Below are 121,896 nucleotides of genomic sequence, written 5' to 3'. Positions count from 1 at the left end.
CTCACCCTGTCGCCCAGGCTGGAGTGCAACGGCACAATCTCGGCTCACTGCAACCTCTGCCTCCCAGGTTCAAGCGATTCTCCTGCCTAAGCCTCCGGAATAGCTGGAATTACAGGTGGCTGCCACCAAGCCTGGCTAATTTTTCTATTTTTAGTAGAGATGGGGTTTCACCATGTTGGCCAGGCTGGTCTCAAACTCCTGACCTCGTGATCCACCCACCTCGGCCTCCCAAACTGCTGAGATTACAAGAGTTTTTTAAAAGCCAGATTTTATTTCTATTTAAAAACAATGCTCAGGAGACTTAGTTCCAAAGACGAAGATGCCAGGGTTCAATGTACAGCTACAGCGAGGTGCTGGCGATTACTGAGTGAGTCATGGAATGCTCTGTAGTTCCTTGGAGACTTCCGCTTTTTCGTATCACTCCTAGTCTTAGTCTTGTGGTTTTCTGCAAGTTCTCGTCGACTGTAACCGTACACAGGGCTGTCACTCCAGTGAGGACAACAAAAAAAGCACCTATGGCTATCATTGTTAATCCAGTAGAGAAAACCACAGAGTCAGAGGGGTCCTGTAGAACAACAACGAGTCCCAGAATCACAGTGGACAACCCTAAGCAGGTGAGAAGCAGACATTCAGAGCAAGACAAGCATCGGAACTCCTGTCTTCTGGATAGATTCATCCGTGGATAAGTTTGGATAGGTTGGTACATGGTGATTTTTTGCTGCAGTGGTTAAGGGAAGAAAAACTCTATGAAAGCTCAAATACAAAAAGGGTAAATAGAATCCTTTCTTCTTTTCCGTGAATTGCATCTACTATGCATTCTTTTTCTTTCTTTTTTTTTTTTTTTAAGATGGAGTCTCTGGCTGGGTGCCGTGGCTCATGCTTGTAATCCCAGCACTCTGGGAGCCGAGGCGGGAGGATCATGAGGTCAGGAGATCAAGACCACGGTGAAACCACATCTCTACTAAAAATACAAAAAAATTAGTCGGGTGTGGTGGCGGGCGCCTGTAGTCCCAGCTACTCGGAGAGGCTAAGGCAGGAGAATGGCGTGAACCCGGGAAGCAGAGCTTGCAGTGAGCCGAGATTGCGCCACTGCACTCCAGCCTGGGTGACAGAGCGAGACTCCGTCTCAAAAAAAAAAAAAGATGGAGTCTCACTCTGTCACCCAGGCTGGAGTGCAATGGCACGATCTTGGCTCACTTCAAGCTCTGCCTCCCGGGTTCAAGTGATTCTCCTGCCTCAGACTCCCTAGTAGCTGGGACTACAGGTGTGCACCACCACACCCAGCTAATTGCTGTATTTTTAGTAGAGACGGTGTTTCACCATGTTGACCAGGATGGTCTCGATCTCTTGACCTCATGATCCGCCTGCCTCGGCCTCCCAAAGTGCTGGGAGTACAGGCATGACCCACTGTGCCCAGCCTTTTTTCTTTTTTTTTTTTTTAAATGAGACAGGGTCTCACTCTGTCGCCCAGGCTGGAGTGCAGTGGTGCGATCTTGGCTCACTGCAACCTCCACCTCCCGGGTTCAAGCAGTTCTCCTGCCTCAGCCTCCCAAGTAGCTGGGATTATAGGTGTCTGCCACCACAGCTGGCTCATTTTTGTATTTTTAGTAGAGACAGGGTTTCACCATGTTGGCCAGGCTGGTCTCGAACTCCTTACCTCAAATGATACGCCCACCTTGGCCTCCCCAAATGCTGGGTTTACAGGCATAAGCCACCACCCTGGGCCTACTATGCATTTTCAGTCAGAACTCTCTTCACCCTAATATCCTGAAGGTAATTTAAAGGGCTGGCTTCTAAGAGGCACTCAAATTCCCCTCTGAGGGGACTCTCAGGAGGTCAGAGTTCTTAATGGTTTAAAATACATCTTTTGGCTGGGTGCGGTGGCTCACTCACAAAAATGTTGGTAATCCCAACACTTTTGGAGGCCAAGATGGGAGGACTGCTTCAGCTCGGAAGTTCAAGACCAGCTTGGGCAACACAGTGAGACCCTGCCTCTACTAAAAATTTTAAGAAAATAGCCAGGCACAGTGGTTCACTCCTGTAATCCCAGCACTTTGGGAGGCCGAGGAGGGTGGATCACGAGGTCAAGAGATCGAGACCATCCTGGCTAACATGGTAAAACCCCATCTCTACTAAAAATACATGAAAATTAGCCAAGCACGGTGGCGGGTGCCTGTAGTCCCAGCTACTCAAGAGGCTGAGGCAAGAGAATAGCGTGAACCCGGGAGACGGAGACGGAGCTCACAGGGAGCCGAGATCACGCCACTGCACTCCAGCCTGGGCGACAGAGCATTATTCTGTCTCAAAAAATAGTAATAATAAAATAAATAAAAAATTTTAACAACATTATCCAGTTTTGGTAGTACATGCCTGCAGTCCCAGATTCTTGGGAAGCTGAAGCAGGAGAATCACTTGAACCCAGGAGATGGAGGCTGCAGTGGGCTATGATTACGTCACTGTACTCCAGCCTGAGTAACAGGACGAGACCCTGTCTCAAATTTTTATAAAAAGGAAATAAAAAGATACATCTTTACAGTGTGAAGAGAGAACAAAATCTCAGCCCCAAACTCACTATGCCTAGGGGAAAAGTTAAGCTTGGAAATAGAGTCACACAAACAAAACAAAATCTGCCTTTCCTTTTGTTCCTAAACAGATAGCTTTAAGATAGAAGGCCACATGCCTCATAATGGGGACTTTTTTTACCCTGACAATGTAAATTAATAGCGTATCTTCATAGGTAGGAGACAAGAAGAGACTATAAATTGCCCACCCACCCACCCTGAGACCCATGCATATTTGATTTTTTTTTTTTTTTTTTTTGAGACAGAGTTTCGCTCTTTTTGCCCAGGCTGGAGTGCAATGGTGCAATCTCGGCTCACCGCGACCTCTGCCTCCCAGGTTCAAGCGTTTCTCCTGCCTCGGCCTCCCAAGTAGCTGGGATTACAGGCGCCTGCCACCCTGCCCGGCTAATTTTTTGTATTTTTAGTAGAGACAGAGTTTCACCACATTGGCCTGGATGGTCTCAATCTCCTGACCTCGTGATCCACTCGCCTCGGCCTCCCAAAGTGCTGGGATTACAGGCGTGAGCCACTGTACCCGGCTGCATATTTGATTTCTATGTTTATCTACAGGTCAAGTACAGATTGCCCAAGTTCAAGAGAAATACATGATTGTTCTTCCTCTCCTTCCTTTTCACATGCAACACGTGGATTCAGTGAGTGCTCAAAGCCTCAGTACAATGCTACCCTATCCTTCCCTATTTTTTCTTTCCACCTTTCCCCTCCTGCCCACTTTTTCCCCTTAAATATTGAAGCCCTCTAAATCCTCTTTGGAAAAAGTGCTGGCTCCAGATCCTCTTGTGGCTTCTGTCTATTTCCTGGGCATGTCCTCAATGTTGGCTAAAATATACCTCTACGGTGTTTGAGACCTTCTGAGACTTCTGGTTTACAAGTGAAATTTCATGAAGCTATCTGAAGACATCCAAAAAGACTACTTCTGAAAATGCATCCTCATGCTTGGGAGGCCGAGGCAGGTGGATCGCTTGAGCCCAGGAATTCGAGACTAGCCTGGGGAACGTGGCAAAACCCTGTGTCTACAAAAAAATAAAATAAATAAATAAAATAAAATACAAAAAATTAGCCACGCATGGTGGCACATGCCTGTAGTACCAGATACTCTGGGAGCTGAGGCTTCAGTAAGCCTTGATTGTGCCACTGCACTCCAGCCTGGGAGACAGCAAGGCCCCATCTCAATTATAAAAAAAGAAGGCTGGGCACAGTGGCTCACGCCTGTAATCCCAGCACTTTGGGAAGCCAAGGCGAGCGGATCGCCTGAGGTCAGGGTTTCGAGACCAGTCTGGCCAATGTGATGAAACCCTGTCTCTACTAAAAATAATAAAATTAGCCAGGAGTGGTGGCAGGAGCTTGTAATCCCAGCTACTCAGGAGGCTGAGGCAGGAGAATCACTTGAACCTGGGAGGCAGAGGTTGCAGTGAGCCAAGATCGCACCATTGCACTCCAGCCTGGGTGACAAGAATGAGACTTCGTCTCAAAAAAAAATAAAAATAATAAAAAGAAGAAAATGGCTGGGTGCAGTGGCTCATGCCTGTAATCCCAGCACTTTGGACAGACAAGGCAGGTGGATCACCTGAGGCCGGGAGTTCAAGACCAGCCTGACCAACATTGAGAAACCCCATCTCTATTAAAAATACAAAATTAGCTGGGCGTGGCGGCACATGCCTGTAATCCCAGCTACTTGGGAAGCTGAGGCAAGAGAATCACTTGAACCCGGGAGGCAGAGGTTGTGGTGAGCCAAGATTGCACCATTGCACTCCAGCCTGGGCAACAAGAGTGAAACTCTATCTCAAAAAAAAAAAAAAAAAAAGAAGAAGAAGAAACTGAAGTACAAGGCCAAGGGTACTTGAAGTAGGCTTAACTTCTTCCTAAAGCACCATTACTACTTGATGGTAAATCTATGTTTTTATACTTTAGGTACAAGCGATGAAATTCAAGGCCAGGCATAGTGACTCATGCTTGGAACCCCAGCACTTTGGGAGGCTGAGGCAGGAGGATCACATGAGGTCAGGAGTTTGAGACCAGCCTGGCTCATATAGTGAAACCCCGTCTCTACTAAAAATATAAAAATTAGCTGGGTGTGGTGGCACACACCTGTAATCCCAGCTACTTGGGAGGCAGAGGCAGCAAAATCACTTGAACCCAGGAAGTGGAGGTTGCAGTGAGCCAAGATCGCCATTGCACTCCAGCCTGGGTGACAGAGTGAGACTCCGTCTCAAAAAAAACAAACAAACAACAACAACAAAAACAAAAATTAGCCAGGCATGATGGCCCACATCTGTAGTTCCAGCTACTCAGAAGGCTTGAGGCAGGACAATCTCTTGAACCCCAGAGGCAGAGGTTGTAGTGAGCTGAGATCACACCACTGCACTTCAGCCTGGACAACAGGGCAAGACTCTATCTCAAAAAAAAAAAAAAAAAAAAAATCCCGAAGAAGCAAACAAAAACAAGTGACAAGTGATGAAATTCAAGGTCAAAGATTAAGAACATGGACTTGAAGGAGACAGTACAGTCACTCGAAGGAAATGTATTTCCTTTTCCACCAGCATGAGGACCCAGCAGGTACAAAGTTTACCAAGGGAGAAGCTTAGGCGGGGACAGTGATTGCCAAATGCTCCCTGCAGCTGTGGTTGCTCTTGCCTTGGGGATAGGAGTTCACTCGAGGTCACTGGTTATTAGAGAGCATCAACTGTGGATTGCAAAACTCCATAGTCACCGACATAACTCAAGTCCCAGTTGGGATTTTCACTGAGAAATGGTTGTGTGGCATTTTATCAACATATCAGAGCCCCTGCGAAAAAGGCTTGGCTTCTAATTAATCGGATTAAGAGCCAACTTCCAAATCAATTGTTTTTCTTAATGCACTGGCAAAAGTCATTTACTGAGTGAAAACCTGAGAACATCTACTATTCAGTGATCTTTCCTGAAGAGGTAAGTGGTTAAGAGTAACTCCGCCCAACAAAGTATGAAGTCTTAGGTTTTTCAAGCGGTAAATGAATACTGAATGAAAGCAAAGCATAAAGATAATACATTAATGGCCGGGCATGGTGGCTCGTGCCTGTAATCCCAGCACTTTGGGAGGCTGAGGTGGGTGGATCACCTGAGGTCAGGAGTTCGAGACCATCCTGGCCAGCACGGTGAAACCCTATTTCTACTAAAAAGACCAAAAAAAAAAAGAAAAAAATAGCTGGGCATGGTGGCGCACGCCTGTAATCCCAGCTACTGGGGAGGCTCAGGCAGGAGAATCACTTGAACCCGGGAGGCAGAGGTTACAGTGAGCCAAGATCGCACCACTGCATTCCAACTTGGGCAACAAGAGTAAAACTCTGTCTCAAAAAAAATAAAATACTACTACATTAATATAAAATCATGGGGACAACTGGAATGGAAAAAAAATGCAAACAGAAAAAATGGTAAAACCTTGCTTTTTTTTTTTTTTTGAGACAGAGTCTTGCTCTGTCGCCAGTCTGGAGTGCAGTGGTGTGATCTCAGCTCACTGCAATCTCTACCTCCTGGGTTCAAGTGATTCTTCTGCCTCAGCCTCCCGAGTAGCTGGGACTACAGGCATGTGCCACCACATTTGGGTAATTTTTGTATTTTTAGTAGAGACAAGGTTTCACCATGTTGGTCAGGATGGTCTCAATCTCTTGACCTCGTGATCTGCCTGCCTCAGCCTTCCAAAGTGCTGGGATTACAGGCGTGAGCCACTGCACCCAACCGGTTTGTTTTGTTTTTGAGACAGGGTCTTGCTCTGTTCCCCAGGCTGGAGTGCAGTGGTGCAATCTCAGCTCACTACAACTGCTGCCTCCCAGGCTCAAGTGATCCTCCCACCTCAGCCTCCAACGTAGCTGGGACTACAGGCGCCTGCCACCACCTATGGCTTATTTTTTTTCTATGTTTTTGTAGAGATAGGGTTTCACCTTGTTGCCCAAGCTGGTCTCAAACTTCTAGGGTCAGGCAATCCTCCTGCCTCGGCCTCCTAAACTGCTGGGATTACAGGTGTGAGCCACCACACCTGGCCCAGGTGTTTTCTTTAAGTGAGTGATGGTGACAATCAACTCCCTTAGGTATTTAGAGTCCAATAGATGTATTTGAGAATGGAATAGTTTTAGTTTCAAAGATCAGTATTTACACAATGGCAAGTAATTATGTCTTTGCAACTGTATACACTAAACATTTTAGGTGTCAGGTTAAATACTAGTTGGTACAGAGTTTGTCACAAAGTTTTACGGTATGTAGGAAAAAAAACACTAATGAAAACAATGATAAATACTAATGGTTTGGGCCTTTTAGGCTTGAACTCACCGTTAATGGCACCATTAATTTGCCATTTCATATATGTTTTAACCCTAAACTGCTGGTAAGTTTTGTAGCTGAATTTTCTTAGCATTTGTGGCTAACTATGCTGTGTTCTTTAGTTTACTAACAATTTTGTTTTGGATTCCCTAATGTTTAGCCATCCCTACATTCCTCAGATAAGCTGTCCTAAGCTGTTATTATCCTGGTTAAGCAGTACATGGTGTCTTACATTTATCTTAAGACCAGGTGATAGGAGTTTTTCTGGCGAAGAAAACTACTAGGTTTGAGTACTGAAAACATTACTTCCCCAGAATAAATTGGGAAGCTTTGAATTATAATGGCAACAACTCAAGATTTGTATGCATGATATTATTTTATTTTTCGAGATAGGATCTTGCTTGCTCTGTTATCCAGGCTAGGAGTGCATTGGCATGGTCTCAGCTCACTGCAACCTCCGCCTTCCATACTCAAGTGATCCTCCTCCCTCAGCCTCCAGAGTGACTGAGACTAAGCCACCTTGCCCAGCTAATTTTTGTATTTTTAGTAGAGACGGGGTTTTCCATCTTACCCAGGCTGGTCTGAGCTCAGAGGATCCACCCACATCAGCCTTCCAAAGTGCTAGGACTATAGACGTGAGCCAGTGCACCTGGCCCACAATATTATTAAGTTAAATCTCACTGTCTTTTCTCTTCCAGTTTTTAGGTTTTTGTCTCCATCCAGTTTTGGGAACTTACTAGTTCCATTATCTCGACTTAAGAATGTTGGTATGGGCCGGGCGCAGTGGCTCACGCCTGTAATCCCAGCACTTTAGAAGGCCAAGGCGGGCGGATCACGAGGTCAGGAGATTGAGACCATCCTGGCTAACATGGTGAAACCCTGTCTCTACTAAAAATACAAAAAATTAGCCTGGCGTGGTGGCGGGCGCCTGTAATCCCAGCTAGTTGGGAGGCTGAGGCAGGAGAATGGCGTGAACCCGGGAGGTAGAGCTTGCAGTGAGCCGAGATCACACCACTGCACTCCAGCCTGGGCGACAGAGCGAGTCTCCATCTCAAAAAAAAAAAAAAAAATGTTGGTATGAAATAGGAATAATTCTCTTTAATTTTTTTTAGCTTATCTTTCCTGCCTAGGTTATTAAATGGCAAATGTTTGTTTTTTCCCCCTGGTTTGCAGGGGCGTATTGATCTGCCACCTTTTTCAAGAGCCAGTTTAGGCCCAGGCACAGTAGCTTACACCTATAACCCCAGCACTTTGGGAGGCTGAGGCTGGAGGATCCCTTGAGATCAGGAGTTTGAGATTAGCCTGGGTAGCCGGGACGTGGCGGCTCACGCCTGTAATCCCAGCACTTTGGGAGGCTGAGGCGGGTGGATCACTAGGTCAGGAGATCAAGACCATCCTGGCTAACACTGTGAAACCCCATCTCTACTAAAAATACAAAAAATTAACCGGGCATGGTGGCAGGTGCCTGTAGTCCCAGCTACTCGGGAAGCTGAGGCAGGAGAATGGCGTGAACCCAAGAGGTGGAGCTTGCAATGAGCCGAGATCCCACCACTGCACTCCAGTCTGGGCGACAGAGTGAGACTCTGTCTCAAAAAAAAAAAAAGAGATCAGCCTGGGCAACATAGTGAGACCCCTGTCTCTACTCAAAGTCTAAAAAATTTTTAAAAGCCAAGCACAGTAGCTCACGTCTGTAATGCTAACACTTTGGGAGGCCAAGGCGGGTAGATCACTTGAGGTCAAGAGTTCAAAACCAGGCTGGCCAACATGGTGAAATCCCGTCTCCACAAAAAATACAAATATTAGCCGAGCGTGGTGGCACGCGCCTGTAATCCCAGCTACTCAGGAGGCAGTGAGCTGAGATTATGCCACTGCACTTCAGCCTGAGCAACAGAGACCCTGTCTCAAAAAAAAAAAGAAAAAGAAAATAAAAAGAAAGAAAAAGAGAAATCCAACAGCCTAACAGAAAAATAGTCAAGGGATATCAACAAGAGACTAGATCTCTGAAGAAATATAAATCATAACTTAATATAAAAAAGATATCCAGCCCGACTAACAATATTCATATTTAAGACAGCCTTTTAAGTGACTTTCAAACACACCTAAAAAAAAACAAGCTAAAAGTTTTATAAAAGAAATGATAGCTTCTCTCACCTGGTACGGCAGGCAGCTTTTCAGTCAAAATAAGGTCGGGAATAGTTTCCCCAAAACAGCCAGACGCCCTCCGTCAAGACAAACCGTCCTTAGATAAAAAGATGAGCAACGAGCTGCTGTGTTTCTTTTATACAAATTAGGCTCTTGATTGGATGATTGAAATAACACGGATTCTCACAAGCAGAAATTTTCACACATCAGGTTAGATTGTTTTCTTACTTCATCCAATAATGTAATATCTCAGTTCTATAAACGTTGAAGAAATTCACTTCTCACAAGGAGAGACTGGGAGCAAATGCATATAGCAGTTCACTTGAATGTCCCCACATAAAAAAAAATAATAACAACAACAAGAAATAAAAGATCTGTTTTACCCTGGTTGGCTTTTAGTTGACCATTTCATTTGGTTCACCTGCTGAGAATTTGGTAACGATGTTACTGTGAGGCAGGACGACAGGACGACTTCTAGCCACTGTATCCTTCATAGCACTGTTTCCCAGCACTAACTGAGCAGAAGAATCACCTGGCCTCTTGGTCAAAACACAGATTCCTAAGTCCCGCATGTATACAGTAATTCCAGTTAAGCAGGTCTGCAGTGGGACCAGGAGTGTGCATTTTTCAGAAATACCACCTGCCCCCACCAGAGATCTTTAAATATTTTTATCATACTCTCAATAATAGACATTTCAGAGGGATGAGTTGAAGGAGGGCTGGCATTTGTTCACTACAAAATCATATCATTGAAGGAATCTTGGAAAATATAGACCAGAAGGAAACAAAGGGAGAAAAATAAGCACAGGAGCCGGGCGCCGTGGCTCACGCCTGTAATCCCAGCACTTCAGGAGGCCGAGGTGGGCGGATCACTAGGTCAGGAGATCGAGACCATCCTGGCTAACACGGTGAAACCCCGTCTCTACTAAAAATACAAAAAATTAGCCGGGCGTGGTGGCAGGCGCCCGTAGTACCAGCTACTCGGGAGGCTGAGGCAGGCGAATGGCGTGAACCTGGGAGGTGGAGCTTGCAGTGAGCTGAGAGCTGAGATCGCGCCACTGCACTCCAGCCTGGGCGACCGAGCGAGACTCTGTCTCAAAAAAAAAAAAAAAAAGTTGGCCGGGCGCGGTGGCTCACGCCTGTAATCCCAGCACTTTGGGAGGCCGAGGTGGGCGGATCATGAGGTCAGGAGATCGAGACCATTGTGAAACCCCGTCTCTACTAAAAAAAATACAAAAAATTAGCCGGGCGTAGTGGCGGGCGCCTGTAGTCCCAGCTACTTGGGAGGCTGAGGCAGGAGAATGGCGTGAACCTGGGAGGTGGAGCTTGCAGTGAGCCGAGATTGCGCCACTGCGCTCCAGGCTGGGCGAGAGTGAGACTCCGTCTCAAAAAAAAAAGAAAAAAAAAAAGAACAATAAGCACAGGAAAAAATACTGTAAAAAAATCAAGATATTAAATATTAACTGTGCTTATGCTTGGAAGTGGAACTATGTGTATTATTATTTACAGATTTTATTTACAGACTAAAGGGTGCAGAAGGCATGAAAATATTTTGTGCTACTAATCCCATTTTGGAGATAAAAAATAAGCACTGGTTGCCGGGCGCGGTGGCTCACGCTTGTAATCCCAGCACTTTGGGAGGCCGAGGCGGGCGGATCACGAGGTCAGGAGATCGAGACCACGGTGAAACCCCGTCTCTACTAAAAAATACAAAAAATTAGCCGGGCGCGGTGGCGGGCGCCTGTAGTCCCAGCTACTCGGAGGCTGAGGCAGGAGAATGGCGTGAACCCGGGAGGCGGAGCTTGCAGTGAGCCGAGATTGCGCCACTGCACTCCAGCCCGGGCGACAGAGCGAGACTCTGTCTCAAAAAAAAAAAAAAAAAAAAAAAAAATAAGCACTGGCCAGGCACAGTAGCTCATGCCTATAATCCCAGCACTTTGGCAGGCTGAGGTGGGAGGATCATTAGAGGCCAGGAGTTCAAACTGGACAACATAATGAGATATTCAATTTTTTTTTTTTTAGATGGAATCTCCCCCCATCGCCCAGGCTGGAGTGCAGTGGCACCTTCTCGGCTCACTGCAACCTCCACCTCCTGGGTTCAAGCGATTCTCCTGTCTGAGGCTCCCAAAGTAGCTAGGACTACAAGTGTGCACCACCACACCCAGCGAATTTTTTTTTTTTTTTTTTTTTTTTTGAGACAGAGTTTCGCTCTTCTTGCCCGGGCTGGAGTGCAATGGCGCGATCTCGGCTCACCGCAACCTCTGCCTCCCAGGTTCAATCGATTCTCCTGCCTCAGCCTCCCAAGTAGCTGAGATTACAGGCATGCATCACCACACCCAGCTTATTTTGTATTTTTAGTAGAGACAGGGTTTCTCCGTGTTGGTCAGGCTGGTCGCGAACTCCCGATGTCAGCTGATCTGCCCGCCTTGGCCTCCCAAAGTGCTGGGATTACAGGCTTGAGCCACGGCGCCTGGCTAATCAGGCTGATCTTGAACTCCTGACCTCAAGTGATCTGCCCACCTCGGCCTCCCAAAGTGCTGGGAGTACAGGTATGACCCACTGTGCCTAGTCGCCCAGCCAGTTTTTTAGTTACTTGTAGAGACGAGGGCCTGCTATGTTGCCTAGGTTGTTCTCAAGTTTCTGAACTCAAGTGATCTTCCTGCCTCGATCTCCCAAAGTGCTGGGATTACAGGCATGAGCCACCGTGCCCAGCCCTCTACTAGCTCTGAAGGTGAGCTTGAATGGTCCTTGTTTTGCTGGGTACAGTTAGTTACATTTTATTTTATTTCATTTCATTTTTTTTTTTTAGACGGAGTCTTGCTCTGTTGTCCAGGCTGGAGTTTAGTGAGTTCAGTGGCGTGATCTTGGCTCACTGCAACCTCCACCTCCCTGACTCAAGCAATTCTCCTGCCTCAGCCTCCTGAGTAGCTGGGACTACAGGCGTGCACAACCAGGCCTGGCTAATTCTTGTATTTTAGTAGAGACGGGGTTTTGCCATATTGGCCAGCCTGGTCTCCAACTCCTGACCTCAGGTGATCTCCCCACTTCTGCCTCCCTAAGTACTGGGATTACAGGTGTCAGCCACCACGTCCAGCCACTTTATTTCATTTATGTTTCTGAGGTCCATTGCTCCATTCAGTAGAAAAGGGGTGGCTTGGAAAGGATTTGCCAACCTCCCCATGATTTCCATCACCATGTCCTCCAAAATGCACAACCTAAGTTTAAAAGTGTAGCAACTGGTCAGGTGTGGTGGCTCATGCCTGTAATCCCAGCACTGTGGAAGGCTGAGGCAGGCGGATCACCTGAGGTCAGGAGTTCTAGACAAGCCTGGCCAACATGGTGAAACCCTGTCTCTACTAAAAATACAAAAATTAGCCGGGCATGGTGGTGTGAGCCTATAATCCCAGCTACTCAGGAGGCTGAGGCACGAGAATCGCTTGAACCCAGGAGGCGGAGGTTGCAGCGAGCCGAGATTGCACCATTGTACTCCAGCATGGGTGACAAGAGCGAGACTCCATCTCAAAAAAAAAAAAAAGAAAATGACCCAGCTGAGTTATGTAAACAGGTGATACTAATCTTTTATTTATTTATTTATGTATTTATTCTTTTTGTTTTTTTTTTTTTCAGATGGAGTCTCGCTCTGTCACCCAGGCTAGAGTGCAGTGGCACGATCTCGGCTCACTGCAACCTCCACCTCCCATGTTCAAGCGATTCTTCTGCCTCAGCCTCCCAAGTAGCTGGGACAACAGGCACGTGCCACCACACCTGGCTAATTTATATAAATATATATATATATATATATATACATATATATGTATATATATATATATTTTTTTTAAAAACGGAGTCTCGCTCTGTCACCCAGGCTGGAGTGCAGTGGCTCAATCTCGGCTCACGACAAGCTCTGCCTCCCGGGTTCACGCCATTCTCCTGCCTCAGCCTCTCCGAGTAGCTGGGACTACAGGCGCCCCCCACCACGCCTGGCTAATTTTTTGTATTTTTAGTAGAGACGGGGTTTCACCATGGTCTCGACCTCCTGACCTCGTGATCCGCCCACCTCGGCCTCTCAAAGTGCTGGGATTACAAGCGTGAGCCACCGCGCCCGGCCTCTGCTAGCTCTTAAGGTCTGCTTGAATGGTCCTTGTTTTGTTGGGTACAGTTAGTTACATTTTATTTCATTTCATTTTTTTTTTTTTTTGAGATGGAGTCTTGCTGTGTCGTCCAGGCTGGAGTTCAGTGGCGTGATTTTGGCTCACTGCAACCTCCGCCTCCCCGACTCATGTGATTCTCCTGCCTCAGCCTCCTGAGTAGCTGGGACTACAGGCGTGCACAACCAGGCCCGGCTAATTCTTATATTTTAGTAGAGATGGGGTTTCGCATGTTGGCCAGGCTGGTCTCCAACTCCTGACCTCAGGTGATCTCCCCACTTCTGCCTCCCTAAGTACTGGGATTACAGGTGTCAGCCACCACGTCCAGCCACTTTATTTCATTTATGTTTCTGAGGTCCATTGCTCCATTCAGTAGAAAAGGGGTGCCTTGGAGAGGATTTGCCAACCTTCCCATGATTTCCATCACCACGTCCCCCAAAATGCACAACCTAAGTTTAAAAGTGTAGCAACTGGCCAGGGGTGGTGGCTCACGCCTGTAATCCGAGCACTGTGGAAGGCTGAGGCAGGCGGATCGCCTGAGGTCAGGAGTTCTAGACAAGCCTGGCCAACATGGTGAAACCCTGTCTCTACTAAAAATACAAAAATTAGCCGGGCATGGTGGTGTGCACCTGTAATCCCAGCTACTCAGGAGGCTAAAGCAAAAGAATCACTTCAACACTACGCGAGGCCCGCCAGGAGGTGGAGGTTGCAGTGAGCTGAGATCGCACCATTGTACTCCAGCCTCGGTGACAAGGGCAAGACTCCATCTCAAAAAAAAAAAAAAAGAAAAAGAAAAAGAAAAGAAAGAAAAAGAAAAAAAGAAAAAAGAAAATAAGAAAATGACCCAGCAGTTATATAAACGGGAGATATTAATCATTTTAAGTGTTGGACTGCAGTGTTATAATCTGGGGTTAAGTAGAACCACCTAAATAATTTGCCATTTTTTGTCTCCAGGACCACTATACTGAAATAATCCCCATAACCAAATTTTATTCATGGTCTTTGATCAGTTGCACTAATTTCCGTAGGATCCAATGACTGATGAAGGTTTCTCATGGCTCGTAAAGTCCAAATTGGGAATCTTGGTTTTTGAATATTAATACTATCTGTAGGCAAGAAATACCGCAACAATTTCAGAAAAAAAATGTAGGGAGTGCAGAACTTTCAAATTTAACTAAATGGCAAGATTTCTTGGCTCTTAAACACCCGTATACGGAAAGTAGAGCAACTTCTTGGTACCCTCACTTTAGTATTTCACAAGGAGACTGAAATACAATGTGATATTTTTTTTTTTTTTTTTTTTTTTTTGAGACGGAGTCTCGCTCTGTCGCCCAGGCTAGAGTGCAGTGGCGCGATCTCGGCTCACTGCAAGCTCCGCCTCCCGGGTTCACGCCATTCTCCTGCCTCAGCCTCTCCGAGTAGCTGGGACTACAGGCGCCCGCCACCGCGCCCGGCTAATTTTTTGTATTTTTAGTAGAGACGGGGTTTCACCGTGGTCTCGATCTCCTGACCTCGTGATCCGCCCGCCTCGGCCTCCCAAAGTGCTGGGATTACAAGCGTGAGCCACCGCGCCCGGCCTTTTTTTTTGAGATGGAGTCTCACTCTGTCACCCAGGGTGGAGTGCAGTGGCACGATCTTGGCTCACTGCAAGCTCTGCCTCCCGGGTTCACGCCATTCTCCTGCCTCAGCCTCCCGAATAGTTGGGACTACAGGTGCACGCGGCCATGCCCAGCTAATTTTTTGTGTTTTTAGTAGAGATAGTGTTTCACCGTGTTAGCCAGGATGGTCTCGATCTCCTGACCTCGTGATCCACCCGCCTCGGCCTCCAAAAGTGCGGGGATTACAGGCGTGAACTACCGCGCCTGGACTTTTTTTTTTTTTGAGATGGGTCCTTCTGCAGTCTCGAGTAGCTGGGATTACAGATGCCCGCTACCATATCGGGTAATTTTTGTATTTTTAGTAGAGACAAGGTTTTGCCATGTTGGCCAGGCTGGTTTCGAACTCCCGACATCAGGTGATCTGCCCACTTCAGCCTCCCAAAGTGCTGGGATTACAGGCATGAGCCACTGTGCCCAGCCACAATGTGATGTTTATTAAACAGTTGGATTGACTTAAATACATTCATGGCATCTAAAATGAAATTTTAATTATTACTATTCCTAAAAAACCAAATGAGCTAAAACTCAATTACTTCCTTCAGAACAAAAATGTTACAATCAAATTTCTCCCATCAGATCTCATTTGGCTCATTAAATCTCCCTGGTGAACAGGATGGATTCCAGAAACCCAGTGCGAACAATGAAATATCAGCCTCATACTTGGCCCACAAGAGCATCATATACCATAGTAGAGATTTCTGGTCCTCCTCTTGGCCCCTGGGGGAGACTACTATCGGCTCCTAGCACTATCAGCTGGCTAGGAATGTGTATGCAACACTTCTGAAGCCTTGGAAACCTAGTACAGAACGTACCCATCTTATGATGATTCAACTTTATGATTTTTCAACTTTATGATGGTATAAAGGTGATACATAATCAGTACAAACCATACACACACCACTATTGTTTTTCACTTTCAGTACAGTACTCATTACATTTGTCAACACTTTATTATAAGATAGGCTTTATGTTAGATGATAATACCAGCATCTTGCTCAATAAATTGAAGCCAGCTTTTTCAACAGAGAACATTATTAGAATGAAACTAGATGCAAGAACAGGAAGGTAAACACCTGTGTCATGTTCAACAAGACTGAACTACGGGGCAAAGAATCACATAGTGTTGCAAAATCTTGAACTGGCTAGAGGAATAGGATTACACAAACCACACAGCTATTGCTGGAAAATTATGTCATGCAGAGAACAGACTGGCATGATTATATATGTGGGTTTGTCCTACACAAATCAGACCTTTAAGTGAAACAAGTCTATCTAACCATCTTCCCATAAAACCTAGTTTCTATGGAAAACAATCAATTAAGCTAAACCCCCACATTTTAGATGTATATTCATTTATAGAAGCCCGAAAGGACAGTGGGGTTACAAATAATTTTATATTTTAGAGGCTTTCATAATTTAAAAAGTTAACATTACAATTTGTGTTACTAAAATGCAAAAACAAGTTAGGCATGGTGCCTCACACCTGTAATCTGAACATTTTGGGAGGCTAAGGCAGGAGGACTTGAGCCCGGGAGTTCGAGGCCAGCCTAGGGAACACAGGGAAAACCCGTCTCTACGCAAGATGTAAAAATTGGCCAGGTGTCATTGCATGCCCCTGTAGTCTGAGCTGCTTGGGAGGCTGAGGTGGGAGGATCGCCTTGAGCCCAGGAGATTGAGGCTGGAGCTGTGATGGCACTAGTGCACTCCAGCCTGGGAAACAGAGTAAGACCATCTCCCCCACTGCCTGCTACCCCGCCTACCAAAAAAAAAAGCAAAAGCAGGCTAGACTCCTCTAACTTGAGGGAGAGCTACTACAGATGTTTTCTTTCTTTTTTTTTTTTTTTTTCAGTTTTGCTCTGCCGCCCAGGCTGAAGTGCAGTGGTGTGACCTGGGCTCACTGCAACCTCCACCTCCCGGGTTAAAGTTATTCTCCTACTTCAGCCTCCCAAGTAGCTGGGATTACAGGCGCCTCCCACCATGCCTGGCTAGTTTTTGTATTTTTAGTAGAGATAGGGTTTCACCATGTAAGCCAGGCTGGTCTCAGAACTCCTGGCCTCAAGTGATCTGCCAGCCTTGGCTGGGATTACAGATGTGAGCCACCACGCCCAGCATTTTTTTTGAGACTGGGCCGGGGAGGGGGGCAGCAGGCCAGGGATTGTCTCTCTCTGTTGCCCAGGCTGGAGTGCAGGATCGTGATCATGGCCCATTGCAGCCTCTACCTCCCGGGATCAAGCAATCCTCCCACCTCAGCCTCCCAAGTAGCTGGGACCATGGGCATGTGTCACCACACCCAGCTTATTTTTGGTAGAAATGGGGTTTTGCCATATTGCCCAGGATGGTCTCGAACTCCTGGGCTCAAGCAATCCACCCAGCATTCCAAAGTGCTGGGATTATGTTGGGAAAAGCTGTTGGGAGAAGCTGAGGCAGGGCTTGCATTCTGACATAATGTAAGAGTCTTGGAACATGTCTGGGGTCAAGGGTCTAAAACCCCTTGTGGGCCGGGCGCAGTGGCTCAAGCCTGTAATCCCAGCATTTTGGGAGGCCGAGGTGGGCGGATCACGAGGTCAGGAGATCGAGACCATCCTGGCTAACAGGGTGAAACCCCGTCTCTACTAAAAATACAAAAAATCAGCCGGGCATGTTGGCGGGCGCCTGTAGTCCCAGCTCCTCGGGAGGCTGAGGCAGGAGAACGGCATGAAGCCGGGAGGCGGAGCTTGCAGCGAGCCGAGATCACGCCACTCTACTCCAGCCTGGGGCACAGAGAAAGACTCCGTCTCAAAAAAAAAACAAAAACAAAAAAAAAAACCCTTGTGGTCTTTGGAACACCAAGCTCTGTGCTAAAGCGTGGAACGCTACCCTGACGCACCATAATCTAAGCCCAGGGCATAAAATCCCTCGTGGCTTGGATAGAATCCAGTGGCTTGGGGCTCTGTAACGTGTCTAGACTTGCTGGCTCCTTGCTCTCCCAGGATGGACTGTAACTTGAGTTAAAAGAACCTGAGATACACCTAATGCTAAATGACGAGTTAATGGGTGCAGGAAATCAACATGGCACATGGATACATATGTAACAAACCTGCACATTGTGCACATGTACCCTAAAACCCTAAAGTATAAAAAAAAAAAAAAAAAAGAACCTGCTCTCCATTATCTCAAGTAGCAGAGCAAATGCTAAACCTTGAAATCATGTGCTTAATGCAAGGTGCCCTTTTGACCTCCACATTCTCACTCACCATCTGTTTCTTTGTTGGATTACCAATAAATAGCGTGGGCTCCCAGAGCTCAGGGCTTTCACAGCCTCCACGATCGCGATGGTCCACTGGTCCTACTTCTCTAACTGTCTTTTTCTCAATCCTTTGACTCTACCGGACTTCGTCACCTCCACGACCTGGTGTTGGGTCTGGTCACCCCAACAGGGTTACAGATGTGAGCCACCGCATCTAGTACCCACATTATGTTTGAAAGCAGTTGAGTCTTTTGCATGCAAGAACATTCCTGCACTGCAGTGAATGTTAACTTACTATGTATGCATACCAATTCACAACCAGTGAAAGTCTAAGTACCTAAAAAGTTTACTGCCTCAGAATATACTTGACAATTGTGGAAACGTTAGTAATCTACTCTTCCAAGATTCCTTGGAGTTGTCATACATAAGCAAATCCATATGGACCGAGGAATAACAAGGAGGAAGAGGGTAAGGCTTATGGAAGATAAATCATGTTCTTGCCTCCGGTAGGTAGGATTCAATTCAGTGCCTGTATAAATGACTCCATGTTAATTTCCCTTCCCATATGGATGCTAATCCAGTGACTCATAAGCTTAGACCAACAGGCTCAGCATGAGAGCCAAGAAACTCCTGTTTCTCCTAAATTCCGTAGCCGACTCTCATACAGTGAGGCCCTCACTGGGCCACTTTGGGAATGACCACAAATGAATGTGATGGAGTCCATGTGAATAATGGTTGAGCAGGTGAGGAAAAGGGTCACATCATAGACCTCAAGTCAGACCCACTGATTTGGAAAGCCAACAGTATACTCAGAAGCAAAGCAATGTTATACTTTTTTACTGAGACAGAATCTCACACTGTCACCCAGGCTAGAGCACAGTGGGGTGATCGTGGCTCATTGCAGCCTCAACCTCTTGCGCTCACTTGATCCTTCCACCTCAGCCTCGTGCGGAGCTGGGAGCACAGGTGCATGCCACCATGCCACACTAATTTTTTTTTTCTTTTGTAGAGATGGGGTTTCACCAAGTTGCCCAGGCTAGTCTCTAACTCCTGGGCTCAAGCAATCCTCCCACCTTGGCTTCCCAAAGTGCTGAACAACCACAAAGAAGCATTCTATTTTTTTCCTCTATTGTATTAGCAAATACACAGAAGGACAATTTAAAAATAGATTATACCCAGGAACATATGTCAGAATTACTTATGGAGGTTTTATTATTTTTATTTATTTTTGAGACAGAGTCTTGCTCTCTCATCAGGCTGGAGTGCAGTGGCTCAATCTCGGCTCACTGCAGCCTCCGCCTCCCAGGTTCAAGCAATTCTCCTGCCTCAGCCTCCCTAGTAGCTGGGATTACAGGCGCCCGCCACCACGCCCAAATAATTTTTGTATTTTTGGTACAGACGGGGTTTCACCATGTTGGCCAAGATGGTCTAGATCTCTTGACCTTGTGATCTGCCTGCCTCGGCCTCCCGAAGTGCTGGGATTACAGGCATGAGCCACCGCGCCTGGACTACTTATGGAGGTTTTAAAAAATCTTTTAAGTCCAGGCCTGATGCTTAGAGAAGGTTACAAAGGTGGTCAGGATCTGAGTATCTCCAAAAAGCTCTGGAGGCAGCACTGAGGTTTCCTTCCAGTTGAATCACTGACTTTAGGTCGACTGGGGTACTTTGGGTTTTTTGGGCCATTTTTTGGGGGTGTGGGAAGCTTTTCTCACAGATTTACTAGGAGTGGTGAAGAACCTGGCCTCTGGCTTTTTTGGAGTCTGTCTCGCGTCTTTTTTCCCCAGCGAAGGATTTTTTTCCTTCACTGCCTCTTCTTTGATTTTTGGCTTCTTCCCTGGGCCTTTCCCTGGGGTCTCAGACTCTGCAGCTTTTGGGGTCTCAGATGCTGGCAAGACCTTTCTTTTCTTCCCACGAGGTGTGCTGGGATTAGGACTCTTTGTTGGAGACTTCTTTCCTGTGGCATGTTTTTGAATCTAAGAAAAAAAAGAAAATTTAATATAGAAAAAGCCACAAAACCTGACACTCTTAACTCCAGGAGTTACTGTTTTTATTTGTATTTATTTGTTTTTGAGACGGAGTTTTGCTCTTGCTGCCCATGCTAGAGTGCAATGGCACAATCTCAGTTCACTGCAACCTCCGCCTCCTGAGTAGCTGGGATTATAGGCACGTGCCACCACGCCCGACTCATTTTTTGTATTTTTAGTAGAAACAGTGTTTCACCATGTTAGCCAGGCTGGTCTCGAACTCCTGACCTCAGGTGATCCACCTGCCTCAGCCTCCCAAAGTGCTAGGATTACAGGCGTGAGCCACTGTGCCCGGCGAAGTTACTGTTTTTCAGCGCATGCCAAGTTACTGTTTTTATTAGTTAACCCCCAAAAGGTACATGTCAGCATGATGACAGAAATAAGCTGTATTCCACTATTAAGAATGAGGGATAGGTGAGGTGGCTCATGCCTGTAATCCCAGCACTATGGGAGGCTGAGACAAGTGGATCACTTGAGGCCAGGAGTTCAAGAGTAGCCTGGCCAACATGGTGAAACTCCATCTCTACTAAAAATACAAAAATTAGCCAGGCATGGTGGCAGACACCTGTAATCCCAGCTACTCAGGAGGCTGAGGCACGAGAATTGCTCGGGCCCAAAAGGTGGAGGTTGCTGTGAGCTGAGATCGTGCCACTGCACTCCATCTTGGGTAACAAAGTGAGACCTTGTCTTAAAAAAAAAAGAATTGAAAAGACCCAGAGGTCTTCCTGGTCCAATCAGAGGAAAACCACCTTTCCCTATGACTGAGGGGAGGGACTCCTGGAAGCACCATGAGAAGCACAGCAGAGACATATGGGAGCAAATCCTGAGTCTTCCAACTGTAGCTGCACATCCCTGGCACATGTTGTAGGGCAGGGATTCCCAGATTCTCTGTGTAAAAGCCAACTGGTGGCTGGGTGCTGTAATCCCAGCACTTTGGGAGGACAAGGTGGGCGGATCACCTGAGGCCAGGAGTTCGAGACCAGCCTGGCCAACATGGCAAAACCCCGTCTCTACTAAAAACACAAACATTAGCTGGGCATGGTGGTGCGTGCCTGTAATCCCAGTTACTCGGGAGGCTGAGGAAGGAGAATTGTTTGAACCAGGGAGGCAGAGGTTGCAGTGAGCTGAGATCATGCCACTGCACTCTAGCCTGGGTGACAGAGTGAGACTCTATCTTCAAAAAAAAAAAAAAAAAAAAAAAAAGCCAACTGGTTGGGGCTAGGTGTGGTGGCTCACACTTGTAATCCCAGCACTTTGGGAGGCCAAGGTGGGAAGACTGTTTTGACTCCGGGAGTGTAAGACCAGTCTGGGCAATATAGCAAGATCCCATCTCAAAAAAAAAGAATGTACAATAAATCATGGTATGATAAACACCTTCATAGTTCTTTGGGTTCACTCCAGTATTTTTCATCATTTATTGCTCAGCACAGTACCTGCCTGACACAGTAGCCACTGAACCAATCCATTATGAACAGTAAATATTAAAAAAATACCTTTACATTTTCATTAGCTGGAGTCTTCTTTCCTATTGGTACCAGCTGTGGAATTTCATCTTCGGATTCATTTGTTGCTTTAACTTGGGCTTTTCCTCTGCCACGTTTTTTCTTCCCATGCTCTGGGGTCTGTTCCTTCTTTGATTCAGGTTTCTTCACTGTAGTATCACCACTTTCAGGTGCCACATCATCTTTACTAAGAACCGATGCGGTCTTCCTAGCCTGCTGCCTCTTCTTTTTCCTCTCCTTTTGTTTTTCAAAATTTCTTTCTCTTCGTTTTCTCCTTGCATCCTACCAAAAAACACCATACAAACATTTTCGCAGGAACGGTTCTGTTGGTTAACAAACAGCACAGTTGTACCACTTGCAGTTTTGATTATCCATAAGCCCCTAAATGGACCTCGATCTATACAGAGAACAAACTCCCTAACCAGCACTGGAATCTCAACCGCAGTTTCTGACTCATAGCCAAACATGCATTTTATGCAGTAAATTATATACTGGCATTTCAGAATCTGACTATCTAAAGTATACAGTTAAGAGACTTTTGTGAAACACAGTATGGTTTAGAGAGTGTAAAGAATAATCCTCAGCTGGGTGTGGTGGCTCACACCTGTAATCACAGCACTCAGGGAGGCTGAGGCAGGAGGATCACTTGAGGTCAGCACTTGGAGATCAGCCTGGTAAATATGGTGAAACCCCATCTCTATTAAAACCACAAAAATTAGCTGGGCATGGTGATACATGCCTGTAGTCCCAACTACTCAGGAGGGTGAGGCACAGAGAACCATTTGAACCTGGAAGGCGGGGGTTGTAGTGAGCTGAGATCATGCCACTGCACTTCAGCCGAGGCGACAGAGTGAAACTCTGTCTCAAAAACAAAATTAAAAATTCATTGGATACAATTAACATGGCTAAAGAGAGAAACCGTAGGAGATCAGTCTAACAAATAGCAAAAAATTAAATTTTCTTTCCTTCCGAAAGCTTCTTTTGCTAGAGTACGAGTAATACTGAAAACCTACAAACCAAGCTCAGGAGGTATCTGTGAGCATAACCTCCGACATCCAAATACGTGCACATTAGGTGAACTAGTGTGTTGAAATTATCCTAGTCCCAGTCCCAATGAATGTAGGTGTATGAGTTTGTCCTGTGATGAAACAGCACCTTTTCTAGGGTTGGCTCTTGCCTGTCACCCTTTTCCCTGAGCTATCAGGATTAAACTCCAGCCACCTACAACACTGGATGGGAGTAACTGGGTAAATAATTATGTCAATTCCTTTTATTACTGTTTCAAATGTATATATAGCTCACATTTATTTCAATGTTTGATATTTTGAGTGTTTTGGTCTTTATTTAGAAGTATGGTGTTGTTTCTATGACTGGAAATACGTGGTAGGAACTTAACTCAGGCCCCCTCAAAAGCCAGTTAATCCAGGCCAGGCATAGTAGCTCATGCCTGTGATCCCAGCATTTTGGGAGGCCAAGGCAGGCGGATCGCTTGAGCTCAAGAACTCAAGATCAGCCTGGGAAACAGGGAGACCACGTCTGTACAAAAATAAAAATTAAAAATTAGCTGGAAGTGGTGGAGTGTGCCTGTAGTCCCAGCTACTCGGGAGGCTGAAACAGGATTGCTTGAGCTCAGGAGGTCAAGGCTGCCATGAGCCTTGATCACGTCACTGTGCTCCAGCCTGGGGGACAGAGTGAGACCCTGTCTCTCTAAAAAAAACCAGCAAGCACTGGATCTAACAAAAATAATAAAAAAAAAAATCCAATTTATCAATAAATACAAGATATTTCTATCTTAACGCGCATTACTGATACTCATATCAACTACCTCATGTAAAGTGACAAAAGCACACCCATTTTACCTCATGTAAAGTGACAAAAGCACACCCATTTTACCTCATGTAAAGTGACAAAAGCACAACCACCAGAAAACCAGAAGATAACTGAAAAGTCGGGCAGGGATGATGGTCTACTTCTCTCTTCTAGGGACTGAGTTTATACCCTTCATTATTCATTCCATCAGTATTTAAAATTCTACTAACTTTTTTCTTCTTATTAAGCAAAGATCTTTTGGTGGCTTCATCCCAATTGCTGACAAACGAGGAAAAGATGGGAAGAGCAGCCGATTTCTCAGTTTTCACAAACAGGAGTTTCACGCTCTCCCACTTCTGAAACAAAGAAAAGAGTAACATCGTCTACATATACTTTGTTTCTTTGAAATGAACAATCAGTTGATGCACCTGCAATACTGTACCTCTGGCAATTTTTCTGAAAGTCCTTTGCTGACAGCAACAATGTTTTCAATGATGTGCTCAATTTGCATTCCAACGTGACCGATACGTATAGCACTGAAATTTAATATAGTATTAGACAAGATTTTAAAAAAACATTTTTCAAAATAAACCAAGCAGGTATATGAAAAATATAAATACATAATCCTGAAGTTTTTTTTTTTTTTTTCTTTTAAAAAAGTAGAAACATTAATCCTGGGCAACATGGCAAAATCCTGTCTCTACCACACTAACAAAAATTAACTGGGCATGGTGGTACATGCCTGTAATCCCAGTTACTCAGGAGGCTGAGGCAGAAAAATCACCTGAGCCCAGGAGCTCAAGGCTACAGTGAGCCCAGATCTGGCGACTGCACTCCAGCCTGGGTAACAGGGAAAAAACACAGTCTGAAAAACAAAACAAAACAAACAAATAAAAAAACCCATTAAAATCTTTAGGTTCTAAAAATATTTTATTTCATTTTTGAGACAGGGTTTTCCTGTCGCCCAGGCTGAAATGCAGTGGCACAATCAGTGTACCGGGCTTAAGCAATCCTTCCAACTCAGCCTCCAGAGTAGCTGGGACTACAGGCCACCCAGCTGATTTTTGTATTTTTTGTAGAGATGGGTTCTCACTCCTGGGCTCAAGTGATCCTCCTGCCTCAACCTCCCAAAGTGCTGGGATTACAGGCATGAGCCACCATGCCCGGCCTAAATATGTTTTAAAGGAAGATTATCATCTTTCATGTACTAGAAATTCCTTCCACCTAAAGAAAAATGTCACACCATGAAGGGGTGATTTTTTTTTTTTTTTTTTGAGATGGAGTTTGCTCTGTCGCCCAGGCTGAAGTGCAGTGACGTGATCTCGGCCCACTGCAACCTTTGCCTCCTGGGTTCAAGCAATTCTCCTGCCTCAGCCTCCCTAGTAGCTGAGATTACAGGCGCATGCCACGATGCCCAGCTAATTTTTTTTTTTTTTTTTTTTTTAAGATGCAGTTGCACTCTTGTTGCCCAGGCTGGAGTGCAATGGCGTGATTTTGGTTCACCGCAATCCCCACCTCCTGGGTTCAAGCGATTCTCCCGCCTCAGCCTCTCGAGTAGCTGGGATTACAGGCATGCACAACCACACCCGGCTAATTTTATTTATTTATTTTTTCTAGTAGAGACGGGGTTTCTCCATGTTGGTTAGGCTGGTCTCAAACTCCTGACCTCAGGTGATCCGCCTGCCTCGGCCTCCCAAAGTGCTGGGATTACAGGCGTGAGCCACCATGCCCAGCTGAGGTGGTGATTAAAGAGCTGGTAGCACCTGACTGTGAGGTTAGGAGCATTGGGAGGCAGGGCCAGAGGAGGTTCTACCTTTATCTTAGACAACCCCAGGTCGCTGAGTCCGCCTTCAAGCTGTTCTAAAGGGACCTACCACCAGGAGGGTCACCTGCTCTCTCTACAGTTCTACTGCTCTACCCAGCTGCCATGTTCAAGAATAAATAGTTCTGTGGCTGGGCAGGGTGGCTCATGCCTGTAATCCCAGCACTTTGGGAGGCCAAGGCGGGCGGATCACGAGGTCAGGAGATCAAGACCATCCTGGCTAACACGGTGAAACCCTGTCTCTATTAAAAATACAAAAAGAGATTAGCCGGGCATGGTGCCGGGCGCCTGTAGTCCCAGCTACTCTGGAGGCTGAGGCAGGAGAATGGCGTGAACCCAGGAGGTGGAGCTTGCAGTGAGCCGAGATCGTGCCACTGCACTCCAGCCTGGCAGACAGAGCGAGACTCAGTCTCAAAAAAAAAAACAAAAAACAAAACAAAACAAAAAAGTATATAAAATCATTGTCAAATACAACATTAAAGGAGGCACACATGAATGCCTTTTACCTACCTGCAAGAACCACTTTTAGAAATGTTTAACACCGTTCCACCTATACAGTTATTGATCTCTCTTGATAAATTCTTGGACAAAAGGTTTACAGATACTGGAACTCTATAAAATAAACACACAGGCATTCAGAACAAAATGCATACACACCTAGAAACTTCATGCTGCTAAAGTCCAGTCCTTACTAAGAAACTTACTTCTTTCTTTGATAAAAATGTCTCCCAATGAGTGAGGGTAAGAGCCGCCTAATTCTGGCATCAGCAAGGAAGAGGTCAAAACTGCTCAGAAGGCGGAGCTTGGCTTCATAGGGTTTATATTCCTTCTTTAGAGTTTGGAGGGAGATAATCTAGGAAGTATAGAGAAGAATAAAAACAAAAAGTTAGGAATCTAAACAAGGAGAAGAAATACTTAGGCAACAATTTGTATTTGGATTTAAAAATGTCCTAGTGCCATGCCTCTATACTTTAATGAACACGTGAGTGCCTAAAATGTGCCAGGCACTATGCTATATGCTGGGAACACTGAGACAAATAAGAAAGGGCCCCACCTAAAGAAACTTAGGTCCAGGTGGGCAACATATATATATATATATTATTATATGTATGTTGCTGTATGTGCTCACGCCTGTAATACCAGCCCTTTGGGAGGCCGAGGTGGGCGGATCACCAGAGCTCAGGAGTTCAAGACCAGCCTGGCCAACGTGGTGAAACCTCGTCTCTACAAAAATATAAAAATTAGCTGGGCATGATGGCGGGTGCCTGTAATCCCAGCTATTCGGGAGGCTGAGGCAGGAGAATAGCTTGAACCCGGGAGGTGCAGGTTGCAGTGAGCCGAGGTCCCGCCATTGCATTCCAGCCTGGGCGACAGGGCAAGACTCCAAACAAACAAAAAAACTTAACATACCTTAGATCCAGAGGGTAATAAAGACAAGTACACCAACTACAAAACAGTGAATCAGAGAATAACAAGATGCTGTGAAAGTACAGAGGAATGACACGAGCCACCTCTTTTATAATTTGCAAGATATAAAAGCTACTGATATACACACCACTACAAATTTAAAAAGTAGAAGAAAAATACTAGGAAATATAGCAATTTATTTGTGACACCATTTCGACTGAATTAAATCCTCTAAATAACTTGAAAATATTAACCAGGATTCTAACCTGAGAAATGGTTTTAATTCCATGCTTGTTTAAAAGTTTTCTATAAAACTGTTCTGTCTTTTCAGGAGTTGAATTGGGTTCATCCTTCGTAAATAAACAGATATCTTCTGAATCTGATCGAATACTATGAGGCAAGGTCCTACAAAATACGTGAAAAGAAACCAAGGAAAGCATTATTACACACATTATGCATGTTTGTATCACATAGAATACACAATAAACTTAGTGTCATTTAAATAACCTTTAGTCATGCTAGTTAAGCAAATATTGCACCGAGAACAACATTTAAAAATACATTTCATGGCCAGTAGCAGTGGCTCAAGCCTGTAATCCCAGCACTTTAGGAGGCCAAGGCGGATGGATCACCTGAGGTCAGGAGTTTGAGACCTGCCTGGCCAACATGGTGAAACCCCGTTTCTACTAAAATTATAAAAAATTAGCCAGGCACAGTGGTGGGCGCCTGTAATCCCAGGTACTTGAGAGTCTGAGGCAGGAGAATCGCTTGAACCTGGGAGGTGGAGGTTGCAGTGAGCCAAGATCGCACCACTGGACTCCAGCCTGGGTAACAAGAGGCAAACTCTGTCTCAAAAAACAAAAAAATAAAATAAAACTCACTTTCAATGCAAGTAAATCACAAATACACACAGGCCCAAATATCAATTAACACTTGGGATATAAGAAGAATTAAAATATACTCAAAGACATCCAAATTCTTGCATATATAATTATTATTATACATATGTTGCTGTATGTGCACATATACTCTAATGTGCTGTAACAACCTAGCTTAATCAGGACAGGCCTGGTTCAGAATTTTTCCTTCTCTAAAACTCTTAGCTCCATAAACATAGTAAGTTTTCTTCTTTTCCTTTTTTTGAGACAGGGTTTTGCTCAGTCCCAATGGCTGGAGTGCAGTGGTGTGATCATAGCTCACAATAGCCTCCAGCATAGCTGAGACTCCAGGCACGTACCAGCTGGGTGTAGGCCCAGCTAATTTTTGTATTTTTCATAGAGACAGGTTTTCGCCACGTAGCCTAGGCTGGTCTTGAATTTGTGGGCTCAAGCAATCCAGCTGCCTCAGCCTCCCAAACTGCCGAGATTACAGTGTGAGCCACCACACTCAGCCAACGCAACTTTTTTTTTTTTTTTTTTTTGAGATGGGAGTCTCACTGTCACCCAGGCTAGAGTCTCTGCAACCTCTGCCTCCTGGGTTCAAATGATTCTTGTGCTTCAGCCTCCCAAACAGCTGGGATTACAGACGCCCACCATCATGTCTGGCTGATTTTTGTACTTTTAGTAGAGATGGGATTTCGCCATGTTGGTCAGGCTGATCTCACACTCCCGGGCCTCAAGTGATCCACTCGCCTCACCTCTCAAAGTGCTGAGATTACAGGGATGAGCCACCATGCCCAGCATAACATAACTTTTAAGAATTGAAACAGGCCAGACATGGAGGCTCATGCCTGTAATCCCAACACTTTGGGAGACTGAGAGGGAGGACTGCTTGAGCCTGAGTTCGAGACCAGCCTGGAGAACACAGTGAAACCTCATCTCCCTCATTTCTACAAAAAATTTCAAAATTAGCTAGGCATGGTGGTGTGCACCTGTAGTCCCAGCTACTTGGGAGGCTGAGGTGGGAGGATCACTTGAGTCAGGTCAGGGAGGTCGAGGCTGCAGTGAACACAGATCTCATTATTGCACTCCAGCTGGGCAACAGCGCAAGATCTCGTCTCTTAAAAAAAAAAAAAAAAAAAGGAGAGATAAAAGAATTGAAACGAAAAACAAGGAATAAACCGAGGGACCAGCAAACACAATTACGCCACATCTTACAGAAAACAAAATACAAGGGTTTATCTCATTTCTTATGCTTACAACCTACGTTCTGAAGAAGTATTTTGTATAATCACCTGGATTTTTTTTCCATAGAAAGGAGTTCGCTGCAGTTTTTAATAGTCTCTGTACAAAGGAGTAAATTGTAGCCCAAAAGAATTTTTGCTTGACATGCAAAGATAACAGTTTCTAATAAAAAAATAAAGCTGTCTAACTTATTCCATGTTTATTGTTTCAACCACCACCAGGTTTTCGATTCAACAGACCCGATTACGTTAGCTGTCCACCAAGCTCTAAGAAAACTGGTGAAATTTCTAGAAAATTTTAGCACATCTGAATTCCTAAGATTCTTTTATTTTTTTTATGTTTTTGAGACGGAGTCTTGCTCCGTCGCCTAGGCTGGAGTGCAATGGAGAGATCTCCGCTCACTGTGACCTCCGCCTCCCAGGTTCAAGCGACTCTCTTGCCTCGGCCTCCTGAGTAGCTGAGATTACAGGCACCCGCTATCATGCCTGGCTAATTTTTGTATTTTTGGAGAGACAGGGTTTTACTATGTTGGCGAGGCTGGTTTTGAACTCCTGACCTCAGGTGATCCGCCCACCTCGGCCTCCCAAAGTGCTGGGATTACAGGTGTGAGCCACCACACCAAGCCTCTATGGTTCTTTTAAACATAGTTGTTTTACTTCATGTCAGATTTTTACTATAAGCTTGCAAAGTTTCCATTAGAAACTACAATGGAATTGTTCGAGTTACAAAGAATGAACAAGCAGATAAAAACAGCAAAGGTAGAAAATCACAACTTACAGTCTGACCCTCAGTTCTTTACTTGGAATTTTCCATAATACCACCATTAAAAATAAATTTTCATTCTCATTCAAAAGTAACCCATAATTGTTTTTCCTGGACTTGCAATGTGTCAAGAGAGCATCCACTGCCTTTCTAACCTGCAAAGTGGAAATCAGACAAATAAGTGAAATGTTTTCACAATAACTTACACAAATAAGTGAAATATTCTCAATCTAATTTAGCATTTGTCCCCTCCCACACCTTCTATTTTTTCCCTTCCAACTTCTGTTTCAAGGGGTAACCTCCATAACCATATCTATTAGGATTCTGCAATTTATATTCAGAGAAATCTAAGAATCCATCAAACATGCCTAAGTATCCACTTCCAGCACTGTCTGCAGAAGGGCGCCTCTTCTTCTTAAAGAGATTGGGCTAGAGGGAAACGTGCCCCTCCTGCCCTCAACGATGAAAGCAGTAATCCCAAGAAAAACGCAAAGCAAAATGCATTTAGAATTTACTGAGAACTCCTGTTTTTTTGTTTTTTGGTTTTTTTGAGACGGAGTCTCGCTGTTGTCGCCCGAGCGGGAATGAAATGGTGGGATCTAGGCTCACTGAAACCTCCGCCTCCCAGGTTCCAGCAATTCTCCTGCCTCAGCCTCCCGAGTAGCTGAGATTACAGGCGCCCGCCACCACGCCCAGCTAATTTTTGTCTTTTTAGTAGAGACGGGGTTTCACCATGTTGGCCAGGCTGGTCTCGAACTCCTGACCTCAGGTAATCCACCCGCCTCGGCCTCCCAAAGTGCTGGGATTATAGGCGTGAGCCACCGCGCCCGGCCTACTGAGCACCTTCTTACCATGTGCCAGGCCAAAGCGCTTTACACGCATTACCTCTCCCGATCTTGGATAGCGGGGAGCGGAAGGGCCCATTTTAAATAACGGGTAAGAAACCTACAAAACTAAGCGACTCGGTCAAGCGCTAATGATAGGGAAGCTAAGCCAAGTCGCCAGGTCGATCTCATCTAGCTCCACAGTACACTTGCAACCCAATTCAAGAGCGCCAGGCCGCAAGACCAGGGAAAGCAGGCGCCCACCCACGTGTGTAAAGGGGAGAGACAGCTGAGGCACACAGCCAGCAAGCGACCATCCCACAGCCCCGAGGAAGTCCGCCGAGCACGCACTCGGGTTCCGGCACCCTGCGCCTCACGAGGTAACCGCCACCCCGCTTCCAAGCCACCCTCCCCAGGAACCACTCACCTGCTCTTTGTCCAGCTGCTTCCGTGCTGTCGGGGCCACTGGAGTCGAGGTGGAGGTTGCAGTAGCGGCTGAAGAAGAGTGTGGCGCGGAGGCCAACCTCTCCATCTTGTTTCCACCTCGTGAAGAAGCGCGTGTGGAACTCCACTGCTGGCTTCTGGTGCGCACGCGCGAGCGAGGCCCGGACCCGGAAGCGAGGGGGCAGGAACCCAACCTCTGTGCGTCATTTCCTGGGGAGCGTGGGGTTTCGCTCTCGGGAGTGGTGGCTGCTGTCAGAATCCCTTCCTTGAGGAGGCACCTGCTCTTCCGCTCTTCTCCAGCTTTCCATGAGGTATGGGGAGTAGCTTGGTTGTCCCCTCACTCTTACTAGATAGAAATCAAGAAAGCGCCTTGAGGCGAGAGAAGAGTCCCGTCAGGAGGCCCAGTGGAGTCCTCCACACTCCACGGTCCCCGCCTCCGGGAAGGCCGCGCGTGGCGTGGGCATAGCGCGGAATCCTGGCTCCACTGCCCACCTGCCGGTTGACTTTAGTCGACGCCAACCCCAGGCTGGTGAGGGGTCCATGAAATATAAGGCATGGGAGCCACCCGGCGCGTCGTTAAGCAGCGTGAGAGACCGAAAGATGAGTCTGAGCCAGTCTCTTAGGAGCTTCTGGTCTCGCAGAGAGGCGGGAGGTAAGATCCTATTCAAATAAGCGTGGCTGGTCGTGCGCGTGGCTGGCGCCTGGAATCCCAGCACTTTAGGAGGCCGAGTCGGCGGGATTCCAGGAGTTGGAAACCAGCTTGTGCGTATACGAGACCCTGTCTCTCCAAAAAAATATAAAGATTAGCCGGCGTGGTGGTGGACGCCTGTAGTCCCAGCTACTTGGGAGGCGGAGAATGGAGGATCTTGAGCCCAGAAATTCGAGGCTCAGTGAGTTCTGATCCGCGCCACTGCACTCCAGCGTTGGCAGTAGAGCGAGAGCTTGTTGCTAAACAAAGAAACAAGTAGGAGTGGAGGCTGGATAACTGACAAATGGAATACCTTAGAACAGGGGAGTCCAATCTTTTGGCTTCCGTGGGCCACACTGGAAGAAGAATTGTCTGGGCCCACGTATAAAATATACTAACACTAATGATAGCTGATGAGCTTTAAAAAAAAAAATCTTAAAAAAATCTCATAATGCTTTAAGAAAGTTTACGAATTTGTGTTGGGCTGCATTCAAAGCCTGGCCTCCAGGGCCGCAGGCGGCCCTTGGGTAGGACAGGCTTGCTTTGTAATGTCTTCCTCCCACTCCACCCACCTCCCCAGAGGTACCCTTACCAGTGTCTCCTGGAACCTTCCAGAGATGTTCTAGGCATGTTTAGGAGATACTTCTCCTTTCTCTTGTTGGATGGGTTTAATTAATTTGTTTTTTCCTTTTTTTTTTTTTGTAATGGAGTCTCGGTCTGTCGCACAGGCTGGAGTGCAGTGGCAGGATCTGGGCCCACTGTATCCTCCGCTTCCCGGGTTCAAGCAGTTCTCTGCCTCAGCCTCCCGAGTAGCTAGGATTACAGGCGCCCGCCACAACGCTCGGCTAATTTTTGTATTTTTAGTAAAGATGGGGTTTCACCACCTGGCCAGGCTGGTCTTCAACTCCTGGACTTCGTGATCCACCTGCCTTGGCCTCCCAAAGTGCTAGGATTATAGGCGTGAACCACCACGCCCGGCCAATTTTTTTTTTAAAGAGGGAGTCTTGCCCTGACGCCCAGGCTGGAGTGCAGTGATCTTGTCTCAGCCTTCTGAGTAGCTGGGACTACAGGCGCCCGCCACCACGCCTGGTTAATTTTTTTTTTTTTTGTATTTTTAGTAGAGACAGGGTTTCACCGTGTTAGCCAGGATGGTCTTGATCTCCTGACCTCGTGATCCGCCCGCCTCGGACTCCCAAAGTGCTGGGATTATAGGCGTGAGCCACCGCGCCGGGCCCTAATTTTGTATTTTTAGTAGAGACGGGGTTTGTCCATGTTGGCCAGGCTGGTCTCGAACTCCTGACCTCAGGTGATCCACTCACCTTGGCCTCCCAAAGTGCTGGGATTACATGCGTGAGCCGCTGTGCCCAGCATTTTTTTTTTTTTTTTTTTTTTAAGAAACAGAGTCTGGCACTGTCACTCAGGTTGGAGTGTAGTGTCATGACTATAACTTACTGCAGTTTGGAACTCCTGGGTTCAACAGATCCTCCGCCTTCAGCTTCTCAAGTAGGTAGGACTAAAGGTTCAGGTCACCACCACGTCCAGCTTTTACAGTTTTTTTGTAGAGATGAGGACAGGGAGGGGGGCTCTCACCATGTTGCCCAGGTTGGTCTCGAACTCCTGGCCTCAAGGGATCCTCCCACCTCAGCCTCCCAAAGTACTGGGGTAACATGCATGAACCACTGGACCTGGCCAAACTTTTACTTTTTAGAGAAACACATATAGTATCCTAGTATACCCATTGTTCCGCACCTTGCTTTTTCTTCTTAATATACCTTGGAGATTGTTTCAAGTCAGTACACAAAGCTCTGCCTCATCTTTTTAAACGGCTCTATGGCGTTCCACCATGCAACAACACTACAGTTTATTTAGGAACTTTTTTAGGCGCCTTCAGGATGGTTTCAGACTTTTTGCAACCAGTTATATAAAGTTTTGAGAGATGGAGGAATGAGAGTAAGAGGCTTTCCCTCAATTGCTTTCAAAAGATGTTCCTTCCATGAAAGGATGTTTGCTAATCTCTAATAATAGCCTTGTGTTTAATCAACTTGTAGAAGAAATGTTCTGAAATCATTGGCACCTGCTTCGCTTTGTGTATTCTAGAACCTAGTAGTAAGAGTGGTTTCCTTTTAGCACAGTGTAATGAATTGTTACACTGGACTTTGTGGATCCATGTTTTTTTTTTTTTTTTCTTTTTTTGAGACGGAGTCTCGCTCTGTCACCCAGGCTGGAGTGCAGTGGCATGATCTCGGCTCACTGCAAGCTCCGCCTCCCAAGTTCACGCCATTCTCCTGCCTTAGCCTCTCCTAGTAGCTGGGACTACGGGCGCCCGCCATCACGCCCGGCTAATTTTTTGTATTTTTAGTAGAGACGGGGTTTCACCGTGGTCTCGATCTCCTGACCTCGTGATCCACCCGCCTCGGCCTCCTAAAGTGCTGGGGTTTACAAGCGTGAGCCACCGCGCCCGGCCTGTGGATCCATGTTTTATAGTATTCTTGAGAGTATGGAGGCTGTCAGATGTTCTTTCACCTGAACTTAAGTTTGAGAACCATACTTGCAGGCCAAGGACACAGTATGAATGCTGGTGAAAGAGTATGGAAGTGTTTGGAAGCAGTACGTAGCTAGAGCAGGAATGTGCAGAGGGGAGGAATGGGAGATGCAGTTTGGAAAGTAGGTAAAGGAATGAATTCATTATCGAGCTGAGGGTTTATACTCACTTTGGAGAAATTGTAAAGATAAAAAGGCTTTTGAACTGCCAGTAGAGAATAAAAGGTAGTGATGATTTATGCATTAGGTAAGTTAATAATCTGGTTGTGATATTGTGGTTTTAAAGATGTGTCCTGTCTATGGATTCTTTGATACCTCTCCCCTCAACTAATGAGGCTTCGTTTCCCTCCCCTTGAGTGTAGACTGAACTTAGTGGCTTGCTTCTATCAAACAGAATATGGCAGAAGTGATACTATGTCACTTCTGAGGTTAGGTTATAAAAAGACTGTAGTTTCTTGGCTGGGTGCGGCGGCTCACACCTGTAATGCCAGCACTTTGGGAGGCCGAGGCGGGCAGATCACAAGGTTAGGAGATCGAGACCATCCTGGCTAACATGGTGAAACCCCGTCTCTACTAAAAATACAAAAAAAAATTAGCCGGGCTTGGTGGCGGGCGCCTGTAGTCCCAGCTACTCGGGAGGCTGAGGCAGGAGAATGGCATGAACCCAGGAGGCAGAGCTTGCAGTGAGCCGAGATCACGCCACAGCACTCCACCCTGGGCGACAGAGAGAGATTCCGTCTCAGGAAAAAAAAAAAGACTGTAGTGTCATCTTTGATGTTCTTTCTCTCTCTGTTTCCCTCTGTAATTTACTCCCTCCCCATTACTTGTAAGGCAGCCCTGGAGAGAGGGAAGCCAGCTGCCATGTTGTGGGCAGCCCCACTAGTGAGGTTGGAAGTGGATCCTCCCCCAGTCCAACCTTGAGATGATTGCAAACTCAGGAGGCCCTGAGCCAGAACCACTCAGCTAGGTTGCTCCCAGATTCCTGACCCATAAAAACTGTAATATCATAAATGTGTGTTCTTTTAAGGTGCTAAATTGGGGTAATTTTTATCCATCAGTAGATAACTAGTACGGATTAGTATACCTCCTGTCTTCAGACTCATTGACATATTCACCTGTCTTCACTTAAAAGTCCTATTAGGACCTTATCCTTGGCAAGTCCCATCATGAATCATCATCTTCTCAAACCTGCTCCGCTTCTTGTATGTGTATGTGTGTGTTTTTGTTTGTTTTTGTCTTTGTTTTTGAGATGGAGTCTTGCTCTGTCGCTTAGGCTGGAGTGCAGTGGCACAGTCTCGACTCACTGCAACCTCTCCCTCCCAGGTTCAAGCGATTCTCATGCCTCAACCTCCTGAGTAGCTGGGATTACAGGCAGGAGCCACTGTGCCTGGCAAATTTTTGTATTTTTAGTAGAGATGGGGTTTCACCGTGTTGGCCAGGCTGGTCTTGACCCCCTGACCTCAAGTGATCCACCCACCTCTGGCTCCCAAAGTGCTGGGATTGCAGGCATGAGCCACCGCTCCCGGCCCCTCTTGTGTTTTCTGTTTCCATCATTGGTACCACCAAGCCAAATATGAGAGTTATTCTTAACTCTTTCCTTCTCATCCCCCAAACATAGTCAATAACAAAGCCTTGCTTATTCTTTTTTTTTTTTTTTTTTTTTTTTTTGAGATGGAGTCTCACTCTGCAGCCCAGGCTGGAGTGCAGTGGTGCAATCTCATCTCACTGCAGCCTCTGCCTCCTGGGTTCAAGCGATTCTCCTGCCTCAGCCTCCCGAGTAGCTGGGATTACAAGCATGTGCCACTATGCCCGGCTAATTTTTGTATTTTTAGTTGTGATAGGGTTTCACCATGTTGACCAGGCTGGTCTTGAACTCCTGACCTCAAGTGATTCTCCTGCCTCTGCCTTCCAAAGTGCTGGGATTACAGGCGTGACCCACTGCACTGAGCCCTTGTTTATTCTTTTTAAATGTCTCTTGCATGTATCCAATTCTTTTTATTCCTGCCACACTGTGGTAGAGGATACTATCGTGTATTTGTTTTTTGTTTTTTGCCTAGATTACTGCAACAACCTCTTAACTTGTCTTCCTACCCCTACTTTTGCATCTTTTATTTTTATTTATTTTAGTTTTGGGACAAGGTCTCACTCTGTCATGCAGGCTGGAGTGTGGTGGGGTGATCACAGCTCACTGCAACCTCAACTTCCTGTACTCAAGTGATCCTCCCACCTCAGACTCCCAAGTAGCTGAAATTACAGGTGTGTACCACCATGTCTGCCTAATTTTTTAACTTTTTTGTGGAGATGGGGTTCTCCCTATGTTACCCAGGCTGGTCTGGAACTCCTGGGCTCAAGTGATCCTCCCACCTAGACCTCCCAGAGTGTTGGGATTACAGGTGTGAGTCATCACTTCCAGCCTAATTTTGCATCTTACAGTCCATTCTCTACCCTTCTGATGGCATAATCTTTTTAAAATTCAAATCTGATCATATCAAACTGTGCTGAATCACCTTCATTGGATTATTGTCATTAGGATGAGGTATATTCCTTAATTTGCCTTGTATGTATCACAGTTTGCATCTCTTGTCTGGCGTCCTGTGTAGTTAGTATTTGTCCAAGAAAATAGTGTTCCAGTTTGAAAGGTAAATCATATGGACTGGGCATGGTGACTCATGCCTGTAATCCTAGCACTTTGGGAGGCCGAGGTAGGATTTCTTGAGCTTAGGAGTTCAAAGCTGCAGTTAGCTATGATTGTGCTACTGTACTCCAGCTTGGGTGACAGAGTGAGACCCTGTCTGAAAAAAAAATAAGTAAAAAATTTTTAAAGATAAGTAACATGGTCAGTCTCAACATGGTAGGCACTCTTCATCTGGTCCCTTTCTTTTTATCTCCCTAACTTCATACCCTGCCACTCAACCCTTCAGTCTTTAAGTCCTAGTTTCAACTCTGCAGTTTCTACTTTTCTTCGTACCTTCCATGTACTGTCACTTCTTCCTGGAACACTATCACCTTGTACCTCCATATCCCATCCCCACATATATTAACTCATCCTTCTAATTTCTGCTTCAGAGTACTTCTGGAGAATTGTAGCTTAGATAATCCTTCTTACCCCAAAATATTTATAGTTTTCCTACTATAATTGGTGCTCCCCCGTTTGAGGATAAGCTGTGAGAGGGCAGGAGAGAGCCAGTTAATGGTAGGAAAACTATAAATGGTATCTTCACTTTTTTTCCTTATTTATTTATTATAAATGACATAAGTAGTATTTCTTTAGAATGAATAATGCATTAGAATGGCCTGAGACAGGGCTTAAGGGGATGAACATAGGAAACTATTGTGGTTTTTTAGGTATCAAGATCTGATGGTAGGGTGATAGTGAGGACAGGGTACTTATACTGCGTGACCTTAGCTTGGACATAGAAGGAGAGAAATGTAGATTACTCCCAAATTCTAAGAGCCTGAAAAACTGGGCAAATGGGTGGTATTAATAGAACTGGGGAAGAAAGGAGGCGCAGCAGATTTAGAGGTAAAACATAAGATTCCTTTTCAATAGAGTCATGTACCACATAATGATGTTTCTTTCAATAACAGACCCACATACATGGTCACATAAGATCATAATGGAGCTGAAAAATTCCTGTCACCTAGTGATGTCATAGCCATCATAGTGTCAGAGCATTCCTCACATGTTTGTGGTGATGCTGGTGTAAACAAACCTGTGCTGCCCCCAAGTATGGCAAATATAATTATGTACAGTACATAATTACTTGATAATAATAAACAACTATGTTACTGGTTTACGTATGTATTATACTGTATTTTTTTTTTTTTTTTTAGAGACGGGATCTTACTACATTGCCCAGGCTGTTCTTGAACTCCTGAGCTCAAGTGGTCCTCCTGCCTCAGCCTCCTGAAGTGTTGGGTGTGAGATTACGGGGTGAGCCACCATGACCTGCTATACCGTACTTTTTTTTTTTTTTTTTTTTTGAGACAGAGTCTCACTCTGTCACCCAAGGTGGAGTGCAGTGGCACAATCTCAGCTCACTGCAACTTCCACCTCCTGGGCTCAAGCGATTCTCCTGCCTCAGCCTCCCGAGTAGCTGGGATTACAGGCATCTGCTGCCATACCCGGCTAATTTTTGTATTTTTAATAGAGACGGAGTTTTGCCATGTTGGGCAGGCTGGTCTTGAACTCCTGGCCTGAGGTGATCTGCCTGCCTCAGCCTCCCGAGGTGCTGCGATTACAGGCGTGAGCCACCATACCCAGCCTATGCTGTACTTTTTATAGTTATTTTAGAGTATATCCCTTCTACTTATAAAAAAAAAAATTAACTGTAAAACAGCCTCAGACAGGTCCTTCAGGAGATATTCCAGGAGAAGGCATTGTTATCATAGGAGATGACAACTCCATGTGTCAGTGTCCTTGAACACCTTCTAATGGGACAGATAAGATGTGGAAGTAGAAGACAGTTGATATTGATGATCCTGACTCTGTGTAGTCATAGGCCTAGGTGTGTGTTTGTGTCTTCTTTTTATTTTATTTTATTTTAGCTTTCTTCCTCCCTCCCTCCCTCCTTCTCTCTCTCTCTTTTTTTTTTTTTGAGACAGAGTCTCGCTGTCGCCCAGGCTGGAGTGCAGTGGCACGATCTCGGCTCACTGCAGGCTCCGTCCCCCGGGGTTCACGCCATTCTCCTGCCTCCGCCTCCCGAGTAGCTGGGACTGCAGGCGCCCGCCACCTCGCTCGGCTAATTTTTTGTATTTTTAGTAGAGATGGAGTTTCACTGTGTTAGCCAGGATGGTCTCGATCTCCTGACCTCGTGATCCGCCCGCCTCTGCCTCCCAAAGTGCTGGGATTACAGGCGTGAGCCACCGCGCCCGGCCCTTCTCTCTCTCTCTTTCTTTCTTTTTCTTTTCTTTTTTAGTAGAGACAAAGTCTCGCTCTGTTGCCCAGGCTGGTTTCAAACTCCTGGGCTCAAGCGATCCTACCGCCTCGACCTCCCAAAGTGCTGGGATTATAGGTGTGAGCCACTGTGCCCAGCCTGTGTTTGCATTTTTTTTTTTTTTTTTTGAGACAGAGTCTTGCTCTGTGGCCCAGGCTGGAGTGTAATGGAGCGATCTTGGCTCACTGCAACCTCCACCTCCCGGCTTGAAGCGATTCTCCTGCTTCAGCCTCCTGCGTAGCTGGGACTACAGGCACATGCCACCACTCCTGGCTAATTTTTGTATTTTTAGTAGAGACAGGGTTTCACCGTGTTAGCCGGGATGGTCTCAATCTCCTAACCTCGTGATCTGCCCACCTCTGCCTCCCAAAGTGCTGGGATTACAGGCGTGAGCCACTGCGTCCGGCCTTTCATTTTTAATAAAAACGTTTTAAAAGGGCCAGGTACGGTGGCTCATGCCTGTAATCCCAGCACTTTGAGAGGCTGAGGTGGGCAGATCACCTAAGGTCAGGAGTTCCGAGACCAGTCTGGGCAACATGATGAAACCCCGTCTCTACTAAAAATACAAAACTTAGCTGGGAGTGGTGACAGGTGCCTGTAATCCCAGCTACTGGGGAGGCTGAGGCAGGAGAATCGCTTGAACCCGGAAGGCGGAGGTTGCAGCAAGCCGAGATTGCCCCATTGCACTCCAGCCTGGGTGACAGAGCGAGACTCCATCTAAAAAAAAAAAAGTTTAAAAATGAAAAAAAGGCCGGGCGTGGTGGCTCACGCCTGTAATCCCAGCACTTTGGGAGGCTGAGGCAGGTGGATCACGAGGCCAGGAGATTGAGACCATCCTGGCTAATATGGTGAAACCCCGTCTCTACTAAAAATACAAAAAAAATATTAACTGGGTGTGGTGGCATGCACCTGTAGTCCCGGCTACTCGGGAGGCTGAGGCAGGAGAATCGCTTGAGCCCAGGAGGCGGAGGTTGCAGTGAGCTGAGATTGCGCCACTGCACTCCCACTCCAGCCCGGGCGACAGAGCAAGACTCTATCTCAAAAAAAAAAAAAAAAAAGAAAACCAAGAGGGTGCCAAGTTACAGAAGCCATGAGGGAGTGGAGCTATCTGAAGATGTGTTAACACTGTTAAATATTGAAGTTGAGAAGAATACATAATGATAAAAGACCATATTGTCAGCACCACAAGACAGGGTGAAAAAACTAAAAAATAAATAAATAGGCCAGGCACGGTGGCTCACACCTGTAATCCTAGCACTTTGGGAGGCTGAGGAAGGAGGATTGCTTGAGGCCAGGAGTTCTAGACTAGTCTGGATAACATAGTGAAACCTCATTTCTACAAAAACCAATGTAATTAATTTCAACATTCGAGTACCCAGGTCTCACTGATACCATGAATGCTATTAAGTTGTTTCTCTTGGAAGGTACTGAGATATCTCTCTTCAAACTTCTTGAAAATCTTTTTTGGAGGTACATAAAGTTAATTTTATTAAGGATTTGATAAATCAGTTAATTGTAAAGAATACTCGAATATGTTGCTGAATGGTAAACATAAAGTTTAAGAAACTTCACACTTAATAATGGAACTCATATTCTAGTTCAAAATGAATATTGTTACAATCAACTAGTAACCTTAGAAAACTAGTAGACATCCTTTTTTATATAGCACTATTAAATCAGAGTGGTTACACATGGCAGACTAACAAAAGAAATGCCACATAGTCAATTGGTGATGTCTGGATTATCTAAAAGCAATTAAATACTCAGCATATTCTTGGTACTGAAATCTGCTAAGTAATATTAACCTAAACATAATGGAATCAAGGGTGAAACAATATTGCCCAAATGTAGAATGTGACATTTTAAGGAAGGTACAAAGGACATGGTGTTTTGGGTCAGAAAGATCAGTCTGAATCCCAACTCCGTGATTTATTAGTTGTTTAGCCTTGGACAAGGTGGCTAATCTCCCAAGCCTCAATGTCTTCATCTGTTAAATGAAGCTGGTTCCCTCGGATTTAAGAGAATCTATCTTCACAGTGTCTGTCATGTTCATGATAGCACAAGGCTAGTTCTCTTCTCCTTCCCTTTGCTGAAAATAATATAATCATTATTAAATGGATTGGAAAATGAAATTGTGCATCTTAGGGGCCAAAAGAGCTTACCTGCATTCAAGCAGGGAAGAAATAGCCAATCAGTAAAGAAATTGATACTTGATTCTGATTTGGGGGCGAGGGGGTGGAAGGCTGGGGAAGAGAAACAAGGGAACAATGATATTGCCAGAGTAAGAAACATAAAGAGGTTTTCTGTAGAAAAGCTAACTTTATTAACTTAGGTTTGCTGTTTATTTTTAACTCTTTGTCCTCATACAATCCATGTGGGTATCACAAGTACACCATTTTGCTGCTAGGTATCATAGTGTACACCAACCCCACTTAATACATGATTAACAAACAGCCTTTTTTTTTTTTTTTTTTTTTTTTTTTTTTTTTTTTTTTGTGACGGAGTCTCACTCTGTCGCCCAGGCTGGAGTGCAGTGGTGCAATCTTGGCTCACTGCAAGCTCCGCCTCCTGGGTTCACGCCATTCTCCTGCCTCAGCCTCCCAAGTAGCTGGGAGTACAGGCGCCCGCCACTACACTGGCTAATTTTTTTCTTTTTTTTTATATATTTAGTAGAGACGGAGTTTCTCCATGTTAGCCAGGATGGTCTCGATCTCCTTACCTCGTGATCCACCCACCTCGGCCTCCCAAAGTGCTGGGATTATAGGCGTGAGCCACCGAGCCTGGCCAACAGATTCTTAATCCAGCCAACCTGTATTTAGAGTTATATTCCCCAAGGAATGGAATATTAAGGCCACTTTTAGAAGTGATTTCTACATTAAAAAAATAGGTTAAATAGCACAAGGTTAGTTCTCTTCTCCTTCCGTTTGCTGAAAGGGATACCATTAGTCTCTTTTCATCATTGACGAGAACCAGCTGACAACTTGCAGGACTGTGTTCTTTTAACCAGTACCAGTATATAACTGGTAAATGTTATGACAACTCAAAGTGCATCTTTGTTCAAACTAGGAAAGTTTTTTTTTTGTTTTGTTTTTTTGAGATGGAGCCTCTTTCTGTTGCTCAGGGTGGAGTGCAGTGGTGTGGTCTTGGCTCACTGCAACCTCTGCCTCCTGGGGTCAAGCAGTTCTCCTACCCCAGCCTCCGAGTAGCTGGGATTACAGGCATGTGCCACCATGCCTGGCTAATTTTTCTATTTTTTTTTTTTTTTTTTTTTTTGAGACGGAGTCTCGCTCTGTCGCCCGGGGTGGAGTGCAGTGGCGCAATCTCGGCTCACTGCAAGCTCCGCCTGCCGGGTTCACGCCATTCTCCTGCCTCAGCCTCTCCGAGTAGCTGGGACTACAGGCGCCCGCCACCACGCCCGGCTAATTTTTTTTTGTATTTTTTTTAGTAGAGACGGGGTTTCACCGTGGTCTCGATCTCCTGACCTTGTGATCCACCCGCCTCGGCCTCCCAAAGTGCTGTGATTACAGGGGTGAGCCACCATGCCTGGCAGGAAAGTTTTAAATAGCTACTATACTATAAAGTATTATGCTAGGTCATCAATAAGGGATCTATAAAAGGACTTAGAGAAGTTACTCATGCACAGAATTGAATAAATCTACCAAAAAAGAAAAAGAAAAGGACTTAGCCCTATAGTTTAAAACAGTTATTTAGTAGAGGTGCAAGTCAGGTTAGTTCTGCAAGTTAGCCCTGGCAACATGAAACTCACAGGGACAATCCAGTTTTAGAATTGGCACATCATTTAGAAATGGCACCTAGGGCCAGGCGCAGTGGCTCATGCCTGTAATCCCAGCACTTTGGGAGGCCAAGGCCGGTGGATCACCTGAGGTCAGGAGTTAGAGACCTGCCTGGCCAACATGGCAAAACCCTGTCTCTACTAAAAAAAATACAAAAATTAGCCGGGCATGGTGGCATGTGCCTGTCATCCCAGCTACTCCGGAGGCTGAGGCAAGAGAATCGTTTGAACCTGGGAGGTGGAGGTTGCAGTGAGCCAAGATCCTGCCACTGCACTCCAGCCTGGGCGACAGAGCGAGACTCCATCTCAAAAAACAAAAAGGAAAGGAAAGAAATGGTACCTCACAGGCAATACAGGGAAGACCCTCTTTAAGATTGGAAAGGGAGATAAGAAGGAAGCCCATGTTATTTCACCACCTATTAGGATCACTACATTATCTGTTTATCCTTGGTAAGTTTTATAAAAGTAGATAAAGGAAGAAGAGGTGAGACTTTTCTCTCTGGTTTTACTTCCTTGCATTAGAGAAATTCAGAAGAAAGGTATTTGCATTTGCAGCTAACCTGTCAAAGAATGCTAATTGGAAAGGAAAATCAAATCTCCCTTCAAGGATAGATCATTTGAATTAGAGAATATTCATAAAATGGAGTATTAGCAAAAAAAAAAAAAAAAAAAAAAAAAGAGCTGCTGATACACACAGCATAATCTCTGAAACGTAATGTGCCAAAGATGACAAAGTTGAGTTCAAGCTATGTGATTCCATTTATGCAGAGTTCAAAAACAGACAAAACTATTATAATAGATGGCAAAACAGTGAATGCCTTGGCAAGAGGGGATTGGTTGGAAAGTAGCAGGAGAGCTTTCTGGGGTGATGTGTTCTGCATGTTGATGGGGTGTTTACACAGTTGTATACACTTGACAAACTCATTGTAAACTTAAGATCTGTGCTTCTTACTGTATGCAAATTTTACCTTAATAAAAAATCCTCTCCTTTGTCGTACAACATCTGTTTTCTGGAACTTCTTTACAAATCAGAATTACTCCTAAGAATCTAAATCTTGAAGATTTATTTTTTATCTTAAAACCTGATGTATTTGCCAGGGAATTAACAAAGATAGTGATGTTGACTGCTTTTAAGTAACTTCTGTAGTTTTAAAAAATTGATTCATAACAGAGGTACAGATTTTCAGGGTACATGTGATAATTTGACACATTCATATAATGTGTACCAATCAAATCAAGGTAATTGGGATACCCATCGCCTATTTATCTCCATGTGGAAACGTTCAGATTATTTTCTTGTATTTGGAAATGTGGAACTTGTGTAGTTGATAAGCAAATACAAAGTCCTTTGGGAGTACTGTGCGCAGTTAAGTGGGATGAAATCCTCATTAAAAATTTCAACCTAAATATACAAGATACAAAACAAGTTAAATGTGGTTTTTTTTCCATTATGCCCTCTGAATTATTTTTACCAGTTATTACCAGTAGCTTGACTCTTGACTAAGCTCAAACCAGAAAACAGAACTTTTAGTGAAAATGCTTTAAACGTGTAAACTAATATTACTGTTTGATGATCATCATTTCCATTGAAGGCAAATGTTAAGGGATCAAATGTGGGCAATGGGATGTTAAGAAAATGTGCAGCTAACATTAAATGTGACTCATTGCAGATAGAGGAAATTTTTGGCCTTTTTTTTTTTTTTTGAGATGGAGTCTCACTCCCATTGCGCAGGCTGGAGTGCAGTGGTGCCGTCTCGGCTCACTGCAACCTCCACCTCCTGGCTTCAAACGATTTCTCTTGCCCTCAGCCTCCCAAGTAGCTGGGATTACGGGCTTGCGCTACCGTGCCTGGCTAATTTTAGTATTTTTAGTAGAGACGGGGCTTCGTCATGTTGGCCAGGCTGGTCTTGAACTCCTGACCTCAGGTGATCCACCCACCTCGGCCTCCCAAAGTGCCAGGATTACAGGTGTGAGCCACTGTGCCTGGCCTGGCCTAATTTTTAACAGATGGATCATATTCCAAATAATTCGAAAAGTACACTCATCAGCTAAAGGAATTTTACTTGTTGTAGGCAGTCTCTTATTCCTAGCAGAAAACACACGAAAATATTTCTTGCAAGTAATGTGGGTGCACAAAGCCTTCAGAAACAATTTGAAGGAAAGATTGACAATAACAAGAATTTCACTTAAAAAAAAAAAAAAGAGACAGCATCTCACTATGTTGCCCAGGCTACAGTGCAATTCACAGGCGTAACCATAACCCACTGCAGCCTCAAACTCCTAGGCTCAGGTGATCTTGCCAACTCAGGAGTAGCTGGGACTACAGGTGTGTGCCACTGCATCTAGCAAATTTCACCTTTTTTTTTTTTTTAAAGACTATTAACAGGCTGGAGTGCAGTGGCATGATTTCGGCTCACTGCAACCTCTGCCTCCCGGGTTCAAGTGATTCTCCTGCCTCAGCCTCCCAAGTAGCTGGGATTACAGGCGCGTGCCACCACACTCGGCTAATTTTTCTATTTTTAGTAGAGATGGGGTTTTACCATGTTGGCCAGGATGGTCTCGATCTCTTTTGTTTTTTGAGAGGGAGTCTCGCTCTTGTCGCCCAGGCTGGAGTGCTGTGGCGCGATCTCCACTCACTGCAAGCTCCACCTCCCAGGTTCACACCATTCTCCTGCCTTAGCCTCCCGAGTAGCTGGGACTACAGGCCACGCCCGGCTAATTTTTTGTATTTTTAGTAGAGACGGGGTTTCACCATGTTAGCCAGGATGGTCTCGATCTCCTGACCTCGTGATACACCCTCCTCGGCCTTCCAAAAAGTGCTGGGATTATAGGCACACACCTCCACGCCCAGCTAATTTTTGTTTTTTTTAGTAGAGACCGGGTTTCACCGTGTTGGCCAGGCTGGTCTGGAACTCCTGACCTCAAGTGATCCGCCCGCCTCGGCCTCCCAAAGTGATTACAGGCATGAGTCACCGTGCCTGGCCTGAACCCCTACTTTAATAGCAAGCTTGGTCCCAAGTTTTAAGCTATGATTGGTTTAATGCCAAATACCTAGAGGCTGACTGCCAAAACCTCAAAGTGAATCACCTAAAGACAGTTCAAACAGGAACGTAGTGAGTGCACAGGAATGAATTGCTGTCATTCAAGTAGCCATGGTGTATGTTACCTTTATCATTAATTTCTTCTTGCCCTTGCACATTGAATAAAAAGGGCAATCACTATTTGGTCTCTTGATCTTTATTAAAAATCCTGAATGTAGAGGTTCATAGTTCTGACAATAACTGACGTTTCCCCCAACTCTGCTGTTCACATAAAACCACATATTGTGATCTAGTTATTTATTACTCAGCATCCCTAACTTCCTATAGCGTTATTAGTTTTGTTTCCTAAGGTTGTCGTATACATTATACAAAAGACTTGCATACCATATGCAAGCAGATGATGTTTGTGAATCCCTTATGTGACAGAGCTTATTAGATCCATCCAACAAACCTGTTGGTAGATGGTTCCAATACCTGATACAAAAACAAAAGGATTGTACAAAAAAGGGCATGACTTTTGCTTGTTACAACACAGGTAATTACAAATGACAAATCCTTCAAAAGGGAAGATGACAACTTTTATTGTTATTACAAAAGCAAATTTAACTTGTTATTTGAGTAATTGCAAGAGCAGACTAAGGGCTTAATCCTCACACAGGCACCAAGTCAGGCACAGTAGGTAGCTACAAATCGTTAAGAAAAAGATTTCTTTCTTACCTAGAGCACTCTTCCATGCTTTGGAATTAGGCTAAAAAACTCAGCAAACCTGATCAGTTCCCTTTAATCCTCTGTTTTTTTAAAAAATGAGATCTAGGTATTAACCTGCTGTCTAGCGAAAACTAGTCACTAAGTCCTGGCCTGAGAGATACCCACATTTCCTTTAGAACAAACAGAACTAATAGCTGTGTACATTTCTGAGAGCCCGATGTGTGAGTCCTTAAAATGTAGACCTTGCAGGAGGCTCAGACCTCAGTTTCACCTAATGCATGTGGAGGAAATGGAGGTGAGAATAGTCACCTGAAGAGTGCAAGCGCTCCAGCTCCAGCTCCAGCACACACACACTTCCCTGGGCAGCAGGAAAAGGAGGTAGCAAGGACTTGGGCTGACTTCTGAAGCACTAAGCTAATGTGCCTGGTAGAGGGGAGCCTCAGGCAGCACAAAATGTCATTCCACCTGTGCCGTCCACAAACCTGAGGTTTCCACATTGTTTTAAAGGGCACAGTGGCAAATGTGACAAGGCAGAAAACAATAACCATTTCAAGGATCACTTAAGGAATCCTGGTGTTTTCTGCCTAATCAGACGTAGTACCAATCTGCTTTTCCCTTATATTGGAGAACATAAAGGTTTTAATCTCCACTCCCACACCTTCAGGCCCTTATAATAATCCTTAGTAAACAACTCAGCTAGCATTGTTTCAAGGAAGCATAGGATTAGAGGTATGTGAGAAGTGTATTTATTGAAGGGAAGACTCAGTAAATTCTAGGATATTAAAGTCAAGAATATCCTAGAGCCAAAACCCACCAGAAGTTGAACCAAATCTACCTGAACTGAATTGACAGTAAACTGGGTCAAATGGAATCCACGGAATTACTACTGGAAAATAAAAACACTTCCTATTCCATTTACTATGAAATCTAATCTAACCGACTGCTAAATGTAAACCTAGTTAAGTCTTTTGTGCATACGCGATTACACTTACTTAAGAAGTTGCTGCCATCGCAAGATCTCTAAAGAAACAAGATCAAGGATGTATTAGATGGCATCTGCTAGAATCACTGAAAAAGTTAGCTGGAAGAAATAAAAGCCTATTGTTTGGAGACAGATAATTGTCTCCTAAATCCACTGGTTGCTCTCTACCTTACCTATGTCTGTGAGAGGATTAACGGCACAGTTTGTTCTGATAAGGTAGGCCAACAATGAATATAACATTTAACCATCCTAAAATCAGAGCTATAGTGCTATAACCAGATTTTTCACAAAGGGTTTTAAAGTTGAAATTTGCCTGATGTTAAGAGCTGTAATAAAACTGCATATTTTCCCCTTGACTACCTTAAATCCCTACCCAAAGCAATGAAGCTATCATCCATGAAGTAGCGGTCCATGAGGAAGTCCATGCCAGTAAGGAAAGGTGCTAGAGTGCTGTTATGTGTAATAGTCACCAAAGATCACGGAGTAATTACAGTCATTACTAGTGTTCCTGAAGATCGCCAAGGGAGTTTAGCTGATTTTTTTCCAGAGTTCATCTTGGGAGCAGTTTTTGACCATAGGTTCAACTTTTTTCTTGGGTTGCAAAACTGCATCTGGCTGCAAGTCTAACCCAAAATATTCGCAGCATATCAGCTGAGAGGATGCCGGCAACTGTTGAACTACATCACAGTTCAAAGTCCCATACTGTGAGAGCAGTACTTGTAGTTTATGTAACCAGCAAATATGAGTTACCTCTTGTTACAGTGAACAACCTGCACTGTTAGAGTTTAGGAACTTTTGACATTGGGTTTCACATATTTCAAAGATTTTCAACTCACACAAAAAAATACATGGGTTTAATTATTCAATAACACTTTACTATTTGTCACTTAATCTCAAGAGAATACACACTCAGTCCAACTCTTTTGGTTTGATTTTACATTGATTTTCACTTACTTTTGCAAATTAAAAACAAGAAATGAGTGCTGTATTTCCCCCCTCCCATAGTAAGAAACAAGGGTTTAAAATGGCAATTACTTAGATGTTTATTTCAATATTTCTTAAATTCACTTTATTAATTTAAAAAACTAATTAAATAATCTAGCATGAAAGTTATATAAAGAACATCATTAATGTGAAAAGATGCAAGAAAAAAATCATTCTAGTAGAGCAACGTTAGAGAACAAATGCTTACGTAATATCCTAAATATGCAGCCAACTACCCTATTTTTGCACTGTCGACCATATAAGCACGTTTGCATTTGCAGAAAACAGAATGACAGCATAGGAATTTGTATTGCTCTATAAAGGTCCAACATCTCCACACAATGCCAAGTTCACCTTAGACATTTTATTTCCTTATCCAAATGAACAGCCCGTGTAAGCAGGATTGAAAATGCATCAACTTTAAAAAGATGAGAACAATTTTCAAAGCCCATAGAACTTATGTTGCTGGTTAATTTTAGCATTGAAATTTCTTTTGAATAATCTAATCTTGCAAATATGCAAGAATCCAGTGGAATTTTTACAGTTACATTTGTATTTGTATGACCTGTTACTTTTTAGAGGTAGGCCCTTCACAGTTGATATCCAAGTTACTTAAGAGTCTTGGCAACATGCACATAATATTCTAACAGTGTAAATGTTTTAGTAGCCAACATAACTTATTTTTAAAAAAACGTGTTCTATTTAGAAAGGGAACTCTGGAAATGATTTCAGTGGCTCTTGAACTTTTAAATATTCACTAAAATTCAAGCAATTGCTAGTATTTGTTTTTATTAACATGGAATTACAAAAAGAACTATTATGTTTTGATTAAAAGCTCCTGTATTTTCCAGAAAAATAAAAGCCCAGAGATTTGCAGACATAATAAAATGTATTTAAATTTCATGCAATAGCCATAATTATAGTTTTAAGAATCTGTAGGACAATAACTTTGCTCTGTCCATAAGATGTAGCCTCATTCAAGAAATGAATGGGAATTTCACAGTTCAGAAAACACTAGGCCAAGTGCGGTGCCTCACGCCTGTAATCCCAGCACTTTTGAGAGGCTGAGGCGAGCGGATCACTTGAGGTCAGAAGTTTGAGACCAGCCTGACCAACATGGGGAAACCTCGTCTCTACTAAAAATACAAAAATTAACTGGGCCTGGTGGTAGGCTCCTGTAATGCCAGCTACTCAAGAGGCTGAGGCAGGAAATTGCCTGAATCCAGGAGGTGGAGGCTGCAGTGAGCCCAGATTGAGCCACTGCACTCCAGCCTAGGTGACAGAGTGAGCCTCTGTCTCAAAACAAAACAAAACACCCATTAGATTAAGTTTTATGTTCCGTGACTGGAAATACAGTCTGTCTAGGCTTTTCTTTTCTGAGGAGCAAAATTACAGGGAAGGGACTTGTCATTAAATATACAATTACAAAGTATCTTATTTAGAGATAAATCACAATCTAAAAGAGGCTATCTTTGATAAATGGCAACACTCAACATCAAGGGGGCTTTGGATAAACCCACAAATTGCCTCCATTCCTCATTTATTCTCACGAAAAATTTCAAAGTCATGATAATTATAGCAGAAAGTCATTCAATCTAAAACCACCACAATGCTGCACTGTGGTTCATCAAAAACATGGTTAGCAAATTTCAGCTCTACACTCAAGAAAACTCAGTCAATTTCAAATAACTGAGATAAAACTTATACTGTGCTTCATTCTGCTTATCGCTGATAATTTTAATCTGTGCAGATTCTGATGATTGTAAATATTTTCATTTAGTTGCTGGGTTGAGATTTAGCTTTAACCAGCAAGGATCATCCAACCTTTAAAGTTACTGATACAAAGAGTAAACTGGGTAACTTGTAGAAGTGGCACTTGCAACTGATACGGTTTTCATATTAGAGGCATGCAGCTCTTATAAATACTAAAAGAGGAATTTTTGCCAGGTCTCAAACATGCTTTATTTGTTGTAAATTCCACTAATTTAACGAGTTAATGGAATTTTCTCTAGGGGTACAATTTCATTATGCTTTACTTATAAAAATGACAGTATGCTGTTCTTTTATTTTAAACAACTTACTGTGTTTAAGAAATGTTACAATATAAATTGGCAAAAAAAAAAAAAAAAAAAAAAACTAAAAGACCTAGTAAAGCAGTGTCACATCTGGATAAAGGGATTTAACTGCATGTATGCATTAACCATCAAAAGAAGGGGTCAAACTAATCCTTTCCTTTAATACAAACTTGAACACTGTGAATGCCTCATTTATAGTGGGTAGGGAAAGTTTATAAAAGTCCAAGTAATAAAATGTATTCAATTACTTGGGAAAGTTAAAAAGCTAATGCAACAATGTTACATCCAGATAAAAAACATTATTCAAAAGCAATTCAAATACCGAAAAGGATTTCAAATTCAATATTTTATTAACATGGTAGTTGCCTTTGTAACATGTGCACACACACTCGCACACTCAGAATGATCTGCCTGGGGGAAAAATACTAAATATGCTTAAGGGGAAAATGAAAAATAAAAAAATTCCTGTAGGTTTTCATTATTGTAGGCAATTATGTCCACATCACTTACAAAGCTATTGCCAAATCTGTCCAAGGAAGCAGAGTTTGAAGGGGGTGCTAGGGACGGGAATCTTGGGAAAAATTCAACAGTGGCATAGCAGAGCTCTCAATATGAGAAAGCTGACATAATGTGGACTTTTGCTGTGAATTTCCTCTTTGCGAAATATGGGGAAAGGTTTATCAATGGGCAGAAAATAAGAGAAGGCGGTGTGAAGTAGGCTTTTGCAGTCAATTTTCCTCACAGTATTGTGCAGGGTCATCAAGAAAATTAGTCTTTCTCTGGAACCAGTTTCAGAACTTTTCCAATTGCAATGGTCTTTCCTAGAAATGAAATTTTAAAAAAATCTTTCAGTAGTTAACAGCAAGTCTATATAAGATATTAAAACTTATTATTTTAAATCGCAAAAATATTTTTTACAATGTAAGTTACTAATTAACTAGCTTTACTGCCAACCCATGATACTTGTTTAGGTAGTCTTAATAAGTGGGTCTTATTTGGGGGGGCTGGTAAAGAGATGGTTCCCTGTATCAAAAAACATATCTCCCCCCACGCCCCCCAAACAATTGTCCTGCCTCATCCTCCCAAGTAGCTGGGATTACAGGTGCCTGCCACCACGCCCAGCTAATTTTTGTATTTTTAGTAGAGACGGGATTTCACCATGTTGGCCAGGCTGGTCTCAAACTCCTGACCTCAGGCGATCCACCCGCCTCAGCCTCCCAAAGTGCTGGGATTACAGGCATGAGCCAGTGCATAAAGACAGAGTCTTACTCTGTCACCCAGGCTGGAGTGCAGTGGCATGACTTCGGCTGACTGCAACATCCTCCTCCTGGGTTCAAGTGATTCTCCTGCCTCAGCCTCCTGAGTAGCTGGGAGTATGGGTGCCTGCCACCATGCCCATTGTAATTTTTGTATTTTTAGAAGAGGCAGGGTTTCACCAGTTGGTCAGGCTGGTCTTGAACTCTTGGCCTCAGGTGATCCGCCTGCCTCGGCCTCCCAAAGTGCTGGGATTACAGGCGTGAGCCACCACACCGGGCCAAAAAACCTCTTTGGATTAAAAAAAAAAAAAAAAAGGGGAATATCCGTATTTGTGGAATATCCACACAATGGAGTACTATTCAGCGATACAAAGGAAAAAATAACATGATGTTACACGGTTGAACCTCAAAATCATACTAAGTAAAATAAACTAGACAAAGGACCACATAATTTATAATTCTATTTATGGAGTATCTATAAAAGACAAATTGAAAAATGGTTGCCTAGGGGTGAAGGTGGGAATAAGGGGTGATTATGAACAGGTGTAAGGTTTCTTTTTAGGTGTTCTAAATGTTCTAATATTAGTATATGGTGATAGTTGTACAATTCTGTAAACATACTAAAATTCATTGAATTACATATTTAAAACAGGTCAATTTCATATTATGGAAATTATATCTCAATAAAGCTGCTAAAAAAATCCCAAAACCTATCCTTAAGTAACTGAAAAGGCACAGCAATCACCACTGACTACAATGCAGTGAACACGTCCTTCTGGTAGTACTCCTGTGGACTGAAAGGGATACAAAACCCACTGGGTCTTGTGGAAAACCTCAAAGCCAAGTTAGGTTTTTTGTTTTTTTTTTTAAAGCCAAGTTATCTTTTAGGAAAAAATAATTCTAGGGTTAAGAATTCCTGCTACATTAATTGCTTTTCTTCTGTCTTCCTGATTTTATCAGGTTCTGAGTGCTAAACTAAAACTATCATTTTGTTATATTAATAAGATAAACTCAATAACCAGTTTTACTATCAACCAGAAGAGTTCTGGGCCTTTAAAGTAAAATAAACACTGTCTTTATACAATTTCATCCAATGTAAAGTTCAGGAACTGTATTCATCACCAGGGCTTAGCACAGTTCTTGACACTTTACAGATACAAAGTAGTTTTTGCTAAATGGAATTGGAATGAACATGTGAAACAACTATTCTGTATTTCAATGGAACTATAAAGTTTTACGTAAAGTCTTCTATAGTCTTAAAATGGTTATCTAAGTTAGAAATATTAACAGCCAGGCCGGGCGCGGTGGCTCACGCCTGTAATCCCAGCACTTTGGGAGGCCAAGGCGGGCGGATCACGAGGTCAGGAGATCAAGACCATCCTGGCCAACATGGTGAAACCCCGTCTCTACTAAAAATACAAAAAATTAGCTGGGCATGGTGGCAGGGCCTGTAGTCCCAGCTACTTGGGAGGCTGAGGCAGGAGAATGGTGTGAACCTGGGAAGTGGAGCTTGCAGTGAGCCAAGATTGCGCCGCTGCACTCCAGCCTGGGCGACAGAGCGAGACTCCGTCTCAAAAAAAAGGAAAGGAAAGGAAAAAGGGAAAGGAAAAAGGAAAAGGAAAGGGAAAGGAAAAGGAAAGGAATATTAAAAGCTCATAAGGAAACGTTTCATATCAATCATTTTGTTTTTATGCCAAAGAACTTCATGACCCCAAGATGGGAATATTAGTTGTTCTGCGTCACCCAGAGGTAGACAGAAATGGATGCACACAAAAGGTCACAAACATTAGACCTCTGAAAAATGAGGTGTAAAAAAAAAAATCAATCTCTGTATCCCTTTTAATCTCTAGACATATTACAAAGGATTACATCATAGAAATATCTTAGTAAACAAAATAGCCCTCCAAATCCACTACTCACAAAACATCAAAATTAAGATTCTTCACGTAGAGCATTACTAGATTTGGCATTACTATTAAAATACGTGGTCAATTCTGTCCAATACACTCAACCATAAAACATTCATACGAATATAGAATGTGAATCGAAGTTTTCTGTGAACCTGCTGCAGTATGTACTGTACTGAGATGATAAAGATGACCAAAGCTAGGTATCGTGGATATACTACTAGACATCAGTTTAAAAGCTCTTACCCTCATCTCTTAAGGTGAAACGACCCATCTGAGGGAAGTCTTTAAAGGTCTCAAGGCAGATGGTTCCTGCTGTCCTTAAGCGAGCAATGCATACTTGATCTTGTTTCACAAAACGGGGTCGGGTCTTACTTTTTTCCCCTGATTTTTTGTCTACCAAGCAGATTAAGGCCTAACCAAGAAAAGAGTATGAGAAAATCAGAATAATGCCAAATAAATAATCTTTAAGAAGAGGTGTAGAAATAAAAGTGCATCACTGTTGCTGATTAGAAATTATGAAGATAAAACAGTATTAAAACAGAAATAAACCAGTTATCTTAAACTCACTGTTATTTCGACTTCCTCAATACAGGTATGAATATGCAGCACCGCATTATAGCCTGGGCAGATGATGGATTTGTGCTCTATAATCACTATCTGTCAAACAAACAAACAAACACATTCTTATCTTTATCCTTAGGGTAAATAAGAATTCAGTGTTCTCAAGCGCCACGTAAATCCCAAGAATTAGTGTTACCATCTCAGTAGGACACCAACTTAAGTGATTTTTGTGTTAGAGGGGATAGGTTTGTCTTACTAATTTTGTTCATAGGATGGGTCAGGCTGCTTGACCTCAAAGCATGAATTACAATATCCTATCCTGTATTTATCTTCTTGGCAAGTCCCTGGTCAACTTTCGAAACACAGCAGGCTGGCTGGACGCAGTGGTTCACGCCTGTAATCTCAGCACTTTGGGAGGCTGAGGCAGCAGGGGGGCCGGGGGGATCACTTGAGGCCAGGAGTTCAGGACCAGCCTGGACAACATGGTGAAACCCTGTCTCTACTAAAAATACAAAACAATCAGCCAGGCGTGGTCGCGGGCGCCTATAATCCCAGCTACTCAGGAGGCAGGACAATCGCTTGAATCCCGGAGGTGGAAGTTGCAGTGAGCCGAGATCGCGCCACTGCACTCCAGCCTGGGTGACAGAGCAAGACCCCATCTCCAAACAAAACAAAAGACAGCAGGCCAACTTTCTTATCTGGGAAGCCTTTCCTTATATTCCCCAATGAATTAAGCTAATTTTTACCGCTCAGAAGCTACCTAGATGTAAACTTATCCAGCTTTATCCATTTCTCAATATCCAAGGTCCAGTAAACAACCTTACATCTGGCATCAAAATCTAACTTCGTTAGTTGTCATACCTTAGAACGGAACTTTAAAAAATTCTGTTAATCACACCAGTCACTTACTCTGTCATTCTCCCAGGGAGGTTAGATTGTTAATAACAGGGAAACTTGTGTGATTTCTTGTCTGGAAAGCTATGTGCTGTGAATGAGCACAGAAACCATGACTTCCACAGTAACTGTGCTCTGGTCAAAGTAAATATTAGATACTCTAAAATGTATCATCAGGAGATCAAACATAAAAAGGAACTTATAAAGAATACTCCTTATCCAGTAAGCACTTGTACCAGCTTGAAGACCTTGTATGAGGTGCCTATTGTGGTTATGATATATAAGTGGCTTATAATATTTCCATTCCCCTTCTCTACGCTAAGATGGGTTAACTGGCATGTCACCAATAATCAGGACAAAAGGCACTGATATTCTAATTTCATTTAGACATTAAAACCCACTATGACAACAACAATAATTTGTTTACCTGGGCATCAAATGTGCGTCCAGAATGACAAAGATTATTAGGATCACAAAGTATAAACCCTGGAAGAATCTCCTCTTCTTCAATTCCTTTCAGTCTGATTTTGAGGTTTTCACCTGGGGCTACAGTATCAGTTTCTACATCATCGGAAAGTATTCCAAGAACTTCCACGTTGTGCTTTAAAAGAAAACAAGACTGGAGGTTTTCTGACACATTCACTGCATTACGGAACATAAAATGACCTGAAAGTCTACTCAATAAAGAGTTGCAAGATTTGACTGTAAACACTTATATTTGTAAGACATAAAATCTTAGCCTAGATATGATCAGTGAAAATCATATCCTAGAAGTATAACTGCCAATTAAAGTATTAACGTGTCACCTTTCAAATATCACATTCTAATCATTTCCAACTAGAACACTGTATACACTAGCATTTGCCTTTTTTACCTTTTCAAAATCAAAAACACAATATTTGGATTTCAGTTTTATGGATATAATTTCCATTATTATGGAATTCTGTGAAGGATTTAATAAACCTGTCTTCCATTACCTATCAATCTCCAAGTATCGGAATTGTGCACTACTTAAAAATTATTGAACTAAGCTTTAAAAGTCTATCAACTCTTTAATGAATACATAATTTCCTTTTGGTGTGATGAAATGCTCTGGAATTAGATAGTGATGATGGCTGAATAGCAATGTTTTTTTTTTTTTGAGACAGAGTTTTGCTCTTGTTGCCCAGGCTGGAGTGCAGTGGTGCGATCTTGGCTCACTGCAACCTCTGCCTCCTGGGTTCAAGCCATTCTCCTGCCTCAGTCTCCCAAGTAGCTGGGATTACAGGCACCTGCCACCACGCCTGGCTAATTTTTTGTATTTTTAGTAGAGATGAGGTTTCACCATGTTGGCCAGGCTGGTCTCAAACTCCTGACCTCAGGTGATCCACCCACCTTGGCCTCCCAAAGTGCTCAGATTACAGGCATGAGCCACTGTGCCTGGCCTAAACTCTTTGTTTCTAACAAAATAGTCCATAGAGCTGGGTAGTCCACATGCCTTTAGCCCCGCTACTTGGAAGGTTGAGGCATGAGGATTGCTTGAGCCCAGGTGTTTAAGGCTGCAGTGAGCTATGATCACACCACCACACTGTAGCCTGAGTGACACAGTGAGACCCTGTCTTTTAAAAAAAAAAAAAGTTTTTAATGTAAAAATAAAATAGTTATGGAAGCCTCCAGTTCTGATGCCAGTATTGCTCCTCAGTACTTCCAGTGCTGGCTGTGGCAGTAAGGTGAAGCAAAGAACAAGTGACGTGAGAGGAGATACACATGAAATTTACCATCAGTGACATTTACTACATTAATAATGCTATGCAGGCCGGGTGCAGTGGCTCACGCCTCAGCACTTTGGGAGGCCGAGACAGGTGGATCACCTGAGGTCAGGAGTTTGAGACCAGCCTGGCCAACATAGTGAAACCTTGTCTCTACTAAAAATACAAAAGAAAAAAACAATTAGCCTGGCATGGTGACAGGTGCCTGTAATCCCAGCTACTCAGGAGGCTTGGGCAGGAGAATCGCTTGAACCCAGGAGGCAGAGGATGCAGTGAGCCAAGATCGTGCCACTGTACTCCAGCCTGGGCAACAAGAGTGTAATTCCATCTCCAAAAAACAAACAAACAAAACAACAACAACAACAAAAAAAAAAAAAAAAAAAAAGGGCCAGGTGCAGTGGCTCACACCTGTAATCCCAGCACTTTGGGAGGCCAAGGCAGGTGGATCACAAGGTCAGGAGTTCAAGGCCAGCCTAGCAAGATGGTGAAACCCCGTCTCTACTAAAAATACAAAAATTAGCCAGGTGTGGTGGCGGGCACCTGTAATCCCAGCTACTTGGGAGGCTGAGGCAGAGAATTGCTTGAACCCTGGAGGCAGAGTTTGCAGTGAGCTGAGATGATGCCACTGCACTCCAGCCTGGGCCACAGAAGGAGACTCCATCTCAAAGGAAAAAAAAAAAAAAAAAGAAAGAAAGAAAGAAACAAGAGTTTAGAAGTCACTCACCTAAAACACAATCTGTATCGGCTGGGCGCAGTGGCTCATGCCTGTAATCCCAGCACTTTGGGAGGCCAAGGCAGGTGGATCACGAGGTCAGAAGTTCAAGATCAGCCTGGCCAACATGGAGAAACCATGTCTCTACTAAAAATACAAAAATGAGCTGGGCATGGTGGCACGTTCCTGTAATCCCAGCTACTCGGGAGGCTGAGGCAGGAGCATTGCTTGAACTGGGACCCGGGAGGTGGAGGTCGCAGTGAGCCGAGATCGCGCCACTGCACTCCAGCATGGGCTACAGAGCGAGACTCCGTCTCAAAAAAAAAACCAAAAAAACAAAAAACAATCTGTATCTCAGAACAGTTTCATAAAATATCAAAGTAAAAAATAACCAATTTTTAATTTAACCCATTAATTACTTACTGTGGTAAAATATATGTAACAAAATTTACCATCATAACCATTTTAGGTATACATTTCACTAGTATTAAATATATTTAAAATATTGTACAACCAATATTTAGAACTCTGAAATCTTGTTGTCTTGCAAAACTGAAACTCCCCATTCCCCCAAACCCTGGCAACCACCATCCTACTTTCAGTTGACAAATGTGACTATTCCAGGTAGCTCATTTAAGTAGAATCATACAGTATTTGTCTTTTTGTGACTGTTTTATTTCATATAGCATAATGTCATCAAGGTTCATTCATGTTGTGGCCTGTGTCAGAACTTCCTTTTTAAGGCTGTGCAATATTCTATTACATATATGTAACATGCTTTCTTTATCCATTCATCCTTTATGGACACCAGGGTTGCTTCCACCTTCTGGCTACTGTGAATAATGCATCTATGAACATGTTTATACAGATATGAGACTCTGCTTTCAACTCTTTTGCATATATACTCAGAAATAGTATTGCTGGATTATGTGGGAAATCTGTTTAATTTTTTGAGGAACTGCTATATTTTTTCACAGCACTTGGCACAATCTTACATTACCAACAGTGCACAAGGTTCCAAATTCTCCACATCCTTGCCAACACGTTACTTTGTTTTCCAAAAAAAGTTTTTAATTGAGATGGGATCTCACACATAGTGGGAGATCCAGCCTGGTCTCAAAACTCAAGTGATCCTCCTGCCTCAGCTTCTCCCAAAGTGCAGGGATTATAGGCGTAAGCCACCATGTCCAGCCCTGTGGATTTGATTTTTATTTCCCTAATGGTTAGCGGTGCTAAGCATCTTTTCATGTACTTTTTCGCTGTTTGTACGTCTTCTTTGGAAAAATGTCTATTGCAGTCCTTTGCCCATTTTTGAATTGGGTTGTTTAGGTTTTTTGTTGACTTGGAGGAGTTCTTCATATATTCTAGATATGAACCCCGTATTCAGATATATGACTGGCAAATGTTTTCTCTCATTCCGTAGGTTGCCAACCCCATGAATTTTTTATTGTAAAAGTCTGGCCTCTTTTTTATTTGATAAATTTGAGACAGAGTCTCGCACTGTCACCCGTGCTGGTGTGCAGTGGTGTCATCTCAGCTCGCTGCAACCTCTGCCTCCTGGATTCAAGCAATTCTCCTGTCTCAGCCTCCTGGGTAGCTAGGATTACAGCCACCCGCCAACACACTTGGCTAATTTTTTGTATTTTTAGTAGAGACGGGGTTTCACTATGTTGGCCAAGCTGGTCTCGAACTCCTGACCTCGTGATCCACCCACCTAGGCCTCCCAAAGTGCTGGGATTACAGGCGTGGCCCACCCACCACCGCCTCTATGTCTTTTAAACTATTCTAGCTCTGTTCCACTGAGATTCAGGAGGACTAAACTGAAGTGAGTTTTGAGGCTTGCTCAACTCTAGGACATTCTATACCTGCCTAGTGATTAGTAGCAAGTGACGGCTTCCACAGAGAACAGCCACTTTCTCTATACTAGTTACTAAGGCCCCTCACTTGCAAATATGTCTGGGCATTAACTTCACTTATGTTTAGAGAATCATACCTTTTTCTGTTCTGGTAAAATATAAATAATAACATTCAACTTTTAAACCATTTTACTTTGCAATTCAGTGCCATCTAGTATATTCACCATGTTATACAATCAATACCACTATCTAATTCTAAAACTTTATTGTCCGAAAAAGGAAATCCTATACCCATTAAGCAGTCACTCCCTACTTTCCCTCCTTCAGCCCCTTGCAACCACCAAGCTACCTTATCCCTCCATAGCTTTTTTTTTTTTTTTTTTTTTTTTTTGAGAAAAGATCTCACTCTGTTGCCCAGCCTGGAGTGCAGTGGTGTGATCAGAGCTCATACATCATAGCAACCTTGACTTCCTGGGCTCAAGCAATCCTCCTGCCTCAACCTCCCAAACAGCTGGGACCACAGGCACATATCACCACAAGTGGCTAATTTTATTTTTCATAGAGACAGGGTCTCCCTATGTTGCCCAGTGTGGTCTCCAACTCCTGGGCTCAAGCAGTCAGTCCACCTCGAACTCCCAAAGTGCTAGATGTTAGCCACCATGCCTGACTCATCTCCATAATTTTTGTGACAACTCCACAGACGAAAGTGAGTAAGTAAGGGCTGGGTGTGGTGGCTCACGCCTGTAATCCCAGCACTTTGGGAGGCCCAGGAGGGCAAATCCCGAGGTTAGGAGTTCGAGACCAGCCTGGCCAACATGGTGAAACCCTGTCTCCACTAAAACCACAAACATTAGCCAGATATGGTGATATGCCTGTAATCCCAGCTACCCGGGAGGCAGAGGTTGCAGTGAGCTGAGAATGCACCACTGCACTCCAGCCTGGGCGACAGGGTGAGACTCCATCTCAAAACAACAACAACAGCAACAACTAAGAACTCAACCTGAGAATTATTTTCATTCAGATGTTAGCCTTCAAGTTGCAAAGATAATAGGAAAAAGTAGGCTTTAAAATATAAACATTTTAGAAGATACAATATATTCTAATCGCCAATGCACAATGTTGTGGGAAGTCAGGGACCCCAAACGGAGGGACCGGTGAAGCCATGGCAGAAGAACGTGGATTGTGAAGATTTCATGAACATTTATTAGTTCCCCAAATTAATACTTTTATAATTTCTTATGCCTGTCTTTACTGCAATCTCTAAACATAAATTGTAAAGATTTCATGGACACTTACCACTTCCCCAATCAATACCCTTGTGATTTCCTATGCCTGTCTTTACTTTAATCTCTTAATCCTGTCAGCTGAGGAGGATGTATATCGCCTCAGGATCCTGTAACAATTGCATTAACTGCACAAATTGTACAGCATGTGTGTTTGAGCAATATGAAATTTGGGCACCTTGAAAAAAGAACAGGATAAGAGCAATGTCTAGGAAACAAGAGAGATAACCTTAAACTCTGACCACCAGTGAGCCAGGCGGAACAGAGCCATATTTCTCTTCTTTCAAAAGCAAATGGGAGAAATATCGCTGAATTCTTTTTCTCAGCAAGGAACATCCCTGAGAAAGGGAATGCGCACCTGGGGGTGGGTCTCTGAACTGTCCCCCCTGGGCGTGGCCGTCTCTTATGGTCGAGACTGGGGGGGTGAAATAGACCCCAGTCTCCCATAGCGCTCCCAGGCTTATTAGGAAGAGGAAATTCCTGCCTAATAAATTTTGGTCAGACCGGTTGATCTCAAAACCCTGATAAGATGTTATCAATGACAATGGTGCCCGAAACTTCATTAGCAATTTTAATTTTGCCTCGGTCCTGTGGTCCTGTGATCTCGCCTTGCCTCCATTTGCCTTGTGATATTCTATTACCTTGTAAAGTACTTGATGTCTGTGACCCACACCTATTTGCACACTCCCTCTCCTTTTGAAACTCCCTAATAAAAACCTGCTGGTTTCTGCAGCTTGTGGGGCATCACGGAACCTACCAACATGTGATGTCTCCCCCAGACGCCCAGCTTTAAAATTTCTCTCTTTTGTACTCTGTCCCTTTATTTCTCAAGCTGGCCGACGTTTAAGGAAAATAGAAAAGAACCTACGTGAATATCGGGGCAGATTCCCTGATAGCACAAGGCATCAAGAAGCCAGATAATACAATTTTTAAGGTGCCAATTACGTCTAAATATTACATTTGATAATGGATTCTTTTTCTAATTTACTCTGCCTGGAGTTAGCATGATAAATAAATTCACTGAAATCTAGCAAAATCCCCATCTGAAGGTACTGATGACTCAAGTCTGTGGTCCTGCATAAGCAACATCTTAGGAGCTGTTAGAGAAGCCCCACCCCAGGTTATCTGCAAATATCAGCAATTGAACAGTCAAAAATGACACAAAGGAGGCCAGGCATGATGGCTGTAATCCTAGCACTTTGGGAGGCCAAGATGGGAGGATTGTTTGAGGCCAGGAGTTAGAGACTAGTCTGGTCAACATAGTGAGACCCCATCTCAATTTTTATTTAAAAAAAAAAAGAAAAAATTAGTCAGGCAGAGTGGCACAAGCCTATAGTCCCAGTTACTTGGGAGGCTCAGGTGGCAGGATTGCTTGAAAGTTTGAGGCTGCAATAAGCTATGATTGTGCCTCTGCACTCCTGCCTCGGTGACAGAACAAGACCCTCTCTCTTAAAAAAAGAAAAAAAAAATCAATAAATAGACGGGAAACAGCATAACCGATTCTTACCTTGTTTGGCATCATCACAAGCTGCTGGCCTTTACAAATAGATCCTGATTCCAGCTTTCCTAGGACCACAGTGCCCATATCCTGATCAAATGTAAAATAAAATCCAGTTTCAGACTTATTGGTGCTGTATAACAGCTCAATAGCCCAAAGTGAAATTCTACACTGCTTATTCATAAAGGAAAATCATTTGCTTAAGTAGAAGGCTTAGATTCATCTTAAACTCAGTAACAAATACCCTATAATAATTTGTGTCATAAGCATATGTATGATCATATTAATAATTCAGTATGCCTATGATTTAAAAAGAAAATACGGCACAGGCTGGGTGCGATGGCTCAAGCCTATAATCCCAACACTTTGGGAGGTGGAGGGGGGCGGACCACCTGAGGTCAGGAGTTTGAGACCAGCCTGGCCAATATGGCGAAACCCCATCTCTACTAAAAATACAAAAAAAAAAAAACAAAAAACAAAACAAAACAAAAAAAGCCAGGCATGGTGGAATGCCTATAATCCCAGCTACTCGGGAGACTGAAGCAGAAGAATCATCTGAACTTAGGAGGCAGAGGTTGCAGTGAGCTGAGAATGAACCACTCGACTCCAGCCTGGGTGACAGAGCAAGACTCTGTCTCAAAAAAAAGGCTGGGCTCAGTGGCTCACGCCTGTAATCCTAGCACTTTTGAGAGGCCGAAGCGGGTGGATCACAAGGTCAGGAAATCGAGCCCATCCTGGCCAACATGGTGAAACCTTGTCTCTACTAAAAATACAAAAATTAGCTGGGTGTGGTGGTACATGCCTTAATCCCAGCTACTTGGGAGGCTAAGGCATGAGAATCGTTTGAACCTAGGAGGCAGAGGTTGCAGTGAGCCCAGATCATGCCACTGCACACCAGCCTGGCGAAAGAGCGAGACTCCATTTCAAAAAAAAAAAGGTGCAGAAAACAACACAGAAGTTTATATTGGAAGATCTGAACTGTTTGTACAAATTCAGGTTCTCCTGATCTCTAGGCCTGTTTCCTCATATATAAAATTGGAAAAAACAATACTTCTTAAAGAAATTTAGAATGGAGCTAATTAAAGAATGATGTATTTGAGGAGGGGAAAACATTACATACATTGATACTGCAAAACTTAAAAATTCAAGTTGGAAATCCAGTTAAAAACAAGGAAGTTTATTTTTTTTAAGATGAACATCCAGTGCTGGTGAGGCTGTGGTAAAACTAACACTCATGCTGCTAGTGGTGACAGAAGTTAGCACAGTATTTTTGCGATGCTATTTACCAATATGCATCAACTTTAATGAGAAAATCCTTTCAGCCCAGCAGTTACATCTATGAGTTTATCACTGAGATATGATCCCTGGCTCATCGGGAAACAGCTAAAATAAACTAAACTTGTTGAATAAATTATGGACTATCTATACCACTAATATAAAGCCATTAAGAAAAAGACATCAATGTTATGTTGTTAATAAAGTTTTTGGACCAGGCATGGTGGCTCATGCCTGTAATCCCAGCACTTTGGAAAGCCAAGGCGGGCGGATCACCTGAGGTTAGGAGTTCGAGACCAGCCTGGCCAACATGGTGAAAACCGGTTTCTACTAAAAATATAAAAAACAATTAGCTGGATGCGGTGGCACACGCCTGTAGTCCCAGCTACTCAGGAGGCTGAGGCTGGAGAATCTCTTGAACCTGGGAGGCAGAAGCTGCAGTGAGCTGACATCACACCACTGCACTCTAGCCTGGGTGACACAGTGAGACTCCATCTCAAAAAAAAAAAAGAAGATGAAGGCCGGTGGCTCACGCCTGTAATCCCAGCACTTGGGGAGGCCAAGGCAGGTGGATCACAAGGTCAGGAGATAGAGACCATCCTGGCTAACACATTGAAACCCCGTCTCTACTAAAAATACAAAAAATTAGCTGGGCGTGGTGGCGGGGGCCTGTAGTTCCAGCTACTCAGGAGGCTGAGGCAGGAGAATCACCTGAACCCGGGAGGCGGAGCTTGTAGTGAGCCGAGCTTGCACCACTGCACTCCAGCCTGGGGGACAGAGTGCGAGACTCTGTCAAAAAAAAAAAAAAAAAAAAAGAAAAGAAAGGAAAAAAGTTTTCATAATTAGAAACAAAATGCACCACAATGATTTCACCTCCCAGGAAACCCAATTTCTTTCACATTTTGGGTACCTTGTACTTATCCACAATTGGCAGCCTGATTGGTCCATCAACTGATCTATTGAAGTTTGGCAAATTATCCAGATATGGAATAAATGGTAATCCACTGAGAACATAACAACAATATCCATTAAAGAAAAGAAAGTCAACATAAATATCAAAATGTTAAGTTACATGACTATAACTTTAAACAGGTTATAATAATATTTTCATTCTACTCATGTATTCTTCCCATTCAACCAATTTATTATCCATTTCACCTCACTTATTCCACAGAAAACTAAAAATATTACAAAACTGCTCAGTATAAGGCTTCCTCATAAACTTATTAAAATTTAGAAGAATATCTTATAGCAAATAGCCTACATGTAATAAATTGACTATACTCTATTACTTAATTTTTATGGACTTTTCCAGCTATGAAACCAAGATTCTATAGAATAATTTCCCCTTTAAACATACAGTATTGGCTGGGTGCAGTGGCTCATGCCTATAATCCCAGCACTTTGGGAGGCCAAAAGGCAGGTGCAGCTCTTGAGTCCAGGAGTTCGACACCAGCCTGGGCAACATGGTGAATCCCTGTATCTACTAAAAATACAAAAATCAGCCAGGTGCAGTGGCATGAGCCTACAGTCCCTACAACTTGGGAGGCTGAGGTGGGAGAATCTCTTGAGCTGGGAGGCAGAGGTTGCAGTGAGCCGAGATCATGCCACTGCACTCCAGCCTGGTTAAGAGAGTGAAAGCCTGTTTCAAAAAAACAAACAAACAAAAAAGAAACATGGAGTCCAAGAATAAACTCGTATTTATGGTCATTTGATTTTCAACGAGGGAGCCAATTCAATTCAATGAAAAAATAGTCTTTTCAACAAATTGTATGTAAACAATATACAAAAACAAAACGAACCTAGACACAGACCTTACATCTTACACAAAAGTTAACTCAAAATAAAATACATACCTAAATGTAAAAAACTTCAAAAATAAAACCTTTTGTGCTTCAAAGTACACCATCCAGAAGTGAAAAAAGGCAATCCATAAAGTGGGAGGAAATACTTGCTATAATCATATTGTAGCTGATAAGGGACTGGTAGCCAGTATTAAAAAGAACTCTTAGGACTCAGTAACAAAATGACAACCCAGTTTAAAAATGGGCAAAGATCTTAGTATTTTTAAAGCCAAGGTTACAGTTAATATTTTCTTAAATTACTTATAAAGATATATGCTCAATAGCATGTTAACATGTTACTCAGCATATGTCTTTATAAGTAATTTAAGTAATAACATCCTTTTCCTTTTTTAAAAAAGGAAAAAACAGTTACTTACATGTACCAAGGACAGAAATCTGACTGCTCTTTGAGATTTGCTCCAGTAAGCCCTGAGCAGGGCATAAAGTGAATGTCCTTTTTGGGATTGAAGCCAACTTTTTTCAAAAATGGCACTAGTTTCTCTTTACATTCTTCATATCTACAATTATAATGTAACCAAAATAACTCAATTATAATGTAAACCAAGAACTCTAGTTTCCTAAGTAAACAGATTAAGGTTTAGAAAAACCCAAGAGAAAAAGGTGTACAGTAACAAAACCATCCTTAATCCCACTAACATAAAATACCAGACATCTACGCTCACCTCTCGTTGCTCCAATTTACTGTTGGATCATCCATCTTATTAATTAGCACAATTAGGTGTTTTACACCTGCTGTCTTTGCCAACATTGCATGTTCTCTTGTCTGTCCTCCTTTTTCAAATCCAGTTTCAAACTCTCCTTTCCTGGCTGAGATTACCTAATTCCAAGAAAGGAAATAGTTTACTCCTATGCCTTCAGGCATACCCTTATGGCAGTAAAACATCTTTCCTTTCAGTCATATCAGAGTTTTTTTTTTTTGCAAGAAAACAGAAGCAAACAAGTTATGACGTACCTGCTTTTGAATATCACAAATCAAACAATGTCTAGATGCTTCCAATCCCCCACATTCCCAAAATCTAGTATACCTGCATATTTTAAAATTCCAACATTTACTTTCTAGCTATTGTAATTACAAAGGAAAAAAAATTGTGATCTACTACTAGTACATTGTGAAAAGTGCAAAATGACTGAAGACCGTATGAAACAGATGGTTTCCTATTCATTTTTTACCCATGGTGCCTAATGGTGGGCTTGGCATTTAATGGAGACTAATTTCTGACATGGTAATAGATAACAGCAACAGGAGAGAAAAGGTGAAACGTATTTTCAGAAGTAAATCAAATTTTGAAGATTTCTTGAAGAGATTAGTATGATGAAAACTGTGACCGTGTACATCATTATATTTCACTGCAACCTGAATTTGAGCTTCTAGAAGATAAATTCAAATTTAAAGATATAAGCGGGGCTACTAACAAATATGCAGATGGACTGGAAATGTCTTTCTTACCAGCACAGCCAAATCAGCTTGAGAGGCACCACCAATCATATTCGGGACAAAACTCTTGTGGCCAGGGGCATCTAGAATTGTGAAATGCTTCTTTTCAGTTTCAAAATAGGCACGACCCACTTCTACTGTTTTACCCTTGTCTCGTTCTTCTTGATTTGTGTCTAAGGCCCAAGACAAGTACCTGAAATAATTTTTAAAAAAGAATAATATTCCTAAGAGCATCAGAGTTTTTAGGATATTCTTCACCATTAAAGATATAATTGATGACACACAACACCTAAATCGTGAAGAAGGTTGGTGAAATGAAAACTGAGCCGGGTGTGGTGGCTCACACCTGTAATCTGAGCACTTTGGGAGGCCAAGGCGGCGTATCACAAGGTCAGGGGTTCGAGACCAGCCTGACCAACATGGTGAAGCCCTGTCTCTACTAAAAATACAAAAATTAGCTGTGTGTGGAGGCGCCCACCTGTAATCCCACCTACTTAGGAGGCTGAGGCAGGAGAATCACTTGAACCCAGGAGGCGGAGGTTGCAGCGAGCCAAGATCATGCCACTGCACTCCAGCCTGGGCGACAGTGTGAGGCTCTGTCTCAAAAGAAAAAAAAAGAAAACAAAGAAATTGAAAGAATAGGGCTGGGCGCAGTGGCTCATGCCTGTAATTCCAGCACTTTGGGAGGCCAAGGCTGGCAAATCACCTGAGGTCAGGAGTTCGAGACTAGCCTGGCTAATACGACGAAACCTCATCTCTACTAAAAATACAAAAACTAGGCATAGTGGTGCACACCTGTAGTCACAGCTATTTCAAAAGCTGAGGCAGGAGAATCGCTTGAAGCTGGGAGGTAGAGGTTGCAGTGAGCCAAGATCGTGCCACTGCACTCCAGGCTGGGCAACAGAGGGAGACTCTGTCTTTCCAAAAAAAAAAAAAAAAAAAGGGCTGGGTGCAGTGGCTCATACCTGTAATCCCAGTACTTTGGGAGGCCAAGGCAGGCGGATCACCCGAGGTCAAGAGATTGAGACCATCCTGGCCAACATGGTGAGACCCCGTCTCTACTAAAAATACAAAAATTAGCTGGGCATGGTGGTGCAAGCCTGTAGTCCCAGCTACTCAGGAGGCCGAAGCAGGAGAATCGCTCGAACCCAGGAGGCAGAGGTTGCAGTGAGCTGAGATCGCTCCACTGCACTCCAGCCTGGTGACACAGTGAGACTCCGTCTCAAAAAAAAAAAAAAAAAATTAAAGAATGTATTATTTTGATTCAAACCCTTAGAGCTTTTATATAAACAGTCAATTATACAGTCTAGAACTTTATGACAAGTTGACAACATACACAGAAAGACTAGCTACAAATGCCAATATCACTGTGTGTTAAGTGATAATGAGCTCCCTCATTACTTCATTTTTATACTCACATGGCACAAAATACAACACAAATAATGGCTGTCTTAAGAGTCAAAGGGTAATAATAAAACTTTTTTGGATGGGCGCAGTGGCTTACGCCTATAAATCTCAGCATTCTAGGAGGCTGAGGCAGGCAGATCACGAGGTCAGGAGATTGAGACCATCCTAGCTAACATGGTGAAACCCTGTCTCTACTAAAAATACAAAAAATTAGCCAGGCGTGGTGGCGGGCGCCTGTAGTTCCAGCTACTTGGGAGGCTGAAGCAGGAGAATGGCGTGAACCCGGGAGGTGGAGCTTGCAGTGGGCGGAGATGGAGCCACTACACTCCAGCCTGGGCGACAGAGCCCAGGCCGTGCCTGGCCCACCCCGCCGCCTTTTTTTTTTGAGACGGAGTCTCCCTCTGGCCCAGGCTGGAGTGCAGTGGCACCATCTCGGCTCACTGCAACCTCTGCTTCCCAGGTTCCAGCTATTCTCCTGCCTCAGCCTCCACGGTAGCCGAGATTACAGGTGCCCACCACCACACCTGGCTAATTTTTGTATATATATTTTTTGAGACGGAGTTTAGCTCTTGTTGCCCAGGCTGGAGTGTAGCAGCACGATCTTGGCTCACCGCAACCCCCGCCTCCCGGGTTCAAGTGATTCTCCTGCCTCAGCCTCTCCCCAGTAGCTGGGATTAGAGCATGCGCAACCATGCCCAGCTAATTTTGTATTTTTAGTAGAGACAGGGTTTCTCTATGTTGGTCAGGCTGGTCTTGAACTCCTGACCTCAGGTGATCCGCCTGCCTTGGCCTCCCAAAGCGCCGGGATTACAGGCGTGAGCCACTGCACCCGGCCATTTCTGTAGTTTTAGTAGAGACAGGGTTTCACCATGTTGGCCAGGGTGGTCTCGTGACCTCAGGTGATCTGACTGCCTCGCCTCCCAAAGTGCTGAGATTACAGGCATGAGTCACCACGCCTGGCCCAATAAAAGTTATTTTTTTTTTTTTTGACATGAAGCCTCACTGTTGCCCAGGCTGGAGTGCAGTGGTGCAATCTCGCCTCACTGCAAGCTCCACCTCCTGGGTTCACGCCATTCTCCTGCCTCAGCCTCCCAAGTAACTTGGACTACAGGCGCCTGCCACCTTGGCCGGCTAATTTTTTGTATTTTTAGTAGAGACGGGGTTTCACTGTGTTAGCCAAGATGGTCTCGATCTCCTGACCTCGTGACCCACCCATCTTGGCCTCCCAAAGTGCTGGGATTACAGGCGTAAGCCACTGCGCCAGGACTAAAACTTTTTAATAAAATAAAAAATAACTGTCCTCAGATATTTTTGAAAAGTGAAAGCCACTAACGCACCATGTGGGAGCAATGGTTACTTGCTAAAAATTGCTTCAATATTACACTGCCAAGCAAAAATGTATATAAATTCAAACCATCCATAATAGTAAGCATTAATTTAGCTTACCTCATCATCTGTACTTCACAGCACGTCCTCAATTTTTTATAACAACACTGACTAGCATTTTACCCGCTTATTTTAGAGGAATATAATTTTATTTTTTAAAAAATGACCATCAATATCCCATTGAGGTAAGGCTTGCTAACTTGTTAAAAATAAAAGTAGCAAGGTTAGAAAACAGAAAAAAGTTGACTGTCTCACCATTCAAAGGCAACCACTGTCAATAATTCCATTCCATTTTATTTCCAGCATTTATTTACATAATGGTCATATCTTAAGTACAGGGATGTTTCTTACTTCCCCCCAAGTGCCACCGCAATGCAAGTTCTATTCATGGTTACTATAAATTATGTAAGTTTTCAGGGGTTGCAAAATCACCCAATTAAATGCATGGTTTATAATGTTTTCAACAAGTCTATCACCAGATATGTGGATTGTTTCCACATTTCTCTGTGTAAGTTATTAAGTCATTAGGAACTCATCTACTGTGTATTATGACGAGAGGGGAAATTTCCTTTGTTGTGATACGATTTTAGACTTCAACAATTTATATTTTAACAGGCTCCAAAAGCATTAAGTGGGCATCGTTTCCTTAAAAGTAATTTATAAGTGTCATAAAAGTTTACTATACCAAGTTTCTCTGTTTTTCTCTTTAGCTTCTCTTTCATATTTTTCAAGTGTCCTTTTGTCAACCATTCCAGTCAAATACCTGAAAACAGTTAAAGAAAAAAAAAAGTAAACAATTACTCACAAATAACTCAGTGGAATTAGGAAAACGTGAAAACTGTCGAGGGGAATTTCAACTCCAGAAAATAGTTATTTTGTATGTGTGTGTCCGTCTCAAAATATATATATAAAATATATAAATAAAAAAATATATTACATATATATTTTTGTATAAAAAATATATTACATATATATGCGTGTGTGTGTGTGTGTGTGTGTGTGTGTGTATATATATGTATTTTTTTTGAGATAGAGTTTCGCTCTTGTCATCTACCTGGAGTGCAATGGCACAATCTCGGCTCACTGCAACCTCTGCCTCCCGGGTTCAAGTGATTCTACTGCCTCAGCCTCCCGAGTAGCTGGGATTACAGGCACCCACCACCAAGCCCGGCTAATTTTTGTATTTGTAGTAAAGACGGGGTTTCATTATGTTGGCCAGGCTGGTCTCGAACTCCTGACCTCAGGTGATCCACCTGCCTCAGCCTCCCAAAGTGCTGGGATTACAGGCGTGAGCCACTGTGCCTGGTCATATTTTTTTTTTTTTTTTTTGAGACACGGTCTCGTTCTGTCGCCTAGGGTGGAGTGCCGTCGCATGATCTCAGCTCACTGCAACCTCCTCCTCCTGGGTTCAAGAGATTCTCCTATCTCAGCCTCCCAAGTAGCTGGGAGTACAGGCGTGTGCCACCATGCCTGGCTAAGTTTTTGTATTTTTAGTAGAGACTGGGTTTCACCGCGTTGGTCAGGCTGGTCTCGAACTCCTGACCTCAAGTGATCTGCCCGCCTCGGCCTCCCAAAGTGCTGGGAATACAAGCGTGAGAGCCCACACCTGGCCAAAAATAGTTAAAGTAAAGGAACCACTGGTGGATGCTAAAATTATGGAAAGTGTAAGCGGAAAAAGGATATTTACAGTCTCAAATTATCAGACAAAGTGGCCTGGTGTGGTGGCTCATGCCCATAATCCCAGCACTTCGGGATGCCAAGGTGGGAGGATCCCTTGAGGCCAGGAGTTTGAGACCAGCCAGTGCAACACAGTGAGACCATCTCCACATAAATATTAAAAAATTGGCCAGGTGTGGTGATGCATGCCTGTATTCCTAGCTACTCAAGAGGCTGAGGTGAGAAGATCACCTGAGCCCAGGAGTTTGAGGTTACAGTAAGCTATGATTCCACCACTGCATTCTAGCCTGTGTTTAAGAGCAAGACCCTGTCTCTAAAAAAACAAAAAATCAGGCCAGGTGTGGTGGCTCATGCCTGTAATCTCAGCACTTTGGGAAGCTGAGTTGGGAGGACTGCCTGGGTCCAAGAGGTTGAGGCTGCAGTGAGCCATGATTACACAACTGCCCTCCAGCCTAGACAAGAGAGATCCTTTCTCCAAAAAAAAAAAAAATGGCTGGGCATGGGGCTCAGACCTATAATCCTAGCACTTTGTGAAGCCAAAGGAGGCGGATCACAAGGTCAGGAGTTCAAGACCAGCCTGACCAACATGGTGAATCTCATCTCTACTAAAAACACAAAAAAATTAGCCAAACATAGTAGTGCATGCCTGTAATCCCAGCTACTTGGGAGGCTGAGGCAGGAGAATCGCTTGAACCCGAGAGGCGGAGGTTGCAGTGAGCCGAGATCACGCCACTGCACTCCAGCCTGGGCGACAGAGAAAGATTCCGTCTTAAAAAAAAAAAAAAAAAAAGAAAAGGGAAAACAATAACCTTATAGCGGACAATCTTGACAGATGACACCTAAACCAAGTAATCATGACTAATTTCACAGTAATAAGGAAGTTTTGATGAATGACTATGGTTATAAGATGTTAACATCAGGGCAGGATGAATGAAGGGAACTTCCTGTACTGTTTTTGCAACCATTCCGTAAATCTAAAATTATTTCAAAATACAGTAGATTTTTTTGGGGTTTTTTTTTTTTTAAGTAAATATAAGGTGGGCATGGTGGTAGCAAGCGTGTACTCCCAGCTACTTAGGAGGCTGAGGTAGGAGGATCAGTTGAGCACATGAATTTGAAACTATAGTGTGCTATGATCCCCCCTATAAATAGCCACTACCCTCCAGCCTGGGCAACACAGTGAGACCTGGTCTCTTAAAATAAATATAGTTTTATTTTTATTTTTTATAGAAATGAGGGTCTCACTATATTGCCCTGGCTGTTCTTGAAGCCTGGGCTCAAATGATCCTTCCGCCTTGGCCTCTCAAAATGCTAGGATCACAGGTATGAGCCACCATGCCCAGCCAAGTAAATTTAAAAATAAAATAACAAGTAAATGTAAATGTAGATACTATAGAAAAGAAAAAAAAATTGCAACAATGTTGTCTAGGCAAGTAAGTCTCACGAATTGTCAAAATGAGATAATAATTTTAAAATAGTTCGTTAGTAATGCATACTTCCCTCGACTCAATCCAATTCAAAGCCCTCCTTTCCCTATAGCTTTCATCTGTGTTCTCCATGTAGACATCTATAGTGCAGTACATCTAAGCATTTGCATGTAGAAACCCATTGTGATGCCACCAAAACTTACAGCCCATCAGCAAAAAATATACACTGTCCTGAAATACAACATCATATCGCTGTGACACTTCAACCACAGAGACCTGGTGAAGCACCCCTGTTTAACAGCCTTAGGGTCTCTGTTGTGGAAATGTTCAGAAGTAACTGACAAGATTACCAATGATGATTAGCCAGGTGTGGTTAATCACACCTGCATCCCAGCACTTTGGGAGGCAGAGGTGGGCAGACCACTTGACCCCAAGAGGTCAAGACCAGCCTGGGCAATATGACAAAACACCACCTCTACAAAAAACACAAAAATTAGCCAGGCCTGGTCGCATGCACCTGTAATCCCATCTCCTTGGGAGGCTGAGGTGGAAGGATTGCTTGAGCCCAGGAGGTCGAGGCTGCAGTGAGCCAAAATCATGCCGCTGCACTCCAGCCTTGGTGACAGAATGAGACCCTATCTCCAAAAAAAAAAAAAAAAAAAAAAATTTAACTAGGCAAGATGATGGCAAGCCCTCTAGGTCCTCTGATGACACAGTTTGAAGAAATGGGTCTAATTTAGAGAAGCAATTAAAAATTTAGGACTTTTTAGTTATCAAGATTTGTCAATACTAAAATGCATTACTAAAGGCCAGCCACGGTCATTTCATACCTAAGAAATTCCTATAATACAATCAAAAAATTATCTTCGCATTTTAGCTAGTCTACCTGTCTTTTATTAAATCCATATACATTTAAGGAGCTGATGAATGAGGAAAAAACAGTTCCCCCATTCACCAGATTCAAGAGCTGGTTTTCATTATTCCCATGTATGTTATACGCACAGGAGACTAAGATTTCCCATAATCTAGAGTTCTATGTTCATTTTTTATTTTTAAAAAATGTAAAAAGCTTTCAGAAACACATTTAACACTAGTAATAATCACATTACAAAAACTACTACTTTTAAAAAAATTCAAGTGGGACAGAGTCTCACTGTGTTGCCCAGGCTGCTTTCAAACTCCAGACCTCAAGTCAAGTGATCCTCCCACCTCAGCCTCTCAAAATGCTGGGATTATAGGGTGTTCCACCACACCAGGGCAAAAATCACTTCTTAACGTCAGTATTACGTCCCAGTAATTTCATTTTTAATTTTTCTTTGGGGTACCCGTTTTATCTCCTTTGTGTGACTGTATGAAGGTTTACAATGCCTAAAATTCATGACATCAATTTAACTCTGTTATTTAACAAAAGATACAGACTTACATTATTTGTCCTCCAATGGTTGACTTGCCAGCATCTGAAAGTAACATCAACATGCAAACCATAGGTTAAAACCAAAAACCAATGGCTACATATACAAACAACAGCGCCCTTTAACATACATAATTAAATCTTCCATAAGATTTGAGGCATAAATCCTAGTTCATTACCCTTCTACTTTTGAAAATGAGGCTCAAGGCTGGGCTCGGTGGCTCACGCCTGTAATTCGAGCACTTTGGGAGGCCGGTGAGGGCAGATCACCTGAGGTGAGGAGTTCGAGACCAGCCTGGCCAACATGGTGAAACCCTGTTTCTACTAAAAATACAAAAATTAGCTAGGTGTGGTGGCGGCCGCCTGTAATCCCAGCTACTTGGGAAGCTGAGGCAGGAGAATTACGTGAACTCGGGAAGCAGAGGTTGCAGTGAGCCAAGATCACACCATTGCACTCCAGCCTGGGCGACAAGAGTGAAATTCCGTCTCAAAAAAAAAAAAAAAACTTTCCTTAAACACTTTACTGATAAAGGAAAGAATTTTTTAACAGATTACTCCGAAATCACAGCGGCAACAGACTATAAATTCCCCAAGAGGAGTTTCAGAGAGCAAAAGCAGCTGAAGAACTGTGAACTACATTTAGGTGCTTTTCCTTTCACTTGTAGCAAATAAGGTATGTACTCCTTTACACTTTTTTTTCCCCCGAGACAGAATCTTGCTCTGTTGCCCAAAGCTGGAGTGCAGTGGCGTGATCTCAGCTCACTGCAACCTCCACCTCCAGGGTTCAAGCAATTCTCCTGCCTCAGCCTCCGGAGTAGCTGGAATTACAGGCTCATGCCACCACACCTGGCTAATTTTTGTATTTTTAGTAGAGACAGGGTTTCACCATGTTGGTCAGGATGGTCTTGAACTCCTGACCTCACGATCTGCCTGCCTTGGCCTCCCAAAGTGCTGGGATTGTAGGCGCCAGCCACAGTGCCCTTTACACTTTCAAGAGTTCTTGCTACTAAAAGAAGGGGTACAGTGTTTCATATTCGGGGAGAAGGCAGAGATAGCAGAAATGAAAGACATATAATTCTGTATTTTTTTTCTCACAATTCTGGGGATAGGTCAGATAATTAGAGAATATCTGAGTAAATTAAATAAATTTGTTCTTTGGTTTTTTGCTAAACCAGCAACCTGGCAAGCATCCAGAAGTTACTCCAAATTATTGATTTCTGCTTCACACAAAATCAAGTTATCTGGTAAGGTCAATCCCATTAAAATTAATAAGTTAACTGAGGTTCACATAAAAAAGGGCACATTTTCTAAGACACTGATATATAATACTATGCTCAACTACCATCAATGGTCAATAGACTAATTATATGTTACATACAATATACTGAGGTTTTTCTTCCAGCATCTATGCCATTACAGAATTATTCATTTGCCTAAACTTCAAGAAAAAAGTACTTGCAATTTTACGCCAGCTAAAAAAAATCTAGCAAGTTAAAAATCAAGACATTTTCAATTAATTTGCTTCAGTTTCACTAAACATCTCCAAGTAGCTAAAAAGGATGTTCCATGTTCCATGTATCCAGTAACTTTAACTGCTATGAGAGCAGCTTACCTACGTGCCCAATGAATACTACATTTACATGCTCTTTCTTAGGAGCACCTGGCGGTGCAACCACAGACTTAGGTTTTGGGATTTCCTCTTCCTCCTCCATCATTTCATGGGCACTTTCCTCTGGCGGCCTTCCATCTCCCAAGGAACCACCCCCTGGCTCTGCTTCACTTATTTCTTCTTTGTGCTCCCATGATTCTTCTGGAGACATTTCTGTCTCTCCATTTTCTACCGAAGGAAGACATTTTAACTTAGTATTCTGAAAAAGACTTACAATCTATACTTTAAAATACACTAGCTTTAAAACAACAAATGGAAGTTTGCATATATAGTTCCATTTCCTAATGCCTAGTGATACATAAGCAGGAAAACCTCTTTCATAACAGAAATGGGTGACAGCTTTCAAGGCAGACTCAACTCTGGTATCAGATCAGAGGGCACTGACTCATAGGCTGAGATTGCTATTTTAGCAAGGCTTCATTTTCATAAGGGCAAACAAAATTTAAACAAGAGTTCTAACATTCCCAACAGCCTAGTTATTCCAGTGTTGAGACACCCTGATAGTAAGAAAACAAAGAAAGTTTAAAATCGTGACACACAAAAACTATGAAAGGATTTAGGAAATATATTCTTTTTCCTCTTAAAGTAATAAAACTTTGGCATCAACTTTAATCACTCTGGGAACATGAAACCCTTAAGAATAAAGTTATAAAAAGGAAGAACATTTTTCACCAAGAAAACAGAACGTGTGGCTGGGCACGGTGGCTCAGGCCTGTAATCCCAGCACTTTGGGAGGCTGAAGTGGGCGGATCACGAAGTCAGGAGTTCGAGACCATCCTGACCAACATAGTGAAACTCCGTCTCTACTAAAAATACAAAAATTTGCCAGGTGTGGTGGTGTGCGCCTGTAATCCCAGCTACTCAAGAAGCTGAGGCAGGAGAATCACTTGAACCCGGGAGGCGGAGGTTGCAGTGAGCCAAGATTGCACCACTACGCTCCAGCCTGGGCGACAAAGCGAGACTCCGTCTCAAAAAAAGAAAACAGGGGCCGGGCGCGGTGGCTCACGCTTGTAATCCCAGCACCCTGGGAGGCCGAGGCGGGCGGATCACAAGGTCAGGAGATCGAGACCACGGTGAAACCCCGTCTCTACTAAAAAATACAAAAAATTAGCCGGGCGTGGTGGCGGGCGCCTGTAGTCCCAGCTACTCGGAGAGGCTGAGGCAGGAGAATGGTGTGAACCCGGGAGGCGGAGCTTGCAGTGAGCCGAGATTGCGCCACTGCACTCCAGCCTGGGCGAAAGAGCAAGACTCCGTCTCAAAAAAAAAAAAAAAAAAAAAAAAAGAGAAAACAGAACATGTACAAGTATTTAAATTGACTTGACCATTCCTCCACTCAATTTTATTTGCAATTATTAAGTTTATCAAGGCAGTGTTAGTGCCTGGTTTGTTCTGCTTTCTAAATACTAAGCAAAGACTCAATGTGTCTTAAATGTAGGCATTACAATAATCCTAACACTTACATAATGCACCTTAAATCTTGAGAGTGAAAGAGTTTTGTATTACTGTATTAATATGGTCAGAAATTTTCTTACCAATAGGTTCTGAAAGTTCCATGCTAACAGCTGAATTTGAACCTAGACAAGAGACTGAAATATAATATATATTTACAAAACAGTACCTAGCTTTACACACCATAGACAACCCAATGTTTTCTCAAGTAGACTTTCAAAGAGTACATCATTACCTTCACACAATGACTGTTCCTCTTGAGAGGATTCCACAGGTGCTGTTTAACAGAAATAAGTTCTATTAAAAATTGATACTTATACAGCCATTTCACTTATCTTTTAATATGCAGTAAAAACAGAAGTTCAATAACATGACACAAGCCTCAATCAATAACCCCAGATCAATGGCAGCTAACTCAGGCCTTCAAATTAGAAGTCTCTGCTTAACCTACTTTTCAAAATTCTACTAATTACAGCCAATTTTGAAACATTTTCAGTAGTTTCAATGTATTCATAAAAACATGCTTATTCTTTTGATTTGCTTTATAAACCTTTTCTTCACAGATACTGTCAAAGTAATTTGCAGCTCAGCACAGACCAAATTAGAGATGTGCTCAACAAATACACATCTACTTCCTGTGATTCTCTCTTGGTAATCTAGCCCAAAAAAGCTGTGATTAACCCCCCAACCTTTTTTTTTTTTTCCGAGACTGAGTTTCACTCTTGTTGGCCGGGCTGGAGTGCAATGGCACGATCTCGGCTTACCACAACGTCCATCTCCCCGGTTCAAGCGATTCTCCTGTCTCAGCCTCCTGGGTAGCTGGGATTACAGACACATGCCACCATGCCTGGCTAATTTTGTATTTTTAGTAGAAACGGGGTTTCGTCATGTTGGTCAGGCTGGTCTCAAACTACTGACCTCAGGTGTTCTGCCCACCTCAGCCTCCCAAAGTGCTGGGATTACAGGCTTGAGCCACCGTGTCCAGCCTGTGATTAGCCCTTTTTAATATTCCATACTCATGTTATCAAAATCCCTGAATAAATTAGATACCTATAAGATAAATGACATTTGTATAAAGTCCTGAAATATATATAAGCGGTTAAAAACATCCGCAGAAAAGGTGATTCCAATGATGCCAGTTTTTTCCTACACTAGAACTCTAAGACCAAGCAACAATCCAGTTTCCAGTTGCCACACTGCACATTTACTTATGACATTACTGGAAGAGATGTAGGAGAAATACATACTAATAACCAAATATCTAAGTCTGCTTTTTTTGGATTTTAGTTTGTCAGATACAGACAAACCTAAATTATACTCCAATATGAATGTGCCCCTCCTTTAAAGAATCTCCGCGATAGAAAAAGATAACAAAGAATTAAATCATATAAATCATGCACAGCAAGTATGAAAAAATAATGAATTTGTAACCTGTAAAATTATTGCCCGGAAAGGATCAATACCTGTAAGAGTCAAGAGAAAGTGTTTTGGGCCCAACCTTCAATAGCATCAAATGTTGAGTAAAATAATTTCCTGTCCCTGATAGGTAAAGGACAACCAAATTGTTTTTCTTTTTTTTTTTAAATGACAGGCTCAGATTGTCACTTAGGAAGATCTTTTTCTTGCAGCTTAAACTACATGAACTAGAGTGGGCAAGACCCCACAGGCAGGAAGACCCACATCACCCCTGCAAGAAAGCATGCCATGGGGACAACCAAGCAATACAACTGGGAGGGGATGGGGGCTACACCTGACAGGAGGTGGGAGAAAGGGTCTAAGATGACCCCAAGCTGTGGGATGAGTAGGACATTAACAGAGGGGAAACGCATTTGAACCTGGTTTGGAAGGAGACAGAAACTGTACTTCAGACACAATACAGATTAACTTTTTTTTGCTTTTCCATTTTGAAGAAAAGTTTAAGGATAAGGTAGGGAAAAATTACTCAATTTTCAGAGAAAGCCAGGCAGTACTGAGAGAATCAAGTTCATAGGCCACCCTAAGAAGGAGGTGACAGCATGGGGTACTCTCAGAGCTTGGAACTGAGCTGACTCGTAGGTTTAACTCCTGGCTTATCACAAGCTGTGAATGCACTTATTCCATTGAAATTGTGGGAATGATATACCACCTACCTGGGAGGATTGTTGAGGAGTTTATGGGAGGAAATGGGAGAATAATTTGTTTAGTGTCAGTTAAAGAACTCCTGGCATATTCAACAAATGTCAGTCTCCATCTGCTATGTAACTACTCCAACTCAATCCTATCAATATATATTGAGTATCAGCCAGGCACGGTGGCTCACACCTGTAATCCCAACACTTTGGGAGGCCGAGGCGGGGGATCATTTGAGTTCGGGAGTTCAAGACCAGCCCGGCCAACATGGCAAAACCCTGTCTCTACTAAAAATACAAAAAAATTAGCTGGGTGTGGTGCACACCTGTAATCCCAGCTAGTCGGGAGGCCAAGGCAGGAGAATCGCTTGAACCCGGGAGATGGAGGTTGCTGTGAGCCAAGATCACATCACTGCACTCCAGCTTGGGCAACAAGAATGAAACTCTGTCTCAAAAAAAAAAATTAATAAAAATGAATACGCATGTATATATGTATTGAGTATCTATTATGGGCCAGACAACGATAAAAGTACTCACAAATCCATACTGTGTAGGGGGTGGAGGTGGAGGTGGTAGCAATTTGCTCTAATTTTTATTGAGCCCTACGTGCCGACTACTAGCTCATCCCCACCAAAAGCCCTAGGAAACAGATCCTGTAATCCCTACCATCTAACATACAGGCCCATCAGAATCAACTGTAGGCATTTCCAAGTTATGCAAGTGCCATCTTCCCCTTCCTCAGATAATCCCTGCTGAAAATCAGTGTACAAGTAAACTAAGCTCTGACGGACATACAGTTATGATGTACTGCATATCTTAAGGCTGGAAAATGACGGGTGTGGTGGGCTTCCTCACCACTCTCAAGCGTATCACTAACTGTAACAGTTTTTCAAAACCAAACAGTACTTACACCTGACCACTTAGTTCCTGGCACCAACTATTACATTTACAATACAGATGGCTCCTCAACTTACAATGGATTGTAAGTTGCAAATGGGTTGGGCATGGTGGCTCACACCCATAGTCCTAAACCTCTGGGAGTCCAAGGTGGGAGGATGGCAAGAGTTTGAGACCAGCCTGGGCAACATGGCAAAACCCCATCTGTACAAAAAAAAAAAAATTGTTGGGAGTGGTGGCATGAGCCTGCAGTCCCAGCTGCTGGGGGGCTGAGCCCGAGAGGTCAGGGTTGCAATGAGTCCTGACTATACCACTGCACTCCAGCCTGGGCAAGAGAGTGACACCTTGTCTCAAAAAATAAAAATAAAACCGATATATTTCTACCCTATCTTCATACATACACAGTAAACCTTTACTTGTTCATTCTACTCTGGTCTTATTCATGACTCACATAACATCCAGATTTTACTGGCTACTAATGAGCCTGGGCTTAGAATTTTCCTAGGTTGAACTGTTCATGGCTACGAAATAGATGATTAGGGTGTAATTTCTCACATCCTGCATGGTTCGCAGCTGCTAGTAAAGGAAGTTAGAACCCTCTCAAGGAATGAAATTACAGTTTCAAGTTTTCCAATGTTATCTCTATGTTTAGAAACACACCCTTATTAACTATTTAAAAATGGAACAATTTTTTTGTAAGTGGGAAAGCTTTCAGAATTTACCACTGAGTGTACTGCCGTGCCCCAAATTACAAGTAAAAACTAAGTATGAGACCAGCCTGGGCAACATGGCAAAACCCTATCTCCACACACAAAAAAAATATATATATATAAATTAGGCTGGACATGGTGGCTCATGCTTGTAGTCCCAGCTACTCAGGAAGCTGAGGCAGGAGAATCGCTTGAGCCCAGGTAGCAGAGGTCACAGTGAGCCAAGACTGTACCACTGCACTCTAGCCTGGATGAAAGAGTGAGACCCTGTCTCAAAAAAAAGAGGAAAAACCAGGCTGGGCACGGTGGCTCACGTCTGTAATCCCATGACTTTTGGAGGTGGAGGCGGGTGGATCACCTGAGGTCAGGAGTTTGAGACCAGTCTGACTAATATGAGGAAACCCCAACTCTACTAAAAATACAAAAATTTGCTGGGCATGGTGTATTGTGCCTGTAATCCCAGCTACCTGGGAGGCTGAGGCAGGAGAATCACTTGAACCCAGAAGGCAGAGGTTGCAGTGAGCTGAGATCACACCACTGCACTCCAGCCTGGGTGACAGAGCAAGACTCCATCTCAGAAAAAAAAAAGAGGCAAAACTAATAGTATAATTTATAGTAAAGGAATATTAATGAATTGGCTGTGATACTTGGTACATTACCACAAATTTCAAAACATGAAGATTTTACCAGAAAACAGTAGAACACCAGTAGTACTGCCTGTGATACAGATACAGATGATAAACTGGATCTTTTTTTTTTTTAAGAGATGGAGTCTCGCTCTGTCGCCCAGGTTGGAGTGTACTATCGCAGTCTCGGCTCACTGCAATCTCCACCTCCTGGGTTCAAGCAATTCTCCTGCTTTAAGTCCCGAGTACCTGGGACTATAGGCGCGTGCCACCACACCCAGCTAATTTTTGTAGTTTTAGTAGAGACGGGGTTTCACCATGTTGGCCAGGATGGTCTCAAACTCCTGACCTCATGTGATCTGCCCGCCTCAGCCTCCCAAAGTCCCGGGATTACAGTCATGAGCCACCACACCTGGCCTTAAATTTTTTATAGAGATGGGGTTTCAATAGGTTCCCCAGACTGGTCTCCAACTCCTGAGCTCAAGCAATCCACCCACCTCAGCCTCCCAAAGTGCTGGAATTACAGGTGTGAGCCACCGTGCCCGGCTTCCAAAACATTTTAATCACCCGAAAAGGAAACCCGTATTCATTTAGCAGTTATTGCCCATACTCTCTCCTAGCTTCTGGCAGCCACCAGTCTGTTTTCTGTCTCTGTGGATTTACCTCTTCTGAATATTTCATATCAATGGAATCATAGAATATGTGGTGTTTGTGTTGTTTCACCATAATCAAATTTTAACTATCAATCCAGTTATCAGGCCAGGCACGGTGGCCCATGACTGCAATCCTAGCACTTTGGGAGGCTGAGGCAGGCGGAGCACATGAGGTCAGGAGTTTGAGACCAGCCTGGCCAACATGGTGAAACCCCACCTCTACTAAAATACAAGAATTAGCCAGGGCGATCACAGGTGCCTATAATCCCAGCTACTCAGGAGGCTGAGCCAGGAGAATCTGGCAATCTTGAACCTGGGAGGTGGAGGTTGCAGTGAGCTGAGATTGCACCACTGCACTCCAGCCTGGGTTTAACAGTGAGACTCTGTCTCAAAAAAAAAAACAAACAACAAAAAAATTAAAAATTAGCTGGGTGTGGTGGCACGTGTCTGTAGTGCCAGCTACTTGGGAGGCTGAGGTGGGAGGATCACTTGAACCCAGGAGGTGGAAGGACGCTTCACTGAACCAAGATCACACCACTGCACTCCAACCTGGACCATGGTGTGAGACCCTGTCTCCAAAAAAAAAAACTTAATGTTTTAAAACTACATAGAATTGCTGGTTGTACAACAGTGTGAGCGTACTAAATCCCACTGAATTGTTCACTTTAAAATGGTTTTATTTATTTGTCAATTGTTTATCAAGAGGAACTATTAGCCCACATATTCATGTGTCATAGTTCAGGAACACGAGTCAGTGACAAACTTCTAGGTAATTCAACCTCAAGAAATTCTTTATATTCCAAGATTACTTTAAACTCTGAAAGATACCAGCCTTCTTCATCTGCTCAAAATCTCATAATTTCTGTAGAAATCTGCATATGCCTTCTTTCTTGGTTCACCCACACCAAACTTATACAAAGCTGCAACCCCCAGGTATACCATGAATGCTCCAAACATATGAAATTGCAGACGCTTGGCCAGAAGGCCACGCATCTGAGGTTTTGGCAACACTTCGGGAGCCATGGTAGTTACTGTCCTTGATACGTATGCCAACCTCAACACCAACATCCTTCCTTTTATTTTATTTTATATTTTATTTTATTATTTATTTTGAGTCTTGCTCTGTTGCCAGGCTAGAGTGCAGTGGTGCAATCTTGGCTCACTGCAACCTCCGCCTCCCGGGTTCAAGTGATTCCCCTGCTTCAGCCTCCCGAGTAGCTGGGACTACAGGCACGCGCCACCACGCCTGGGTAAGGTTTTGTATTTTTAGTAGAGATGGGGTTTCACCATGTTGACCAGGATGGTCTTGATCTCCTGACCTTGTGATCCGCCCACCTCGGCTTCCTAAAGTGCTGGGATTACAAGTGTGAGCCACCAGGCCCAGCCAGTTTTATATTATGTGGATTTTGCTTCCATTTTTAAAAAGAGTGTACAATTTTTTTTAAAGCTATGATCATGGATCAAAGGACCTGAATATGGAGAATCCTACTTGGCCAGCATATCCACACAGCATACGTCAGTCAAGGCCACAGACATCATGGCAGGTAAAAAAGAAGCTACATTTTGATTCAAGTTACATGTTTTAAACACAAATGTTTGGCTAATTCTTAAAAAGTGCTTGATGCATGTATTTCATAAATCAGCAACTTAAATTCATACTGCTTTAGATACAGATAGAAAACTAATATTTAAGCCGGGTGTAGTGGCTCATGCCTGTAAAACCAACACTCTGAGAAGCAAGGCAGAAGGATCACTTGAGGCCAGGAGTTTGAGACCAGCCTGGGAAACACAAGGAGTCTTCGTCCTTATGAAAAATTTAAAAATTAGCCGGGTATAGTGGCACAGGCCTGTAGGCCCAGGCAGGAGAATCACTTGAACCTGGGAGGTGGAGGCTGCAGTGAGCGGTAATCACACCACTGCACTCCAGCCTGGGTGATAGAGCAAGACCCTGTATCAGCCGGGCGCGGTGGCTCACGCTTGTAATCCCAGCACTTTGGGAGGCCGAAGCGGGTGGATCATGAGGTCAGGAGATCGAGACCACGGTGAAACCCTGTCTCTACTAAAAATACAAAAAATTAGCCGGGCGTGGTGGCGGGCACCTGTAGTCCCAGCTACTCGGAGAGGCTGAGGCAGGAGAATGGCATGACCCCGGGAGGCGGAGCTTGCAGTGAGCCGAGATTGCGCCACTGCACTCCAGCCTGGGTGCCTGGGTGACAGAGCGAGACTCCGTCACAAAAAAAAAAAAAAAAAAAAGAAAAAGACCCTGTATCAAACAGTAACAACAAAACACAGCCATCCTAAGTGAAATTGTAGTTTTGTTAGCTAAATGGGTGTTCATTAAAGAAAAATACAACTTCAGAGCTGTCACAGAAGTGAGACACGTTGCATGAAAGTGAGAAATATGTGTGACAAAATTCGGTCCAAGTTTCTGTAGTGATGGAAATGTTTTATATCTGTGCTGTGATATGATAGTCACCAGCCACATGTGGTTATTAGGCACTGGAAACATGGCTATTATGACTGAGAAACTGAATTTTAAATTTAATTTTAATAAATTTAAATAGCCACATGTGGTTCTCGATTATACTTTGGATAACAGTTCTAGCTCAAGGATTCTCCTTAATTGTAGCAGACACTTGCCTACCTAATCCACCATTTCTATCCCATTCCCTGTCCATCCCCCACCCTGAAGGGCTAATGATCACTCCCCTAGGCCACTGCGCCCGGCCTAGGACATGACACCTCTTTAAATTAGAGGCACACATGGGGACCGGGTGCAGTGGCTCACACCTGTACCTGTAATCCCAGCACTTTGGGAGGCCGAGGCAGGCAGATAACTTGAGGTCAGAAATCTGAGACCAGCCTGGCCAACGTGGTGAAACCCCGTCTCTACTAAAAAATTAAAAATTAGCCGGGTCTGCTGGCACACACCTGTAATCCCAGCTACCCAGGAGGCTATGGTGGGAGAATGGCTTGAATCGGGGAGGTGGAGGTTGCAGTGAGCTGAGATCATTGAGTCACTGCACTCCAGCCTGGGTGACAGAGCGAGAGTCTGTCTCAAAAATAAATAAATAAATAAATAAATAAATAAATAAATTATAGGTACACATGTATCTTAGTTCTTGTTCCCTAGATTACAGACTTCCAGAATGAACTGTGGGTGGATGACTTTTTTCTCTACTTCAGTAGTCTCAACAAGTTGGCACGATGTATTGTATAGAATAAATACACAATCAATTTTTACTGAATTACCCTGTTTTCCTTTGATTTTCACACTGGTTCCTTCCAGTCACATCACTTCACTTTTTCACTTTTCTTTTTTTTCTTTTTGAGATGGAGTCTCGCTCTGTCGCCCAGGCTGGAGTGCAGTGGCACAATCTCGGCTCACTGCAACCTCCACCTCCTGGGTTCAAGCATGAGCCACCACACCTGCCCTCACTTCCCTTTTCTGACCAGGACCCCTAGCCTCCATCTGTACATTCACTACATTTCCATTAGGGTTCAAGAGAGTGAAAACAATTTTAAATGTGCCAACTTTCTAAGAAGGGGTTAGGGAAACACTACACTCAGGAGATGTTGGGCCAAGTGTGGTGGTTCCCGCCTATAAACCCAGCACTTTGGGAGGCCAAGCTATGAGGATTGCTTGAGGCCAAGAGTTCAAGACCAGCCAGGGCAACACAGTGAGGCTCTGTCTCTACAAAAAAAAAATGTAAAAATGAGCCAGGCGTGGAGGCATACAGCTGTAGTCCCAGCTATTTAGGAGGCTGAGGCAGGAGGATCACTTAAGCCCAGGAGGTTGAGGCCACAGTGAGCTATGATTGTGCCACTGAACTCCAGCCTGGGCAACAATGTGAGACCCTGTCTCAAAAAACAAAATTAAAGAAAGAAAATTTTAAATTAAGTATGTTCATACTATATTCCCACTGGATTATGCCAGGGTGGTAACGATAAAAAAGCAAGATTCATTTATCTCAGAAAGAAAATTAGGCTGAGATAATAAATCCAGCAGCCAGCAAGTCTTAATAATAGGCATTTATCTGGTAAGATCACGAGACAATGTTTCTTGAATTTTTTTTTATGAAAATCCCTCCAATAACAAAGAATGATCCCATCTCTGAACAAAAATTTGCAAGCTGAGGTTTTTTTTTTTCCCGTAGACAATACTGAAAAACAGTAAAAGCAAACACCAGAAAGACGTCTGCAGAACACATTAAAAAATGTGGATGGTTTTGCCTTAATTACCTAACACTCTAAAAATAAAAAGGCTCAGTGGTGCAGACAGTGGTGAACAGAGCTGTTTTAAAGTAATTTACATCAACATTTGCTAAAATGTAAAAAGAAGTAATTTCAAAACATTGCTTTAAATCAGAGCACTGCCTACTTATGACAAATGTCATTCTGCTACTACTGAGACAGAACACAGAGAAATGCCATAGTCCAAGCTCACGGGCCCAGTTTCTGGAGAGTCTCAGTCTACTTTAATACAAAATCACAAGGAAACCACTAGCAGTCACTACTAGAATAAACTTTGAAATGACCTAGATTCTAAGCCTCACTCCTCTCATGGATGTGACCTAAGTTATTTAGCTTTACTGAGCCTTTATTTTCTCATCTATAAAATGGGTCAACAGTATCTAACCCCAAGAGAATGTTGTGAAGACTAAATAACTGATAAGGGGTGGTAACTGCTCAATAAATTTATTACAGCAAGTATTTCAAAGCCCCAAAATAATTTCAAAAACCTTTAAGAATGAAGCATTAGGCAAATGCCAGGGCCACTCTCAGAAAACACATGCTAGTTGAAGTAATTAGCTCCAGGCATGCCCTTCCCGCCCCCTGTTATTAAACAGCATGATGTGGCAGATCGAGCACTAAACTAGCAGGTGGCAAATCTGCATTCTAGACTCAACAGTGTCATTAACTGTGTGAGTGACCTTAGGCATTTACTTAGCATTTCTAAGGCTCCAGTTCCTTTATCTGAAAATGAGGAGGTTGTACAACTGCTAGGGTCATATCCAGTGCTAACATTCTAAGAACCTCTTTATTCAGACACAAAAGCAATGCCACATTATCAACCTGATTACACTTTGCATAGAGTAATTAAAATTCCATTATGTTTTTCAAACAACCCTGAAAGACAGTCTTATGAGCTACATCCTAACTACTTCAAAAACAATTTGAGGCCAGGCGCAGTGGCTCACACATGTAATCCCAGCACTTTGGGAAGCTGAGGCGGGTGGATCACTTGACGTCAGGAGTTCGAGACCAGCCTGGCCAGCATGGCAAAGCCCCGTCTCTACTAAAAATACAAAAATTAGCCGGGGGTGGTGGTGCACATGTGTAATCCCAGCTACCTGGGAGGCTGAGGCAGGAGAATCGCTTGAACCGGGAAGGCAGAGGTCGCAGTGAGCTAAGATGGTGCCAGTGCACTCCAGCCTGGGCGACAGAGAGGGATTCATCTCAAAAACAAAAAACAAACAAAAAACCATTTAAATAACATTTAAAATACACAAACCAAAACCATTTCAGATACCCTCAAAAGAGTACAAAAATAACAAATGGCCAGGTGTGGTGGCTCACACCTGTAATCCCAGCACTTTGGGAGGCCGAGGTGGGTGGCTCACTTGAGGTCAGTAGCCACCAAGACCATCCTGGCCAACATGGTGAAACCCTGTCTCTACTAAAAATACAAAAATTAGCCAGGCAGGGTGGTGCACGCCTGTAATCCCAGCTACTCGGGAGACTGAGGCAGAAGAATCGCTTGAACACGGGAGGTGGAGGTTGCAGTGAGCCGAGATCACACCACTGCACTGCAGCCGGGGCAACAGAGGGAGACTCTGTCAAAAATAAAAAAAAAACCAAAACATTTTTCTGCTACCAAAATTAACCACCCAAAGGCAATGGACAAGTAGTATGGTAACAAACTGGAGTTCTACAGAAATATTCAACCAGGAAATTACCCAGTGACATTCTGCAGAATGCACTTATTTTTTTTTTTTCAAGTGAAGCGACATACAATTACCTAGTGGGAACGTGGTTTGGAAGTGAGTGTCACCACGGTTAGGTCAGGTGCTCGAGAAAGCCTTATTAGGTGTTCTTCTCCCTTTGAAAGTAGAATCATGATGGCAAACCGGTTCAACTTGGAGTACTGTAACAACTAGGTTTCCTTAGAACAAAGCCATTTACAAAGGAGCCATATAAATCTACAGCCTCGGCTCACTTTGTTAAACTCTACTGAAAACAAGGCAGAAACTTCTAAGCCTTGAAATGAATCAACAATCAACAGCTAAAAACTGTCAATTTTCTTGATTGTTCTGAGGACCTCAGACCCTTCAACTAGTAGCCAAATTCTTGCCTCCCGAAGATATTTTAAAACCAAGGGTGGAATGATGAAATTCTAAACATGCCCCAATAGACACACTAGCCAGACTCATAGTAACTGAACTCACTGCTGTTTAATACGAAATAGACAAGTACTGTAAAAAGATAACCAGTGCTCTACCTTCAGCACTCTCGACAAACTTAAAAATACAAAACTTGGCCAGCCACAGTGGCTCTTGCCTGTAATCCTAGCATTTTGGGAGGCCGAGACGGGTGGATCACTTGAGGTCAGGAGTTCGAGACCAGCCTGGGCAACACGGTGAAACCTCATCTCCACTAAAAATACAAAAATTAGCCAGGCATGGTGGTGCCTGTAATCTCAGCTACTTGGGAAGCTGAGGCAGGACAAACGCTTGAACCTGGGGAGGCAGAGGTTACAGTGAGCCAAGTTAGGGCCACTGCACTCCAGGCTGTGACAGAGCGAAACTCCATTTCAAAAAACAAAAACAAACAAAAAAACTTAGCCAGGCGTCGCGGTGGGTGCCTATAGTCCTAGCTACTCAGGAGGCTGAGGCAAAAGGATCACTTGAGCCCAGGGATTTGAAGTTACAACGAGCTATGATCACACTCATTGTACTCCAGCTTGAGTGACAAAGAAAGATCCGGCCTCTAAAAAATAATAAGTAAAAAGTTTTTTAAAATACACATAACCTTGGTGGTCAGACTTTGGTTGCAACTCTGGCCGAGGAGGCCAGAAAAAAAAATACACACAAGGTATTCGCAAAGAACGGTGAGCAGATAATAGATAAATCTTTAGTTTTATTAGAGTGACAAGACTGAAATGTTTTACATAAGGGATTGCTGCTCTCAGCTTCGAAAGCCTTCTCTACACTCTCTGTAGGGCTCACTTACCACGCTGTGACTTCCACTAGAGTACACTGGGCATCTGATCCCTTTCTAGATTCCTTCAGGACCACAATTTATTCATCTTGGTGTTATTTCAAGTGCCTAGCATTGCATCTTACATTCAGTGGACTGGTAAATGTTTGTTAATGAGACGCTAGTACATATATCTGAGCAAAACCAGAAATTCTCATTTCTGGCAAAAATTCCATTCTAATACTGCTAACTCAACCCAGAAGGTTATTAAATCTCTTTCTCATTCCCTTCTCTTAAACCAGAAAGAAAATACTATCTGAACACTTTCAGACATTTCTTCCCCAGCAAACCAAAGCAAGCAAATGAAGGCTTAAAGCTTGTCGTCTACATTACTTCCTTAACCTGTCCAAACTGAAATTGCTGTCTTTTCATGCAGTACAACTTCAGAAAAGGTAAAAAATAAAGAACAGAAGAATGCAATAAGATATGTACTAACAGCACTATGTAAAACCTGCTCCAAAGAGGGTTTTATACCAGTCAGAAATTCTAACAGTTTAAACAACTGCTCAACTTGGCACAGCATTGCCCTAGATGATGCCTTCGCTTCTTCCCTAAATCCTCACTCTCAAGCCATTCCTACGTGTAAAACCATGAAACAAGAGGCGAAAAGGTCAGCCATGGCAGGAGAAGTAACAAAAGGCAGTGTAATACTACTGTGATACTCCAGGGATACTGTGGGGCCTCTCCTCTACGCCATCTGCTATCCCACTGAAGCCTAAAAACACCTTTATATGAGCACTGTTCTTGCAGGCACTTCAATCTCAAAAACAGATTCTCAAATACAGAATCTTACCTATTATCTACCTCGACAAATAGAATTTAACATAATAATAAAGTGTAAGGGCCTTTCTGGATTAAACAACCATTACTTCGATTTGGAATCCTCTCTACTCTGGTGGCCCTGAAGAGGTCACTTCTGAGATGCTCCAGCTTAAAACTGAGAATATTCTAAAAAGCATCTGCCAAGTGGTGATGGTTGCATAACCTTACAAACATACTAAAAGCCACTGAACTGTATGTACACTTTACTTTTTCTTTTTGGACAGTGTCTCATTTGGTCACCCAGGCTGAGTGCAGTGGTGCCATCATAGCTCACTGCAGCCTCCAGCTCCTGGGCTCAAGAGATCCTCCCACCTCAGCCTCCCAAGTAGCTGGGACTACAGGCTTGTGCCACCACACTCAGCTATTTTTTTTTTTTTTTTTTTTTTGAGACGGAGTCTCACTGTTGCCCAGGCTAGAGTGCAGTGGCGTGATCTCGGCTCACTGCAACCTCCACCTCCCAGGTTCAAGTGATTCTCCTGCCTCAGCCTCCCAAGTAGCTGGGACTATGGGCGCACACCGCCACGCCTGGCTAATTTTTATATTTTTAATAGAGACAGGTTTTGCCAGAGATGGGTTTCGCCACATTGGCCAGGCTGGTCTCGAACTCCTGACCTCAGGTGATCCGTCCACCTTGGCCTCCCAAAGTGCTGGGATTACAGGCGTGAGCCACTGCACCCAGCTGTATTTTTTATTTTTATTTTTTTGTGAAGACAGGGTCTCAGTCTCACTATGTTTTATGGAGGCCTCAGGCAATCCTCTCACCTCAGCCTCCCAGAGTGTTGGATTTATAAGTGTGAGCCAATGCGCCCAGCTTGTACAGTTGAAAAGGGTGAATTTTACAGTGTGTAAGTTAAATCTCAATCATTAAAAAAAAAAAAAAAAAGGCCAGGCGCGGTGACTCACACCTGTAATCCCAGCACTTTGGGAGGCCAAGGCGGGCAGATCACCTGAGGTCAGAAGTTCAGGACCAGCCTAGCCAACATGGTGAAACCCCATCCCTACAAAAACACACACACACACACACAAAATAGCTGGGCATGATGGCAGGTGCCTGTAATCCCAGCTACTCAGGAGGCTGAGGCAGAATTGCTTGAACCTGGGAGGAGGAGGTTGTAGTCAGCTGAGATCGTGCCATTGCACTCCAGCCTCGGCAACAGGGCGAGACTCCGTCTCAGAAAAAAAAAAAAGTCCTCCTCAAATAAATAAGGCATTCAGCAAATACTGAACACTACAAAACAGAACGTTTCTCTTTAAAATTCAAGCTCCACAATACAATCTGCTAAGTTTTGGAGACAGTGCCTCCTCCGAGTAAGTACTGAGGGCTGCTGGTTTTATTCCATGCTTATTTCTTAATGGCACTGAGTTCTGAGAAGCACTAAAGGTGGGATGATGCAAAGAACACCACATCATTACTTTTGAAGCTCTGGCTGTTCTAAAAAGTCCAAGTAACCCTAAAATCACTAAACCAGTTTCTTATCTAGCAATTAAAAAAACTAGGTGCAAACTGCAACTTAAATACATCCTATCAGAGAAAATGCTTGTTCTAATATACATTAAGCCTTGTCTTCTATATTTTCTTTCATTTGGGGACCTCAATTTTTTTTTTTTTTTTTTTTTTTTTTTAGACGGAGTCTCGTTCTGTCCCCTAGGCTGGAGTGCAGTGGCACGATCTCGGCTCGCTGCAACCTCCGCCTCCCTGGTTCACGCCATTCTCCTGCCTCAGCCTCTCCGAGTAGCTGGGACTACAGGCGCCCACCACCACGCCCGGCTAATTTGGGGACCTCAATTTTTAAGGAGAATCTCTTGGCCAATTTACTTGGCTATAGAGAACCGTGCTTAAATGAATTACACTTAATTACACTTAAATTGGTTCCACTTAATTATTTCTTAAGGAACCTATAGTTCTTTAGTTTTCAAAGAGATCCAAGGTCAATACTGAATCCCAAGGTCTGACTCTCCAGGCTCCTTCAACAGCTTTCCCGGCATGCAGTTTAAAAACACACCCACCACAAATTTCAGCTATGGCTTAACTAAAGAACAAAACGTGCTAGCCCTATTGTCCACTTCCTCGCTATCAAAAAAACCCTTTGTAAGTTCCAATCCAGGTGTTATTTCCTATTTTCCCCCCTGCTTTTTTAAGCACTGATTGTTCTCCGATGCTGGCTTTTTATGGACTTAATAGTCTGGAACATGCAATCGAACAGTCTCAATATAACCCTGGACCTCAATTTAGAAAATCAGTTCTTTTCCAAATAGACATCCTACATAGGATAATTTTTTAAAAACATTAACTGGCATTTTGGTAGAAGCAATTGGTAAAGTCAGTAACACCAAAATAGTTCTTTGATTAAAAACAAGAAAGCTGACCTTGATGTAGGGATTTTCTTACTGACAGCTACTTCCCTACAGGTTTTTGTATCTCCAACTTCTAGCATTGTCAAAGAGAAAAAGATTAGGTGTAACTACAAATTAGCAACTATCAGGAAGAGAGAAAGCCTGCATAAGAGGTAATACCTAGTCACCAACAGTGACCATTCTAGACCAAGGATGGTTATCCCCGGATGACTGGCTGGATAGGCTGTAAATGGAGTCCTGAGTCTAGTCAGAGTGGTGCTGGTGGCTCGCAGAAAGGAGGAAGAGCCAAGAAAGAAAATGGCTGGATAAAGAATCTGCAAAGTAAGGTAGAGAATGGACACTTTTAGGAGCTGAGAAGTGAACTAGGTTAGGCAGTCAAAATGGCTTGATGTAAGTCAAGAATTACAAGCTAAGCTTCCTTATTCAAAAGGAAAGCATCGTCTACGGCCGTACACCCTGAATGTGCTGGATCTCTTCAAAAGAAAACATCAACCACCCACACAAATAAAAGAAAGGCCACTGTAAACAAAACCACCACATCAACCGTGTTGACGTACATACGTCATCAGAGTGTTTCTCCAAACGCTATCCTTTTACCACGAAAGAGCAAACGGTGACAAAAGTTTCTGTAGAAACCAAACTCCTGGAGCACTTTTATAATGTCCACTTATCTAAGAACCACCACAATACAGAACTTTAAAGACAGAAATCAACAATATGTTCTCACTTAAAATGCGCTGGATGTCATGACCCAGCCCACTAATGTCCTGGCTAAATGATGAAAGAACGTTCAGCCTTTTCCTTCCTTTCTCATTTTCTCTTTAAGGAAACACTGATACTTCCTAAAATAAGCACCATTAGGAAGAGAATACTTAAGTTCACTCATTTGACATTCCTACAAAATCAGTACCTGAAAGCATGCTACCTACCACAAAATAAGCACCATTATGAGAATACTTAAATTCACTCATTTGATATTCCTACAACGTCAGCACCTGCAAGCATGCTACCTACCACTTAAGCAACCCCTAAGTACAGGAAGATGTTTAAAAACCAACGTTAACTCGAAATCACAGAATGTATGTCTACTAGCTACGGTCAGAAAGACACGTGACAACTATTAAATTATAACAAATGCTCAAGCGTCTGAAGAAATAGACTGAATTACTGACACACGAACACAGTGAGTTATTCCAAGCAATCTGAATAAGGTCAACGATTTTACAGCAATGAAAATTCTCTAAACGTGTCGCTGACAAAGGATAAAACAGTAAGCTTCACTTTAAAAAGACACAAATCAGTATAGTCTCTTATCACACATTAAGTGAGACCTAACTTTGTGGCACTCTGTAAACTTTAGAAGCGTACACGATGCTAAGGGTAAAACAGATCTTGGTATTGGTAGCCAAGTTTCTGCCCGATCACAAGGCTGCAATGCATCTTGGGATTCCTTCAGGACAGTTCGGGGCCACGGATAATTTAAAACGTAATTATAGTTTCAATAGTAGAAAATGCAACAGAAGACGCTCTCTCGGCTGGGCCTAAGGTGAAAGGTAAACTCGGGCATTTGTCCTCCCCAACTCCTCGGATCTCTAAACGCCCACCCGACTAACTCCTGGCTCCATCTGTCCTCATTCTGCGCCTCGTGGCAGGGATCCGCCGCGGCCCCCACTCCGTCCCATACGGTTCCCATCTCAAGGGGGTAACTGCGGACTCCAGAGCAGGGCAGGGGCGCGGAGGGGCGGCACACGGGTCCGGGTCTTTGGGCGCGCTGCCCGCTGTCCGCTCCCCGCCCGGCCACCGCTGCGGGCGGCCCCAAGCAGGCCGGCTCCTGGGCTCGGGGTGCCCCACCCAGGCAGACCGCGCCACTGTCAGCGCCCCACGTGCTGGCCGGGCCCCAGGGCCGCGCGCCCCAGTACTGCACCCCTACGCCATGTGGGCTCTGGCGCCCGGCCTGGCTTCCTCCCGCGTCCCCGGGGCTGCCCCGCGTCCTGGGCCTTTACCCGCAGGGCCTCCCGCACCGCTGCCGGCTCCGTGGTTATTGGCGGCGCCGCCAGCTGGGGGTGGCGGCGCTGCCGGGCCCCGCAGGAAAGACGGCACGAACTCGGCGGCGTGGACGTTGGGCACGAAGGGCTTGGCGTTGACGTTCAGTTGCCGGCTGAAGGCCGCGTTGAGGTTCTCCCGCTGGGCCTCGGCCGCCGCCGCCAGGGAGCCGCCGCCGCCGCCGCCGCCGCCGCACGAGCCCGGCCCAGGGGCTTCCATGTCCGCCTGGTCCCAGCAGTCAGGCGCCGAGTCGCTGCTGCTGCTGCCGCTGCTGCTCCCGCCGCCGCCACCGCCGCCGCCGCCACTGCCCGGATCCATGATCGGGGGGGCCGTGTGTGTGGTGGACAGAGAGCGGGAAATGGAGGCAGGGGCGCCCGGCCGGGGAGGAGTGGGCAGTGCTGACCAAGGGAAGGCGGCGGGGCAGAAAGGCCGGGAGCTAGCGACAAAGATCCCCGGCGTCGCCGCGGCAGCAGCTCCAGTCCCGACTCCACACTCGCGACGACGACAGAGGCGGCGGCGGCGGCGGCTCAACCCTCCTCCTCGTGTGTGCGAGCGGATCTCCTCCCACCCAACACCTCCGACGGCCTCACAGCCAACCCCACGCCCGGCGCGGATTGACCCCTCGCCGCCACCCGTACCTTCGCCTCGGTAGTTCTCTGTTCTGGCCGCCCCCGTTTCCGGCTATTTAGCGCGGCGGGAGGTGGAACTACAAGTTCCGGCAGCGCCCGCGCTACCCTGCTGCGGTTTTCCCGGGGGCCGACGGGAGTCGGAGTTCAGGGACTGGGCGCAACCGGAAGCGACTCCGGCTCCCAGCAGGCAACGCGAGGAGGCAGAGGTCTGGTGGCCGCTCGGCGGCCCCACCTGTCACCTGGTAGGGGGGCAGCGGCTGGCCCTGGTTGGTGCAGCTCTGGGCTGGGCTGAAGACCGAGAGTATTTTAGCCCATAGGAGGACACAGGCTGCGGGAAAACGGACAGCATCTATAATATGGAGAAGAAAAATACACTCAGCTCCCCAAAATTCCTGTACTCTCTTTTCACCACCTTTCCTGCGTTCTCTGCCTCACAGTCTCCCTACCTGATTCTCTTTCCACCTTCTTTCTCCTCACCCCCAGCCAGATTTTGCCCTTCATTTCAAAGCCGGTGCACATTTCAAAGCTGATTTCATTTTATGTAATCATTTCGTGGAAGAAACAATAAAACCGTGAGATGTTCCAGCTTAAAACTGCAGTGTGGCTCATAAAGCGCTGGGGCCCAGGCTCTGCCCAGGCAGAAGGGATTGTTAACTGGAAACTTTCAATGACTCACTGTTTGTTTGACTAGTCATATAAAGCCTTCACCCAAATTTTTCCATCCTTTCCTCCTCCCTGCCAAAGGGTTTGCAAATTAAAGAGAGGATTGCCGTATTCCATGGTGTATCCGGCTGTACGTAACAGGGTTATTTTGATGAGTCTAGCTTCCTTATGCACCATTAGGTGAAGTGGTTTCCTTTTGAATGGTCTGATTTACTCTAGAATTCTCATAGTGCTTTTCATTGACTGCATTTTACACTTACAGATTAGGTAAACCTGGGAAAAGAACAAAAGCAAAACAGAAATACTTACAGTTCGCATTTAGGCCCTTCATGAAGTAGGAAAAAATGTTGCTCTGAGTACCTGTTAAGCTTTCCTGTAATTCACCCATGTGGAGCCCAAGACAGAGAAAAACATATTGTTAGTATTTTTCTAAAAGGAGTCTAGACAGGGTGCAACTAATCTGCCTAGAAATTACAGACTAAAGAAGTACATACATAGAATAGATGTTTCTGAACAACCTTAGGTTGTTAAAAAAAAGAAAAAACCTAACAAAATCCAGATCTAGATCTGTATTTTTTTTTTTTTTTTTTAGACGGAGTCTCGCTCTTTCACCCAGGCTGGAGTGCAGTGGCGCGATCTCGGCTCACTGCAGGCTCCGCCCCCCGGGGTTCACGCCATTATCCTGCCTCAGCCTCCCGCGTAGCTGGGACTACAGGCGCCTGCCACCTCGCCCGGCTAATTTTTGTATTTTTAGTAGAGATGGGGTTTCACCTTGTTAGCCAGGATGGTCTCGATCTCCTGACCTCGTGATCCGCCCGCCTCGGCCTCCCAAAGTGCTGGGATTACAGGCGTGAGCCACCGCGCCCGGCCTAGATCTGTATTTTAATTTTCTTTTTTTTTTTTCTTTTTTTGAAACGTAGTCTTGCTCTGTAGCCCAGGCTGGAGTGCAGTGGCGCGATGTCGGCTCGCTGCAAGCTCCGCCTCCCGGGTTCACACCATTCTCCTGCCTCAGCCTCTGGAGTAGCTGAGACTAGAGGCGCCCGCCATCACGCCCGGCTAATTTTTTTGTATTTTTAGTAGAGAGGAGGTTTACGCCGTGTTAGCCAGGATGGTCTCGATCTCCTGACGTCGTGATCCACTCGTCTCGGCCTCCCAAAGTCCTGGGATTACAGGCGTGAGCGACCGCGCCCGGCCGATCTGTATCTTAATTTTAAACATCTGTATTGTAAAGATAAAAGAGAACTCAGCCGAATGAGATAGGTCAAAAAACGAAGCTGTCAAGTATTTTTCAAGAGTCCTAGGCTACAGTAGTTTGAATTCAATATTAAACTACCAAGCTTTATGGATGAAAAAAACACATACCGGCCAGGAGCAGTGGCTCACACCTGTAATCACAGCAATTTGGGAGGCCGAGGCAGATGGATCATGTGAGGTCAGGAGTTCGAGACCAGCCTGGCCAACAGGGTGAAACCCCCGTCTCTACTAAAAATACAAAAGTTAAGGCCGGGCGTGGTGGCTCACGCCTGTAATCCCAGCACTTTGGGAGGCCGAGGCGGGCGGATCACGAGGTCAGGAGATCGAGACTATCCTGGCTAACACGGTGAAACTCCGTCTCTACTAAAAATACAAAAAAAAATTAGCCGGGCGTGGTGGCGGGCGTCTGTAGTCCCAGCTACTCAGGAGGCTGAGGCAGGAGAATGGCGTGAACCCAGGAGGCGGAGCTTGCAGTGAGCAGAGATAGCGCCACTGCAGTCCAGCCTGGGCGAAAGAGCAAGACTCCGTCTCAAAAAAAAAAAAAAAAAAAAAAAAAAAAAAAAGCGGCCAGGCGCGGTGGCTCACGCCTGTAATCCCAGCACTTTGGGAGACCGAGGCGGGTGAATCACGAGGTCAGGAGATCGAGACCGTTCTGGCTAACACAGTGAAACCCCGTCTCCACTTAAAATACGAAAAAATTAGCCGGGCGTGGTGGCGGGCGTGGTGGCCGGCAGGAGAATGGCGTGAACCTGGGAAGCAGAGCTTGCAGTGAGCCGAGATCCCTCCACTGCACTCCAGCCTGGGCGACAAAGCGAGACTCCGTCTCAAAAAACAAAAAAAGCGATCCACCCGCCTCAGCCTCCCAAAGTGCTGGGATTATCGATGTGAGCCACAACACCCGGCCGAGTTTGCCTCTGCTTAATAGGAAGTTTTGGTTATAGCCTATTATTATACCTGAAGACCTAACTGAATCATACTTAACAATGTCCATTTTAAAGTTGGTATTAAGTGACTGTCAGATTTACAGAGAACTTAACAACTGTTATAAAAATTAGAACTTCAGGCCGGGCGCGGTGGCTCACGCTTGTAATCCCAGCACTTTGGGAGGCCGAGGCGGGCGGATCACGAGGTCAGGAGATCGAGACCACGGTGAAACCCCGTCTCTACCAAAAATACAAAAAATTAGCCGGGCGTGGTGGCGGGCGCCTGTAGTCCCAGCTACTCGGAGAGGCTGAGGCAGGAGAATGGCGTGAACCCGGGAGGCGGAGCTTGCAGTGAGCCGAGATCGCGCCACTGCACTCCAGCCCGGGTGACAGAGCAAGACTCCGTCTCAAAAAAAAAAAAAAAAAAAAATTAGAACTTCATTTATGAGACCTGTATTGCTATTGAATAAAAGATTTTAATCTTATATTCACAAGAAAAAATACAATGTGTTCAAAATGAAATGCCTTCTCTTTCCAGATTTTCACTCTCCACCCACCCACTCCTAAGAAAATGTCAACACAATCAGCTGACTCAAATAATGAACTACACATCCTTCTCTAAGCATTTTGTCTTTGAATATTACTCCCCTCTATGTAGCACCCCTACAGCACTGAATGATCACTTTCTCATAGGTTAGTTCCTCACATCTAATTGAATTAGCAGAGATTCCTTCTGCCTGGTACTTTTTCTAGGGACAAAGGCAGAAACTGCTCAGACTGCTGCTTAGAAAAGCAGTTGATGTCATTAATTTCCTTGTCTCTGAATAGAATAATTATGGATATTCAGGAAAAATCCACTCCATTGGTTTTCCAAAGCTTTGGCCTGCCAAACAGAGCTCCAGCAGAAAAGGGAAAAATCTTTCTTGTTAGTTGAGCTAAGACTGAGCAACTTGAGGGCAGGGTCTTACCTTAATCTTCTTTACATTTCCATTGCCTAGTGTAATGCCCGGTATATAAAAGGTGCTTAATCAATTTAGCTGGGATGATACTGTCCTTTGATACTCATTTAAGACTGCTGAGACAGAGGGCTAATAATTTTATTTATTTATTTATTTATTTTTTAAAATTATTCTTGAGACAGTCTTGCTCTGTCACCCACGCTAGACAGCAGTGGTGTGATCTCGGCTCACTGCAACCTCCACCTCCCAAGTTCAAGCGATTCTCCTGCCTCAGCCTCTTGAGTAGCTGGGACTACAGGTATACATCACCATGCCCAGCTAATTTTTGTATTTGTAGTAGAGACGGAGTTTCACCATGTTGGCCAGGATGGTCTCAATTTCTTGACCTTGTGATCTGCCCTCCTCGGCCTCCCAAAGTGTTGGGATTACAGGCGTGAGCCACCGTGCCTAGCCTGTATTTTTTTTTAGTAGAGACAGGGTTTCACCTTGCTGGCCAGGCTGGTTTCAAACTCCTGATCTCAAGTGGTCTGCCCGCCTTGGCCTCCCAAAGTACTAGGATTACAGACGTGAGCCACCACACCCAGCTATTTTAATTTAATTTAATTTAATTTTTTGAGATGGAGTCTTGCTCTGTTGCCCAGGCTGGAGTGCAGTGGGGCAATCTTCATGCACTGCAACCTCTACCTCCCGAGTTCAAGCGATTCTCCTGCCTCAGCCTCCTGAGTAGCTGGGATTATAGGTGCCCACCACACCCCCCACCCCGGGTCATTTTTGTATTTTTAGTAGAGACAGGGATTCACCATATTGCCCAGGGTGATCTAGAACTACTGACCTCAAGTGATCCTCTTGCCTCAGCCTCCCAAAGTGTTAGGATTACAGGCGGGAGCCACTGCACCCCACTCCAGGACTAATAATTTAGAAAACTTAGGAAAAATCAGTTTTTCCTACTCTCACACACAAGTCACCATTCAACATAGAGTACAGTCCTCTCTGGGTAGAGGAAGGGGGATACCAAAATCCAACCATACTAAAATCCCACAATCTATACTGTGTATATGAAAGGTCAGCCCTCCCTACACTTGAGTTCCTGCATCCTGAGAATCCTGTGTTTTTGATCCTCATTTGATTGAAAAAAAAAAATCAGTGTGTCAGTGGACCCTCGCAGTTCAGGCTCATGTTGTTTAAGGGCCAGTTGTACTCCACCAGTATGTGAGGGAGTTTCTACCCATCACCAACCAATTCTTCAGCAGACACCAACAGGATAAGCAATCATTTCACTCAATTCTGACATTAACCTGAGTTAGGACAGATTCCACAAGCTAAGGGATCAGTCCCACAAGAATGCCCCCACTTCCAATGCCAATAACAGGTTCCACACTGTGACCTGTGCTACTGACCAACTGGCTATGAATTGGGGGTTCCCATGACCCCCTCCATGGGTTCAGGTAATTTGCCAGAGTGGCTCACAGAACTCAAGGAAACAGGGCGAACGCGGTGGCTCATGCCTGTAATCCCAGCACGTTGGGAGGCCGAGGCGGGCGAATCACCTGAGGTCAGGAGTTTGAGACCAGCCTGGCCAACGTGGTGAAACCCGGTCTCTACTAAAAAAATACAAAAATTAGCCGATGTGGTGGTGGGTGCCTGTAATCCCAGCTACTCAGGAAGCCGAGGCAGGAGAATCTCTTGAATGTGGGAGGCAGAGGTTGTAGTGAGCCAAGTGCTCCACTGCACTCTAGCCTGGGCAACAGAGCAAGACTCCGTCTCAAAAAAAGGAACTCAAGGAAACACTTTACTTACAGTTACCCATAAAGGATATTACAAAGGATACAGATGAACAGCCACGTGGAAGAGATGCACAGGGCTGGGAAGGGGCACACAGTTCCCATTCTGTCTCCACGTGTGCCATCCTCCAGGGTCCTCCACGTGTTCAGCAACCCAGAAGCTCTCTGAACCCTGTCCTTCTGGGTTTCTATGGAGGCTTCACTACGTAGCCATGACTGATCGTATCATTGGCCGTTGCTGATTAACTCAACCTTCAGCCCCTCTGCCCACCCGAGAGGTTGGGTGTGGGGCTAAAAATTCCAAGCTTCTAATCATGACTTGGCCTTTCTGGTGACCAGTCGTCTTCTAGGAGTCCATCAAGAGTTGCATCATTAGGCGGGGTGCAGTGGCTCACGCCTGTAATCCCAGCACTTTGGGAGGCCGAGGCAGGCAGATCACCTGAGGTCAGGAGTATGAGACCAGCCTGGTCAATATGGCAAAACCCTGTCTCTACTAAAAATACAAAAATTAGCTGGGCGTGGTGGTGCACGCCTGTAATCCCAGCTACTTGGAAGGCTGAGGCGGGAGAATCGCTTGAACCTGGGAGATGGAGTTTGCAGTAAGCTGAGATCACCCCACAGCACTCCAGCCTGAGTAACAGAGTAAGACTCCGTGTCAAAAAAAAAAAAAAAAAAAAACCAGAAACAAAAAACAAAACAAAACATATACAAAAGAAACAAAATACGGCCAGGCGCGGTGGCTCACGCTTGTAATCCCAGCACTTTGGGAGGCCGAGGCGGGCAGGTCACAAGTTCAGGAGATTGAGACCATCCTGGCTAATACAGTGAAACCCCGTCTCTACTAAAAATACAAAAAATTAGCGGGGCGAGGTGGCAGGCACCTGTAGTCCCAGCTACTCGGGAGGCTGAGGCAGAAGAATGGCGTGAACCCCGGGGGGCGGAGGCTGCAGTGAGCCGAGATCACACCACTGCACTCCAGCCTAGGCAACAATGAGACTCTGTCTCAAAAAAAAAAAAAAAAAAAGATATAATAGCCAGCCAAGCGCAGTGACTCACACCTGTAATCCCAGCACTTTGGAAGGTTGAGGTGAGGAGATCACTTGAGGTCGGGAGTTCGAGACTGGCCTGGCCAACATGGTGAAACCCCGTGCCTCCTAAAAGTACAAAAATTAGGCCGGGCGCAGTGGCTCACACCTGTAATCCCAGCACTTTGGAAGGTTGAGGTGAGGAGATCACTTGAGGTCGGGAGTTCGAGACTGGCCTGGCCAACATGGTGAAACCCCGTCCCTCCTAAAAGTACAAAAATTAGGCCAGGCGCAGTGGCTCACACCTGTAATCCCAGCACTTAGGGAGGCCGAGGTGGGCGGATCACTTGAGGTCAGGAGTCTGAGACCAGCCTGGCCAACATGGTGAAACTCTGTCTCTACTAAAAATACAAAAAAATTAGCCAGGCATCGTGATGAACGCCTGTAACCCCAGCTTCCCAGGAGGTTGAGGCACAAGAATCACTTGAACCTGGGAGGTGGAGGTTGCAGTGAGCCAAGATCATGCCACTGCACTCCAGCCTGGGTGACAGAATGAGACTCTGTCTCAAAAAAAAAAAAAAAAAAAAAAAATTAGCCGGGCACAGTGGCACCTACTCGTAATCCCAACTACTTGGGAGGCTGAGGCAGGAGAATCGCTTGAACCCGGGAGGTGGAGGTTGCAGTGAGCCGAGATCGTGCCACTGCACTCCAGCCTGGGCAACAAGAGTGAGACTACATCCCGCCCCCCCACAAAAAAAAAAAAAAAAAAAAGAGTTGCAGCATTAGAACAAAAGACACTCCTTTCACCTAGGAAATGCCAACGGATTAGGAGCTCTGTGTCAGGAACTCGGGTCAAATACCAAATATTAGAACAAATGATGCACCTAGCACCTCTATTGCTCAGGAAATGTCAAGAGTTTTAGAACCTCTGTGCCAGAAACTGGGGGCAGAGCCCAAATATATATCTCTTACTATATCACAATAGCACTATGACGTTTTTTGGCAGGCTTCTTTCACTTAGCATAATGGTTTCAAGGTTCATCCATGTTGAAGCAGGCATCAGTACTTCATCCCATTTTTTTTTCTTTTTTTTGAGACAGCGTCTCGCTCTGTCGCCCAGGCTGTAGTTCAGTGGTGCGATCTCGGCTCACCACAACCTTCGCGATTCTCCTGCCAGGGCCATTTCAAAATAAGGCAAATAAACATGTTTTGGGGTGAAGTATTTTGATTTTTTTCCTTGTCGCATAATGTTATGTCAGAGTTGGGTTGGAAAGTAAGTCATGATATATAAGGTTCAATAAGACCTATCTGATGAAAATTTATGATTTGTAGGGCATGATTCCCCAGACCCCTTAGATAGGCATTCGGGCAAGATAAAAAAATCAGAGTTGGCCAGGCGTGGTGGCTCACACCTGTAATCCCAGCACTTTGGGAGGTCTAGTTGGGCAGATCACAAGGTCAGGAGTTAGAGACCAGCCTGGCCCACATAGTGAAACCCTGTCTCTACTAAAAATACAAAAATTAGCCAGACATGGTGGCGTGCACTTGTAGTCCCAGCTACGTGGGAGGCTGAGGCAGGAGAATCGTTTGAACCCAGGAGGCGGAGGTTGTAGTGAGCTGAGATCATGCCACTACACTCCAGCTTGGGCAACAGAGTGAGACTTCGTCTCAAAAAAAGAAAAAAAAATCAGAGATTAGTCCTCACAGACCACTAAAACTTCTTTCATATTAGCAATAAGGCTGTTTTCCTTTCTTACCATGTCTATTCATTGGAATAGCGCTTTTAATTTCCTTCAAGAACTTTTCCTTTGCATTTACAACTTGGCTGTTTGGCACAAAAGGCCAACCTTTGGGCCTATTGTGGCTTTAGAAATGCCTTCCTCACTAAGATTAATTATTTTTAGCTTTTGATTTAAAGTGAGAGACCTGCGACTTTTCTTTTCACTTGAGAACTTAGAGACCATTGTAGAGTTATTAATTGGCCTAATTTAAATATTTTTATGACTCAGGGAACAGGGAAGTCCAAAAGAGAGAAATGGGGGAGCAGCCTGTTGGTAGAGCAGTCAGAACACACACAACATTTATTACATTTACCATGTTGCTTGGACATGGTTTGTATCACCCCAAACCAATGATTATAGTAACATCAAAAATCATTGATCACAGAGCACCACAAAGGACATAAAACAATGAAAAAGTTTAAAATTTTGCAAGAATTAGCAAAATGTGATGCAGAGACACAAAGTGAACCTATGCTGTTGTAAAAATGGTGCCGACAGACTTCCTCAATGCAAGGTTGGCACAAACCCTTAATTTGTTAAAAAACAAAACAAGAAACATTATCGAAAGTGCAGTAAAGTGAAGCACAATAAAAGGAGATGCTCCTGTACTTCCCTTCATGGAAGGTGGCCAGATAAAATACAGGAAATCCACTTAATTTGAATTTTATGTAATAAATGGGTAACTTTTTAGGATAAATGTATTCTCAAATATTGTGTGAGAAATATTCAGAGGAAAAAAGTACTCATTATTTATCTGAAATTTAAACTCAACTGGGTGTCCTGTATATTTATTTGCTAAATCTGACAACCGTACTTTCATGTCCACCATGTTTATCGGATTAAAATAATCTTTGTTCTTAACTGGGCACATTGGATCACACCTGTAATCCTAACATTTTGGGTGGCTGAAGCAGGTGGATCACTTGAGGTCAGGAGTTCGAGACCAGCCCGGCCAACATGGTGAAACCTCTTCTCTACTAAAAATACAAAAAGTTATCTTGATGGAGTGGTGCACGTCCATAATCCCAGCTACTGGGAAGGCTGAGGCAGGAGAATCGCCTGAGTGATTGAGGTTGCAGTGAGTGGAGATCATGTCACCGCCTTCCAGCTTCCAGCCTGGGCAAAAGGGCAGGACTACGTCTCAACCAAAAAAAAAAAAAAAAAAAATTCGTTGTTCTCTTGTTCTGTATGTGTACCTCATGGTTTTCAGCTGTTCTGATTGGGCCAGAATTATCCTTTAACTACCTAGATGCCATAAATAAAAGTATAGAGCATAGTGCATCAACACCCCTTTTGCGAAGTTGACATGATGTAGAGAAAAGGATATAGTTGACAGAGCAGGAGATATACTTGGATTATCATCATGGCTTCAACTTGGCCAGCTCAGTGACCTTAGAACAAATGACTTAGTTTATCTAGCCTTCAGTTTCTTCATCTACACAGTGAGGATAGTAACACCAACTTCACATGATTGTTTTTAGAATTAAGTGTGAAACTTTAGAAAAGCTTTGTAAAAACATATAGCTCATTGAAGCACTTCAATAAATGATAGCACGTTATCAATTTTATCCTCATATCAGTGCTTCTCAAACTTGAGAACCCCCGACGTACCCACCCCCAAAACGTATCTGTGGATTCCAATGTAGATTCCAATGTAAGAAGTACTTCATTAAATAGTTCAATGTAAAAGTGGTTACTGTAGACGATCATTTCATATCTTACAACCGTAAATGCTAATCAGACTTAAGCAATGAAACTCGGTGGAAAAACAAGGTCACTAAGTATTTATCTACATAATCCAGAATAGAATTTTATTTTTAGATTCTCAACAAAAACCAATTATTTTAAAACTGTCATAAAAAAACTTTATGGAGTCAAAAGAATATACCAACAGATCCTCATTACACAAACACTGTAGTGTGTCATACTTGTACACGTGCTTTATTCTCTACTGGACAGATTGTCTTTGGAAAGGCTACATTTTTGGGGTTTCTGTTTCTTCTCCATGGATTCTTCTGCAGAGTGAAATGTTATATTGAGGACTGGAGGGCTAATTAACTAAACAGATAAATACTGACCTTTTGATGAATTCAGAAGTATAGGCTTTAAGTGGTGACTTATGTGTATGTTCAGCCAATTTACCACTGCATTAAAAGCCCCTTCTTGATATTTTATTCATTTCATCTCTGCTAGGTAGGAAATGGGTTATGTGGCTTTGGCCATGGTATACTGGACATCTCACCTGGCTGGCACGTACTGAGTCAACCACATTTTCTCTCGCAGGATACAGAAATTGTTGTTAGTCTCTGGTGGGTGCTTAAAATGAAAGTTGTTCTCTGGCTCCCACAGGGCATCTGAATTCTGCTGGGAAAAGCAGAGAAAACCGTTCTGCAGAGGGTGATAGTAATGCAGTAGTTACTGAATATAAGTATGGAGAAATTGCAAAGTAACAGTATGACCTGGCTTTCTACTTTTTGATAGAGTCCCTTATGGGAATAAAGTGATCATAACTTCTATTTTTGTTTAAGGGAATTTGAAGCTATTTTTTGTTACAACCAAATAATCAAATTAAGACACCTGGCTCAAAATTGGAACTGGACTATACCTGTCAAGAGAGTTGCATGGAATAGTGAGGAACACCTGTGGGCAGTGTAAATTTTAGAGCAGGTGGTATGAATAGTGCTGCACTTCACGGAGGAAGCTAATGGAGAGTGTGAATGGTAGATGGGTAAGAGAAAGGACCACTGATTGGCTGAGTGGCCATGAAAACACTTGGAGAAATTGTCTAATGAAATTTTTGCTTGGTCATAGTATACAGTCTGTACCTTCACTTTCCTTTTCCCATGAAATGCTTGGAAAAGTTACAATATTTACTAAATTTTGGAATGTCTTATATTTTTAAAATAATGAATATGCAGGACAAATAAGTTAGAGGGTGAGGTTGAAGCCTGGTTTGACTAAATGTAGCAATGGGGCCCAGAGTTGGGTTTCAAATATCCTAGGCTATTGCTTCAGTTTTCATTTGAAGAAAGGGTTTTGCTGATAACATTTTTTTCATAAAACCAGTATAGAAAGAGCCTTGGATGAGGAATTAAAAGATATGGATTAACATCCACAGTCCCTCACCTCTTTGTTGCATCTCAGGTGATGTTACTGATAGAGTAATCCTGAAAAACATAAGAAGGTTTTTATAAAGCCTGAATATTATTTTAAAAAGATGAAAGCAGTTTGTAAACTGTAAAAGACTAAAGAGGGAAAAGATGACATTATTTCATTATTACCTCATTGTTTATTTCATTATTACTTCTTACTGTTTAAGAGGTAAAAGATAACATCAGCAGTTTATTTCCGTAAGGGATTTAATCAAAAAGTAGAAAGCCAGGGCACAATGTTACTTTGCAATTTCTCTACACTCAAAGACTAAAGAGGTAAAAGATGACATTGTTTAGGCTTACAATTTAGATTTGAGCTGTTTTGTTTATTTTTACAATGCATATCTCAGTAACATAGGAGGAATTTATAAGTTGTTGAATGAGTGAATCTAGGCTTCAAGATCACATATATGTTATACATACAGTCTGCCCTCTATATCTGTGGGCTCTGCATCTGTAGATTTAACCAAGATTGAAAATACTTGGAAAAAAAGAACCGTAAAAAATAACAATACAACAATAAAGTATAACAACTACTTATGTAGCATTTAGATTGTATTAGGTATTATAAGTAATATAGAGGTGATTTAAAGAGTACAGGATACAAAAAATTAGCTGGGTGTGGTGGTGTGTGCCTGTGATCTCAGCTACTCCGGAGGCTGAGGCAGGAGAATTGTGTGAACCTGGGAGGCGGAGGTTGCAATGAGCCAATTTTGTGTCATTGCACTCCAGCCTGGGCAACAGTGCAAGACTCCATCTCCAAAAAAAAAAAAAATAGTACACGAAAATTGTGTGTAGGTTCTATGCAAATCCTACGCCATTTTATACAAGGTACCTAGCATCTGTGAGTTTTGGTATCCATAGGGGTCCTGGAACCAATTCCCAGGGGATACAGAGGGACAACTGTACATATAAATAAGTCAATCTCAAACTATTCATTGAGAAAGAGTATACAAACTGTCCTTGTCTACTGTGGAACAAAGGACAGAAAATAGCAACAGAAATGATACAGGTTAGAGTCACATCTGAGAGTTCAAATGATACTCGACAGTAGAATGGTAGCAGAGAAAGAAGGGATATCCCTTCTCTAGAAGAGATTCTATTCTCCTTGGAGCAGTTTAAGACTGATCTTGATATGCTTGAAAATCTCTCAATGTGTTTTTTTCTATCCCTTTAATTTTAGGATTGAAAGGAACCCAAAATCTTCTTTACTGCTGGGATAGACATTGATATCTTCTGTATGGGCTTAGATAACACTGATGCAGTAGAAAGTGGCCAACAAACACAGTGCAGTATATGAGTAGTTTGGTTGGTTTCTCAGTGGGCTTTAAGTAAATTTATTGAAGCATTTTTGATGTATAATTCTATAAGGCGTAAAACAATTTATGGGCCTTTTTACCTCCAATGAATCACCCTGAGGGCATATGGCAGGTTCGTCTGGGCCTTTTGATGTGAGTAACAAAGGAAGATTGTGACTTACTGCTCTTGTGACTAATTTCATGTAGGTTGCTTTTGTTTATGGACCAACATAAATGAATCACCACATACATTTCAATGGCTTTACAGAAATATATAAACAATACATTTCAGTTTCTGACTGTGACAGCTTCTAAAATGATAACATACAGACTGGAAGGTATGGCAACTCTACAACTTCCTTTCATAGTCTTCCTGGCCAGATGATTCTTACTCTTAGAATTACCTTTAGACTGGGGCAAGGCAGACCCCTGTTCCAGGTCCTGCACTTTATGAGGCCTCATGTATCACACAAAAACACAGAAATTGCATTTGTTAAATAATGTGATATTATATCACTTTGTACCTGTTAGACTGACTATTACAATAAAGATGAAAGATAACGAATGTTGGAGAGGATGTGAAGAGAACCCTTGGATACTGTTGATGGAAATGCAAATTAGTAGAGTCATTATGGAAAATGATATTGAGGTTCCTAAAATTATTAAAAATAGAATTACCATATGATCTGGCAATTCCCCTACTGGGTATATATCCAAAAGATATGACATAAGTATGTCAAAGATATATCTACACTCCTGTGTTCATTGCAGCATTATTCACAATCACCAAGATAGGGAATCAACCTAAGAGCGCATCAGTGAATGAATGGATAAAGAAAATGTAATATATATACACAATGGAATACTATTCAGCCTTAAAAAAGAAGGCAATCCTGTTATTTGCAACAATGTGGAGGAACCTGGAAAACATCACATTAAGCGAAATAAGCCAGGCACAGAAAGACAACTACTGTATGATCTCACTTACCTGTGGAATCTCAAAAGCTTTATCTCATAGAAGTAGAGAACAGAATGGTGGTTACCAGGAACTATGGGTTAGGGCGCTTGAAGAGATATTGTCAAAAGAGACAAAATTTCAGTTAGATAGGAGGAAGAATTTCAAGATACCTATTGTATGGCATGGTCACTGTACCTAATAACAACATGTTATATTCTTGAGAATGACTAAGAGTAGATTTCGTATTCTCACCACAAAAAATAAGTATGTGAAGTAATGCATTAATTAATTAGCTTGACTTCATTTTTCCACTATGTATGTTTCAAAACGTGTTGGACATGATAAATATATACAATTTTTATTTCTCAACTTTTTAAAAGAACATATGTTTACTTCTGTCACTTGGGATCCAGAACTTAGCACTGGCACAGTATAATCTGAAACCATGAACATTTATCCTCATGATTAACACTGTTCAGGCCTCAGAGAAAGCACTTCTCTATGTCTTGCCCTGTATTTTCAAAACAAAAGGCAATTATGTCCAAATGCTATAAAAGTTTGTGAGTTTTGCTGCTGCCAATGTCACAGATGGATAGTGCTTTGAAATGAGAGAGGATCTGAGTGGCAAAAGCACATAGATTTTTTAAAAGGCAAATAATTTGTATAAATTTAGGTTTGCTTAGGACCACTTTAGGTATTATGAAAAAAAGACATTTATTAAAGGAATTAGGTTTAACACAATAGGGGGAAGAGCTGAGAGAGTGAACACTGGAAAATCTTCAACTGGAGGGTCAGGGAAATGGTCACTAATCGTTACCCTGAAGCATTAAAACATATGATTTCTAAAAGGTTGTTAGGAAACTTCTGCAATATCAGTATCTCTGGGAATCTTCCTACCAGCTGTCAGGCTACCGTAGAAATGTGAGTGCCTCTGAATTGCCTGGGAAGCCACAGTACATCCTCATCTGCCCATAAATCTGGACACCATGAACCCCTAAGAATAATGATCTCCCCTCCATTCTGCCTGCAAAGTACCGCAGGAGTTTCTCTCATTGAAAAACTCTAACTCAGAACTATACAAAGTTGTGGATCCTGGAAAATGTAGTTCGTGACTACTCTGCAAGATGAGGAAGAGAGAGAAGGGATAATGGTGAGTTGACAGCAGAGAACTGAACACAATGCACCCCTTTGTCAACTCTGCAACCATGCATGACACTTCTCCCTATATTTAATTTCGGAATAAAGGCAAATACAACATCTTGCTTCCAACTAATACTATGCAATTAACCTTAATTCAAGTGTACACATTCTTTTTCCCGAAAGGGAAAGTGCCAAAGCTCAGATGTCACTTTATTCATCTCAGATAGTTCATGATTTCAATATTAAAATATAGAGTTGACTACTTTGAACATATTTTATACTTGGTGGTATGAGGATGGAGGTGGAGGTTAATTTATGCAAATATGCACCTATCAAAGAATAAAATTACTAGCTTTTTTTTTTTAAATAGCAATTTGTCACATGGCCATTGTTGGTATTTATAGTATGAAAATACCAAATTGTCTTCCACGAAATGGGTCCTTGGTGCCAAAAAGGTTGGGGACCACTGGCCTAGGGCAAAAAGATTCTGCATACCCTCTCCCATTACCCAGTGCATAATTTTTTTTGCCCTAAACCAGTGGTCCTCAACCTTTTTGGCACCAAGGACGGGTTTTGTGGAAAACAGTTTTTCCATGAACTTGTGGGGCAGGGGAAGGGATGGTTTCTGGATGGAACTGTTCCATCTCAGATCATCAGGCATTAGATTCTCATTAGGAGCACACAACCTAGTTCCCTCACCTGCGCAGTTCACAATAGGGTTCCCGCTTCTATGAGAATCTAATGCTACTGCGGGTTTGACAGGAGACAGAACTCAGGTGGTAAAGCTTGCCCAGCTGCCACTTACCTCTTGCTGTGCACCCCAGTTCCTAACACCCACTGACTCAATACTGGTCTATGGCCTGGGGATTGGGGACCCCTGCCCTCTGCAAGTACATCAGGTAGTCATAGTTTGCCTAGTGGGAACTCAGAATTGGTGCCTATGTTGCTAACAAGTTGCTCTCTCAGCAATGATTGTAGCCATATCAGCCGTGGTGAATGAAAATGCATGTTTCTGAGCCTACACTTTACTCTCCGCAACTCTGGCCGTGGTTGATACACACAGAATAGAATATTTTGTCCATCTCATTGAGGAGAGCCTATTCTGCTGTGTTTACCCGCTAGAGTTACATGAGACACAAATACCTCTCACATTTTGTGCTCATTCTGATTCATCCACATCTTTTCACAGTTTTTCCAATTTTTCAATATAGCTTTTTAAAAATCCCCAGCCATTCAGCTAAGTTGTTAACAACTGCCCACAAATAAGTGGAGATTCATCACTCATCTTCACTCTTCTTTCAGAAAAAGCAGAACTGCTCAAAGGTCTACTGGCAAGAAGGATATCCTTTAAAAACTTCCCCTTCAGGACTCCTGCTACCATCCGTTTGAGTGGTTTTACATTATCTTCTAGAACCGTTTATAAGCCATGCCCAACTGTTTTTCCCCTTCCAGTGAAGAGAAAATTCCCTGAGGCCATAATGTGAGGTGAGGAAGAAGAGGTATTGCAATAGGAGTAGACAACAGAGGAGTTTAAATCACTTGCTCATGCAACTGAAGTATCTCCAGGACCCAGTCTCAAATACAGCACTTCGCTTGCTAATCGATTGCTGTCACTCACATCAATCTTTATGGCTTGGTAGTTCAGAGAGTGCTCAACTTACGATGAGCAGTTCGGGTTACATAGTAACTCTGTGTCTTATGCCATGTATTCTGGACCCAGTGTATAGCAGAAGCTGTAATTCAAAAGGAGAATGGGTTTCTGCAGAAAAGGGTATGATTTACTCCAGAATCCCAGGGGTCTGCATGGTAATTCATCTTTAGGGTCTTGCCAAAGGCTCATACACATTTCTATCAGATACCTCTTGTACTGGAGCACTGTATCATATGGCACAATTGGCCGAGCAGCTTGCAGAGCAATGTGGACCTGTCTCAGAGCCTTTTCTTTCCTTACTCTGGATTAAAAACTAGAACTCTTACAAGTTGCTTGGTAAACGTATCCTAGAAGGCTTCATGCCCAACTCTGACATACGTTGCCTTCAAAACTTAAAGAGGCCATAGGCATCGTGCTTCTTTCTTGTCGGTGGTGGGTACCAGATGCACCAGCTGTCTCTTCACTTCTGAGCTGATACATTGACATGCCTAAACCACTAAAAGGATGGAAACTTTATGGAAGCTACAGTATCCCGAATTATTGAGGGGCTTATTTTACATGCTTTGTCGTACATGTGTGCAATCAAAGTGTCTAGCAAGGGGTTGGATAAATTTTTCTGTAAAGGGCCATTTAGTAAATATTTTAGGCTTTATAGATCACATACAATGTCTGTCTCTTCTTTTTCACCTTCCTCCTCCTCTTGTGCCCTCTGTTTCTCCTTCTCCTTTTCCTCCCTTTCTTCTTCCAACCCTTTAAAAATGTAAAAATCATTCTTAGCTAATGAGCTGTGCAAAATTAGGGTAGCTTGTAGAGCTTTACTTTGGGGCAATATTTTTCAAATTATCTGTGGTATGTAATTTTAAAAAAAATTTTAAAATTTTCAATCCATCCAGACTGCCACTTTTGTAAAATACAATAAAAATGAGTAAAAAATAAAATTATAAAGATGTACAAAATACAAGTTTAAATTTTAGAATATTAACAAGCTGGGCACGGTGGCTTACGCCTGTAATCCTAGCACTTTGGGAGGCCAAGGCGGGCAGATCACGAGGTCAGGAGATCGTGACCATCCTGGCTAACACGGTGAAACCCCGTCTACTAAAAATACAAAAAATTAGCCCGGCATGGTGGTGGGCCCCCGTGGTCCCAACTGCTCAGGAGACTGAGGCAGGAGAATGATGTGAACCCAGGAGGTGGAGCTTGCAGTGAGCTGAGATCGCGCCACAGCACTCCAGCCTGGGCAACAGAGCGAGACTCTGTCTCAAAAAAAAAAAAAAAAAAAAAAAAAATATATATATATATATATATATATATATATATATAAACCTAAAATTTTTACAGACATAAAATTATGTTGTCAAATTGCTGTAAAATTTCTAAATGCTTAGTTTGAATTTCAGTACTTAATTCATTGCAGATTACATTTTCCTGTAATTCTCCAAGATTCATCTGGCTGAATAGGTGAGTTGAATGGGTATGTGAAACAAATAACTGGTACTCTGTCTTGTAAATCCTTGTTGGTAGCCATAATCTCTACGGTCCCTTTGGCAACGCAGTTTTCCTTTTGGTTTTGCCACTCCTTGTCATGGACTGTGAGTGCCAATGGGGTCTTTGTAAGATGGAGTTATCGTTATCTTACAGCTGTACTGGGACACATCTGTTCTTATCTCTGGGAAATCTGGAAATCTTGTATTGACACCTAAGCAAGATAATGATAGGCAGAGTAGTAATGTTGAAAGTGCTATTAAAAGTTCAAAATTTCCTTGATGGAAGCCAGAACCAACTTTTTTACATTTTTAAGGGTGTGCAAATTAATGAATTATACCTGATTTAACCAGTTACACAGGCTGGTTTTGGCTATGTGGTGAGTGGGGCACAGAAGACCCCAGGGGAAGCCTTTGCCCGAGCTCTCCTGAAACTAAGAATCCTCACACATATCTTGATGTCTTATAAGCCTGAAGTAAGGCCCGTCCTGTGCAATTGAGGAAGGAACCTGGAGAGCTCTGCCTGGACGTCCTTCAAGCCTCTGGATCTTCCTGTGATGGCTTTGTTCCTGTCTACCATTCACTTTGCTTATATATACATTTATGTGACTGTATTCTGAGGAATTTTGTGAGACCTTTCAATTCTCTGACCACATGTAATCATTGTAAGATTCTTTCTTTCTTATTTATTTATTTATTTATTTATTTATTTATTTTGAGATGGAGTCTCACTCTGTTGCCCAGGCTGGAGTGCAATGGTGTGATCTTGGCTCACTGCAACCTCCGCCTCCCAGATTCAAGCAATTCTCCCACCTTGGCCTCCTGAGTAGCTGAGATTACAGGCACCTGCCATCATGCCCAGCTAATTTTTTTGTATTTTTGTAGAGATGGGATTTCACCATGTTGGCCAGGTGGTCTTGAACTCCTGACCTCAGGTGATCTGCCTGCCTCTGCCTCCCAAAGTGCTGGGATTACAGGCATGAGTCACGATGCCTGGCCGGTCATTACTCTCTTTAAATTTAATCAATCAGAGAACCAATTCCAGATTCTTATTCTTAAGACTATTATCCCTAGAACACTTTCCATAACAGCAAGCATATCAATTTGAGTTTTGTCAGGAATATGGGAATAAAAGGGTTTAATATGAGTTAGGGCTTCATAAATGCATAAAGATTTTTGGGAATGAGGGTTGGAGAGGCTGTGGGCAGGTCACAGCCACCACCATTAATGTGGGTGATATTAAAAATGACCGCCAGTTTCAGCATTTGTTGTGAAAATTCCCACTAGTAAGGAAAAAAGTAGCTATTTTTAATAATTTTGACTTAAAATGTTAATTGCTAACTCTTAAATATTCAGACATGTAGTATATGGGCCTGAATTCATATTCTTGGCTGGTCCCTGTAAGTACAAGGCGCAAGCCTGTGTTTTCTCATGTTTCCTTGACAGAGCCTTTGCTTTGCAGAAACCTTGGGTTCATTTACTATGTATCCCCTGATAATCATATTTGACCAACTCAGATTTTTCCTTCACTATTGTGGCGATCAGCTTTTGTGCTTGTAGATGGTCTCCAGGGCTTTATGTTACCTCTAACGTTGAATCTTGAAGCCAATATTATTAAGTTTGTATGAACTTAATAGACTGTCATGTAGTAAGTTTATTGTAGGATATTTGCAATTAGTGAAATAATTTCTTGGTAAATATGGAGAAGATTTTAGAGCTTATTTACCTGTATGGTTAAAATAAGAATAATATATAATAATAAATGTTGTATGGCATTTTCTTGGGGTAGATGTTGAGCATTGTTAGACAAAGGGAGTGATTTGGGGCTCTCCCCTTTTACCCGTACTGTTTAACCAAAACCAAAGATGATTTGTTTTTGTTTATATTTCTTGGTAATATTTTGTTTTAAAGTGGCTATTTTGAAGTTAAAAAATGTTTAAAATACACTAAACTAATGCAAGTCCTTATTTTATATTTGAGGAGATTGAGGTCCAGAAAAATAAATGAACTTGCTTAACTTTACATAATGAAATAATGATTGATCTGGGAGTAACGCCTAGGTCCCTGCAACCTGACTATGCCCTTTCCAGTTTTCTTGCAAGTGCTCAGATTGCAGAGATCAAAGAACTCTTGGAGCTCTTTAAAAAGAAACATGAAATGCCCTGATAACTTACTTTACTTAAATGCAAATAAAATTTCATGTCAATCAAATAATTTGTTACATTCTAGAATATATGAACATAAGCTGATGTTAGAAACACACACACACACACATACACACACACAGAGAGAGAGAGAGAAATAACTTGAAATTTGAAACATCAATATTTTCCCATATGCTTGTTTCCTTCAAGTTGGGAAAATGCTATGTTAATGGTAGAGTACCTAAGTGTAACTGGAGAAATACCACTATTATCTGAATGCAGATGCAGAATTTGAGAACCTTATCCCACGTCATGCCATTTTCCACCCACAATTCCTAAGGCTTTGATTAAACAAAATTATAGGTAGTGTTTTATATATTTAAAATTGGCATTTATTTCGTGCAATTGAAAAACAATTTCCTTAATCTCTCTCAGAAAGCTTAAGGAAATTAAATTCTGGTCTCTAGTAAGAGATTTAAAATGCATTCCAAAAACGTGTTCTTTAATGTCTCTGAGTTTGGTTTTCGGCTGAAAAGTGTAAAGATTCAGAGAACAGTATTCAAGTGATCTGAAAACATCTTATGATTTTTTAAGCCTGTCCTAATACAAGTCTAAATTTTCTCTTTGATAAATCACTTTTTGCTAATCTAAAAAGAAGATTAATGCATCACAAATAGTTCAATTATATGTTATGAAGTTGAGTGTCATAAACATTAATAGAAAATTATCCAAAGTATGAAGATAAAAAATGAACTCTTGGGTAAGCTGAATCAGGTGCTCTTAGATCAAACTGGACTCTAAAAAATCTTATTTAACCCCTCAAGGGCTGTTTACCAGATATTTCATTTACAGTTGGGATGTTATATGACAAGTACATCCAGTAGGGATGTACAATCCATGAGGCGATTTGAAAGTTTCAGTGTGTCTTTTCATTCTGCCTCTATAGTTGCTGAAATTTGTCTTTTGAGTATTTCTGCTTTGAAATATATTTAAAATATGGCAAAGCTGGTGAATAAAAATGTGGTTTGACATCATTGAGTATGGTGCCCGTGTAGTCAGTCACCAATAAATGTTGAATATATTTATTCTGTGTGTCAGATATCCAGGTGGTGATTCTGGAGGTGGAGATGTGAAGGGATATGGTTTTAGCTTGGGGTCTTCAGAATATATGATGCAATGGATGAGGATGTGGGAGGTAATACTCAGGATTATAGAGTTGCCTAGGTGTTGCCAGACTAGAAATTGTTAATTGACTGGAATACAGTAGGTAGATAAGAAAGATTTTAAAGTGACCAGCAGCTAAAAAGAACCTTTCCAGGCAGAGAAAAGCAATGCATGAAGAGACAGTGAAGAAAGTGGTTCTTAGAAGAATCTTCAGAGGCCTTTAAATCAGGACTTGAGATACTATGGAGAGTAGTTAAGTAGAACTGCTTGGACCTGGGATTGGGACAAAAAGAACTGCATTTTCTTAGGGACCAAGGATGCTGAGGAAACTAATTCTGGTTTCAACAATGGGGAGGGTTAACTGTGGTGAATGAGAATGAAGAGTAGTGCTAGATGTTGATCTACTGGAAGATAAAATGCAAACAACCCCTAAGATTTAGATTAATTTCCTAAAATCAAGAAGATGAACATTTGGCCTAGACACTCAGAATTTCTCACCTAACTGTTTACAATTATATTCTGAGTACATACTATGCCTTTTCTTACTATGACTGTTACATTTTTTGCCACTCTCAACATGTCTCTGTCCCTTCCCCAAATCTTTATTCTAAGTAAATTCTTATACAGCTTTACTGAGTATAACTAGGTCATAAAAATGAACTCAAAAGTTTATATAAACATATAAAAAAGAGACTGAATATGGTAGTCAAGGAAAAGATAAATTGTATTAACACATAGAATTGTCAGATTAAGTAAAAATATAGGAAACCAGTTAAATTTGAATTTCAAATGAACTAAATATATTTTAATATAGGTATTTCCCATGCAACATTTGGAAGATACTTATACTAAAAATGTACTTGTTCATCTCAAATTTGTAATTAACTAGGTGTCTCATATTTTATCTGACAATCTAGTCCCAACTTCTTTCTGCAACTAAATTTCTTTCCATATCTTAATCCATTAGCTCCTTTATTCTGATTTCTTGGAAGATGTATAATTTTTTGTAGAACTGATCCATTTATCTGTACTCTTGATTCCACTCATTCTTATCTTTTCTGGGATCTTACTGTGTCAGTCATTTTTTCCATTTTAAATTTTGTCTCCTCTCTCATGATATCCTCTTGTTTCCCTACTACTCTTTTCATTAGCTCCTTTCTTGCTATAAAGTGTCTTCATTGAACACAATTTTCCCTCAAGGTTTTTCTTTCTCAAGCTACTTCCCTTACCTGCTAAGCAGTGGATCTCTACCTACTGATTTTTCTTCTTCACAATACTCTTGTATTTTAATTTTGTATTAATGTGTCAGTGTCTAAGCAGTAATAAGTCTCAAGAGTGGAAAAAGGGTAGTCAGGAGTCAGGGTGGGGCATGAGGATCAGTGTGTTGTCTAGAAGCTTACTTCTAAGAATGGCAATTTGAGAAAAGACTAAATGACAGCCAAAGGAAGAAGTAGAATTTAAAGTGAAAAATAATCATCCAAATAATAAAAACAGGTTTCAATAACATTTCTTAACATTTACTGAAGCTTTCTTTGGTCCAGGTGCTCTGCTAAGTATTTCTATTCATAGTCCATTTAATCCTTTCAACAGCTATATGCAATTTTATCACTGGTTCTTAGATTAAACAACTGAGGTTTTGTGGGGTTAAAAAAGAATACTCGCTCAAGATCACACAACTACTGAGTGATGAAGCAGGCATTTGAATATACAGGTTTTCTCTAAAACCAATGAGGTGGGTTCATAAATAACCATCACTTAAACAATTGAAATAAACAAATGCCTACCCAATTGCTTATATCAGTTTTAGTTAGCTCTTGAACTCTATGTTGTGTCAATATTGTAATTAATATTTACTCAGTTATTGGATGTAACATAAGTACTTAATTTTTAATGACATGATTGTTTTATTGTTTGGGGAAAGGCAGTTTGGATCAATGAAGACTAAAATTTCTATGTTATTGATTTTCCAGATGATATTTTTAATTGATACTAAAACAGTAACTTGGCCTACTGCAAATACTTACCAGTCTCTTTTAATTAACCAAGTTTCTGATATACCTAGAAATTTAACATATCTCAGGCATTAAGTGATGGAAACATAGGTTGTAAAATGTGGACCTGAGTCTTAGTGACCGTACAGTGTATTGTCTACATTTTCGGTGTTTTTATTTTCAAATTTAGTTTGATTAATTTCAAAACCTCTCTCACTCCAATTCAATAAATATTTACCCAAAGCTTGCTATGTGCATAGACTATATGGGTCTACAGTTAATAAAATAACAGCAAAATCTTTGATTTTATGGAGGTCATTGGGGAAATGAAACTCACACATGTTATACAGGATGATTAAAATGATGCTGAGATCCTGGGCTGTGATGGCAAGAGTAAGGCTCAAATGGAAGGCACCCATGTGGGGGGCATCATTAAAAATCGGTGACTGATGGAACGTGACAGTCAAGAGAGAGCTAAAATGATAATTTGGAAAGCAAAAAAGAGAAGGAAAAGAATGAAACAACATCAGCTATATCAAGAAGTTTGGACAAGCAATTACTGACCAAGTTCAAAATTGTATTTCCTTGAAGTATTTCAACTTTAAAGGCTTCTTGTTCCAAAACTAAAATTTAAAATTGAATTTATCCTCTCTAATCCTCCTCCCATTCCAGTTTTATCATCTTCTCCTGTTCTGACTCTTCCCCATCATTTTCACATCAGTTTGACTATAAGAGAAAAATATTCAATATTGACCTAACAATCATAGAATTTAGGTAGGATATCCTTATTTTATTTTAAAATGCAATGGGAAGTTGATACATTGACCTTACTTAAAGCAAATACATACACAATTTTTGGAAAAGAAATAATAGAATTTTTACTTGCTTGTAAGGGGGTCAGGATTTTGAACGCAAGGGGCCCATGATTAAATACAATACAGGGTATTTAGAACTCAAAATTGTTACGTAGCAGTTCCAATTCCAGATACATAATGTTTAGTCCTGACTTGACAGAAGACAGTAAGTTTTGATAAACAAGTATAAAAATTTCCTTGTTTTTAATTGGTTTTTACAATCTCATTTTTTTTCCAGTTGAGCAAATACTCATTATGCACCTTCTATGTGCATAGCCTAATTGGTCCTATGGCAGATAAAATAATAGCAATGATCCCAGTGTTTGTGAGATTTCCCTGTCACCCAATTACAAAGGCATCTGTTCTTTGGATGCCCTTGAAATTCATGGCTAGTATTAGGAAGGTCCTTTTACTCATACTCATCTTGGAAACCAATCTCTTTAATTAAGAAATGCAAAGCTTTTCCAGGCTGAGGAAACATAGGACAAAATTTTATTTTTTCTCCTTTAAGTTCCTTATTCATTCCTTTGAGATACAGAGTTGACTAAATAAGTTTGCTTTGTGATTTTCACACTCAAGGTTATTAATTTGATTTCCAAATGGGTTACAGACACATATGATTTGCCCAATTGTAGTTTCAGTGCACAAACATAGACACTGACTCATGCAAATTTTGCAATTAGCTTCACAATTCTCTAACTAGCCAATATTGTGACTATAGGGCAGAGATAGTAGGTAACGTCTGATTATCATGTGGTTACATGAACAGTGGTTTGTTTAAGGGTATGGTAAGGACAGTGTTCAGACCAGCAGGGCTATTACATTTCTCTCCATGTATAGCATAGATTCCTCCTTGAGAGATCAGAGTATTTCTAGCCCTGTGCATTTTCCTTTGTTTTCTGTCTTTCTTTCTGGTAACAGTTTTATTGAGATGTAGTTCATACATCATGTATACAATTTTCCCATTTAAAATATAGAATTCAATAGTTTTTAGTATATTCACAGAGTTGTGCAACTATCACTAGGATCAATTTTATGACATTTTCAACACCCGCCAAAAAGAAACCCTGCACCCTTCAGCCATCAACTCCTAATTCCTCCATCCATTTCAGCTTTAAGCAACCACTAAGTTACTCTATCTCTATAGATATTTCTATTCTGGACATTTTATATGAATGGAATCTTATGTAGTCTTTTATAACTGTCTTCTTTCCCTTTGCTTGATGTTTTCAGGGTTCATCAGTGTTGTAGTATAGATCAGTACTTCATCACTTTTTGTGGCCAAATAACATTCCATTGTATAGATATGTCACATTTTGTTTATCTATTAGTTGATTTTTATCAGTTTACATGTACATTGTTTCCATCTTTTGGCAATTATGAGCAATGCTGCTATAAATATTCATTTACAAGTTTGCATATGGACATGTGTTTTCATTTCTCTTAGTTATATACCTAGGAGTGGAGTTGCTAAGTCAAATGGAACCTTTTTTTTTTTTTTTTTTTTTGAGACGGAGTCTCGCTCTGTCGCCCAGGCTCGAGTGCAGTGGCGCAATCTCGGCTCACTGCAAGCTCCGCCTCCCGGGTTCACGCCATTCTGCTGCCTCAGCCTCTCCGAGTAGCTGGGACTACAGGCGCCCACCACCGCGCCCGGCTAATTTTTTTGTATTTTTAGTAGAGACGGGGTTTCACCGTGGTCTCGATCTCCTGACCTCGTGATCCGCCCGCCTCGGCCTCCCAAAGTGCTGGGATTACAAGCGTGAGCCACCGTGCCCGGCCCAAATGGAACCTTTATGTTTAATTTTATGAGGAACGGCCCAGATGTTTTCCAAAGTGGCAGCACTTTACATTCTCATCAGCAGTGTATGAGGATTCTGATTTCTCTACATCCTCACCAACATTTGTTGTTATTTGTCTTTTCAGTTACAACCACCTTAGTGGGTAGAAAATAGTATCTCATGCTGTATGTGTGTGCGTGTGTTTGCATTTTCCTGATAACTAATGATGATGAGCACCTTTTCATGTGATTATTGACCATTTGTATATATTCTTTGGAGAAGTGTCTATTCATATCCTTTGCTAATTTTTAAATAGTTGTTAGTCTTTTTACTGAGTTATAATTGTTCTTAAATTTTATGATACAAGACGTTATTAGATGTATGATTCTAAGTGATAGCATCTCCCATTCTGAGGGTTGTGTTTTCACTTTCTTAATAGTTGCCTTTGAAGCACAAGAGTTTTTAATGTTGATAAAGTCCAAATTATCTTTTATTTTTTTGGTTACTTGTGCTTTTGGTATCATATTTAAGAAAATATTGCCAAATCCATGGTTCTGAATATTTA

General features: G+C 43.0%; 3 protein-coding genes and 2 long non-coding RNA genes across 19 annotated transcripts; 1 reads left to right on the top strand and 4 right to left on the bottom strand.

Moving 5' to 3' along the window:
* Positions 1-251: 251 nt before the first annotated feature.
* LOC129463190 (uncharacterized) lies at positions 252-9,528 on the bottom strand. The gene is made up of 4 exons (XR_008651044.1): positions 9,021-9,528; positions 5,149-5,364; positions 2,367-2,488; positions 252-718 (listed from the first exon to the last, which is right to left on the bottom strand). It is a non-coding gene; the product is annotated as an uncharacterized lncRNA (long non-coding RNA).
* A 9,703-nt stretch (positions 9,529-19,231) lies between these two features.
* RSL1D1 (ribosomal L1 domain containing 1) lies at positions 19,232-31,368 on the bottom strand. Of its 4 annotated transcripts, none has more exons than XM_055243805.2 (9): positions 30,744-31,368; positions 29,508-29,647; positions 26,874-27,012; positions 25,905-26,053; positions 25,711-25,812; positions 23,821-23,914; positions 23,609-23,734; positions 21,561-21,851; positions 19,232-20,016 (listed from the first exon to the last, which is right to left on the bottom strand). In XM_055243805.2, exons 1-9 carry the CDS (start codon positions 30,846-30,848, stop codon positions 19,690-19,692), a joined length of 1,473 nt encoding a protein of 490 aa, XP_055099780.1. In that variant the 5' UTR covers positions 30,849-31,368; the 3' UTR covers positions 19,232-19,689. The 4 variants fall into 4 exon arrangements, with proteins under 4 accessions (XP_055099780.1, XP_063474301.1, XP_063474300.1 ...); XM_063618231.1 differs by having other exon boundaries at positions 21,567-21,851; positions 30,744-31,237; XM_063618230.1 differs by having other exon boundaries at positions 23,609-23,731; positions 30,744-30,920.
* Positions 30,975-92,676, top strand: LOC134732516 (uncharacterized). Its single transcript, XR_010115785.1, has 3 exons — positions 30,975-31,412; positions 83,670-83,766; positions 91,930-92,676. It is a non-coding gene; the product is annotated as an uncharacterized lncRNA (long non-coding RNA).
* Positions 50,841-95,376, bottom strand: GSPT1 (G1 to S phase transition 1). Of its 12 annotated transcripts, none has more exons than XM_063618202.1 (16): positions 94,663-95,270; positions 87,577-87,681; positions 77,464-77,505; positions 77,313-77,365; positions 75,723-75,951; positions 74,123-74,156; positions 70,281-70,358; positions 66,815-66,995; positions 66,030-66,184; positions 65,724-65,864; positions 64,413-64,506; positions 62,237-62,317; positions 55,558-55,731; positions 54,243-54,332; positions 53,919-54,087; positions 50,841-51,330 (listed from the first exon to the last, which is right to left on the bottom strand). In XM_063618202.1, exons 1-16 carry the CDS (start codon positions 95,018-95,020, stop codon positions 51,278-51,280), a joined length of 2,037 nt encoding a protein of 678 aa, XP_063474272.1. In that variant the 5' UTR covers positions 95,021-95,270; the 3' UTR covers positions 50,841-51,277. The 12 variants fall into 12 exon arrangements, with proteins under 12 accessions (XP_063474272.1, XP_063474274.1, XP_063474273.1 ...); XM_063618204.1 differs by having other exon boundaries at positions 77,313-77,353; XM_063618203.1 differs by having other exon boundaries at positions 75,723-75,947; positions 77,312-77,365; positions 94,663-95,269.
* LOC129463189 (cytochrome c oxidase subunit 6C-like) lies at positions 82,913-83,324 on the bottom strand. Its single transcript, XM_055243806.2, is given in 2 exon segments — positions 82,913-83,077; positions 83,080-83,324. Coding segments are annotated over 2 exon segments (261 nt in total). The 5' UTR covers positions 83,291-83,324; the 3' UTR covers positions 82,913-83,027.
* Positions 95,377-121,896: the final 26,520 nt, after the last annotated feature.

Source organism: Symphalangus syndactylus, chromosome 14 (genome assembly GCF_028878055.3).
Source record: "Symphalangus syndactylus isolate Jambi chromosome 14, NHGRI_mSymSyn1-v2.1_pri, whole genome shotgun sequence".
Lineage (NCBI taxonomy): Eukaryota > Metazoa > Chordata > Mammalia > Primates > Hylobatidae > Symphalangus > Symphalangus syndactylus.
Note: the sequence above shows the minus strand (reverse complement) of the source record. Positions and strands in the feature narration are given on the sequence as shown.

Bases quoted from the DNA above. Each gene is read 5' to 3' on its own strand.
- GSPT1 (XM_063618202.1), bottom strand. From the start codon at position 95,020: ATGGATCCGGGCAGTGGCGGCGGCGGCGGTGGCGGCGGCGGGAGCAGC. The intron at 62,318-64,412 runs GTACCCAAAATG...ACATTTGATCAG, and splicing joins CAATTGTGGATAAGTACAAG to GATATGGGCACTGTGGTCCT. The intron at 55,732-62,236 runs GTAAGAATCGGT...TTTCTTTTAAAG, and splicing joins TTGTGATGATGCCAAACAAG to CACAACGTGGAAGTTCTTGG.
- RSL1D1 (XM_055243805.2), bottom strand. From the start codon at position 30,848: ATGGAGAGGTTGGCCTCCGCGCCACACTCTTCTTCAGCCGCTACTGCA. The intron at 27,013-29,507 runs GTAAGTTGTGAT...CGTATTTTGTAG, and splicing joins AAAGAACTGAGGGTCAGACT to GACCTTGCCTCATAGTATTC. The intron at 26,054-26,873 runs GTTAGAATCCTG...TATACTTCCTAG, and splicing joins GAATTAAAACCATTTCTCAG to ATTATCTCCCTCCAAACTCT.